We start from the raw sequence: 144,179 nt of genomic DNA, 5'->3' as shown, positions 1-144,179 counted from the left end.
ACACCTCACAGTAATTCTCCAATTTTGAAATGATCTTCCTGCTTGTGTATACTATGATAAAATAAGTACTTTATACTATACGTGCAATTGTGTACATTAAGACAATTATGGGTTAAAGTGGAAATTAGCAAGGGGGAACCCTCAGTCACAATTCATTCTTCTGTGGTAGATTTTTCTTTGCATAGAGATCAGCCGGCTTTCTCTGCTGATACCAAACTACGTCTTGGATTTAGACATCCCGAGCCATCATGCCTAACCTTTCACCTCTTGACACTATAGAACTAGTGCAAAGGTCTTATTTAGTGAATGAATCAAATCAGCATTTAAACTGATGTTAGGTGGGGCTAAGGTAGCCTTAGCCTGCTCTGCTGCAGTCCAACATAGTAATTGACTGCAAACCTCAGCACAGTACAGACAGACATTTCACAATATGAATAAACCAATACGTGATTAAAAACGCTGAAATGGGACATTAGCTAATATTTTCACTTACATTTCCAGTTTATCAAAAATTACTAAAGTGTGAAAATAATCTCTGATCCTTCTCGTCTCTCTTTGAGCATGATTGATATTCTAGTTGCCACATGCTGCCTTCCAAATCGAAGGTCACAAGCTATCTGTTTATCAGCTTTAGTTTGCTCTGTGGTTTTTAGATTTCTGACATGGTGTAATCCAAAAGTACAAGCTGCTTGGACTATGTTCTCTGGTTTTACCACATAGAGCTTTTTCTAGAAAAATTTAGCTGAAGCAAAACTTGATCAGCAGCAGAGGAGCAGTCGCTGATCCATGAAGTCATAAAAACGTATCTGTTTCAGTTCGCTGACGTGTCTGCAGTACCACAAAGCTGATCAGTTAGATAAGTACACAGGTGCTATAACAGAGGGAGCAGTGTCCCGTACAGTGTAGCTTCTCAGCATCCACATATCTTGCATTTTGCTATTCTGCGTTTCTTTTTCTCTTATTCTTTTTTTTTTTTTTTTTTTTTTTTTTAAATGACATCAGAAACAGCAGTATGCGACATTACGTGATGGCAGAGCTTCAGTTCATCCTTTGTCATTTTTTTTTTTTTTTTTAAATAAATAGGACAGGGGGAATGAATGAGAGAAAGAGGGGGAGAGAAAGAAAGAAAACCAAAGGGGAGAAGAGACGGTGAGAAGGGGGGGGAAGAGAGAGAAAAAAAAAAAAAGAACTCCTGGGTCACCTGTATGGAGAAAAAAAAAACAAACAAACAAAAAAAACAAACAGAGGAGACAGCAAACAACAAAGAGTAACATAATAATAGAGAAAACAAAGCACCATCACAATAAACTAGCTAGTCATAGATATCAATATTTACTAAATAATAAACGATATTGTGCAGCACGCAAGATAGACAGCGCACAGTGTGCTTTGAGGCAGCAGCCAAGAAAGCTTTAGTCCGCGTCTGTGAATACCCATGTGTGCATACCTGTGTGGATCAGCAGGCTTGCATTCCAAAGGTTTCTCCATGTAATGATCTGCTAGGGAGTGTGGGGGGGCCACAGCCCCGTCCTCCAGGGTGTGAAGCGGGTATGGAGGAGATCAAAACTCCAGACATCCAGAGGCCCCCAGAACACAAGAGACCATGGAAGACCAACAGAGGGGCAGCCGCGCCACTGTCCCAGTAAGAGCTGAGGAGAGTCCCAGATGAGGGCTCGCCCAGCAGCCGCGGAGCAGAAGCCAGGGGGAGTTGCAGTGACGCGCCTGTGAGCTCCGCCGGCCCCCAGCTTTGCCTGAGTGACCGAGCCCCAGGCCGAGAGGCCGGGGGCACCCCACCTCCAAAGGGGCCCGAGCGAGCCCCAGGCCCCAGGCCCCGACAAGCGGCCGCCAAGGAGTGAGCCGGTGTGTACCCGGACGCCCACCCCCAGACACAAAGAACCACCAACACACCGACACCTGAGGGAGTCCGCCACCGGCAGGGGAAGTGGTGGTGGGTGGAGATAGGCCTCCAAACCTTGGAGGGCCTGAGGTGTCCCCAGAGAGGTGGCGTCTGATACCCAACCTGACATATAGACACAGACATACAGGCACACACAGACACAAACATCCATTCCCACCCTCATGCTCTCATATGCACTCACTCCACACTCAACCAACGTGGAGACAGACATAAAGAGACGCTGTACACACGATCACACTCCCCAAGCGTACTCTACAAACCGGGTCTAGGTACCCTTGCCCCTGGAGGGGGGAACTGCACCCAGACCCAGGTGGTGTTACTGTGTTTCACAATATGAATAAACCAATACGTGATTAAAAACGCTGAAATGGGACATTAGCTAATATTTTCACTTACATTTCCAGTTTATCAAAAATTACTAAAGTGTGAAAATAATCTCTGATCCTTCTCGTCTCTCTTTGAGCATGATTGATATTCTAGTTGCCACACGCTGCCTTCCAAATCGAAGGTCACAAGCTATCTGTTTATCAGCTTTAGTTTGCTCTGCGGTTTTTAGATTTCTGACATGGTGTAATCCAAAAGTACAAGCTGCTTGGACTATGTTCTCTGGTTTTACCACATAGAGCTTTTTCTAGAAAAATTTAGCTGAAGCAAAACTTGATCAGCAGCAGAGGAGCAGTCGCTGATCCATGAAGTCATAAAAACGTATCTGTTTCAGTTCGCTGACGTGTCTGCAGTACCACAAAGCTGATCAGTTAGATAAGTACACAGGTGCTATAACAGAGGGAGCAGTGTCCCGTACAGTGTAGCTTCTCAGCATCCACATATCTTGCATTTTGCTATTCTGCGTTTCTTTTTCTCTTATTCTTGAAGTGTTTGCTGTCTGAGCACACAGTTGTTTTGTTTAAGAACTAGTTGATCACAGCCTGACCTCTGCTGGCTGAAGTTGGGGTTACATATGTCTGAAAAATCATGCTGATGATGACCCTTCAATGAGCCGATCTCAGATTATATTTATGTCTAAAGTTATACCAGACTGATTTAACTTTGTGCTTAAGCATGATCTGAGGTCCAACTGCATCACTGTTAAAATTCTTTAAGAAAGAACAACAAATGTTTTATCAGTTGTCCCACAACTTTATTTCTCATGTCGCGTTTACGTTTATATTTTTTGATTACAAAATCACATAAGACCTTTTTTTCCCCCTTTTTTTCCTTTTAGGATTGTGGCACTAGTAGTAACATCAGTATTAATGTGTTTGATATGTTTTTATTTTCCATCTAAAAGTTTAGTTGTGGTTAGAAAACAGTAAAGTGAATAATTTGAGCCTCCACAGCAGTGTGTGTAATTCTGTCAGGATGAACAATCTGAAAAGAAAGCAAACAAAATGTTGTCTTGACTGCGATTGACTTTGAAAGGGTTTCCCTTCATATCTGATAAGTTTGATCATATACTCGCTTTCCTTTTTATTCATCTAAAAGCCTTGTAGGGGTGTCAAACCATAGGTTTAATCACTGTAATTTGGGAAACATTATCACAATGATGATGTGGAACTGCTGATTTCCTCCAGTTTTATACTGACTGGGCGGAAATAAAGAGGTGTGACCAGAGAAGACGTCACCGTGCAGCTACTGCATATAGAAACACGGGCTTCGTTTTCTTTGTGCGTCTTTTCTTAGCAGTCACAGAAATAGCAGCATTCATGCTCACCTCAGGCCTCCAGGCAGCCTGCACAGCTGCTCTCATCCACCAACAGAGAAAGATGGAGGCTGAGATATGGAGATGCTGGGTGGGGGGAGGAAAGACAGCAGCAAAGTGAAGTCAGGTTTTTGTCTAGTGCTTTTTCACTGTGGGGACAGGGGGGGCACGGTGATACAAACCAATAGAGCCGCCGTACAAAAACCTCCTGCATTTAAAATGCACAGCGAGGAGCTCTGCAGATTATTTTCAACACCTGACAAGCATAAAATGAGCAGTATTTTAAAAAGTGCAGGTAGCCCTGCTCTTACTGCACAGAAATATGATTAGTGAGGGAATTTGTTTAGAATTCAATAAAATTTTAAACACAGTGCAGCTTCTGAGTTTATTTCACTCATCTTTTTTTTTAACTAAAACTCAGTTGGTGGGATTAACATGTCCTTTGCTAAAATTCCAAGTGTTTAGTGGGAATTTAGTCTCATTTCAAGTGCCTGCTCTGGACTGTTTGGTTACTTTTTCACAAAGGATGCGTTCAATGTGACACTGGAGCTGAAGCCTGCTTTGGAAGTGGAACTAGACTAACTGTTCTGGGTAAGTTGGGGCCCTCACACTTTCTGTTCATTGAGAAAAAAAACACCTTTGCAATGTTTAGACTATGGCTGAAGCAGTGACCTACAAAAATGTGGTCCTGTTTATTACTGGTCCAGCTCCGTGCTATTTGATATTAAGCTGGTCCACAGTGCTACTTACGAAGCCTATTTTGGTGCAGGCAGAAAACTGACCGTTCTCGGTGAGTAAAACGTCCGCTCGTCCCTTTGGAAGCGTTACAAATGTGTAGATGTTGGAAAGTATTTGGATATTAGCCTGTGTGTACAAAAGAAAGCAAATCCGGCATGTTTAAGGTGATTGGAGTAAAGTTCAGTTTACTGTGCTGGTGGTTTTGTTTTTGAGGCTTTTTTCGATGGAGGCACCAGGTCGACTGTTTTAGTTAAGAAATAAAGTGAAAGAACTAGAATATAAATCAGAATATCATTTAATGGTTGTTTTTCATCTGATGGCAAAATACCCAAAAGCCTGAATGACACCTTCAGGTAATGAGCGATGCAATAATAGCCATAAAACTCACTATATTTATATAGATATATATATATCTATATAAAAATGTGTCCTGTTGCTGCCGTTTCAAGGGCGATCCTTAGCAGACTCTAGCTGTCGACTACTGTCGATCTCTATGAAACGCTCAATGTCTGAAACTATGACAAAGCTTGATAAATTGCAAAGAGGAGCCCCAAGAGACAAGGAAGAGGTTTTTGTAACAGTCTGAGAGCTCTGTGTTCATTCAGCGAGGCTTATTTCGGCGCTGGAACTAAACTGACCGTCTTAGGTAAGATAATCTGCAGCGAAGACTCAAACTGCACGTCTTAATATGATAGAAATAATGTGTGATAAGTGTGCTTCACTTTTTGGGTGGTTTTATTAATCAGCCATAAACATATTCAAGCTGTTTTTAAAAAGTGAAAGCTATTAAAGCACAAAGTTAGTCTTGTGTCAGTGCTGATTAGTCTTCAGCAAAGTGCTGCAGCTATAAAAGAATTGGCTCTATGCCCAGATTATCTGTGGCTATATGGAGTTCTGATCAGCTCTGTGAGCGACTGCGTATTCCCAGTCCGAGGCTCACTTTGGGAACTAAACTCACAGTTTCAGGTAAGGTGCAAAAATAGAACATTTTAACAGGCACAAATTTATTTTATCATGCAATAGTCCATAAATTAAAACCTAACTGTAAGTAAGTTGAGTTACTGTAGCATCATTTAAGGTTCCTGACTTTGTCTAAAATCTAAAATCTGTCTAATTAGGTTTTGTTATGAAGAGTAAATTTGGAGAAATTAGAATTTTTCATAAAGAGAAAAAAAAGATCGTTTCCAGCTGTTGATAGCACAAACAATTTTTACTACGCTGCATATCAGTGTGGCAAACTACAACCCTGCTTACTTTGGTACTGGCACCAAACTGACGGTTTTGGGTAAGAAACCTTATGCATGTTTTTTCTTCCACTGCCGAGAACCTCTGAGAAGTTCTAATGTACGTTTAGGGCTGTAAAAAGAGCAAAGTTTGAATGTCGTTTTTCATATTTGGGTGTAGACAGAATCACAAAGTTATAAACATGTTGCTGTGGATTTAAAACAATGTGCCATGAAATTTATTTCAAATGTCTTCTATATCTAAGATATATGTTGCAAAAGCAGCATTTTGGAAAAAAGAAAAAAAGAAAAAAAGAGATGTGGCATCAGAAGCTTACATATTAACACCTTACGCCATTATTTATTTCATTTTACTTTCTTTTTACCCAGTAATCACCTGCTGTTTTTCCAAAAGATCCAAAAATCCAAAAGAAAATGATGAAGCAGGGTTTTTTTTACAAGTGTTACTTTTTTTATCTTTGGGTATTCAAAATGGGAATAATGAGACTGTTTGCATTCTAATGATTCGATTCTCTTTGTCCCACAGCACCAAATAGAACAGTTGAGCCACCAAAGGTGAAAGTGTTTAAACCTTCAACAAAGGAGTGTCAAAATGAAAAACACAAGAAAAACAAGAAGACCTTGCTGTGTGTGGCCTCTGATTTCTACCCGGACCATGTGAATGTGTCCTGGCAGATTGATGGGGTGGACGTCAAAGATGGCGTCGCCACCGATCACTCTGCCCACTGGAATGGTACCCACTACCGCATCACAAGCAGGCTGAGAGTCTTATTTTCACAGTGGTTCAAACCAGGCAAGAATTTCACCTGCACCGTCGACTTCTTTGATGGGGAACAGACGGTTTCTCGTGTAGGCTGGGTCGCAGGCATTCGAAGTACGTTCATTTACAATCTTTAAATGTGTCAAAATCATCTGAAATAGTTTGACTTGATTTCACTGAAAGAAATCGTTTTTCTTTTTCTTAGATCCAGGAGCTGCAGCAATAAGAAGTAAATATTATTAATAATATTATTAATAATAATAACCCAGTGTGTCTGCTCTATACTGAGCTGGGAAAATAATACAAATCTTACAATTTTGTGCAGACAAGTATCTGAAGACCACCCACAATGCCAAGCTGTCATATCTGGTTTTGATCATCAAGAGCAGCATCTACGGACTCTTTGTGATCATCCTGGTGTGGAAACGTCAGGTTGGTCCAAAACGATCCAGCTCCTGTTTGTGCCACGAGCAGTGGTCGTTATATGAAACATATCTCAATACAAAACAATCATTTAACAGCACCACGTGCTTCTTCCTCCAAAGGAACCTGTCTGAAACTGAATCTAAATGTAATGCAGGATCGATTTGTTAGACCGCCGTAAAAATTAGCAGCTAAGAAAAACATCAGTTAGCCTGTTTATCTTGAATATGTCTTTTTTCTCAGCAACTATCACTCAACAATTAAAACCTATTGAAAACATTTTAAAAGCTAATGAGCTAAAACTAATGAATATAAAGGTATCATTTAAAATAACAAGGAAGGGGTTTTGTTGTTGATGTTGTTTAAAGTTTATAGATTTATAGATTCTCCATGACAATATTTCAGTCACCCCAGCAGTATTTTTCATTAAATATCTCAATCAATCACTTTTAAAATTAGTGTAATAATATTTTCTCAGTAATCTCAGCACCGGTGGTAATATATATGTAAAAACTCTGACAAAGTGCTCATTATTACCACAGAAGCTCTGAAAAGGATTTCTTATAGTTATCATTTAGTGTATCCAAGAAAACTGCTTTACATCCACGTCATTTCTGAATTTCTTTGTGCTTGATTGATAATTAAAAATTAGTAGGAAGGTGAAGCTTGCCTTCTTTATAGTCAGTTTGTTTAGTGAAGACTCACTGAAAACATGAGGCTTTACATTTAAACCTTTGTTTAAAGAGCGACTCTGTAAACTGAAAACGTGTTTCCTGTCTTCACAGGGGTTTTCAAGAAAACCAGAGAAATGAGAGCTGAGCTGAACGACTGAGCTGCTTTCTGTGAAAACAAAAACATTCACAGTATCCTAAAGCTTTGCTTTCCATTTGACTTTCTTCCATTTAGTATATAAATAAGTGGACATCCTGTGCTGTTATTAGTTATTATTCTGTTAGTTTGTGTAAGTGCTTTGTGCTCAGTTTGCTTCTTAATAAAAGTACTCCTTAAACACACAACTGTTTATTTCTTTCATATATGAGTCTGAGGCAGTTCTACCTGACAGTACAACATACAGTTACTCATCAGGTGCAGTTTCAGGTATTATTCATTTATGTCTGAGCCTTCACTACACTGCATGGCTAGCAGGGAACTATTTTTAGCAGCCTGTTATCTGTTGGGTTTCTGAGAACTCACCCTTATATTTTCCATTTTCTATGAACTCCAACTCAAAAACATTGGGCCATTTTTACTGTGACATGTTCCCCTATCTGTAAAACCTGTTCAAGATTCACTTTTTCCATTCTCAGTGAGTAAAACTGTGTTTTTTTCACAGTAGGTGGAGGGCTATACATATTGAAGTATGTGTGTAAAATGTGAGTCAACCACAGCTCGTAGGAACAGGAAATCAATACTCTCCTCTCTCCAGAGAAGGAGGTTGAAGCTGTTGTTTTGTGAGGAACAAACCAGGTCATGACAGCTTACGGAGGCGTTGAGAGCAACAGCAGAGCACAGGATGTGGTCACAGAGTGAGACGAGCGAGCGGCAGATTGCTGAGAAGCTTCAGAGGTGCAGACTTCCGCTTCACCGCAACCTTCACAAGCATTAACACGCACCTGTGCACCAGCTCCCCACTCTGCAGCGCTGCACCAAGCACACTAACTGTGTCAACTGAAGCTACGCTGGGAGACAGCAGCTGCTCTGTGTGCATACGCATTACTGCAGCCTTTTATTTAGAGTTTGAGGTCACATAAGTTCATCAGAACTATCAAACACAATAAAGTGCTCATTTCCTTTTTCCTAATCAGAGGATGTTTATATCACAACAGAGTTTTGATCTCCTAAAGCTGAGAGTTCTGCTTCAGAGTTAAGAGTACTGACCGTAATCCTTTAATGCTCACAACAGCATTACATAACAAGAAGGTAACAATAAACTACAATGATTATAATAAAACTATAATATAATAAATCGTTTTGGGGGGCTTGACTTCTTATTAGTACATAAAGCTAACATCTGTCCATCCACTTTCTTTTGTTAATCCAACTCAGCCCAGGGCTGGAAAAAAACAGCTCATTTAATTCAATAAAGAACAACCTCATATTTCCCCTTAGTCTGCATTATCAGATGAAGGAGTGTTTCATGGGGATATGTTAACTAGTCTATTTTATTCTCCCCACACGTCACATCCTTCATATAACAGCAGTCTCTATCTGAAAGTGAGATCAAATCTAACTTTGTTAAAGTATATTTACCATTAAAACTGGGATCTGCCTCTATCGCCTGATAATTGCTCTCATTTTTAGACTGCGTGAGAAAGACTGAACTCAAACACGCTGCCTATTCTTTACCAATAGCCACCTCCTGCATCTGCTGGAAGATATTAAAATAATACATTAAAATGTCCTTTAAGAATTCACACTCTGAGGTGCTTTTCCAGTTTAAATATGATTGTAGTTTAAGTATGACACTGGGATGGTATTCACTTTGTGCTATTTTTACTCTTACTGGCCACCAAAGTGCTTTGTAATAAAATAATTAATATTGTGTATGTGTTTTATCTGTCAGAAGAGTAACAGATGTGATAGTAAAATTACAAAACTTATCACAGTTCAACACTCTTTTTATGAACATGCTCAGGTTATACATTTAGAGTTTTGAGGGAGTGTTGATGGGCTTAGTGTAGGAACAACTCAGGAACAACTTCAGTGCTGTGTTCATCTATCAGCTGTGACTGATGGGAAATGAAACAAGCTGTACATTAATAAATTATAAATATGTTTACCTTAATCAGAGAGTGCTAGTGTTCCTGAGAGTAACACACCCAGGCCTGCTGGTCTTTTAATTAAAGAATAACATCGTACAGCCATGCATAGGATGCATCTGCACTATATCAGTGTCTCCATCTGCTGGGCAAACCATGCCACTACATCAAGAGCTTAAAGGCTACTATAGACGGTAAGTTTAACACATAAAACAAAAATCAGCACAAATAGTTTTCAAATGTTTTAATGATTCAAAATGAACATGATTGATTTTATTGGCACATTTGGGGATGAAGGAACAAAGTGAATCTTAAATATTAAAATGTTTCTTAAAGAAGAAAAGCTATCAAGCTCCAGAAAATTACACTAGAATAAATGCACACACGGTTGCAATTAATCCAGGAGGATCCAGCAGAGCTGCAGAGCGATGGCTAACAGAGACAGAGTGATGCTCCGGGTTGCAGAGCCGGTCAGCTTGTTGCTACCCAGAAGGGCACGAGCTATACTTCACTCCTATCATGGACACACCCTCACTTGCCAGCAGCATGCCAGAGAAGACAATTGATTTTGGGTTTGTGTCTGTACCTAGGTCTCCTACACTGACATTGAGCCACTTGTCACTTTCTTTAATACATATTAGTCTGTTATCCTCAACAACATACTGTACATGTGCTTCTAGGAGGGTGGAGCACAGCTGGAAATGACTAAGCTTCATATATCATATGAACTGTTAAACACACTGCACCCTAGGAAAACACCAGCAAATAGAAAAATGCTGGAAGAGCACAAAGTGTATTCATTGTGTTTCCATAAAAAATACAATGGAAGCAGAAATTTAACAAAATCACACCAAACACAACATTTTAGGGACCTGGAAACAGCTATCATGCCTTTGCTCGACTGCTGCAACTCTATGTGTACAGCAATGCCTATTCCACTCCCTCCCACAGAGAGTTCCAAACTGATCAACTCTTAACAAAGAACTATCTCATAACCATCTCTAAGTATTGATTTTGTTTCATTCAGTCCAATAATGTAGGCAGACCCTACAATATTCTATGTATTATTGTCGGGTCTGCCTTACAATATAAAGCACCTTGAGACACTTGTCTTGTGATTTTTGTGCTGTATAAATAAAATTGAATTGAAGTGAACATTAGGAACATCCTGTTCACCTAGAATGTCATTGTAAATGCAGCTGTCATCCAGCAGATAAAACATCATCATTAGCTCCCAAAATTCACTCTGCCACGTCCTTTCTGTCAGTCAGATGTGGAGTGAATCTCACTCTAATCCCTATTGTTCCAGCTTTAAAACCTGTTACCTAAAAGTCAAAGAGAGGTTGACTGTATGACGTCGGTTCATCAGTTCATTGCTCTAGATTTTACAGGTGTTAGAGGAAAAATGATTCTATGCTTCTTTACCTTCTTTAAATGTACAAAGATGCCCTTTGTCTGTGTTTAGATTAGTTTAGAAGTGCCTTTTAGACTTTCCCAGCAAGGACATATTGTTTCAGATTGTTTTATCTTTCCTAGCTCTCTGCTGACTAGACTAGCACCATATATGGAGTTGTTTTATTTTATCTGTTTATTATTTTCTTATCCTGTTCTCACTGTCTCTGTGATCTGTGCCTATAAAAAATGCCAAGCCTCTGTTCATGGTGTGAGTTGTTCTCAGCGGCTCACCCGTGTACACGTTTAGCACAGAAAGTAATTTTGTCTCATTGTGTCTTTATTCCTCCTGGGTTTTTTTGCAGGGTTTTCTACCAACAACAGGTCTACAGCAAATGGGCTAATAACTGCATATTCACTCTTTATTTATTCAATTTTTAACATAACACTCTTGGAGTTTGACTTGATCAGAGGTGGCAGTAATGCGCAGGAAAAACAACACGAGTCCATCTACAAGGAGGCTGTGGGGTAGCACGGGCAGTCACCAGTGTTTTTAATTGTCATCAGGGGTTAGATGGTGGGGTGATATTTGGAATAATGTGTATGTAAGCAGACAGTTTGGTCGATAACCATGGCTGTATAAAGAGAAACTAAACTTTATAAATAGTGCCCCATTCACTGCACTGTTGAAAACCCTCCACACAGCTAAACAAAGCACCATATACCAGACATTAGACAGCTCCTGCAGAGCTTCCATTACTTATTCAAAAGAATTCAAATTAGAAAAATTATATCTTGTGGGGTGAAAAAGCTGCTCTTTTCTTTGGAATTTGGAAAATACTGCAGTGCATTTGTCATGATCTGAGTGTTTCAAAGAATAAACAGAGTAAACATGCCTGGGCTCGGTTCAGTTAAGAATAATTCAGAAAACCTAAATTGCTGTTGCCCACTTAGCAGCTAAACATTCGCTTGGTTTGAAGTGCAAGCAGTTAGCATGTACCTAAACTGGAGAAATTCATGTTCTGCTAACTCCAAACTGGTCTGGTTCCACTTTAGCTTGCTCGATATTATTAATAACTACTATCAATTATTATCAGTCTAAGTCCACTGAATATTTGTAGAGAGCTGTACAGTCACAGAGGCTAACAATAAGCTCAGTGCTGGATCAGTAGACCAAACTGTGGGGCTAGCTGCTTATTAAACCCAAATTTCTCATTTTGAAATTAAAGCTGCACCCTAGCAAACATATTGGAAAATATTACTAAAATTAAAGATGAAACGACACTAGGGACATTATCACAGTGTCAGTTTGACATATATTTTCAATATCACTAAGAATTTGTTTTCAGTAACTGTTTTCTATTATCTATTTGGTAATGAGAATAAACAAAATGTAAAACATTTTAACGTTTCTCAATAAAAAGAACAAGCAGATATCTGATGTTTCAAACAGTGTTCGGCCCACTTCTTATCTTGTTAAACTAACTAACCGCACATAAGAGCAGCAGCATTCCTGAGTTTATGATGCTGACATCTCAGACAGAGCGAGCATAATCACACGATGCAGAATTTAGAAATATTAAATCATCAATAGCTTCACAGTGTCATTTCTTTTCCTAAAACAGGCTCCAGTAATACTAGTCTGTGTACATGGAGACGACTGACGTCTGATCACCATCAGTTCTACGCATATTAGTTGTTGTTTTTTGAGAAAAAACAAAGGTGAACACTTTAATCCTTCTTTGCAATAATCTGATGTGTATTTCTCGAGTTGTAAGCCAAGTCAAACCCAACCTCTACTCTGCTTGGAAATAAGACTGACATCCATCTGTCCACCATTCTGTTTTTGGCACAGTACCACGATCAGCTTTAATCAGAGGTGAGGTTTGGGTTTCAACCCTGTTTGCTGGAAACTGTGACAAAGTTTCCAATACTGGTCCTAATAGTTTCATTACTAAAAGATTTTTCAAAAGGACAGAAAAACACAACAATTAAAGAAGAGATGGATGAAAGGAGGGCAGTCTACTGCTGGAGGCCAGACGGCTCTCTTTCTCTGCCTGTTTAATACCTCCAACACACACACTCACAGTTAATAACTGTATTGCAGATCAGCAGTAATCATCTTGACATCTTTGACCTCTGTGGGACTTTGTCCTTCTCTTTCCCTCCATCAGTCCTGCACTAATCCCCTGTGGAGTACAGACACATATGGTCCTCATGACCCCCTCTATCTCTATTGCTGACTCTCGGTCTGACTGTCAATCAATAGGTTCAGACATTCCTGGGGCTTCTATGGTGATAAACTACAAAGAACAAAGAGTATATTCAAGAAACCTTCTATTAAATATTAAATAATTTATTTGCAATTTTCTATTTTACATTATGAGTTACAGACATGCAAAGATGTGTTTTGTGAGTGAACAGACTTCCCTTGGGTGTTGCATAAGAAAGGGTGTAAAAACCTGCTAAATTAAACATCTACGACAGCTGCCTGCTGTGGTGATCCCGTGAGATTAAGGAAAAGCTCAAATTAGCGTAGGTATTATAAAATAGGTGGAAACGAGATCAGTGAAAGGGAAAGAAAGAAAGCACAACAGAAGTCAGATTATGTGTGAACATTCAGCTGTATCCACACAGGGAGCGATTCACAGTGATGTGTGACAAGAGACCGCAGACAGTCAATCTGACATTTGGTGACTTCAAGAGACTACAGGTGAATGAAACCTCGGCAACTGTTAATACAAGTCAGACATTTTTTTACTCTTCAAACTCCACATTATGTGTATTGGCCTTTGGTCTTTACCAAAGTATGGCTTTTATTGCGAAAAATCCCATTGCTGACAATGGTCGTTCTTAAAAATTCATCGAAAGAACCACATTTTTACAGCAGTTCACTGGTAGCAGCAGATCACAGCTGCAATATTAAATTTGAACAGATACTCCAGGTCTTCTTCAGTTTTAATTCCAACTCTGTTTTTCACTTTTTGAAAGGAAAAAGAAATCAAGTACGATCCATTTGTGGCAGCAGTCAGGAAGTGTGTGCTAAAAGCATTTTTGTAACCAGAGGAGCCAGAAACATCTGCTTATCCTCTCACTAATTTTGCCTCAGGATGGAGGGCTGTGAGTTTGCGTCTGTGACTCGGTGTCCCAGTTCTTCCCTCGGTTCCTCTTCCTGTTCCTTTCCGCCATCACCAGAGCGGCCACCACGGTGACAAGCATAGTGACAGTGATGACGAGTACAGTAGCGGTCTCAGCCACGCAGAGTTGGCTGTCTACCCAGGCCAACGAAGCCCCCATCAGCTGCGGAGGGTCCTGGCATGTCACGTTGCGGTAGTCGTCAATGTGGAGGTGCCGGACGTGTAGGATCTTACTGAAAACACGATGCAGCTCACAGTCACAGCTCCAAGGGTTCCCTGGCAGGGAAAGAAGGAAGGCAGGTATACAGAGTTCAATTAAACAAAGAATGCAAACCTTAAAATTGTGTGTCAGAGTGTTGAGTCAGAACTTGATTGTAGAAGAGGGGGTGTTGATCAACATCATCTATTTTATATTGCATGATAATCAGTCCAAACGTTTTAAACATATTTCAGTCTGTTCCGTCAGTTTCTGACATGGAGAACAATGAATGAAATAGAATTAAAGTATTTCTGCAGACCTGACAGCTGTATGTGTGTTGCTGTTGTATGAAGGCTGATGAAGGTCTTAAATTTGAGGTTATGCAGGTTGTTTCCCTCCAGATCAAGAACAGCCAGGCTGTACAGAGGTGCCAGGGCATCAGTATCTATCTGAGAGATGTTGTTGTTGCTCAGCTGGAGTACCTAGGAAGACAGACAAACAGGTACTAATTAGAAAGGCAGACATACAGAATAATGAAGTCATCGAAAATGGTGTGCCACAGGGATCTGTTTTTGAGCCACTTCTTCTTACAATAATTAGACAATTCTTCCAAAGCAGCACATTAAAGTGTGCATTAATAGGTAGAGATATCATAGTACTTTATACTTTATAACTAATGATGAATTTCAAACTTATCATTATTCAGTGTACCAAAACACTAGCTGTCTTACGTGCAGATGAATTAAGACATGAAATAAGATTCATTTACATTATTATACTTTTTAGAGGCTAAATCTACAACAGTCCACAATCAAAAAAAACTTTGAGGTACCAGTTTATTTACCCATTTAAAAAAAAGTCTGTTCACCTCCAGTCCAGGCAGCATGTCCAGGCTCCCATGCTGCACCACAGTCAGTTTGTTGTTGTGTAGATAGAGTTGTCTGAGCCGGGAGAGGCCTCTGAACACGCCGGGGCCAACAGACACCAGTTTGTTATAACTCAGGTCCAGCTTTTCCATGTTGTCCAGAAACTCCAGGCTGGCAGCAGAGAGACAACGAGAGCGTGAGACAGTGAGAAGATACTGTGAGAGACAGGCAGAGAGAAGCTCTGTGCTGAATGCTACTGTCTGTAACTGTATTCGCTATATAAATCCAGTCCATTATTATTATTAAGACAGCTCCTGGTCTTTTGGATCACTTTAAACATATTCCTGTTAAGCCAGACGATAAACAGAAATATGGAAGCTGATGGAAAAGTGAGATGGAGTTTCACGGCACTCTGATGACCCACAGATAGCCATGTACCTGTATCCAGATAGATAATGCAAGATGTTGTGCTCCAGTCGCAGTTCTTTGAGAGCAGGCAGACTGGATGAGAAGTCCACAGGGAGAGTTTTTAATTTGTTCCAACTGAGATCCAGTTTCTCCAGAAAGGACAATGAGAAAAATGCCTATTCAAAGACAAAAAGCATCAATTAGGTGTGCTGTTTCAACTTTCCTACTGTCAGGGACCTGGGTCTGAGGGTCCATGAGCAGTTTTGAACTTGTTTATTTGTTGCTGTGTGTACCATGATTTTGTGTGGTGCTTGTGCCCCTGGTTTCCCTTTGTATTGTGTATGTGTGTGCGTGTGTGTGATGTCCTGGTTTTCCTGGACCACCAGGCCTAGTGGGTGTATCCTGTTGGGAGGCTGGCCACACCCGAGGAGGAGTAACACACACACCTGCAGCTGATAAGGATCGTTAGGGGAGCTACATAGCAGTGTGGCTGAGTGCTTCTCAACGCTGGATCATTGAGTGACTTCACGTTAGTCTCTTTGTCAGTTAGAGAAGGTTAGTCTGCCGCAATTGTGGTGTGTTCTGACAGCTGCCTTTTTGTTATTTCTTAGGTGGTGTGTGGAGTCGAGAGGGCAGTGAGCACGGGGTGCTCGAACACTGCCGAGCGCAGACACACTGGGCACTACTCTGGGAAGAGGACACAGCACGGAGTCGGGAATGCACTGTGTCAGTTTACTTCACTGTAAATAAACACACTGCTTTGCATCGAAGAGCCCTGCCTTTGGGTTCTAATTTCCCCACATCCCCACGGTCTGCCAGCGCGACCGTGACAGATTCAGTTTTTATATGACATATCAGTGACTGGCAGTGATGTAGTGGTAAACACATTTCCTTGCAGTCCATGTCTCTCATTTCTGTTATTTTCTGTAAATGTGTTTTTTAAATATAAAGTATTATTTTTTATATATACAAGTCGATTTCTATACAAATACAAAGTTGCAATTTATTTTCTATCTATCTGTGAGCTGCAGACAGATAGTCAGTCACAGGCAAAGAGGCAGCGTACATCCTGGACCAGCACCAGCCTGTTTCAGAGCTTTCACTTAGACACAGACAACCACCCACACTCACATTCACACCTAATGCCAATTTGGGATCTCCAGTTAAGCTAACTTACTTGCCTTTGGCCGTTGGGAGGAAGCCAGAGTAACCGGAGAGCAGCCAACCCAACCCTGGAGTATTTTCCATGCTTGTGATAATTTGCTTTAGTTACATATTAAATCTCTAAAATACGTCTTCGTATTATCCTTACAACTGTAATTGTGCAACATTTTCAGATGCATAAATAGTTTTTCCACCACTTTGTTCTTACCTGTGGTTGGATTTCCTCTATCTGGCTGTTGGTGAGCACCAGCACCCGTAAGGACCACAGTCCTTTGAAGGCTTGAGTGCCTATCACACTCAGATTGTTTCTTCCTAGCTCCAGCAGCCACGTGCCGTGCGGGAGACCCCTGGGAACGTGCTCAAACCCACGGTCGCGGCAGTCCACCAGGTCAGCATGCTCATAACAAATGCACTTGTGTGGACACAACTTTGAGCACTGAACACATGGGAGAAGGGACTGCGGGGAGTAAATGGCAAGAAGGAAGAAGAGATGTGTTGTGGAAAGAAGATTCATATTTCCCAGGACAGCTGAAGGAGGGTCAGGAGATTTTAAGAAGCAGAAAGCTCACTGAAGGGCGGGAGTTTAATTCTGCTGTTCTTTTTCCCAAACCTCGCAGTCCATGTCAAAGCAGCCAAAGTAACTGGCAATAGAAAGAAACAGAATATATTTTCTATATCAGAATATAATACTATACTCAGTACTAATAATAGTGTAGTCTTCACTGGCTCGCTGTTAAATCCAGAAATGAATTTAAAATCATTTTCTTTAACTGATAAAGCTTACAGATATCTGTGAGCTTCATGAAACAACCCCCCTGATCCAGTTCTCCCTTATTCATGCTGTAATCAGCTCAGGCTGCCGTGGAGAAGCACTCCGAGAGCACAAACCTCCACCAAGGTAGCTCACTGTCTGGACAGCATTTACTTTTAAGGGAATTGTATTGTTTTTTTATATATATAAGCATTATGTAGGATCAATAGATAATATGTGCTGATTTGTAAATAACTGGACATGAATAACTTGAGAGTGCCTAGTTAGTACATTTGTAACTGATAACCTGATAATGCTTTCTTTAAACATGTGACACATTTTGGGGTCAACTTGGAAAAAAGGCAGATGTGACATGTCAAAGTGAGGTCAGAGGTTATGGACGCAAACCATAATGTGATATTGAGAATCCCTGTGTATCCCTATATGCCTGTATGTGGTCAATTCATATAGTGGCAGTAGGAAACATCGTTTTAAAAGCTCTATATTATCATTATTATCGCTTTGGCGTTAGGATCAGTCTGTTGACCTTGAAGGGGAGTTTAAAGGTCAAATGTGACATGATAGTTCAAATTTTTATACAGTACTTACTATATATCGATAACATATTATATATGTTGATAATTCACACCAAACTTGTAAGAATCATAGTTTCTAAGGCTTTTTGCCAATTTTCCAGCCAATAAATCACTGAGTTCACTTTCACCCTATCCGCAGGTTTTATTAAAGACAGAATAACATGCACACATGGAAACAGTACCAAAGAAATTATGGCTTTTGTGGAAGTAGTAAGCTATATTTATAAAACACCTTTAAGAATAGAGGTGAGAAAAAAGAGAACTGTAACAGAGTGAATTTAAAAAAGAGAAGAAAATGTAAAGTTGCACACAAAAACTTACAAGTTTTATCTGGTTTTTTGTTTGTTTGGGTTCCTACTTGTCCTGACAGAAATGTTTGGATCATTAGCTGTTAATTGTTCCACTGTACTCATCAGTATACTGTACAGTTTATTATATCAATTCTGCCTCCTGCAAATGAAGGCACAGTTTATGACAGTTGAATTTGTATGCTTAGAAATTAAAACAATGAGCATAAAAGTTCTGAAAAGCTACGACATGATAAACATGACTTTCTTCATTTTTTTTCTGTAAATCTCCAAAGGACAGTTTTACCTAACAGGCTGTAGGACTACAGGGTAGGGCTGAACGATTATGGAAAATAATCTAATTGCGATTTTTTGCCCCAATATTGCGATTGCGATGCGATATGCGATTATTTTTTAAGGTCTTTGTCTTCTGTATTATTAAACAAAGACAAGCAATACATCATATAGTATGGCCAATACTATATTACATTAATTTTAAACTGTTCTTTCCTGGAAGACAGACCTCTGTTATGATGACATGAGGTGATGCATGAATTGATGACTGACATTTTTATTTAACTTCTTCAATCACAACAGTATATTTGAACATACACAATAGTTTATTTTTAGCTTACAAACATCTGAGCATAAAGTGCTGACAAGGAACCCTGGTGTAAACATTAAAATGAAAGTCAGTACAATGTGCAGATTGCAGAAATATACATAAACAAAATCAGTGGCTTTACCACACTCAGTTTTTCGACATCTGTGAACTACTAGACTGTCATTCAATTAAAAAATAATATTAAATAAATAAAACTAATAAATAAAAAATACACACATCTTACTGATCTCTGCAGTCAGTAACATTACACATAAAGTGCAAACATAATAGCAATTGTATAAACACACACACAAACACGCCTTTAAAGTTTAAAGGCGTGAAATTGGACGGTCTAGTTCTGATTAGCGTCACCGCTGTCTCGGTGGAGTTTAATAAACTCGGCCGTCTGCTTCTTGCTATCTAAAATATAACCAGACACTGGTGTAAATTCTCGACTGTCTCATACTTCTGTTTAATAAGTTTTCTGTTTGACGTTTAGTCAGCTGTGTGAAAACCAAGGAGGAACCCACCCGGGGGATTAATAAAGTTTTATTTTATCTAATCTAATAACTTTAATCTCAGCCAAACCGATTTACTCACGAACAAACAAAACACTGAAAAAAGCCCAACAATAACATTTTTAGGTTGTCTAAGTGACTTATATATCACGTTTAACCCGAGCAGCGAAACTCCGCGGTGATCTGAAAATGATGTGCCGGGAGTTGTGCCGTTCTCGGCCGCATCAGTAACCCTCGAGCTCCCGGCTAGCTGTCGAGCTGGTGGGTAGCAGACGCCTCTGAAAACGTCGAAGCACTTTTGCAAATATGGGATATCTTGATAAACCGAGCAGATATTTGATGTTTACACAACTACTTTCTCGCCTGAAAATATGTTAAAAGTTTATTTTGTGACCCAGAAAGATTAGTATGAGTAATTTTAAAACTTAGTAGCGGCCGCCATTGCTGGAAACTGGAGTTTGGCTGGGCCGCGCTATGAATTCTGGGATATGGTAGTAATTTGGACAGCCTTATAATCGCAGTATAATCGCAGCCTTTGCGGTTAGAAAATTGCACTTGATCATGTCGCGATATTATCGCAAATGCGATATATCGTTCAGCCCTACTACAGGGATACGTCTTTATCTCGTCTCTCCATGCCTCATCCAGATATAGCTGCATAATCAGATCATGAATGAATTCAGCCAGTCTGATGAAACTGCTATTTTTTTACTGTATCAATTTTTTATTTTATTTGTTAGCATGTAGTTTTCTAATGCTTATTTTGGAAAAACAATCTCCAAAATAAAACATTTTCCATGGTAAAAAATAAGAAAATAAAGACAGCAAACAAAGAGGATCAATAAAGTTAAAGTTTAACAAGTGGGATATTTTTTATCAGTTATTTTGACAATGGATACCTGACTCACCCCTTCTGCTGCTGAAGAGCCAAAATATATCCATGCTAGCTCCTCAACTTGTACATGCCCTCGGCTTTGATGGATGATGCTGAGACAACAGGCAGAGGAAGGAAGGAGCGAGAGAACCAAAGACAGGACGACGATGATGCTGATGGAGCCTTCCAGTGCAGTCAGCTGCGATAATAATCCTCTAATCCTCTCCAATCGCCAAACGCTTTCTCTCTCTCACTGAACTCGTCTGATGTTTGTCATGGTGTTTCTCTCTCTGTCCACCCTCCCTCTGGTTTCCTAGGCATCGCTCCATCTGTCCCTTTTACCGACTTAAATATTATATAAAGACTTTTAACATTTTGAGAATATTGCGTGTGTGTCTCTGTGTATATTTTTGTGTGTTTCTTTATTAAGTAAGTAAAGAAGCACACAAGTAAGGATAAGTGCAGATTTAACTATGAAAATTCACTTGGGCTATTTATTAATTAATTATTACTTTAATACAAAGAGTCAGCTGTTTCTACAGCTTCTTTAGCTAGCAATGCTAGTGACTACTTGCAAATTTAGCCCCTATTAGCATCAATATAACAACTGATAAGAACTTCTAGAAATTGTTGCAGTCATTAATTCTTATACTAGATAAATTAGAGAGGAGAAGTACAACATGTTAATTTACTTAAGGCTCATAAATCACAGAGGAAAACTCTGGAGGTCTACAAGGTTCATTTCCTGGGCCTTGCAAGACAGATGCAGCTTACAGTTCTGAAAAGACAAGCCTTTGTGGAAGCTCCTTAAACTGCCATTCTTTTTCATGACCGGCAGGGGGCCAAATACTGTGGATATAAAAAATAGTTAAGATTGTAAAAAAGTCTATCCGGTCGTTAAGTGATGGCGTGGCGAATCCTACTTCCGGGCCTAAAGTAGTCTGCGTTTAATATGGCTTTTGTGTTGTTAAAATTTTTAATGTTATGTATTTTCTTCTATTTAATCTCAAAAAGCTCCTAAAACAGTCAGTGATCACTGTTGACCTCCCTCGGCTTTTATTACCGCTAATCATTTATTTAAGCTCAGTTTTTAAAACCTTAGGATGTAGCTACAGCCCAGCCCATGCAGCAGTATATGAATGACTAACCTCGTATTGTGGATGGATTATCTCAGTTGTTCTCCTGGCTGAAGTTTGGTCCTTTTACAGCATCCTGCCTTGCGATTACATTTGTTCCTGACCACCGAGAACACTCACATTAACTTTTATCGAGTGGAAAAAAAGTTAGCTTGTTTATATTATGTTAACATAGCTGTGTCGTAGTGATGTTCGATTCGTGAACGAATCGTTCAATACTCGAGAATCACTTTACTGACTCGTGAATCATGATTCACAAGCCCAACTGACTCACCCCTGTTGCTGTTAGCAAACTAATTCCATTAGTAGAAATATATCTAGCTTATAATTAAAATTGTGGGGGGGGGGGAAACAACAGCCAGTTTCGTAACAAAAGCATTTCTGCTCGGAACTGGAAGAAAAACCCCTAAGTAGAAGCTCACATCAAGAAAATAGCTCCTCGGTTCACAGTAGCATCGCGCTGCTAACATGCTAACACCACATTTGAGCTACTCACTAGTGATGTTCGATTCGTGAACGAATCGTTCAATAATCGAGAATCACTTTACTGACTCGTGAATCATGATTCACAAGCCCAACTGACTCACTGACTCATCCCTGTTGCTGTTAGCAAACTAATTCCATTAGGAGAAATATATCTAGCTTATAATTAAAATTGTGGGGGGAAAAACAACAGCCAGTTTCGTAACAAAAGCATTTCTGCTCTGAACTGGAAGAAAAACCCCTGAGTAGAAGCTCACATCAAGAAAATATCTCCTCGGTTCACAGTAGCATCGCGCTGCTAACATGCTAACAGCACATTTGAGCTACTCACCCCCTCCCTTCCTGTGCTGAATCGTAAGCATAAGCGAATCACTCAGGACTCGCTAACCCCCTCCCTCCTGTGCTGAATCAAAGAGCGAACGAATCACTCAGGACTCACTAACCCCCTCCCTCCTGTGTTGAATCATAGAGCGAGCAAACGAATCACTCACTCACCCTGTCACTACCCGGGTACGGATCGGGTAGTGACAGTGGTTGCCGCGGAGGGACTGGGAAGATGGCGGAGTGAGCGGTTCAACTTGAGTGGGCTCCGAGGCTTTTCCTGAAAAGAACCTCCTTTATGTCTTGACCGCAATCAAGTTAACCGGAATTCGAAGCAGACTAGTTATACTTCATCTCTAAAACTCAAAAACTTCCTCCCTGTGTTTCTCTCCGTCATTCTCGGCCACCTTCTCCGAAGCGGCGAAATGGCTAACATTAACAAAGATCATGGCTACCACCTAGCGGCTCTTCGACAGGCGTGCGACGAAGAAGATATTGAATGGATGGAACAGCAGCACGACTTATCACAAGACAGACCGCAAGCTGATCGTCACCACACACCAGTTAAAAGTCCAAATCCTAAAAAAATGAAGGCTAACGAATCGCAGACGCAAAACGAAGTTTCAAACACAGTTCTCCTCAATGCTATCCAAAAACTGGTATGTAAATTTGACACCCAAAGTGAACATTTAAAGAATTATGAATTCCAGTTGCAAGAAAACACCGACGCTGTAAGAAAAGTAAAGGAGTCCGTGGATGCTAATACGGAAGCTGTTAAATCTGTGGTGGAAGATGTGAAACGTATTAAAACGCAGATGGCGACGCTGAAAAAAGAGAACGAGGCTCTTCGTGAAATGTGTCTGGAGCATGCTAGATACAAACGGAGATGGTCTTTGCTGCTAACTGGCGTTCCTGAGAAGGAGGGGGAGAACACGAGAGAAGAAATAATCAGAATTCTGACCAAGATAATTCCTGCGAACGCCGAGCAGCTGTACAACACAGTGGATACAGTGCACCGGCTGGGTCAGAAGGGACGAGTTGGTGACAAACCCAGGCTGATTGTCATACAGTTTGCCATGAGAACTGTTCGAGACCTAGTGTGGAAGATGTCCAAGGAGGCGAAGCTCTGCAAGGAGATGAAGATTCGGTTTAGAGAGGACTTTTGTAAGGAAGACAGAGAAGCCCGCAAACGTCTGTGGCCGAGGGTGGAGGAGGCAAGGAGCAGAGGGCTCAAAGCTTTCCTGAAGGACGGATATGCTGTCATCGATGGTCGTCAAATCAAAGAATGAAAGAACTTTATAACGACCTAGATAAGAAGGTATAACTGTTCAACTAAATTTAAGCCGGTAACTTGCTCAATGGTCCCTGACTTTGACTGGGTCTATTAGTTAATAGGAGGTAAAATGTTCCATTGCCTTACTCTAGTTATTACAGCACTTTCAAGCAATATTCAATGGTTCTTTCAATATTTTCTTTAAATGTTCGAGGTTTAAGAAGTAACATAAAGCGTAAAGCGATTTTTCTTTTTTGTAAGGAACAGCCTAACACGAATTGTTTTTTATTTCAAGAGACACACAGTAGTAAAGATGATCATATATTTTGGAGAAAGCAGTGGGGAAGCGGTGATATTTATTTATCTCATGGTACCTCTCATTCAGCAGGAGTGGCTATTTTTCTACATCGTTTTAATGGAAGAGTTCTTGATCATAAAGGTGATGAGGAAGGTCATTGGTTAATGGTTAACATGGAGTTGGATGATACTAAGTACATTTTAGTAAATGTTTATGGGTTCAACAATAGAGCTAAAAACAGGAAATTGATTTCTGATTTGAAAAAAATGATAGAAGAATGGAAGATCATCTATTCAACTGAAAAAGTCGTTGTTGCAGGTGACTTTAATATGGTACCAGATGAAAAACTGGATAGATTTCCAACTAAATATAACTCTTCTCATTTTAACCAAATATTAATGGATTTCTCCTGCACCCTCAACCTAATCGATATCTGGCGTAACTTAAACCCAGAAAAACTGCAATACACCTGGAATAATTCTGAGCGCTCTCAATGCTCAAGACTGGATTATTGCTTAATAACTGGTAGTCTCTTCCCCCTATCATCCAACTGTAAGATTCTTCACTCCCCTGTTACTGACCATTGTGCCATAACACTTTCAATCTCCCCGGATAATAGATTATCAGAACCGAAGAATTCTCACTGGAAGTTTAACAGTAACCTCTTACGAAGCTCGTCTTTTTGTATAAAAATTAAATCATTGATAGGAGAGGTAAAAGCAATGGAGGATTTTTCTTCTACTAGTAAATGGGAATGGTTGAAGTTTAATGTCAGAAAAATTGCTAGTGAAGAAGGAAAATTAATGGCTAATAAAAGGAGACAGAAACAGGCTGAAATTACTGCACAAATAAGTTCATTGTGCAATTTATCACATCTGATAGAGGAAAACTCTATAGAACTAAACCAGTTGCAGTACAAACTAGATGAACTTTATATAGACAAAGCAAAAGGTGCCTTCATTCGCTCAAGGGCTAAATGGATTGAGGAGGGGGAAAAGAATTCTTCTTATTTCTTTAACCTGGAGAAAACTAGACAAACAAAAAAAACTATAATGAAGTTACAAATTAATAATACCCTGACTGAAGACCAACAGACTATAAACAACTATATCACAGAGTTCTATTCAGCCCTCTACACTACAAATTATTCCAGTTCGGAGACTAATTCTTTTTTTAGCTCTATCCATGGAAAAATTCCTCAAATTGACTCACACTTTAAAAATCTCAATGAGTCTGAAATCACTTTAGCTGAATTGGATGCTGCTGTTTCCCAAATGGTGAATGGTAAATCACCAGGTCCCGACGGAATCACGATTGAATTTTACAGATATTTCTGGAATGACATTAAAGATCTATTACTAGAGGTATTTAATGAATGTATAAATGATCAGATGCTATCTCCAACTATGAAACGAGGAATAATTTCTTTACTTCCTAAACCAAACAAGGACCCTATCCTTTTAGATAACTGGAGACCTATCACACTTCTTTGCTGTGACTACAAATTATTAGCTCATGTCTATGCCAACAGATTAAAAACAGGAATAACTCAAATAATAGATGAGACACAGTCAGCCTTTATAAAAGGGCGTCATATCCATAATCATACCCGTTTAGTATTAGATATGTTGGATTACAATCATTTAATTCCTCATGATAGCCTTATTTTATTTCTTGATTTCTTTAAAGCTTTTGATTCTTTGGAGCATAATTTTTTATTTAAAGCTCTGGAGGCTGTGGGTTTTGGTCCCAGATTTGTTAGTGTAATGAAAATGTTGTACAGAGATATAACAAGTAGTATTGCACTCAATCAGGGGTTTTCTAATAGTTTTAAAATTCATCGTGGCATTCGGCAGGGATGCCCTATTAGCCCGTTATTGTTTATTGTTGCAGCAGAAATGCTTGCCATTTATATCAAACTCTCTTCAGATCTGGAAGGCATAAACATTCTTGATAAAGAATTTAAAATTAGTCAATTTGCTGATGACACTGCCTTATTTCTAAGGAATGTAAATATGGTCTCTACTGCAATTAATAAAATCCTTTCATTCTCAAAAGCATCCGGCTTAACACTAAACCTTAAAAAATGTGAAATCTTAGCTGTACACAACTGTAATCAAGATACTATTAACAATATACCAGTAAAAGAGGAGGTAAAATACCTTGGTTTAATAATCAGTAAAAATACTAATGATCGAGAGAATAATAACATAACTCCTAGATTAAATGTAGTTAAAAAAATATTTAATCATTGGTTAACACGTGATTTATCCATATTAGGTCGTATCTTACTGTCTAAAGCAGAAGGACTTTCAAGACTCATATACCCCTGTTATTCAATTTTTACATCTCCTAAAATGATTAAACTGTCCAATTCTATTATATTCAGCTTTATCTGGAAGAATAAAACACATTATATACGCAAATCACAATTAGTTAAAGACTATGAAAATGGGGGCTTGAAAGCTTTAGACTTTGAATCTATTATTGCTGCATTCAGGCTCAGATGGATAAAAGACTGCATTTCCTGTCCTCAATCTATGTGGTACCATATTCCAAACAAACTCTTTAATAAGGTCGGGGGGTTAGATTTTTTGCTCAGATGTGATTATGAAATATCTAAGCTTCCTCTTAAGTTGTCTAGTTTCTATAAGCAAGCTTTGAATTTTGGGAAACTAATTTTCACCCACAATTTTTCACCTCACAATTCTGTGTTGTGGAATAATAGGGTTATAGTCATCAATAAGAAGTCCTTATTTAAATCAGACTGGTATGATAACGGTGTATGTTTTGTTGTTGATCTGCTTGATAGAAATGGAAACTTGCTATCTTATGAAGAATTTATTGATAAGTATAAAATAGAGATTTCATTTAATAATTATAATAAGGTTTGTAAAGCGATACCCACACCGTTGTTAAATCTTATCGTAAATACTTTAAAGTATTCATTAATAAGAACATGCTTACCTTCACTGACGATAGGTAATACCTCAATAAAGGACAAACAATTTAATAATAAGTTCATCTCTAATACCTTTAAGCAAATAGTATTCTGCAACTACAATGTCAATGTCAGACATGACCTTGATAGCATATTGAAAGACAAGTCATTTTCTTTTTACTTAAAATACCCACTTGCGCCTAAAATGAAAGAAACACACTTCAGAATCATATCAGGCATTTATCCAGTTGGAGAATTCCTGCATAAAAGGTTTAATTTTGAGGCCGACTCTTGTGCTTTCTGTTCTTCCGATCCAGAAACACTAGAGCATCTATTTTTCACTTGTCAGTATGCTAATGCTTTCTGGTTTGAAATACACTGTTGGGTTTCACTCAGAATTTCCAATGTACCTGCCTTCACATCTAAGGATATTCTTTACTTTATGGACAATCTGGATTCTGAAATCTCAGATGTTGTCAATTTTGTAATAGTGCTATGTAAGTTTTTCATTCATTTATGTAAGTGGAAGAATGCCTCTCCTATGTTTACCGTCTTCTTGAATTACTTTTGTCAATACTTTAAGTCACTTAAGCTTATTTCAAATATGAACAAAAAAACTGCTGTACTATACTGTAAAATCAAAAAATACTTGCTCTTCTAATTTTCTTGCCTGTGTCAAAAGGTCTATGTTCCTTATTTCTTTACTCTAGAAACTTTTATTTTCTCCCTGTAAAGTTATGATGACTTGCTTCACCATCTTTATAATGTAAATTGTTACAATTCTGGTCTGTTTCCTTGACTTGTTTTGTATATGGAAATTTGTTTCAATAAAAAAAAAAAAAAAAAAAAACCCTGTCACTACCCGATCCGTACCGGAAACCCGATCGGTACCCCGCATGCGCAAATCTTACGTCACTTCCTCTCTTTGCCAACATTGCGACATTCAATATATTTGAATGATGTCAAAAGAGGAATTAGGCAAGGGTGTGGAAGCTCTCCGTTGTTGTTCATAATGGTTGTGGAGATGCTCGCAATTCTAATTAAAAACAGCAGCGTTGCCGGAATTGAGATTATGGACAATTCTTTAATAATTAGTCAACTTGCGGATGACACTACTCTTTTCTTAAAAAATGAACATCAGATTCCCCTGGTAAAACAAATAATCACTACATTCTCAAAAGCTTCAGGCTTAAAGTTAAATTTAAATAAATGTGAATTATTGGCATTAAAGGAGTGTAATTCACAATTACTGTACGATATAAAGGTGAAGAGGGAGGTAAAATATTTGGGCATCACAATTTCAAAAGATCACAAAGTCTTAGAAAAAGTAAATATTTTAGATAATGTTGACAAATGTAAGACAATCCTAAATAAGTGGTTACAAAGAGACATCACAATTTTTGGAAGAATATTATTAACCAAAATGGATAGTTTATCTAGATTTATATATCCAGCTTACTCTCTATCAATATCGAATAAAGTTATTAAAACAATTAATAGCTTGAATTTTAATTTTATTTGGAGGAATAAGTGCCATTATATATCTAAAGATGATTTGGTTAAACCATACATTGAAGGCGGTGGAAACGCAATTGATTTTGACATAATGAATGGTGTTTTGAAACTTAAATGGTTAAAATCCTTCCTAAATAATCCACACTCCATTTGGTTTTTTATACCAAGTAAGGTCTTTAACACACTAGGGGGTATCGACTTTCTCCTAAAGTGTGACTTTGAAATTACTAAGCTACCTGCTAAACTCTCTGAATTCCATAAACAGGTCCTTCTTTATTGGAAAATGTTATTTAAACATAATTTCACTCCACATAATAGCCCAATTTGGAACAATAGATATATACTGATGAACAGAAAATCTATTTTTATTCAAGATTGGTTATCAAAAGGTGTTTGGGCAATTGCCCATTTTGTAGATGAGGAAGGACATGTTCTAGGACATCAAGATTTTTGCCAAAAGTTTAATATCCAATGTTCTAAAAGTAAATTTAATCGGGTTATAAAATCCATTCCATTGTCACTTAAAAACATAGTTGTAAATGATATAATATATTCTGACATCTCCCCCAAGTTAAGGCAATTATATATAGATGGTATTCAGTTTTGTGATGTTAAATGCAATAATAAGTTTCTTAGATCTTCATTAGGGAGTCTTTATTCTCCAAATTTACTTAGACGTAATTACATATTAAAAGATTTCCAAAGGGAAGAAATTGAAAAAATAAGAACTGATTATATCACCTTCCCTATCCCTCCTAAAGGGAAAGAAGTCCAATTTAAAATCTTGAATAAAATTTACCCGACAAATAGACTCCTTAGTGATAGATTCAAAATAGAAACGGGTAATTGTGTATTTTGTGAAACAGAAGAGGAGGATTTGGACCATCTATTCTTTTTGTGCAATTTTATACAAATATTTTGGTTGGATTTTCATACCTGGCTTTATTCCAGTGGGATTCAAATTACCCCATTTACCTTAAATATGATAATGTTTGGAGTGTTTTTGAAAGAAAAGAAAGCTAATTATGGTGTTAATGTGTTATTAATCTTGTGTAAGTATTTTATACATAAATGTCGCTTTTTTAAGATTAAACCAACACTGGCTCACTGGAAAAACGACCTAAACCTGTTGGTTAAATCTTTGACTTTAGTTAAAAAGAAAAAGGCTGCTTTTTTTGTTTCCTTTGTAGAAGATTTTGATTTAGTGAGTTAATAATCTGTTAATTTATGTGACCCCATCTTTATATTTTATTTTCACTATATATGAAAGTTGCTAATATGTAAGAAATGTTTATTCTCTGAATCTGTAATATATGGTGCATTTTGTTTGTATGTTTATATTACTAATAAAAAAAAAAAAAAGAAAGAAAAAAAAAAAAATATATATAAATATATATATATATATATATATATATATATATTTGAATGATATGGTTAGCGCCCAGTTAGCTCCTAGCATTTCTCTGCAGCTCTGCCTCCTTTTCGACTACCAGGACATTTAAACAATGAATAATCCGTATCCGCAACAAATTTTTGCTTTTCTCCTCAACAGAAAGCGTTCCCCAATTGAACAACAGCGCCGTAAAATAAGAAGAATGGTGCCTAATGACAGAGTTAATAATACAGACTTTATAATATGTCACGTGAAGATTCAGCAGCCAGATGAAGTGTTTACTGGCAATTGACAGTGATAGCGGACATTATCATCACTTTTCCAACAATCCTCTCCACACAGACAAGCATAAACACACTCGATTATCACTAAATCAAATTTAACACACATTTGTAATGACGCTAATTCAGTTTACAATAGGGTTCATTCGCTCAGTCAGCAGGTGGCGGTATCCTCGTACACTGGGGAGTACACTGCCATTAAACGAACAGAAGAAGAAGAAAACCCCTGCACATGCGCGGTACGGATCGGGTAGACCCGATTTGTACGGTCTGACTTTGCACATGCGCAGCAAGGATCGGGAGTCCCGATCTGTCACTATCTTTTAATTTTTTTATTTTTGTCTACATTATATTAAATGTTTCATTATCGGAAACATGTTAAGAGATACTTGTTATTCTTAACATCTTAACAGATACTCTGACCTGTAACTATCGTAAAATGCTTCGACCGGAAGTAGACACCTTTCGCGCATGCGGGGTACCGATCGGGTTTCCGGTACGGATCGGGTAGTGACACACCCCCTCCCTCCTGGCTCACAGCTTCTTCTTCTTCTTGGTTGGCAACCAATGTTAAGGCGCATTACCGCCCCCTGGCTCACAGCGCAGTGGACATTTAGATGAGAAAATATATATTTGACACACTTAAGGAAAATACTAATAAAATACAAATAAACAAAATAAATGTTTATTAAGCAATTTTGATAAGAAATTGCTTAATTTTAGAAATGTTTTTGCTCTTTGTTCTCTATAAAATAGTTGTTTTTTTTAAATCATTCATGTTAGCAGTGGGATTTACATGAAAAGGGAAACAAATTAAGTTTGAGTGAAAATGTAAAATTTTTGCACTCTGTGGTCAACTGACTCAGTGAATCAAATGACTCAAAACACCCGATTCACTTTGGTGAGTGACTCATTAACACTAGATTCAGTAAAAAGAATCAAATTTACCATCACTACTGTGTTGCTAGCGGTCACGTAGCACATCATTATATACCAGCTAGCCCAACTTCAGTAACCCTACAAACGTCACTGCTGTTTACTTTTCTGTCTTCATTTATGTTGGAAGTGATAACAGAGCTGTACGTTTTAATTTGTTTCCAAAACCCTGCAGTCAGGACATGCTATATTATATTTAGATAGAAGCTAGCGAGCTAACTTCCTGCTAACTTCTAACTCCGTTAAATGTCATAAATTCCGTTTTCATGGGTGCCTGGATGTTAAACTCAATTGTTACACCTGGTAGAGCAGAACGCTGATCATTTTTATTAAAGATGAAAGACTTTAGACAGTTTTTCAACTCTCAGTAATGCCATAGTGATCGTCTGATATATGGACCTGCAGCGGAGTTTAGGCCCAGACACGGCTAGTGACGTCAGACTTAACGACTGGATAAGACAAGCCTTTAGCTCCCTTTGCTCTCAGTACACTTTCCCCATATGGTCGTTTCTTTTAAAATACAACATGATTTTGTCAATCAAAGTCTGTTTTAAAGTCAAAAAAGGACAACGGGGACTAAGCTTTATCATGTGATCAACAACATTAGGTTACTAGGATGTAATGCCTCAGTTAGGTCGGCCCCTAAATAACCACATCTGATTTCAACACACACCAAGATGGTGATGGCAAAACATTTATTTTGAGGGTTCACAAAAAAGGTGTCCATTTTTATATACAGTCTACGATTTTATAGTATCTACGCAGACGCATGCTTGATTTATTGTAACTAGCAGTAACTAATTTCTACTGTGCAATTTCTGATGAGGCTTTGGTGAGCTTCAGAAATTACAAGTGAGCCAACATTTTGGCACAGCACTGTAAATGTGCTGTCAAGTTGACTGTGTTTTATTTTACAGAATAAACGATAATTCAGTGCATAAGTGAAGAAAAGCCACAAAATGTTGAATAATGTGTAATGTTGGAATTTATATTTGCACATATGAGGATTAAAATGTTTTGTCTTCTTGTTTGTGCACAACAATTTCAGCACATTATGCAATCAAGAGGTTAAATACCCAGCATCCATTCACCAGGAGGACTGCACAGTCCCTGAATTCAAGGTCATTATAACAAGCTGCACTGCTGCAGTGATGTTATTGGGCCTACAGATTTTTGCTTTGTTATGTGTTAAGCCTTTACTGAACTCAGACAACTGAGAGCAGGCAGAAAATGAAGAGGATAGAGAGAGAAGGGCATAGGATCAAGAGATTAAACCAGACTCAGACCCACATGGAGAGCTGGATATTGTTCATGTTTAATTATCACTTTTTTTGTTTTTAGGTACCCATGTTAGACACAAGACAACAAGGAAAAGAGCACAAAGACAGCCTCCAAAATTCCTTCCTGATTGATTGAGGAACCTTCACAGGCTAAATGTGGGCAGAACGGATAAGGAAGCAGAACCATCACGTTTCACAGACTGTATATAAAATAATGTGTTTTATATCACCTGCTGGTTTGTCACTGCTTCTAAAGGCACAGTGGCTGTTTGATAAAACCAGAAATAGATTAGATGACATCATATTAAGAGAATATATATAAGATGATCGAAAAGAAAGAGAAAAAAAAGAACCCTTGGACACTGCTAGCATCATTGACAGGTTTTTGACGGGGCTCCCACACAAACGCAAAGCTGGAGATGAAGCATCGCCAAATATGTTTCCAAACCAACTTCCTTCCAAGCCAAATGCTAGTAAATATGCTGAAGCTTATCTTCCCTTTGGCTTCACCTGCACAAGTGCCAGGTAGGTCTCTGCGACAGAATTAGTTTCCCTTTCGTCGGGAGCATGCTCTGTGCTCTCGAAATTACGGACTAACAGTATCCCACAGTTGTTTTTGAATCCATTTTGCACACAGAGGCATTTTTTTGAGAAATGTATTGATATCAATGTTGAATATTATTACACAGGAAAAAAACAACTACACATAAAATAATTACACTGTGACGCCTCTGCCTTTCTAAATTGGGGCACAGTAACTGCGTGTGTATAGAGTGTAAAACTGTAGATAGTCAGATTAACAGTATTTTGTCTCTATCTGCCATTCTGCAATTCATCTCATGCAAACAATAACGTGACGCACAGCGTGACGTGAAAAAAGGCACATACCTTTGAGTTGCATGACGAACTCTGTATTCCCGGTCCACACGTAAACGCTAAAAACGGCGTTTAAAAAAAAAATCTCAGTTTTCGGTGATTCGAAATGCCGTTTACGTGTGGACGAAAGGTTCGAACAGCGGCGTTTTCAAAAATACCCGTTTAAGTGTGGACGTAGAGTAAAAGAGTTAGTAGTGGGGGGGCGGCGAACATTTTTCTTGTAAAACAAAGTAGCCTAAAATTTCTATCAGTGCCAAACTCACATTAGTTCACCAATGTGTATTATTAATTTCCACAATGAAATAAGGTGTAGCGTAAAAATAAAATAATGCAATCTTAATTTCTTGTTTTAATTAAAATAAATGTTACATTCAAAAGTATAAAAAATGGTCATCTTTAAGTTAAAATAAAAATAATGAAAAGATGCAGCTGGTTTACCCTTTTCTTCTTCCTTTACTACATGTCCCATGTAAACTATGAGCTTCAACTCCTCCCTTCTGTTTCCTTGACTTTGCTACTTCGGACTTCTGCATCTCGTAAGATGTGTTACAATTTACCTGATTGGTCTATGTGTTTCTCTGTGTTATTTGGACTCGGTGCTTTGTTCGACTGCTGTATGTATAGAATAATGTAAAGAAAAACGCTGCCCAGATTAAAATCGACGATACATCAAAATCAAGTAATTAATATGAATCCGTAAATAACGTAAATTAAAAATATGTTTAAACAACTGTTATTTTATAGTTGTCTAATAACTGCCCTCTTGACTCTCCCTCTTCCTGAGGTGGATTTTTAAGGTCAATTGCACTTTTTACCTGTATAAATAAAGGATGTAGCGTCGCTTTTGCAAAAAACTGGTTGCATCTTCTACCTTGTGACTAGTGTGATTTTTTGGGCTAAAAATTACTTAATATAATTAATGACAGATATGTTTGGGAGCTTATAGGCCAACAAGTCATTTACAACGGTTTAAATACAGGCAATCATCTTTTTTTGGCAGACTACCATTATTTGGCACCGCCTGGCTGCGTCCACCTATCGGTGGCCTAGGATCTATAGCGTCATCGGTTGCTTGATAGCGAAACAGCCAATCACCGTAGAGTTACAGGGTAGTCGCATACGTATTCTTGCGCGATGACGTTGTTGAAGAAAAAAAACAGAACGTGTGTAAACGGAAATGGTGAATTGTTGTGGACAGTACACGTTGTGGGGCGAGAGAGGAGAGAAATGGGACAAAATCAAACTCCGTCCTAATGTTTTGCTCAGCGCTGCCGTGTGAGTTAGAAGGAGCCTAAAGAGAATCGACGCTAATGCAGACCTGCTAGCTGGGAGCTAGCAACCAGCAGAGGAAGGTACGTGTGACCACAGAAATAAAGTAGTGAAAAGTAAATGCTACCCCGCGCCGTCAGTACTTCTTACTGTTTAGTCTATTAAACTGTGTTAAACTGGTAATAGCACCTGTCCAGTGCTTTACTTACCTGGCGTTAGCACTGAGTAAGATGCGACACTAGCTGGTGTTTACCAGCCGTCATTTCAAAACGTCACTGACATATTAAGTGTTTCACAAATGCTCATATACGCGGCTTGCGTTTTAAAGACTTTAGAGTGTTGCACTGAAGACACCTGGGCCGTTTAACGACACATGCAGCCTTCAGGGACAACTCACGCTGAAGTAGGTCATGCCAGCTTTGCACCTTGTACCTCGGTTCTAAGTTCATGCAGCAGCCGCGTGTATCCGTCATGTTGCTTACTGAATCTCTGTAAGGGAGACAAGATAAGTGTGAATCACAAAGCCCCGATAGAAACCTCCTTTTTTGTGCTCCAGCCACCTTAAAATAGTTCCTAAGACTCATTTGGGCAGCAATTTTCAAACTTGAATTAGGGCTGCTCGATTATGGCAAAAATGATAATCACGATTATTTTCACTGAAATTAAGATCTCGATTATTTGACGATATTCATTTAACCCTTTAAGACCTACCATAGAACCAAGTCCTCCAGAGCTTTTTTTTTAATTTATTTTTTTACATGCTGTAGTGCCATTTTTGGGAGCATTTCAAGTTGCTATACATCAATACAACTGTCATAGCCCATATTTTAATAATATGTATGCATTAAGTCCAGAGTAACTACATTAATTGCAAAAAAGTGCAATAAACTACAAAAAAAATTGAAAATCGTTTTTGTTTTTTTTTACATATATTTCTACTTGGGGAAATTTAAGAGGCTTATCCCTCAAAACTTTAAATACAAAAAAGTTGCAAAAAATAGTTTACAACAACAGGAAATTTATTTTGAGTGTCTTCATAGTTTTATTTTGGAGATACAGCAATTTTTATATACTGCAGGAAAAACAAAAAACAATCCTATGATGCAAATTTGCAAAGAAATCAGCAGGTGCATCAAAATAAACTATTTCCAGCAGTGCAATTCGAGTTCTAAGCATCCCAGAAACAAGTCAAACATGACTTATAAAAACACCAGTATAGGCTTTTAAGGCCTACAAGTAAAAAACTAAATTTTCCGCGAAAAATGACGTCACTTCCGGTTTCGGACAAGAAATGGCGGACATGCGATAGTTCGCGTTGACGTCTTTTTCAATGTGGGAAGTGTTACGAACAGCTGATCAGATCGGCAAAGCGTGTTTCTGGAATATTATGTTTTTGTTCCTGCAAGCGCTTTTCATGCAGTTTTTGCAAAGCTTTATGTGGAAGCAAACCGTGACCGAGGACAAGCTGATGGCATAAGATGTAAGTACAACTCCTCCGATTTCATATGCAAAACAAATTATTGCGCTAGCTTACGCAGCTCCGGTTCTACAGGGATTTAAAGGGTTAACAATAACAATGTATTGAATAATGACTTTAAAAAATAATATAAAATAGTGTGCAAATACTGATTACAGTGCAAATGTTTGCAATATAAAAAATAAATGAAAAATGTAAACATCTATGTTTAGTGAACTTTGCAGTGTTGCTCTGTGGTGCAGCTACGACACTGTAGCAAAGTTTACACACTATGTCTACTTGACCCACGTCTCGACTCCGCGAACCCAGAACCCACTGAAGTTTTTTTTACCTCTCTTTTCAACCAATGGCAGTCACTCTCCTCTCCAAATAACTTCTGCATAGCTTTCCGAGCTTCCCTTGGGTCCTCTTAATTGTTGTGACGCGTGTTCGAAATGCAGAGAGGTGCGCTCGATTTGCCACACGGAGCAGCGCCAGAGTAAAGCACGAGGGAGGGGCTAATAATCGGCTCAGTCATTTTTAATGATCGTTGAAAGCCCAGATCGTAATCGTGATTCAAATTCGATTAATTGAGCAGCCCTAACTTGAATAAATTTTAGTTTTAGTGAGCGCCGGGACATAAAAACTGCACAATTGCCCCTCAAACGGGAATTAAAACTGTTTAAACGTGACTGACTGACAGATTTCAAGTTAATATTAGTCGTGAGATTCCCAAGAAAGTGCATTTCAAGCTGTTCCTCAAATGCAGCACCGCATGGTGATTTTCTTCTACCATGCCAGTGTAAACCCTGCTTTGCGCTCTGTGTTCAAAGATTAACAGAAAGGTGGAAGTAGGGCTGGGCCATATTATACCGTTCACGGTAATACCGGTATAATGTTAGGCAACGATAGGAAAATGAAATATCGCGATAGAATGGGAGTAAAACACGCATGCGCAGTGCCTTTGTTTTCATACGCACATGGCCGATTGTTGAGTGAAACTGATGAACCAGAATTGGTTTGTAAAAATGGTGCAACTTCCGTGATGTGGAACTGGTTTGGTGTTTGTCCGTCAGATACACAACAAAGCACATTTTTTTGCAGAACATGCAAGCAGCCGTTGTTATTGTCGTATTTGTCGGACTAAGATGCTCTTAAATCTGGGAGTAATCTGGGTCCTAAACTCCGTATGTTTCAGGTCAAACAACACTGCAGCATCACTAAGAGTTAAAAACTGTCTAAATTCTTTCATCTTTAATAAAACGATCAGCATTGCTGCTTTACCAGGTGTAACTATAAAGTTTAACTTCCAGGCATCCATGAAAACAAAAGTTATTACATTTAACGGAGTTAGAAGTTAGCAGGAAGCTAGCGGAAGTTAGCTCGCTAGTTTCGCTAGTTACCTAAGCATGATATAGCATGTTCTGACTGAGAGATTTCTGAAAAAAAATCAAACGTACAGCTCTGCTATCACTTCCAACATAAATGAAGACAGGAAACTAAACAGCAGTGATGTTTGTAGGGTTACTGAAGTTGGGCTAGCTGGTATATAATGATGTGCTACGTGATCGCTAGCGACACAGCTATGTTAGCATAACATAAACAGTGAAGCTGGAGGACGAACACTAACACTTTTCCACTTATAAAAGTGAACGTGAAGGTTCTTCATGGTTAGAGACAAATGCAATCGCATGGCAGGATGCTGTAAACGGACCAAACTTCAGTCAGGAGAACAACTGAGATAATCCATCCACAATACGAGGTTAGTCATTAATATACTGCAACAACATGGGAATAGAGCAGCTGCCAGAGAATTCAACATTAATGAATCAATGGTACAGAAGTGGAGGAAGCAAGAAGAATGAGTTTAATAAAGTTTGATTTATCTGACTGCTTTGTTTCGCTTAATGTGCCTTATAATCCCGTGCACCTTATGGTCCGAAAAATACGTACTGCACACTGCAGTTTAATGTTGCAAAGCACCTCTTTTTAACTTCAGTGGATATTATACATGGTTATGCTCAGGATATGTCAGCCCATTTCTACTGGAAATGCCTTTTGGTTAAACTTTCAGCAAGGAATTTGCATTTGCACTGTTACATTTTTATAAAGCTTTAATGTACATAAAAACCAGCTTCTTGTTTAAGTGAAAATAAATGGAAGGTTGTCTTTTTGCGCTAGTAATGTTGTGGAGTTGCATTTTGTCTCGCATCAATTATATCGTCTGTTATATCGTTATCGCAAATTTTCAAATATATATCGTGATAAATATTTTTGGCCATATCGCCCTGCTCTAGGTGGAAGATACAGATGGAAGAGTCTCTCAGTCTGGACTTGAGTGCAGTGGTCATACAAAAGGCAGTAAAAGGTAACTGTGCTGTGTTTGTGCAGCAGCCATGGCTGAGGCCGGAGCCCATCTCACATCCACGGTTGTCAGTGAGCAGCCATCAGTGTTTGAAGTCCTGGCACAGGAGTCTTTGATGGAGGCGGTCAGACCGGCACTGAAACATGCAGTCAAAGTGAGCGTGTGTGTGTGGTGGTACTTATACTTTCCATAGATCAGTGTTAGGGTTCTAACAGCCTAGCTCCTGGTGTCCTTTCCAGGTTCTGGCAGAGTCCAACCCATCCCGCTTTGGCTTCCTGTGGCGATGCTTTGATGAGCTCTACCTGCTGCTGGACCTCCTCCTTCAGAACCACTTCCTGTCTAACTGCAGTGCCTCCTTCTCGGAGAACTTCTACGGACTGAAAAGAGTTTCAGGCAGGCAGAGACTTCCTGTGCGCCTCGGGATGACCAGGACATCCCGCTGGTGGTCTCTTCTTCTTCTGTGCCTGCTGCCATACCTGCAGGCCAAGCTAGAGGCTACATTGGCACGGCAGAGGGATGAGGAGGATTTCTCCATCCGGTTGGCGCAGACGAGGAGCCAGAGGCTGTACCGGGCGGCCGTAGCAGCATATCCGTACGTCAGCTCAGCCTGGCAGACCTGGATCTTCTGTCAGCAGCTGCTGTTTGTCTTTGGAGTCTCCAGGACCCACAGTCCTCTCCTGTGGCTGACCGGGGTCAGACTGGAACGACTTAACACTCAAGATATCAGAGACATGGAGTGGAAAGCCAGGACTCCCGGGAGACCAGCTGGAGGAAGGTACAGCTCGCAAACTCCTTGCTGTCTCTGTTTTTACCCACAGTGGTGTCCTAACAGGTGTGCTTTGTACCCGGATAGATCACCAGTTGCAGATTCTAAACTGAAGGAAGTTTTTCATGCAGCCTGTTTAACTCTATGTTGCTGATACAACGTTCCATGCATTAAAGTGCATTTAGTCAGTGATGTAAAAACCACAAAACTGTTGTGTCCTTATGGTCCAAGCCTGTCTGCTGGGATGGCTCAGATCCAACACATTAGAAAACAGATGTTTTTCACAGAGAATATTCAGACAGTGAGATTAATTTCACTTTGTTTGGCCAAAGGTTTAAGTACTTTAAAAACTTATCAAGTTTAATGTTTGCTGATGTGCACTGTGTGGCTTTAGCTCATTTGGTGAATTGATTTGAGGCCACACAAACATACACTCAGTGATATTTTTTACAGTTCTTGAATGAGGAATGTCATAAAAAAAAACATTGCTAAACACCCACAATGCATTGTTTCTGTGTTCACAGCGTGATGCAGAGAGCGTGGTGGATGATGTCACAAGCAGCGAGGGGCATGGCTGTGTCTGTCTCCTCTTCCCTCTCTATGGGTGTTTTCTTCCTGCAGTTCCTGGAGTGGTGGTACTCGTCGGAGAACCTCAGCACAGTGAAAGCTCTCACCTCCCTGCCGGCTCCTCCACCCCCGCTCCACCTGCAGCAGGATCAGGGCGGGCTGGGCTCAGAAAGCAGGAACTGTCCTCTGTGCAGGAAGCCCCACACCAATGCCACCGTGCTGTCCACCTCGGGCTTCGTGTTCTGTTACCGCTGCATTTACACATACGTGAAAAGTAACCACCGCTGCCCAGTCACCGGATATCCCACCGAACTGCAACACCTCATCAAGATCTACTCACCAGAGAGCTAAAGCATCAAGCAGTCAAAGCAGACAAGATCAACTGTGTGAGAGATGATATACAGACACAATATGAAAATTATATTTGAGGGATATTCACAGCTGTTTTCCTTTTTCTATACAATAAACTAATAATGTCCTTAAAGTTTCTGAAAAAACTAATTCATTTTAATAATATTTCTTTTTTACTAAGTTTCAGCTCTTGTCAAAGTGAAAATTGAATAATAATAAAGCCTAATTAAAAGAAATCTAATAGGAGTGTAATTGTTTTTGTTTTTTTGAGGAATTTGCAGGATCCCTTAATTTGGTCACCAGTTGGGTTACTGGTTACAAACTGGCTGCATTTTAGCAGCTTTTTCCAGTGCTAGGACCAGATTTAGGCCTGTCACAGTTAGCATAAAAGCAGATCAGTCAGTGGGTCTTTTCCTCACAAATGAGTTGTTCACAAATAAGTTGTCATTACTGATAAAAATGTCTGTGACCTGGCAAAGATGTTTAAACTCCTACATGGTGGATTGTAAGATGCAACTTCATTTTTGTGGCCTTGTTGAACCGTTGGCCTGGTTCTGCCCAAAGAAGACCTGAGGCACGACCAGTTTGGGAACTTGGTTCACTTCCCTTTTACCCAGAAACCTAAAAAGTGTTCTCCTGCTGCACAGAGAAACATTGTCGAGCTGCTCCTAGTAGAATCAGTTTCTATGGTGTGAGTGCTCTGCTGCATCCCATAATGAGGACACATGCTAATGGAGATGGATTAGAATGAGATCTGGCCCTTTCCTCAAACAAACTGCAGAGGAGTTGGAAGAAAAATAAATATACTAATCAATAAGGTTGTGTGAACACACTCTTAGAGGAGCAGATGCATTTTGAATGAGCCTAGAAAGCATTTGTGTGTGTGTGTGTGTGTGTGTGTGTGTGTGTGTGTGTGTGTGTGTGTGTGTGTGTGTGTGTGTGTGTCCTGTTTCCTTTTTGCCTAAGCTGATCTAACAAGTAGAAGAGTTGTTTCAGATATGACCTTACGATCACACTAATGACTGACAGTAGGGCATAAACAACATAACAAGGTTAATGATGCTCTCATGTCTACACCAAATATAAAACCTTATCCAAATGCGATTTAAAGGCTCATAGCGATTTAGTGCTAAGCTAGCAGTGTACATAACGATGATTACTTCAAAAGTTTGGTCTCCATTCTCCAATCTAGAGTTTTCAGAGGAGGGTTCTCCTCGTGCACTGTTTGACTTTTCAGCAAGGAGCCAATAGGCTGTACAACCCCGAGCACTTGCTCTACAGGCCACTTGAAAGACAAGTCGATCACATCAAAAACCCCAACTTCAACAATGAAATTCAGTCTATGGCTAATTTCAGCTGCTGTTTTGTTAAGGCTTAGTTAGCCATGGACAGATGTTCCAACACAGACCTCATCTTTGCTAATTAGAAGTGGACTTGTGAGTCATCTTTAAACCATTTTACTGGAATCATATGAAACAATATGGTTCGCTGTGTGGTACAGACACGCCTGAGCTTCAGTTTTGGCTTGCTTCAGCTCAATAACCACGCTTGCTAGCTCAAATATGCTCACTTCTGGCTCGAGAAAATCAAGACAGTCAAAAAGCTAAACTGAACAAAGAGTTCAAAAATACTGCCACCCACCAGGGTAACTCCATCTCAGCCTCCCAGTGGACGCGCCTGTGGTATCAATTTCAAAAGCCGACTTGAATTCCTTCAAGAGTTAGTGCCAGTTGATCACATCATGATGGCAACTTTCAGGCTTTGCAAATAATCCATAGTCTGTATACAGACAGCCTCTTGCTGTATCTGAGACTAGAAAAGCGCTCTGTAAGTTTCAGAATACAAGTTACTGCACAGACCATCGGTGAATTGCTTTATTGAGTTTCCAGACAAATTTAACAACAAGCCCACTTAAAAAAAAAACAACAAAAAGAAAAAACAGAGAAACAGGTAATCAGGGTCAACATCACAACATTACAGCGAGAGTAATAAAAAAAGGGCTTCGTTAAAATGTCCACAAACCCCTGAAATGAAACTGAGCGTGAAGAATCACAATAGTCACCTTCCCTTTTTAGGCTCCTGCAACACAATCCATCAACAGCAAATCAGGACGAGGAGGGGAACAAAAAATAAACAAAACAAACAAAAAACAGGCTGAAACTTCAAAAAAGGGACAAGTATCATCATCAATAATAGTCACAGTAATAGATTGCTCGAATAGCGTGTATTGCACATGTGTACACATATATGCACTTTATATACATGTGAGTCAGCAAGAACTAGACACATGTTATATCGTCGCAACAGGCAAGAATCTGGAGAAAACAACAGCACAGACAGAGAAGAGTCAGGAATGTGCTCGTGATCAGTTTCAACAAAAATGGCGTTTCCCGAAAAGAAAAAAACAACGTTTCAGGCGCGAGCTGAAACGAGTGAAAGGTAACAGAGAGAACGTCTCCCCTCAAAAAACAGGAGGTAAATGAGGGAGAGAGGGCGAACCTCCTCTGTCTCCCTCCCACCCGACAGCCCAAATGTACCGCTCTCCCACCCCCGCCCCTGAACACCGCATGATAGCAGGACACTACATTTACACCACAGTATCAAACATATCAAGAAATACACAGTATCAACTCGTAGCAAAATAGTCCGAGTGTGTGTGACTGTGTGCGTTTCACCTCAGTGTCGTGTGGGTGGCAGCAGCAGTAAAGCTATGTGGCCTCCAGGCTGGGGAGGTGCCCTGACAACCCAAACCATCTCTCTGCATCAGCACGGTGTCCTGAAAGAGTTCTCCATTCCCTTCCCTCTTCTCTTTGGGCTCTTCCAGCTAGCGCAATCAGCCCCCGTGCTGAGGCAAGATCCCAATGTTTCCCACCTCGATCTGTGCTCATAAGTGTCCTCGACACCAAGCAGCAACCACTACAGCTGAAGGGTTTGGCCGTCTCTTGGTAACGTGCTAAATCAACGCAACCACAAGTGGTTCATTCAGTTTTTCCAAATTAGGCCAGGTTTGTCCATCGCATCTGTCGACTACGACGACACAGAGGAGCTCACTCAAAATCGAATCTTGGACAGTAATGCTAATATGAAATTTGGGTATTTTTAAAGATGAGCAAAGTTTAGAACTGTTCACAACCATGTGTGAAGAAAGGGATAAACGTTTGCCGTCATATACTTTGGAAACTTTGCTGGTGTCAAGTTTTGCTCGCTTGGCAATTCCGTTTCTAGATCCGACTGAGTTTGCAAGAAACCCATCTGAACAACATCTTGGGAGGATTTTCCTGTTATTTTTTTTCTAATTCTTTTAAATCTTTAATATTTATTGTGGAACTAATAAAAACCACAAAATAAGTCTGACCTAGCGAGATAAGGTAGCTAATCATGAGCTCTTATAGGTTTACATGTTGACTTGTTGGGTCAAGGCTTTTTTTTAATGTGATTTTAATTCTTGAAAATACCTAAATTGTTATCCAAACTTGATTTACAGGAAATCAACTAACAATTTGTTCCCTTTGTGAATGCAAGAACAAGGAAAATTGGAAAAATTGTGTGCACTTCCAAATCAAAGGACTTAGAAAACCAACATCTGATTTATTGGTTGTTTCCATTTTACTGGTTTCTCTTCACTTGTTTGCATCTCAAAGGAAAACCTACCAATTAGATTAGATGCTAATTGCTGCTACTGAACCTTTTTCCTAATTATTACAAAAAGCAAAACTACATTTCTATATCATCTTTTCTAAAATGGAAAACAAAGTCTTACTGTTTAACTACATCAACTCAGTCTTTTCTTCTTCACTGGTTTAACAGTTTAGGCCAGCAGTCCCCAACCCCCGGGCCTGGGACTGGTACCGGTCCATGAGTAGTTTGGTGCCGGGATGCGAGTATTGAGGCTCAGGTGTGAAATTCATGGTTTTCAGGGTTTTTTAGCATTATTTTTTTATCGTTTTTTTCGTTAACTCGGTTTCCCTGGGTCCTTTCCGTGTGTTATGAATAAATCTTCTTTTTTTTGGTACTTGTACTGGTTTTATTTTGTTGCATTTACCCGCTACACCTTAAAGGCCAGTCGGTGAAAATATTGTCAGACATAAACCGGTCTGTGGCGCAAAAGAGGTTGGGGACCGCTGGTTTAGGCCACAGTGACCATGATGCCCACAAGATGCTAGTCTAGTTATTGAGGGAATGGAAGATCCTTTAACAAAGTGAATCTTTTACTTGTTGTTACTCATTTTTATAAATGTTAAGGTATTTTTCATCTGAACCAACACCTGTGGTAGTTGCTGCTTGCCTCCAAAGTTCTTCATTTGCTCCCTTTGTGCTTGCATGAACTCCAGTCGAGCTCAGAAGCTGACCCCGTGTAGCACTGCGGTGTCGGGTCATTAAAACGATCGACCTGTCCAGCTCTCGCTCACTCTACGGCCCCCACGAACCCGACGCAAGGCGCTGCTATTACTGACTGCGTGTTAAATGGACAAAATGCCCTTAGTGTTTACAATAGTACAAAAAGACTACACTAAACCACCTGGAAACACAGGTCAATAAATCAATCAATCAATACTGCCTCTCCATTCCACCTGACAGATAATATACACAAAGAGCACTCAACCACACTGTGTAAAAAGGTACAGAGAGTTCCTCCGATCATCGGTTGCTATGGCCTTCTCGCTCTCTGTTCCCGTCACTGCAGTTCTACCACTGTGGTATTGCTTTAAATGGACGAGACCCAGAGGTAGCAGCGTCGGCTAGAACACCACAAAGGGTCCTGGGAAATGAAGTTTAGTGAGGTTGACGATTACGTCGATCAGAGTTAGTCCCCTGACGTCCCAGTATAGTGTTTCTGAGTTGAGTTTCAATAGGTTTTCATAATAGGCCGGTCCAGCTCTGAAGCTTCTGTGTGATTGGTCAGAATGGGAAGGTGGTGGCCAAACAGCAGTCAGCAGGCTTGAGCCTGAAGTTGGGTAGGTTGAGTTTTTGAGACTGAACAAACCTCAACACTTTCAAACATTCACTTTAAAGATTTCATGAGTGGTGCAATTTGACTGCACTTTTTTAATGAGGATGTGAGGATTATATCATGTAACAAAGCACTCGCTCCTTCATTACTGCACTGAAAATAGTGGATTGTCAGCACTGATCCAGGAACAGCACACGATGCATTCTCAGTCATTGTCACAGAATGTAAGCGAAATTTGTGTTAAAAGTTTTAACAGCCTTCATATGCGCTCTGTTCATTGGATGTAAGTCACCATGATATATAGTCGTGGTAATAAGAAAGTACGCCCTATGTAACTTCTAATGTTTCACATATCAGTACATAATCAGATAAAGTGCAACCTCAGAATCACCCCAAGGTCAGAGAAACTGACATGAACCCAGGCAGAGCACCTCGGGTATGAACTAAAGCAATGTTGTAAAGAAGAGCTGTTCCTCCAACAGTGTGAGGAAATGATAGTCATACAGCGGTTACTGCTGCTTGTGCTTCTACAAACTACTGAATTATCCCAGCTTTTATTTATCTGACTTTGTAATGACCTCATTTAAAGAGCTGGTGACGACTCAGTCATTTTGTTTATGCCCGATACTTAAAACCTTAGAATAAACAAAGCATGTACTTTTTTTTGACTCAAACGAGACTGTTAAAAAATCTGAGCAATGCTCTTAAGTCTTAATTTGAAAAAGAACAAGCTTGAAATGAGAAATCATCTCGACACGAGGATGCAACTAAACAATATGAGAAAACAGAAAATGAATCTATCAAGAAATTCTAATTCTAGGCGGATCTCCCTGTGATCTATTGATGTAACAGTGATATTGATAAGCCTGCTGAGTTGCACATTTTTCTGCCAGCTTTGGCTACAGCTGCTGTGTAGCTTTCAGCCTGGATTATATCTTTAAATTCCTCATATTTGTTTAGGATTATATATGCAGGATTATATTTGCTCCCATTAGAAATACACACCTTTAGACCTGTGTCTGTTCACCATTGGAAAACTAGTTATAACATCCCAATTTGAACATGCACAAACTGAGAATCATGTAGCTTTAACAGCAATTCAGGCAATCCAAGTGCCAACCTGGACATTTACTGCTAACTCATGCATGCAGCTTCCTGATGTGTCCTCAACAAAAAACGGTCTTCTCCATTAAAGTTGGTGCAAACCACGTCCAATAATACCTGAGGAAGCAGGTTTTCCTCGCTCTCAGTACTTACTGCTTATTTCACCTTGATTGTAATCAGTTTGTAGTGAGTTTATTCAAGTTTACTGTGGACAGCTGGGGATGAAATACCAATATCCCAGTCCAGCCTCATGGTCTAGGCTCTGGCTGATCCCCTGGTCCTCACCCAGAACCACTTCACCCTGACAGACCCTACAAGGGGCAACAATGACTTCTGAACCCATGGGATCACTCAGCCAAAGCCCTCCACTGTGGTAAGGTGGTGATTATGCTTTCTGGGTGAGGTGTTTTGGGCATGTCCAACTAAATGTGGGGCAGAACCAGGGCACGCTGGAATGGGAACACCCATTTATCACCCCAGAAGAGATGGAGGGCGTGGCTGAGGAAGACCGTTTTAGCATGTCTGCTTAGACTGTTGCTGTGACCTCTAGAAAATGGATGGTAGTGAGTTTAACAGCATTTAAGAGGTCTGACTGTCATCCATCCAGCGAGGCTGTTTTCAACACTCCTGCTGTACCTCATTTCACGATCCATCAAGTGACCATCATTGCTTCACTGCTTCCTGGATCAGAGCTGATACAAACCTAACGTATGAGAATTACAGGGCTCATGATTTGGTACCATCGTGTGATATGTAGAATGAATACCACAGTCTCTGGAGGAGCTAGCGTCATTTGGACTACAAAAACACATAATCACTGGACCAGCCTATTTTACTCAGCCATGACTTTTGACCTTAATATCACCTTTCTGTAGTTGCTGCTGTTTGCCTGCGGAGGGCAGCGCTAGTCCTGCTAGAAGAACTAGAGCTTGCTGACCACCCCCCCTCCAACACAACAATATTCAGCCATCCTGAGCATCTATAAACAAACAAACAAACAGGTCGTGGTCTGATCGCATCAGACCATGTGCTTACTTCCTGTCTAACAGCCAAACCTTTTCAAACTTCAAATCTTCAAATAGAATATATTCAGAAATCCAATCTGATTGGATAAAACACTGTTTACATATATATATTTATATAGAATATTGTTTTTGCTTTTTTATACAAAAAGAGAAAGTCTTTTGTGGTTTTATACATATGTGTATGTACAGATATAGAAAAGTGACCACACCAAACCTGCTGTGATGTAACCATGGCCAACAGGACAGGAGACGCTATTTACACCAAACAGGAAATATTACAATTATTTTTTTTAAAAAAGAGAGAGAGAGAGAGAGAGAGAGAGAGAGAGAGAGAGAGAGAGAGAGAGAGAGAGAGAGAAAGATAACGTGGGACGTGGTGGTCACTGCGGTGTTTCAAAAGTACAATCCCACAGTCCCCTCCTTCAAAGAAGAAGGTGCAGGGTTTAGGTCACATGACTAGATCAACACAAATGATAAAGACAGAGCGAGGGAGAGAGAGGACTGATGGGTGTTGCAGTTTCATTAGTTACATGAATCCTGCTAAAGCTGATCTGATCCTGAGACGCTTCCACCAGATTCCACAAAAGTCTGATTGAATATTATTTTAATCTTATTACTAATATTCAACTGAGATTTTTACTGGAGAGTTCTAGTGTGTGAGGATGGCTTTAGAGGGTTTTCTTCCCTCAAAAATGTGAAAAAAAGCAAAACTCAGTCTTTTGGAATATAACCAGATATTAAAAAATAGTCAAGAAGCAGAATATGTATTTACATGAGCTCATGAGTCTCTCTCTCCATCTCTCTACAGGCTGCTAAATAGTGAGACTGGGACAAACTAAGGCATCCAGATGAAGAAACAAGGACTCAGAAATGAAGTGACCAACTGGATCAACAACAGCGTGTGTGTGTGTGTGTTTGCGTGTGTGTTTAAAAGTGTGCTTCTTCAGTCCTGATCAGCTGGTTGCTGTACTGAGGTGCTGCGGTGGTGGTTTGTGTTTTCTGGACTTAGTTTTAGTTTTTGTGGACAGAAAAAAAGGCACCTAGTTCCTCCTCCTCCCCTGCGAATATTAAAACCAGTTATTTCCTCCAACGGGCAACCCTGCGCTCGACACACGCAAGAGGACCAGTCGTCCGCTTGGTGTGCGGCATTTAAGATTCAAGTTTTTCCACAGTCATCGTCCCTCAGTGGAAACAAAGGAGCAGGGATGGAATAAAAAGGTCACGAGAATGATTGGAGGGTGGAAGAGAACATTTCAGTGGTGCTGTGTACAGGTGGTCAAATATTCAAGGGCTCCCTCTCTGCTGAGACCCACGGAGATGCTAACAAGTCGTCTGCTCCTCCTTGCATGGACGAAACAGTAGAGAAAAGAAGTGCATCCATGTTTTCGCATGACACGGTTTCTCCTCCGTTAAGTTCTCCTTTGCCAGTTGGAGTCCTCCACAACAGCACGACTGCGCTCTGTGTGTGTGTGTTGTGTTTACCAATGCACACTCCATGGAGGAAGAGGAAGAGAAAGAGAGGTGCTAGAAGGAGATGTAAGTGGAAGTTTGGTGGGCTTCTTGTTTAAGCTCCTCCTACGAAAAGGGCTCCTCTTCCATTGGTTCCTCTGTGGACCTGAGAGAAGGTCAAAGCAAAACAACATAAATGAATTAAAGCTGCAAGCAGCGTTATGAGGGCCCTCGCACCCCCGGCACGTCGAGCCACTGCCAACACCTCAAACCGGCACGTCCGATGTGATGTCACATTGATGGATTTCATGCTTTTAATCACCAGCTAACATTTCATCTTATTCAACCAGGATTATAGTCATGCCACTAGGTGGCGCTCTAACCATTATTGACAAATAGCATAACAAACATTTCCAAGCTCGAGTCTCATCACACCTGCGACCTTTGGGAGAGATTGGACATTGTGTTTTTTAGTGACAGCAGATTACTGCTTTTTGCGAGTGATTGAAACTCTACGTGCCGCCATGACCACCCCGTTTCCCTGAACGGAAAAAGCTTCGCAATTTAACATCACAAAGGTCTTTAGATTCTACACACTGAAGAATGCTTCAATATGATGAAATCCCTTGGAGGAGTTCGTCAAAGTATAAGGCCTGAAAAGGGGGGAAAATGTCATCAAAATTACACATTAATTTTAAAATGGCTGACTTCCTGTTGGATTTGGGATATTGCTCCAAGAGACTTTTTTGTACATCTTGATATCTTACACAAGCTTACCAAGTGTCAAACTCATAGGTGAAACACAGAGCAGGGGCTGATGTTTTGAAATATTGTAGGGGGCGCTGTGGAGCCATTTTGCGCTATTCAAGGAAAATGGTTACATAACAACAATGCCTTCATCCATTTGGAGGTGTGTGCCAAATTTCAAGCCTCTATAAACTTTCCAAGCCCCTCAAAAGCCACTTCATCTTTCATGGTGAACCGCGTTGCCACCAGGGTGCGCCGTTCAGTTTAAAGTCACAATTTTTGCACTGAAGCATCACGAGGGACTGATGTTGATATTCACCGCTTTTGAGGTGGCCACGATGAACCTGTGAAAATCAGTACAACAAAATTAAAGCCATGACATTTCCTGTTGCCATTAGGTGGCGCTGTCCGTATTTCCGACAATGGGCACATCAATCTGTTCAGGGCGGGTCTGACATCATGCCTGTAAAGTCTGGTACTGATCAGACTGGATTTCATTGAGTTATACTAATTTGTTTATTCATGGCGTGACATCAAAGTTCGCCATGCTGCTGGGGTCACACCCTTTTGCGAAAAGTCACAGTTTTCACTGTAACCCAAGACCAACTCCTTAAGGCTTTCCTGGAGAAATTTGAGGCTGCAGATGTCACCCATCACTATACTGTACCCCAAAGTGTAAAACATGACATTTCCTGTTCCCACTAGGTGGCGCTGTCCTTGATGTCAAATATGGCAGTTGAAATATGTTCAGGGGTGGAGCCTTATCATATGTGTGCTCTTTGGTCCAGATCGGAACATGTATGACAAAATGAGAGGCAATAAGATTTTCATGGCGAGTCATCGAAATTCGCCATGGCGCCACGGCCTCATAGTATTGTGAAAACTCAAAAGCTCCGCAATTTAACATGGCACAAGGGTGTAGTTGGCACTGACCAAATATGAAGGTTATGAAATCAAACCCCAAGGAGGAGTTCGTCAAAGTTCGAGGCATGGAAATGGTAAAATCAGAGCCAAAATGTCACCTTCAATCCAAAATGGCGGACTTCCTGTTGGGTTTAGGACATTGCCATAATAGACTTTTTTGTTCAACTCTGAACATTATATAGGTGTACCGACTTTCAAACATGTAGGTCATACCCATACCGGGGGCTCGCGTTTTTCATTTTTCTAGGTGGCGCTACTGAGCTAATTTTCCCTGGCCATGTCTGAGAACATTAAAATACGTAAATTTTCACCAGACCTGACGCGTGTGCAAAATTTCATGAGTTTTCGAGCATGTTTAGGCCCTCAAACGGCCAATTCATTTGCCGGAATAATAATAATAATAATAATAATAATAATAATAATAATAATAATAATAATAATAATAATAATAATAATAATAATAAACAGAGCAATTACAATAGGGCCTTCGCACTATCAGTGCTCGGGCCCTAATAAATACAAGCCTGAGAATTTGTTTGAAAACATGATTCGTTTCATTTCATTGTGAATTACAACACTAATGTTCTTGGATGACATGCGTGCTCTCCTGGCCCTGTAGCATAAAGCTTTCACTGTGCACTGCTGACCTGCTGGTTTCTGTGCTATCAGGAACAGAGCCTGGCTGCTCAACATCAACGCTCAGAGACGCCATGGCGCTGACCGTTTCCGCCTCATCCTTCTCTGACTGGCCTTGAGCCCCCAAGGGGCCGTCGAGTAGTGAGTGTCCACTGGTCTGAGACAAACTCTGGAGACAGGACCAGTGTTTACCTGCAGGGACACAGTGAGAGAAAGAAATACAATCAGGAAGTTGAGAAGATACGATCTCATGGGTTTCTGGCAGTTTAGCGAGCGTTTCTTACTCTGGATCTCTATTACTCTCTCCAGGGAGGCGTAGGCTTTTGGACAGGGCTGCTCCTGAGGCCACTGAAACACAGAGTCGCACTGACGGAGACAGAGAGAAGGGAAAACCAAAAAATAAGTGCTCAACACTTCAAGAAAGTCTGCTGACCAGTGAGGAGTGATGTTCTCATCACTGAATCACAGAACAGGCTAGCTAACATGCTTTATCTCTTTATTAGTTTATGAGTTAGTGGATACTCTGGCTTCCTCCCACAGTCCAAAGACATGCACTACATGGTGTGAATGTGGTTGTGTGTGTATCACAGTGTAATCGGCTTCATAGCTTTTGTCCCAGTAAGAAAGCTACGAAGCAGATTTTCCATCATTTGAGTGAATTTATTTGGACAAAGCAGTAATTGCAGTTTGCGCTCAGTCACCTCAAACCATCACAAAACCTTGTAAACACTGGTGTTGTTGTTCCATACTGTTGTGGCTAACACCTCCAGGTGGTAAAAGTCTAAGGTTAAGACATAAATATTAGACTCTGACTCTCACCGGGTCTCCCAGAAGCGCAGAGACGCAGGCCTCCGATGCGTCACAGATAGCGGTGAGGTCATGACCGCCCTCCAGCGCCATAACAACCCGCCCACCCGCCAGACCCATGAGCAGCTGCGTTAGCTGACCAAAACCTGCCAACACACAACCGTCACACGTGAGAAACACTGCATGTGAACCATAGTCACATAGACTCCTCAGAAGACGGCTCTGTAGAGAGACAGCATGTTTCTATTCGTTTGTTGTCTTACTGTTGAAAAACAGTTGTGGTCAAAAAAGAAAAAAGAAGTTGAGCAAAAACCCCAAATTAAAACAAACTAAAGGCTGTACTCACATTTGGCAGAGACATTGTAGCCTCCCAGAGGAGACTGATGACCCTCCACTGCATCGAAGCCTGCTGACACCAGGACCACATCTGGACTGAACTGTTGAGCGATGGGCATCACCACAGTCCTACACACACACACACACACACACACACACACACACACACACACACACACACACACACACACACACACACAACAACAACAGAATTTGATTCCACTTATGTTGCAAACCTGAATTAACACCATTCAAATGCATACATGGCAGTACAAACATCACGAAACGATGAAATCTCCACGTTGAAAAGTTTTACCTGAAAGCAGTGAGGTACTCCACATCACCCATTGGGGGATCTACTCCCCCGGTCCACGCTATGTTCACATTAAAACCAACACCTGCACCTGATCCCACCTGCAGACAGCAGGACAAACAGGGACAGAGCAACAATCATCATCACGTGTCTTTAGCCATTCTGTTTGTAAACTCTGCTGTCTTTGCATTTCTGTCAGTTTCACTTTGTGTCTTTGAGCCTCCAGCTGTCTGCCTGCCTGTTCACCATCAGTTAATCTCTCTCTGTATTCTTGTTGCTTTCTCAGTCATTGGCCTCCTGCATCCTGCAATCAGGTCTTTTCTCTCCTGTGACCATATTTGCCATTTAAACTCAAATAGCCACCACTTCTCGTTGATTTGCCTCTTGTTCGTTCCTGTGCACTACATTATGCAAGTGGAGATCTTTTTGGCCAGTTTGGTCAGCCAAGGTTGAAACTTTTGGTTTGTCGAATCCTCACACCCACAGAATGACCGGTGGGATTGTGTGATTACCTCCTCTGGAGCGCCGCTGCCAGGAAAGAAGTTTCCGTCGTCGTAGCGATGGAGGGAAATGTAGAGGACGTTGGGGTCACTATAGAAGGCCTGCTGAGTGCCGTTGCCATGGTGAATGTCCTGCAGTGACATATCACAGCAGCGTCAGAGAGAAGGTTAGAGGGAACGTATGGTACAGACGCAGTGGACACACAGGGACGGGTTAGCCTTTCACTCAGATTCATTTCCCTTTTAGTTTAACTTTTTAAAACCTTTTAAAAAAATGTTTTCCCAAAACTCTCAGGGATCGTCAAGATGCTGTTCTGGTAAATGTGAGACATGGCTTTGTTTTCCTTTTGCTCTAACTGTTTTTCACTGGAGTCTTAAAGCGTTAGAAACGGTTTTATAACCATTTCCAGACAGATAGATGGAGAATACTTCAGCAGCTTTCTGAGAGTTAAAGCGGGATAAATAGAAATGACTGTGTGATAACATTGTGTGAGTGAAAGGACCGATGTAGAGGGTGTACTGACGCTATAACTGATGTCTTGATTCGGCAGGTCTGCTAGGAATCAGGTCTGGGTGTGGCTAGCAAAACTGAACTGTGATATCCTAATAAAATGTGGTGAATCACAAATAATTCATAATTTAACAAAGATACAATGAGTCCACTAGGCTACATACACAAAAGGTAGGTTTGGATAGCTTTTCTTTATCCTTTAACACATGAAATCATTATTCAAATAGTGCATTTTGTATTTACTCAAATTATCTTTGTCCAATCACGTCACTTCACCTGCAATAATGAACAGTCACATTTAACCCTGATCTTACCCCAGTAAGCCTAAATCCTGCTTCCAGCTGCATCATTAATACATTCATCTTTCAGTACATTGATAGATGAATGTATTAACATGAATCTGTTTCACCCAAACTGAAGAAGCATTCATCTGTTCAGGGGGGGAAGTTTGGAGTAAAAATGAAGTTATTATTACACTTTCTATTAAATATGAAATGCCTAAAAAATGTATGCAAATATAATGTTTTCTATAGTCATAGAGAAACTGTGTGTTCCTGTCTAGCTATCTTTGTGAGGACCGAAATCTGCATTCTACTATACTTGTGAAAACCAACAGTCACTTGTGAGGACACACACACACTGGTCCTCACACGTTTGAAGCCTTTTTGAGGCTCGAAATGTGGTTTTAGTGTCAGGGTTACAATTAGGTTATGGTTAGGTATTAGGGTTAGGCATTCATTTTTAATGGTTAGGGCATAGGTGTCAAACTCTGGCCCGCAGCCTAATTACATTTGGCCCGCGAAACCATACAAAATTACTATCAGAGCTGGCCTGCCAGTATTATACAGTGCATGTACTGCTAATACTACAATTCCCAGAATGCTCTGTTGGTGTTTCGGCGCGTCAGTCATGACAGGACCCATTAGCACCCTCTCCTCTGTTGACCATAGCCATAGCAACCATGCAAATACTGCCATGCTATCTATTCCAAAATGGCAAAAAGAAAGGCAGAAAACAGGAGCTTTCTGGACAGGTGGGAGAATATGATGAAAATCTGATAAATGATAAAATGATCAAATTTAATTCAGAAGGCTGCAAATACATTTTTATTTAAGAAATGAATTCCACTGATGTGTTATTTAATTGGAATTTTGATTTTGCATGTGTGCAATTTTAAGTTATACATACGTTTATATAGTTATATATATTGTTCAGTATTAAGCTTTGCTTGTTCCATATTCAGATTTTCAGCAAAACTTGTTTGAGTCCATAAGAAAAGATTCCTTGCTATATTTGGAGGAAGATTTTTTTCAATGAATATTAATGTTAGCCCGCGACTTTGATCCAGTTTTGAATTTTGGCCCACTGTGTATTTGATTTTGACACCCCTGGGTTAGGGTAAGGGGCTAGGGAAACCATTATGTCAATGAAGGTCCTCACTAAGATAACTGAACGGGCTTAAGGCATTTTTGAGATGTGATTTTAGTGTCAGGGTTACAGTTAGGTTTAGGTTTAGGCTGACAGCATTATGTCAATTAGATGTCCCCACAAAAATATGAAAACATGACTGTGTGTGTGTGTGTCTGCTCTCTCACCCAGTCCACAATGAGGATCTTGCCCACTCCAAGTTTCTGCTGCAGCAGCTTGGCAGTAATGGCGACTGAATTGAAGAAACAAAAGCCCCTGTGCAAACACATTAAAAAAACATATTAGTCAAGCTGGAGATGTAGTGAGAGAAATGTAGTCAGAATTCTGTGACAGGTGTACTGACATAGCCGTGGACTCCTCAGCATGGTGCCCTGGAGGACGAACAACTGCGAAGCCATTCTAGAGAAACAAGCACAGAGTGAGGGGGACGCGCACGCAGCATGAGCTCACACTCATGGTTTGTGGTTGCCTCGGTGAAAGCCTTACTTTTAACTCCCCTGCAGCCACTCTGAAGGCCAGCTCGATGACCGAGCCCACCGCCATGCGCACTGCAGCCGATGAGTGCATCTCATTCCACACTGTGTCGCTGTCCACCTGCAGGGGGCAGCACACAGTTCAGACCAGGGCTAACACTAACACAGGCAGACCAGCTAGAAAGAGAGAATCTCACCCCTATTCCTCCACAGGGAAGAACAGCGTACATCTTCTGGCTAATCGGACCTGGAACGAAAATCAGCCAGAGTTGAGGTTACGGCACAGGAAGTGCTCGATACATTTATCACAAGTGGAAATAATAATAACAGGCAAACAGTAAAGTGGGTACGACACCCACACAGGCAACAGCCAAACACAGGATGGAAGGACCATAACTGGGTTGTCAGAACACACACTCAGTCATCACGACATCTCAATGTTATCAACCTTTATGTAATTACAAATGATGTTTCCTGGGTAAAGTATTCAGTTACAGTGGACACACTGCTGGGTCCTGAGCTTATTTACAGTAAGGATGCTGTGACATTCCTGTCTTATTTTCCTCTGTGGAGTTACTGTGAGGATAATTGATCTGGGTGTCTGATTGATGTATTGCTTTATTTCTAAAAATTAAACAGGAACATTTAAAGAAGCGATAAAACTCATGCTAACTCGTACAGCAAAAGTTAAGCCAGGGCTGCATTTTTCTCTATAATTTACTCTGTAATTTATAATTTACAGATTTACTTTAGTCAAGCTTCAGTGTATAGAAAGTGTAGACAGACAGTCAGACAGACAGACGGGTACCGAGCAGCTTCTTGTGGTCCAGTTTGTGCCGATTGAGCGGACTGGTTCCATACAGCAGGGTGTGGAACTCTGAATGGACGGACTGGATCTCATCCAGAGATGCTTTACGCCCACGAATCCTCTGCTCACACACAGACAGAGAGTAATGTTTGCATACAACAAAATCAACTTTGCAAGAAATGACAGATGTGCTGTACTTGCTTTTACACAGTGTATAAATCAATAAACTGAATTGAACAAATCATTGCAGGCTCTGCTGTCAGTGTGAAGGCCTTATCTGAAACTTAAGAATGTGTGTGTACCTCACAGCGGCCCAGCAGGCCTGTCTCCTGCAGTCTGGACCAGATGCTCTGAACTCTCCCAGCATGCTCTGGGTGGATGTGAGCGTTCCCACACACACACTGATGTTTCAGCATCAGACTGTCATATACGAGCCCTGGAGAGGGAGAGGAAAAAGATACACACAGATATTGCAATGAAATAAAAGCCTGTAGTTCAGTGGTATGGACACCGGGTCAACAGCAGCTGTAGTACCCAATGATCACCACAAGATGTCAGGAGTAACTACCAATTACATGTATTTGTGTGCAGCTGCATAAAGTCTGTTTTTATATTCGTAAACTGGAATTTAACACTGGTTGGTCTGTTACGGAGTGGAAAACAAAAGATCCACTTTAAGCATGAAATGAGTCACAGCAGCACAATAAGAACACAATCTATGAAGATTTAAGATTTCAAAATTTACAGCCACATGTTTACTCTGAAATAACTGTCAAAGAGAGACGGGTCACCTTAATCACCAGCTTTCATTATCAGGATTAACATGTTTTTCAAGCTTGCATTTTTACAAGGCCACATCTGTCAGATCTGCCCTCGTTTCATCCTGGTCAGACCCCATCTCAGGCTAAGCTCACGTTAAAGTGAACCCTTTTCTACATAAAAGAACTGGACTAGGAAAACAACAGCACAAAACTCATGGTTTGAGTCTTTATTTGGTACCAAAGACTTAAAAGCTAATTTAATACCAGAATAAATCTGTTTAATAACAGACGCAGTGTGAGATGAATAAGGATTACTTATGAACTATGATTCAAATCCAAGAATTCAAACTTGGAGCAGAACAGGTCATTACTGTGACGCTCCCTCTCTCTGGCTTTGAAAATGCCAAGAACGCAGCTTACGGTCTGAATAAACTTTATAAGTGTGCCAGCTGCACAGTGTGAGCTGAAGTAAATCTAGGTGAGGCGATTAAAACGTGAAGTGCTCAGACTCCTCTGTGTAACAGTTTAGTTTACAGTACTCATGCAAGGAAGTCTCATATGGAGCTGTTGTCCTGTGGATTCAGAGCATACAGTAAAGAACACCCTGACCTGACCTGCACGTTCTCGTCCCAGCACATCAATGCAACATCAAAACAGGAAGAGCTCTTACTGGAAAATAATCAAATATAAAACAAGGTACGAGTGATGGGCTCATGTGCTGTTCATCTGAACCGTCAACCGAGAGAGTCAGCTCCCTGTTGCTAGGCAACAAGTATGGAGGCCTCCAGTAGGCAGACTTGACACCATCACATTGTTAACCAATGGGAAACCAGATGTGCGCACGCACAACCACATAAGAAGCGCAAACACAGAAAACTGACCGGTAGTGAAGAGGTGTTTGATGGGATTAACGGCAGCTGCAGGAGAGGACTGCGCTCTACCCAGGGGTCTGTGGGGCAACGAGGACTGGAACACACCCAGCTGCTGCAAGGCCTGATGGGACAGGGATGGAGGGAGAGAAGAGATAGAAAGTAATGATTCGCTGCAGGAGGATGAATCAGAGATCAGCTCATTCACTGCAGCGATGGAGGATGTGTGTGTTTAAGAGGAGAGCACACTTAAAACCAGTCCTGTCTCTCTGTCTCTGCACACACACACACACACACACACACACACACACACACACACACACACACACACACACACACACACACACACACACTGAAATCACTATTCAAAATATTGTATCATTCACAAAAATTGTGTTCCGTTTTCATGACATTTGGACTGACTGTCCTGAAATCTAACTGATCACCACCCCCTCATGGTATGTGTGTGAGATTTCAGGTTTGTGTAACCACTCCCCTCACACACACACACACACACTCTGTGGTGTCTATATATAGGGAGTGTTGCTGTGCTCCCTGCTGCGATCTGGGTGACTCATCACGCGTGGGTGGACACTAAAAGACACACACTCGAAGATATACAGACATACAGGACACACATACACACACAGCGGTGAGTCCAGTGGTTGAGTCATCAGCTGGTGATGTCACTGCGGCATCAACAAGTGTGTGTGTGTGTGTGTGTGTGTGTGTGTGTGTGTGTGTGTGTGTGTGTGTGTGTGTGTGTGTGTGTGTGTGTGTGTGTGTGTGTGCATCATTATCTTGAGGCTGGGTCAGCTTTAAAGGCTTTTGTCTTTCCTCCACTGTTCAACAACGTGCCCCAAACATCCAACCTGATACTTGCAGTACTGAGCAACAACAGGTCCTGCAGCAGAGGACGTGAACCCCTGCAGAGCCCTGATCTCATCATGCAGTCTCCCAGGAAGCATCCTCCCTCTGATTTTGCATATTACTGTATACGCTGCATAAAAGCAGTGAAGTTGTTCATATTCAAATGCCATCTTGTTTTGTTTTGGTTAAGCATCTGATTTCTTCTTCTTCTGATGACTCATCAAGTACCGGTGCAAAAATAAATAAATAAAGCTGCTTCTCCACAATCACAGCATCCACTTTAACCCTCCTCTCAGTAAGTACCACCCACAGTGAACACGGGTCAGAGGTGTCATGGGGCTGGAGAGAGAAAGATGACTGAAAAACACAGTGAAATGTGCAGGTTAAATGCACTTAAACTCAATGACCGCTAGCACGCACGTCACACACGGACCTTTACGGTCGGGTCCAGAAGTATTTAGACAGCAGCACAATTTTCCTACAGAAATGTTGCCTCCGTACTAAATCAATGAAATGAAGCAATCAAGATGCGATTGAAGTGGAAACTTCAGCTTTAATTCAAGAGGCTGACCACAAATCTTGCATTAAGCATTTAGGAATTACAGCTATTTTTATACACACTCCATCCACAGTAACAAGAGCAGTGTACCATAACTGAGTATATCAGAAACCTTTAAACATTCGGAAGCCAAACCAAAAACTGAGAGTTCTCCTTCTGTGGCTTCAGTGTTGTGTGCTCAGGTAAGCTGGTAACCACTGAAGACCTCTCCATGTTTTGCTTTAAGAGGTGCTTCTGTTGGACCATTGCAAGGCTGAACTGTGAAGCACTATCTTATCAGTTTTGCAGCATCTGATTGAAAGTACAGTTTGCACCTGCAGTCACATAATCAATAAAGAAGAGTGGTGACCTGAACTGAATGATTGTGACCATAAACTCATCGCAGAAGTGTTTACAAAAAAAACGTCGGCACTTCTTCAGAGCTGGTGAAGTCGCCCTCTGTTGGCCATTTGATAAAAGGCAGGCTTAAAGTATTTCTGTTGAGGCTTTACTTCTTAGATATGACAGGTACGTCCTTAATGCCGTCTCTACTATGTTGGAGAGGCGATCAGGTGTATGAATAATGATGCTTTCTTGTCCCTGTTCATGCTCTTATCATGTTTCACATTTGTAAGGCTGTTCTAATCTGGCTGTTTGTGCTCGTCACTGCAGCCACTCACTTTGAGGTTAAACTCTACTTACATTCACTAACTGTAGATTTAAATGTTCTCAACTTTACTCAATGTTATGTAGGGCTTTTGTTTACCAGGGAAACAACTCAACTGTGATTATCACCTTTATCTGCCATGTGTAGTCTCCGTGGTCTTTTGGTGTTGCTCAGCTCATCCTTCTGTTTTTGGCCAATTCAACTGTTGATACCAAATGTTGGCATCAGAGTCTGATTGTGGAACGACATATTTAGAATACCAGATGGCAGACTAAATAGGAAAGAATTCATGTAGTTAGCATCACTGATCCACTTTGAGCAAAGTGATCCTTACGTTCAGTCAGAGTCCTTGAACAGTGTTGTGCTCACACAGTTAGACGTCACCACCCTGCACACTGCCAAGTGGTCTGAGCATCACATTGTATAAGTTGGCTCTTCAAGAACGCTTAGCCTCGTCTAAGACGAGAAAAATATGCGTTTGGCAAATTTTGGAAAATTCAATGTGTGTTCTTTTTCCTGAAAGCAGATAAGACACGTTATGCAATGAGCTCAGCCCAAAAGGAATACTCTGAAGTGATACGTAAATGTACTGCAGCTCAGAATTGCTATGTGTGAAAACAGTTGCGCGTGGGTGAAAAACACCTGAAGCCACCTCAGCTTTAGACTGAAGTAAGAGGCCGACCATTAGCTGGGATGAGTCAGATCACTAACGCAAAGCAACCGCTGTAACAGAGCAAACGCAGCGAGATACAAAACAGCAGGAAGGCGGTCAGTGATGCATTTGTGTGACTCATCCCTCTGTGGGATGACGCTGTGGAACCAACAAGTCCTGAGTTTTAAGACAGACCGTGGGCTTTGAAGGAGCTCCTGTTGGACACCTTGTCATTATCAGATGAGCCCAAGCTCACTAACTGACCACACCCATTTACATGAACCAAGCTGATTATCAATGATGCAAAGCTGCACTGTATTCACACACAAACCTGACTGTAACTCCCTCTCTCCTCTTCGTCGCCCTCCCTCAACTGAATGATATCTTCATCCTCTTCCTCTTCTTCCAGCTCACTCTCGGTGCTCTCCCCTTTGATATGCACGCTTCCACACTCCTCCTCACCCTTCACGTGCACGCCGAGACGCTCAGATGAAGGCGTGCTATCATCAGACCCCTCCTTCTGAAGCCTGATTGGATGAGAAGACAGAACAGAGGGAAAAGGTGTGTCCAGGAGCCAGATACACGTGCTCTTTACGAAAACTAGCTTCTGGGTCAGATTTACAAAGCAGGGCAACTGATCGACAACCTGCAACTGAACAACGCACCAACGAGAGTGTAAAGCTATGCGAACAGGCACAGCCGGTTCATTTCAATAATGATGTCGGCATGATCTACCAAGAGCAGCACAAATTAGCAGGCTGGACACAAGTAGGACCTGGTGAGAGAATGAGTCATCTATTGTTGCTGAAATCTGACAAACATAACAAGCTCATGTTTTACAGTGTTTCCTTCCAGGAAAAACAGCAATTCAGAAAAATGTTTTGATTCAAGAGCAAAACCAAAGGAAACTGAACAAGATCCGTTCGGGTCTTAAGACTGAGTCCAGGGCTGTTTCATTTCCACCTTACAAACCTGAACTCTGACAGCTGACTGATGGGATGATTAGGCAGTCAAATATCTACATCAATAATAGAAGCGACACACTTTATGTTGTTATGCAAGTCATAGAAAATTCCTAAAAGCTTAATTGTGATGATGAAGAGCTCTATAGCACTCTGCAGTTTTCACTCCCAACGTTTGTACAGAAATCTGACTATAAACCAAAAACACTGCACACTGCACACTTGACTCTCTGTAACAGATCCATGACCTGCATGTGTTTAGCACCAAAGCACTTGGGTTCACAGTTTGAGCCACCCATTATAAGCTTGTTCCGCTAACAACCATCTCAGCTATGCCAGGAACACCAGTTAAGATAATGTGTAGAAATAATGGCAGGCAACCACAAACCTAAATCGTGTTGTGAGTCACTTAAATATTTCTCAAAACTCTGAGCTCAGAAGAGGAAACTGTGATGACTACGTCAGCCAACAAGATCAGTAAAAATGTAAAAATAGGAGCAGCCACACTCTTCATTTCTACAGATATATAATAATATATACATATATATATATTTATATTTATATTGTTATTAACCAGCCTAATAACAAAGCCTAAATAATAACAAACTGAATTCATGTTTTTATACTCATATTTGAGCTAACGGAGTGGACATCTCTGAGAACAGAACATTCACTTTTTATATTCAGGAATTGTATTTGTAATTTCAATTAAAAACAAATAACAGCTTTTCAGCTTCTTTGTAAAGCAACAAATTTGAAACATCACAGATAAAAACAATATTTCTATTTAGCATTAAACAGCCTCCACATACTGCTGGAGGAACCATTACTGAACGAGGATTTTGGCATTGGCATAAACCTCACATCAGGCTGGGGCTAATAATGTGTTAAGCACTGTGTGTCACACAGAGACACACAAACACAGAAATACTGGCACACCTGTGAAGGCCCACCCCTTCATCCTCCTCCTGCATGTCATTGGTCTCTGTAAGCTCCTCCTCTGTTTCCTCTGGGTGAGTGGGTGGTGGCCTAGGTAAATCTGTCCCCTTTGACAGCATCTACACACACACAAACACACAAAGATTATGTGAGAATCTGCACGTGTGCTCATCTGTGTGTGTGTGTGTGTGTGTGTGTGTGTGTGTGTGTGTGTGTGTGTGTAATTGTGTCTACCTTGTAATGCTTCTCCAGGAAGTGATGGTGCTGCTGTTGAACCACCAGTTGCTGCAGGGCCTGGGGGGACTGGGGCAAAGGTGCGCTCTGCGTACGAGCCAGCGGCCGGTGGCGAGGCAGCTTGTTGACGGCCCGCATGCCACCCGACACACCTCTCTCTGCCGTAACCAGCGGCGATTGGCTGTACATGGGCACTGGACAGGTCAAGGGTCACAGAAAAAGGTGATGAGTTAGGCGCTGTCGTGAATTTTTGTGTATGTGCTGTGTGCGCGATTGTGTTTGCACCACCTAGCATAGCAGTCTGTTGCCTAGCCTGCTCCAGCAGTAGTACGTGTTGCAGTAACGAGGAATGGGCTGAATGAGAGCTGGGGGGCGGAGTCTCCACATCATGTCCCACACCTGCAAAGAGATATTAAATCATAACTAAAGAATTCAATTTAAACCAACTACAGTCACGATGCACTTTTATGATTAGTGCACAATGACTCACTAAACTCTGATATGAGCAGCGGTCCAGCTCACCTGCTGGAAGGGAGGACGTGGAGAGAAACTTTCCTGTTAGAGCTCCACCCCCCCGCAGCGACTGGATGGCCTGACGCTCTGCCTCTTGCTGGGCAGACAGCTTCTGGGAGGGCTTTAGAGGGAGTATTACCATAGTTACCACACAGACACAAATTGACAGGCACCTCATGGCAGTTTTTCAGCTGCTCAGCTTTTTGCTTAAATCCTCTCCTTGAACAGGAACTGTTTATTTAACACAGAACTCAGAACAACAAATCTATGAAGTGCTGGATTCCTTCTGATGGTACAGATTTCCTACAGTGGTGCAAACAGAGCTCGGAGCAAACGGAGCAACCAAAACTCATCATGAAAATGTATCCAAAGCCAAGACCAAAGAAGTCTCAACACCGTGTTTGGTTGTCTTAGCATATTTTACCTTTATAAAAATGCAGGAATAACTACCTTTACACTGAAACACAAGAATAGGACTCTTTATTGTTTCCATGTATTCCATAAGAAGCAGCCTGTGGATATCTTTCCACTGGGTTCGTGTAGAAATGTGCAGACATAAAAATCCCACTGGAGAAAGAGCTTTTAACCAAATCATACATTTTAAGGATAGCACTCGCTTACACATGCAAGCTAGAAGTGATCTCTCACCAAAATGAACAGTCATGGAAATAAAAAGGCCTCCTTTGGTTTACTTCTGTGTGGAAAACTACACACATATAGAAAAAGAAGAGCCACTGCTTCATGGATCACTTAGTGTAAGTGAGTAAGACTGACTGCTTTGTAACAAAAGTGCACGTCAGCTAGACGAAACTCCTGGGTTTAAAAAGCAAAGCAACAAGGAGGCGACTTCTACGCTCACCACAAGGAGGCCAGTTGGAAAGACGTCACTGGCAAATGACTGATTGACACCCTCAGTAAGCCTTTTCCCAATTCATTCATACAGCTCCATTTAACAACAACAGCTGGCACAAGGTACTTTATATTGTTAAGTAAAGAACCTGCAGAGGTAAGCAACCCCAGCAATCACACCAATCCCACAACTGTCTATGACTGAGCATTTGGTGACAGTGGGAAGGAAGAACTTCCTTTTAACAGGAAGAAACCTCCACCAGAACCAAGCTCAGAAAAAACAGGATACGCAGATACTTATAGAACTACAGGTTACTGTGTAACAGTGTGTGTGGCGAGTCCATCAGTGTGGGGGTGTATAGTGTGTGTTTGTGTGTTCTTGTGTCGATGGGTACATGCACCGCAGTGACTCACCGTGATATGTGTGTTGGCAGGGAGACCCAGCGAGATATTCGGCAGGGAGGGTGAGGTGTAGAGACTCAGAGGACTCAATGTCCCATCAGCCCCCAGCGTCTGATGGAGAGACCTCAGCTGCAGAAAAACAAACACGCAAGCAGTTTTAGTGTCCTGCACAGGGAGAACTCAGTTTGTTAAATTTAGCACATACTGGGGCAAAATATAATTAACTGCTTCTTCTTCTTGTTATAGAACAAGACCATTTCCTGGAAGTTTCTTGGAAGAGCACAAAAACAGGAAACTTCCATGGCATTTGTTCCACACTCGCTCAACTTAAATAAACAGAGGAGTCTTGTCAGCCTTGAAGGCCTTTAAGAATTACTCCATACAGCCTGCTTTAACATGCATTTGATACAGTTGTGCCCAGTATATTATCCATATTCAACACCACTCTTAGAAATATGCCTCTGGAATAAAATGAAAAAATGAAATCACACTGTCTTTGGCCATGCTTGTCTTTAATCTCTAACTAGAGCCCGACTGATATCTCAGTATCAGTGTTTATAATGCCCAACAAATGAAAACTCAAAAGGTAAAGAGACAGGAAACCATGTTATGAGCACTGATGTTGGATAGTTTGACCACCAGAGGGCGTTCTGCGTACCTGCTTGTAGCCAAACACAACAACCAGTTAATTCAAGTGGCAATGAGTGTAAATGAGTAATCCGAAACATGATTATTTAACTGCTTTGTCATATTATCTTCATAAAGACCTACAACGAAAACATAAAAAATGTCAGGGGAATCATTTCATGTGTCTTTAAAGTCATATACTGAAATAACCAATCAAAACCAACCAACTCTGCTGAGGCTACAACTAGGATGATCTGATACCCTCATGTTGGTGTTGTTCCCAGACCATCATGAAAATGTTGTTCCAGGTTCAACATTGCAAGTGACCAATCACATTGTTGTGACGTTATTCTTTTGCGCGCCAAGCCATTCGTGCATTTATGAAATTCCAATGTTGCAAGGACAATATCAATTCTGCTTACTGTTTATTAAAGGGTTACGGTTAGGGTCAGGGTCCGTTGATCGGCAGACAGAGGCGGTTTCACGCAGCTTAGGTACAGTTTTTTGTTTTACGACGGTTTTTCCTGAAGTCGCAAAAGTATGACGTCACAACATTCTGATTGGTCACTTGCAATGTTGATCCTGGAACAACATTTAGTATGATGATCTGGGAACAACACCAACACGAGGATATCAGATCAACCCTACAACTACGGTTTGTCTGTTAGGTGAACTCTGGATATCATCTTAGTATAGTTCCTTTCTTATCAACAAAACAGCAAAACTTATTGCAGATATGGCACATCTGGTGGTGTACCACAGGGTTCCATTATGGGACCTATGTAATTTGCATCACACACTCTACATTCCTAAAAATAAGGGCACAGGAAAAGTGTATTATTCCACTGAAACCCTTTAACACTAATCACTGTACCTCATTCATGAGTAGTAAAGGCTACATACTTCAAATTCTTCTTGATTTTATTCTCCAGTATCGAGAATCAATACTCTGTCAAATAAAAAAAGAAATTATGTTAAATTATAATTTTACATTTAGATTTGTAGGTTTTGCTTTATTTTCTCCAAAAATAATTGTAGACATTACAGAAGTTTGATCTTGTAGGGGTGGTGCAGATGCCTCACAGCAAAACGATTCTGGGTTTTCTGTGGCCTTTTTTAAATGTCTCTTTTTATTCTGTTATACTATTGTGAAACTGTAATTAGAGGTTCAAGATTTGTTTCTGTAAGCACAAACCACAAGGGTACAAATAAAATCCCCCCTCCAGGGTGCAGGGAGTACTTTAGAGTTTCCCTCCAGTGACTAGCTCTGAACCACTAAAGGTGCAGTTAGATATTTATAACTTAGTATTTTTGCAGCCCTATTTCTGCGTCAAAGTGAGCAATTTTATCTTTGACATTTGACAAACAATAAAAATTCGAGAATGTTTTCTTTTCCAAGATTGCAGTGCTAAAATGGTTTATACTTTGGCTGTGACCCAAACAGCATCAAAGTATGCACAGCAAACACAACGTACAGAACAGAAAGCACAACTACACGCAGAAACACTCTGCAGATACAGCAAAGAAGACAACACAGGGGCAAAGCCAGAGTTCCTGCAGAAGTTCAAGGTGATTAAATGCTGCCTTTTGCTGCTCAATCATCACTTTCACACAGCTGCTTACATGTCGCCTGTTACAGTTTCCCCCATATCGTCATTTTTGATTCAGTGCTCCACACTGAACTGCAGGGGGCAAACTCGAGCTTCGTGTCGAGTTTGAAGAACTGAAAATGAAGCCAGCCTGTGTGTGTGTGCACGTGTACCTCAGTCTGTATGTTGGGGACTGATCCAGTATTGCCATTGGCAATAGCTGTATTGGAACTGTTGGGACTGCTGGGACCTGACCCCGGAGCACTGTTACAGAGAGAGGAAACTGGTGGAGAGACACAGACACAGGAATAAATGAGCAGCAAATTCATTTTAAATTTCTGATTAAAGCAGCTATTCACACTAAACACTCTGCACCTGAGAGCTTATTTGCACTTCTTCTCAGAATGAAAACGTAAGCGTCTCTGCTCACCTGATATCTCTATGGCTCTCTTCTTGAAGGTGCTGATGACAGTTCCGTCCTTCCTGCGGAGGAGAGGGGAGCTCCGCCTCTCTGCCACCTTTTGCTTCAAGCGTGAACGCACCTTCAGGTTAGGCTCAGAGACTGGACGAGTAAAGAGAGAGGGGAGATAAAACTGTTCAGCGCAGAGACATCAGTGTAACGCAGACCATTTCCTGTAAATACTAAGCTGTGCTCGGAACGCAGGTGAAAGAAGAACAGTTATTTTGTCGGCTGCTGATCTGTCTTGTTTCTTTTTCATTATAGGTCACTGGTAACATGCAATGGTTTGTTTTGGCAGAGGGCTTCAGTGATATTTTAAGTCACCTGGTGACTTGCCAACAAGATTCTATCAGGGCAGACTGAGAAGTCTGCTAATCCTACATTACAATTTGGCTGGGTCGTTTGCTAAACGAGCAGCCACAGTGGAGTTTAAGCTATTTTTGGTGTATGGGTCAAGGTGAGGATAATAAACAGTAGAAGGGAAAACATGAAGTTTTCAGTGGCATAAACAGTATCTGGATCCAGAGGGATGACATGTCACTGCTTACCCGGTGGCATCAGGGCAGCCAATGACAGCTCGGCCTGGCATTTGTTATGCTAAAAACCATTTGTCATTATTGTGAGCCAGGCAGCAGAACCTGCACACAGTATCCCGGGACACACTGGAGTATATTTACAAAGAGTGAGTTTAATCTGGTCTATGTGATTTACACAAGTGCCACTGAAGAGCACCCGTGTCATGCACATCTACAAAGTGTTCCTGCCTCTATATTTGGATGACTGGCTAAAAGGAAGAACCCTTTAGAGCTGAAAACATCACGGCATGGATGCTTCTATCTGCAATTGTAGCCAATTTTCCATCTAGCACAAATTTGAACCTCTTAAAATCTGGCAGGTTGCTGGGAGGTTAGGGTACGTGCACATCTACATGGCATAACTGAAACAGAAACCCTGTAAGAGACAAACTGTGAAGCCATGATGCATGAAAGAGAGCATGTGGCTAAAATACAACCTCGTGCTAACCTTACACCGAAACTGCTTCACCCTGGTGTTGGCTATGATACAGACTATGATTATAATTCAGTGTAGGAGCATCAGAAGCTGGGTTTATGGACATGTATATGATCATATCACACACACACACACACACACACACACACACACGCACGCACACATATATATATATATATATATATATATATATATATATATATATATATATATATATATATATATATATATATATATATATATATATATATATATATATCACATTTTAGCTTTACTATATAAAGTAAAGCTAAAATACCTCAGCTGTGCACGAGTGACAACTACAGTCTTTGCAGTCGGGTGGTGCAGATGCAGTACGGAGGTCCTGCCACACATCCATGTGAGCTTCACGTAGCCCAGCTGCTGCGCTCTTGTCTGTCTTGGAGTGTTGTGGGCGACCTTTGTACGCTGAGCATTTAAACAATTTAACTACAGAGGCAAACATGTTATCCGGTAACTGCTACTTCAGCTGAGACCACAACAGTCAAAAGAAAATGATGTTTCCATCTGCAGCCATTTATATTTGGCGGCATCTATTTGAGAACCTCCACTTTCCATGTGCACACATGAAAAGCCTTAGGCGGGGAGAGCAACAACAAGATCCCACCACAGGACAAATGACGACAGATAGGACAATTCAGAAATAGCATGAAAGAAAGAGCTGGGGTGGAGGTGGGCTGCAAACTCCCTTCCAGATGTCCAGCATCTGTGTGCAGGCTCAAGCAGCTTAAACACAGCTCCCTGTGTAAGAGTTAGCAACTGTAAATCGTCAGCTGACGTGGGGACCAGCTGATGTGCTCTGACTGTGACCGAGCTTCAGTTTGTGGGCTTGTCGCTCATCGCTTTATGGCGGACGGCCGGTCCCTGTTAGACACAGACTCGGACTGTGCAGATGACTGTGTCATTGTTTGACGCCCCTTCATAAGTAAAATGAGGTTTTCTTCACCTCCATGGATGCTGCTGAGTAAAATGAACCTGAGACGTGCCCACAGTTGCTTTGCATGTAGCATATCACAGCTACATTGTTACGTGTGTTTTAAACTTTCTCCATCAGCGAGTCCACTAGGGTCCATTTGGGTCGAACAGTGAGCGAAATTTACTTTACTCACTCCGTCTTCCACAGAGACTTTGATTACACCGACTACTCATGCACCCAGGCAGCAGACTGCAAAGTATAACAGGAACAACTGCTCGGCCATCGGGACTCCACCTGTTGTCATGTGTGGATCCACCTAAACACCTTTAATATATATGAGATGTGTCTGGTAGGTTGGAATTGTCCGTTGCATTGGGGAGTATCTACACACTTTTGTTCCAGGTCCAGGTAAGGCAGTCTGCAACACTTATTTCACAAGTAAATAATTATATGACAATACTGCACCACCTTTGCATACCTTATGAATTGTGTACGTGCAAACACACACACACACACACACACACACACACACACACACACACACACACACACACTCGTACCCGTCTTGCGGAGTGGGAAGTCGTCTTTGCCCTCATAGTTCCCCAGGAGAGGGGGCAGTTTATAGGAAGGAGGAGTCCCCGGTGTGTTGCTCTGCGGAGGCGAGCTCTGCTCCAGGGAGGTGTGCTGGGCTCCCCTGCAGACACAAACACCCAAACAGACGGCAGATTAGCTGCCTGGGAAAACCCTTTTATCGTACCATGAGACCAAGCGCTGAATGTCATTTTCTGCCCAGGTTCTCGAGGGACGTGTACGTCATTTAGTCATTTCCTACACTTCCTAGAATGCTGCGTTATTTCCTTTGATTGTCAGTGTGGAAACATTCTCTCTGTGCTTCTTCCTTTAATTTCCTCCTGTGTTATAGCTGCTGCAGAACGGGTCTGAGTAAAAGCTTATGACACTCAAACCTGACCTTTTCTGTTGTTGTTGTAGATCAGTGAACATTGCCGGTTGCTTCTGGCCCTGCTGATTCTAACAGGACGTGGCATCGTGTTGTCTGCGGCCCTTTTCAGACTGGGAACTCATTACGTTCATGGGAAGTGACAGCTTTTTGTCATTCAGGCGTAGGTGTCTGGTATGTTAGCGTGTGTTATGGAGATGTGTCTGAGGTGTTGGAGCAATATTTTTTAACATGATTCAGGTGATTATCCACACATCAGACTGAAAAAAACATACATCACAGAACGATGGGTTTGTGGCTGTTATTAATAGTAGAAAACGAAAAAGAGCTCAGCTCACTGAAAACACAACGCGAGCAGCTTTGGGATCGACGTTTTCTATAGGAGGATCAAAACTGGACAATCTTTGGTCCGTTCTGCTGTAGGAAAACTGAACATGTGATGCTTCTGTTAGAACAGGCCATAATGAAACTTTAATACAGGGGTCCCCAATCCCAGTCCACGAGGGCCGGTGTCCCTGCAGGTTTTAGCTCTCACCCTGGGTCAACACACCTGAATCACATGATTAGTTCATTACCAGGCCTCTGGAGAACCTCAAGACATGCTGAGAAGGTAATTTATCCATTTAAATCAGCTGTGGTGGATCAAAGACACACCTAAAACCTACAGGGACACCGGCCCTCGTGGACTGGGATTGGGTCCACGCTTTAATAGCTGTCATAGACAGCGCCTCATTAAGATAACACAACCAAACTTTATTTTGAAGCACTCGAAACTGCTGGAGTTTTAATACAGGCGGGAACTTTTATTTAGATAAACAGCACTAAAACACTCGAGAGGCCAGTTCAACAAAGTGGGAAACATTTACTAAAATAAAAAGGGGGAAAGTACATGACTCACTTCCCACCCAAATTCAAAAATGCTCCTGCTAGTCTACATAAGAGTCCCGTCAACTAGGGCTGGGTTTAAAAATTGATTTTCCAGATTCAAATCGACTTTAGCTTCAATAAAATAAAGTAAATCCTGAAATATTTTTAAATAAAAATGCATTTTGCCAGAAATGCCAGAATCTCAGGTTGAAGCTCACAAAACTACTTCAACAACCGCTAAACAGCTACAACAACAAATGAGAGCAGGTACACGGATTCCACACAAAGATGTAAATACAAAGCGCGGATCGTTCACCCGACGGCACGTACACGGACACGCCGCCGGGCCTGAGAGCCGACAGCTCACAGATTCTGATGCTGCAGGTTTTGTCGCTCTCGCTGAACCAGCAGCAAAAGATCCAAATTTTGCTTCACGTTTGATAAACATCGTCATGGATTCCCTCTTACTTTTGCTGTTTTGCTTCCACCACGATAAAATCATACTTCCTCTCTCTCTCAGTGTACTTCAAGAACGGTTTCCCATCTCAAATCTCTGTTTTCTGCATTATTAGCTTGCTTATTACCGTTTTGTACAGCGCTGTACACAAATGACCTCCGATAAGAAAGCCTGATTTCTGCTGTTCAACACCGAAGAAATGTCAATGTTTTAAAATGATACCAAATTCCAAATTGCTTTGCTGTGTCTCTAATGAAACCTCTAACTTTGCTCTGCTTCACGTCAGCAGCATCAGATAATGCTCATATGTCGATTTATGGTTTTCTTCAGTTTTCGATCTAATGCAGAATATTTTTTAGGTCATCTGCTATAAAAAGCCAGGCCAGGAAAATCTGCTTCATGTTTTTTCTGTTTTATCCTCAGTTACTTTGACACAAAGGCATCTGCTGTGATGTTTACACCTCTGATGAAATCTCACAAGTGTCAATACTGATAAATGATCAGAAATATAATACAGTGGAACCCCGACTTACGAATACCCCCTTTAACAAAAAATTCAAGTTACGGAGGGACTTAACGGCAATATTTCTGCCCGTGTTACGGCAAAATGCCCACGTAACGAAATCCGCTGGCTCTGATTGGCTGAGCCCAGAATGCCTTCTGAATCATGTGACAACCCCCTTGGCTTTGGTACTTGCACTTCGCTGTTCCACTTAAACGACGTATTGTTGTTGCAGTTAGCAATTAGCCTGTAGCCTATCGTTCACTGAAAAGGCGCGATGGGTGCTTCGACTTACGAAGACCCTCGGGAACGAATTAGTTTCGTCAGTCGGGGTTCCACTGTATTTCTGACTGTCAGTCAAAATTGATTCAAATCAAATCGATTAGAAATGGAAATCGATGCCCAGCATGACCCTCAACGTCTCTCTGTTGCATCCAGTCTGAATGTTTCCTCCTCCAGAGCATCACACGCTCCCTTGCATGGTGTCCTAAATGCGTCATCTTCACCCTTGAGCTTGCTCACTCAGCTCTAACAGTGTTACATTATTGTTGGAACCATGAGTCCGGCCTGTGGACGGCTGCACCTGCACCGGTGAGCTCTGCTGTTAAAGTCAGCTGAAGACAGAGCAGTGTCCTCGGATGTTCGAGTAACGTGTTTCTTCTTTGCTGTGTACGTTGCTGTCTTTGTAACTTCTCTTTAACTAATGTCCGCGTTCTTTAATTATCCGAGCAGTATTTTTGCATTCTCAAGTTTTTCCTCAGGTTTCTTTCTCACTGTTTGCATTATTCACAGCGTTTTCCATAAAACACTTGGTGACTCGTGTCTGGAAAAGTGCCACATAGATAAACATTGCTTACTATTGCTATTGCTGAGCCATAGCACAGAGGATTTGCATGTGCATCACTGCACCATGCACATGCCGCAGTGTCACAGTGATTATGTTACTATCCAGTGACCTAAGACATGACTCTAGTACATTAACTGCATACTGTCAATTTAATGAGATAGAGCTGCTCACCAAATTGCATCATTTTCCCTCAAATACTACATATAACCATGGTAACGAGGTATAACTGTGTAAAACCAAAGCCATGTGTGTTTTAATGCTTATTTCTCTACATAAAGACAAACTAAACACAACTTCATGATATCGCGGGTAAAACAGCACCCTCACACTCTCCTCAGCTTGGAAAGTGAAGAGTGCTTCCTCGATATCTCTCAGGTCCGGCTTTGTTTTATTTCTGTTTTGTTTTCATAGCGAAGTGTGTTAAGTGCATGTTATATTAGTTCTGGTGCAGAAGATCAAACCATCAGTGGGAAACACTTTCCCATTTCTACACACACACACTCTGAAACAGTTTTGGTCCTCACCAGCACTTTGGGGAGAAGGAATGGTTTAGTCCGCCAGAACCAGGCTCCTTCTTACTGAGAAGGAACTCCTGCAGCTTCAGCTTCACCTCTGTGCTGGCAATGGCACCTTCCAAAACACACACACACAAACACACAAAGCAATCAGGCCACTTCCCTGTCTGTATGCAAACAGCCTGTGGTCTGCGAGTAGCATCAGGATGACCTACTCTCTTTGCCTTTCTCCTTGTTCCTCAGCAGCAGCAGTTGCTGCTCCAGCCGTTGTTTCTCCTGCTCTTCGTGTCTTTGCTGCTCCAGCTTCCTCTTCTGCTCCAGCTCCTGCTGTCGTTTGGCTGCCAGCAGCTCCTGTTGTTGCTACACACAAATACACACACAGGTTATTGAATGGTTCCTGGAATAAGGCAGCGGGAAAGAGAGCTGGTGCTTCAGCTCACCTTTAAGTGTTCCTGCAGCTGGACTTCGTGTTGTCTTGTTAGCACTTCGTGTTTTTTCTGAAATTCTGCAAACAGCAGCTGTTTCTGCAGCTCCTGCTGCTGCTTGAGGAGAATGAGTTCCTGCTGGAGCTGCTGCTCTCTCATGGCTGTGTCCACCACTGCCCCCCCGGACACAGACCCTACCCTGGGCTCAGTTCGCAGGTCCACCGGGCCTCCTCCTCCTCCTGGGCTTTCTCCAGGACTCCCACCTGGAAATGTCAAAAACAACATGGCATCAACTTTAGCCAAGTGCACAGCTGAGCTTCTGATTCTGTATATCTGCAGTCTGATTTGAATTACTGCATTTTTTCCATTTCCTAATTATTAATTTTTTTATTTCCTTCCAGCAAAACTGTGTGAAGAACAGTACAGCAGCCATCACACTGGACACTATTTAAAAGCTAAAATCTGAGACCTTTTATTTATTTTATGAAAAATATTATATTCTGGCAGCAGCAACAAAAAAGAGAAACTAAAGGCTGCAAAGGTAAGTGTTAATAAAATGAGCTGGAACAACATTTTGCATCTAATATTGGTTTATTGGCAACACGTCAGTAACAGGATTGGGTCTTTGGAAAAATTCCTCAATGTATAATTGTGATGACTTTTAATATCTTATCATCTAAAGCAGTAGTATCAAAAGATTATGAAAATCTGAGAAATCTCTGTGCAAAGAGGATAAGGCCAAAAACCAGTCTTGGACGACCCTGATCTTCAGGTTCTCAGCACACAGTGCACCGTCCCATCCACAAACTTAGGTTAAAGCTCTTATGTGCAAAGAAGAAGAAGAAGCACTATGTGAACATGATCGCTAAACACCACCGTCTTCTCATTTAAAATGGACTGAGGCAAACCTTTCTGTCTTCAGATGATTAGAAATTTGAAATTCTTTTTGGCAAAAACAGAAGCTCAGTCCTCCAAACTAAAGATCATCAGTATCAGTGCTCACTTGGTATGAAGGTATGAAGCTTGCACATCTGTAAATCATCAGTGCTGAAAACTATACACAGGTTCAAGAGAAATGTGTGCTCCCATCCAGTTGATGTTTTTTTAGGAAAAGCCTTACATATTTCAGCAAGGCAATGCTAAACTGTACCCTGCATCTATTACAGCAGCATGGGCGCATCGTGGAACAGTTGCTTCATTAAACTGAAAACTATAAGAAAGTAGAACCAGGACTCATGAGCTGCTCAAATCTATCAGGCAGGAATGGCACAACATTTCTCCCTCTGAAGTCCAGCAACTGGTCTCACAGATGCTTACAACCTGCTAAAATAAGAAGGGATGCTTTGGAGAAGGTTTTATCCAATCAGGCCTGTGCTTGAAATGTAAAGGCTAAGCACAGTCCTGATTGGCTGCCTCATTCCTGCACACTTTTTGTGGTCCGTGTGAAAATGACCTCTGTAAAAACTTTGAATATGAGTCTAGGTTAAGCCCAGTTTTGGTTATTCTGATATTACTAAAGAAGGGTTTTACACTTTACACTGGCTCATGAATGGCACGTTGTAGTCAGACCCCTCGCTCATCACAAACACCCACAAACACCAGCTCTGATTTGAAAGTTTCGTACCAGGAAACAAACCGGTGGGTGACATCACGATAACTACATCATTCTTGCACACTGTCCATGATACATATGACATACATAGCCATAGGTATGTATATCATTCGCTGGGGTGAGGAACGTTAGGCACGCTGTGAGCGTCAAATTTGAAGCATCAGACACTTCACTTCCCACATTCTGGTTATTTTTTAAAATTTGTACCACCACACACACACAGACACACACCTCCCACTTCAAGGACTCTTAGAGGACTCCCTACTCACCACCTTCTCCACCACTTCCTCCTCCTCCTCTCTGCTCGCTTGCTGTTCCTACTGGGCTCTGCAGGCCTGATGGGAGGCTGCTCTTCACCTCCACTACTGCAGGAAAGAGAGCGAGAATAGAGAAATGAGTGATTGATTAGTGTGGAAAATGTCAGGGACACAGCAGATTATTGCATCACTCATCGCATACACACCCACATAGAGACAGCTTCCATGTCATTCAGATGGGCTGTGATAGTGTTGTAAGAAAAGTGAGGGGGACAGTCCTGCTGCCTAAAAATATTCACAAGCAGCAGTGGGTAGCACTGAGCTCCAGCGCTGAAGTCAGCCTTTATTCAGCATGGCTACACTAAAGGACACTGCAGCAACATGCTAACATGTGCTTTACATACTAATAGTGACAGATTATTACAGTAGTACGAGTAGCAAGCAAAGAAAAAGGAACAAAGAAAAAGTGTCTTGTAACACTCGTTTCTGTAACACTTGTTCTTAATTGAAATGCCAGATTCATATTGATTTCCTGCTTCAGACAAAGCCTAGCTAAGCCCAGCAGCTGACTTTTTTTAAGTGTGTCAACAGGCTATGACCTCTGATTAATAATTACGAGCTGTGATACTGATTAATTGGTGAGCTTCCTTAATATAACCTACAAACAAAACCTGCTTTTGGACACTGGCTACTCTCTTAAAGACTTTTTCACAATAACTTATAAGATCGGCTTCATTTTAACAGAAATGAAGCATCATTTGTGTACGTACAGAAATGCACTCAGTTTAAGCTGACTGTCGTCACTCGCTCGCTGCATTTGTTGCAATGTACTCTTCTTCTTTTTTTTCACAAGTACATTTAAGCTACAAGCCTCAGCAGTGCTTAGATTGGAAGGTTCCAATCAGCTTAGCAGCTCCAATCAGCTTATACTGATCACTTGTGTGTATAAGTGAATGTTAGTGAGAGAAAAAGAGGAAGAGGGGGGGAGAGTTTGTATGATCTCATTTGGACTGATTCTTTAGTTTTGGCCCTTGGAAGCGCAAAGAAGCAACAGGTTAACACTAGGGATGAGTATCGCAAAGGTCCTGCGTAGCTGTCCGGGACTTTGGGAGATCAGATGACGTTTTAACCATGTTGGACTCGATGCACGCACCCACAACAGTCTGTCTGCTAATATTTACTTAGATCATTAGCCCATGTTTATATTTTAGATAAGATAACCTGTAATTTAGATAATGATGTGCTCTCCAGGCTGCTGCTATAAGATACCTGGAGCAATGCTAGATGAACTATGAGCCAGGCAGTGGAAAACTCTCCTTTTCTCACTTTGAATGTTTAAACGTTCCCTAAATGTTTTCATAGACTGTTTGTGTTTTTCCCTTACAAGACAAAGAAGTGTTACATTTGCACCAACAAGCACCGTCAGCATCAACACACAGTCTGTACGCTGGGACGGAGAAGCTGCAGATCCCGCACCTCAGAGGGTCTGAGCAAGACACAGAAAACCTTCTTCTTCTGTCTACGTTCTGTCTACATCAGTGAAGGGGGTGTCAGATAAAATGTGAAAGGTAACTTTAATAAACCAATAAAAATCTGTTTTCTTACTTTCTTCACTCCCAAAGGCTGCCATATAACGGAGACTCTGGTCATTTGTAATTTAGGGGGCTGGGAGTAAAAGATGAGAGCAATGAGAGAGAGGGGCAGAGAGGTCCTCGTATTCCTGCTCCATCAGCAGCCATCACTGTGTCCGGGAGAAGGGCTGTAACCGTGACCTGCCTTTGCTCTCCTGGTGACCCCTATGAGAGGATCAGGCTATTTCTTAGGAAACGCCACACACGGCAGCACGCTGTGACGTCAGGACATTTCCTGTCTGCAGACCAGGGAGGAAATTTAATTAGGTTTTACCTACTGTGAAGTCTGACCTTTGACCTTTCTGAGTTGGACCGATTGGTCTCTGATGTCTGACGCTTCCCATGTGGCTTCTAAGCTAATCAAACAGGAACATCGACAGTAGGGCCAAGCCTGTTAGATTGTGACGACTTTGGCTTCAGATCATAGCAGAGCTGAAGAGAAACATGAAGTGGATCTACAACGAGTGAACAAGTGCTTCATGACACAGGTATATGAAATCAGCAGAAGCTTTTCAGGCTGCTGGTTTGTGACCAAAAATGCCCAAAAAGTGGGAGCTCTGGATAAACAAGTGTGCCTGTGCATATGTGTGCAGCCGTTCACAAATTACCTAAACAAATATTCTGGAGTTTCACTGTGACGCACGTGTCTCCCCTTCCACTACAACACACACTCTGTCTGTATATGTGTGTGTACGTGAGAGACCGGTCTGTGAGTGTGGGTACAACAGTCCGTTTGGCAACAGAGCAGCATTCCACAGCAGCCAGCGTCTGACGTCAAACTGAAGACATTTATAGTCTGGTAAACACACACACTAACGTACAGTCTGACACAGAGGCAGGGCTCAGGCAACATTTTAGTCAATCATCCAGTATCGGCTTCTAACTGACTACTGCTCACTGCAGCACCACGCAGTCATTCATGCACCACGGCAGATGCAGTAAAAAAGAATGAAAGACAGACTGTGGGTCCACTTCGTCCAGTCAATGAATCTGGATGGAAACAAGACGGACTGGTCATTATACCCTGGCCCTAATAAGATACACAGGCACACTTCTTCAAGAAAATGAATGAACCTCGTAAAACCAGAGAGTTTATTATAAAGCAAGCTAAAAATGAAGGCGTGAAGAACTCCAATTAAATAAATGTGTATCAGTGGCATTCAATCAGGGCAAGCAAAGCCACCACTGCATGTTACTGGACAAACATGTTACTGCTTGTCCAGTAACATGTAAAAAATCAACATCAATATTTCTCCTTGCATCTCAAAGAGTGTTCTGTCCCATGAGCTTCTCTCATTGCATGTGTGCACCATCCTTTAAATTACTGTCATCATGCAGCCACAGTTAGCTGTTAACTCTGTAAGCAGGCTTAAGTATGCTTGCCTCCCTAGAATACATAGCACCGGTCGATTTGATGAGCATGTGCATGTGCCATTAACACTGGCTTGAGCTGGGCAAGCTAGGAGGAATGTTAATTTGTGCATGCACATTGTGAACAAACTTCTGGTCTTTGAGGGTAGATTAATAGTGGATAGACAAACTAGATAACCCGCTGCTGACTCTGATTTACCTGATCCGAGATCAGGTACTATCTGTGGGTTGATGGAAACAGCTAGCATTAGTAATTTAGCAAGCATTTTGTGATTTTCTATTACTAGCCATGTCCTCTTTATTCAAACAGCAAGTTGAAGTGGCTAATCAATGGACCACAAATTGCAGTTTAATTAATGGATAAGGACCAAGCAAACAAATGCAATGACTGTTAGCTTCCATCGCCCAACGCTACGTCCATAAAAGCAAGTCTGTACACTCTGTGCATCCATCCATCACACAAGGAAGCACTGAAATCACCAGCACAAGGAGATTCCATTTGGCCAAAGGTACTTCAGGAAAATTGTCAAACTACTGGATAAAAAGATTAATTAACAGAAAAGTAGAACAGTGTAAATGTGAGAGCAGTAACTATTGACTTCATTTTGTATTAAATATTGTTACTTTTTTAAAAAAATGAATTTTACATTTTTCCATTTTCTTCTAAGAATTGGCATAATGAAACTAAGATTCTTCAGTATTTACTATTATTTGTCAAATGGCTCATTTTAGATTTTGCAAACCATATAAATATTCTCCATAATAATGAGCATGAAGGAAATAAAAATGATCTACAGCCGCTCAACTATAAATTCAGGATAAAAATCCCCAAGTACTTTATTTTGTTGTTGTTGTTGCTTGGACCGGTGAAATGAACCATTTGTGTCTTATTCAATTCAATTTTATTAATAAGGCGCCAAATCACAAAAACAGCTGCTTTATAATAGAACCTACAATAATACAGAGAAAAGTCAACAATCATATGACCCCCTATTTGCAAGCACCTGGCAACAGTGGGAAGGAAAAACTCTCTTTTAACAGAAAGAAACCTCCAGTAGAATGAGGCTCAGGGAGGGGCGGGGCCATCTGCAGTGACGGGTTAGGGGTGAGCGGAGGAAACGGGATAAAAGACACACTGTGGAAGAGAGCCAGAGATTAATAATAACTAGTTATTAAATGTAGAGGTGTAAAAAAACATGATGAGTGAAAAGAGGTGGCAAACGCTCAGTGCATTGGTGAAGCCAACTGCACCATAACTAAGGAAAGATTCAGGGTCACTTGATCTACCCCTAACTATAAGTTTTATGAAAAAGGATATTATTCTTAGAAGTAGCAATCAAATCTGGGATCTGGAAGCTGAAGGCTCTGTCTCCCATTCTACTTTTGAATATTGTAGGAAACACATATTACCAAATCGCCCTAATATGAGGTCTTTAAGATAAGGTGGGGCCTGATTATTCAAGACCTTGTTCATCAGGAGAAAAAACGTAAATGTGATTCTGGATTTAACAGAGCCAATAAAGAGAGGCCAGTATTCGATAAATCTGCTCTCTCTTTCTAGTCCCTATCAGTACTCTCACTTCAGCATTTTGGACCAACTGAAGGCATTTCACAGAGTTTTTAAGACATTCTAATAATAATGAGTTACACTCGTCCAGCCTAGAAGTAATAAATGCATGAACTAATTTTCCAGCGTAAGTCTGAGACAGCATGGTTCTAATTTTAGAGATATTGTGCAAATGGAAGAAAGCGGTCCTACATATTTGTCTAATATGCGCATGTGCTGGTCAACAATGACTCTGACTGTTATTGGAGGACAAGGTAGTGCAATCCAGAGTATCTGGTTAAACACCATGTTTCTAAGGTTTTTAGAGCCAAGTACAATATCCTGAGTTTAGAAGAAGAAAATTAGAGGTCACTCAGGTTTTCATGTCTTTAAGGTATTCTTACAGTTTAACTAATTGGTGTGGTCATCTGGCTTAGTAGACAGATAAAGCTGGGTATCATCTATATAGCAATGAAAATGTATGTAAGAATGTATAATGTAAGCAGAGTCCTGCGGAACTAATTAACATTAGTGTGTTTATAAGACTTCCCCCATTTAAATGAGCAAACCAGAGTCTGTTAGATAGATATGATACAAACCACTGCAGCACAGTACCTGTAATACCTACAGCATGTTCTAATCGCTCTAATAGGATATTCTGGTCAACAGTATCGAATGCTGCACTGAGGTCTAGCAGGACAAGCACAGAGATGAGTCCACTGTCAGAGGCCATAAGAAGATCATCTGTAACCTTCACTAAAGCTGTTTCTGTGCTGTGATGAGCTCTGAAACCTGACTGAAACTCTTCAAATAAACCATTCCTCTGCAGATGATCTGTTAGCTGTTTGACAACTACTCTTTCAAGGATTTTAGAGAGGAAAGGAAGGTTGGAGATTGGCCTATAATTTCTACGCAAGCTGGGTCAAGTGATGGCTTTTTAAGTAACAGTTTAATTACTGCCACCTTAAAGGTGTGTGGTACACAGGCCAGTAATAGAGATAGAGACTGATTATATTTAAAACTGAAGCATTAATTAATGGTAGGACTTCATTAAGCACTTTTGTAGGAATGGAATCTAACAGACACGTTGATGATTTGGAGGAAAACAATTACTGAAGTTAACTCAGAAAAATGAATCAGAGAGAAAGAGTCTAAATAAATATCCGTACTACTGAAAGTATCTGTAAATAATGATATGTCTGTGAGGTGGTTTTGAATATTTTTTGAATATTGAATATTTTATTTGTGAGGAAATTAATGAAGTCTACTAGTTCAGTTTAAAGGAATGCTTGGCTCAGCGGACCTCTGACTCTTTGTCAGCCTGGCTGCAGCGTTACAGTCCTACAATCTACTAACTGGGAATTTCCCACTAATGCCTCTGACAGGAATACCTCATGTGGCTGCTTTAAAGCAACTGTGATCCGGTCAGTATCCAGACAGAGTCAAAGATGCTCTACTAAGTGTTGGCCAAGATTTGTCACTGCAAATATTTTGGAAATCGCATGATGTATCCCATCAGGGATGTGGAGTTTGAAGTCCAATTTGGATTACTTTACACTCTTTCTCTGGTTCTATCACTCCTATTTCACACTGGTGCTGCTTCTGCTGGGAGGTATTTCTGCAAACCAATATTTTTCTCCTGCTTTCTTTCTCCCCGTCTTGTTCACTCTGCATTGCTAAAAGAAAATAGGCACTATGACGTCAGCCCTGCAAAACACTCTAAAAAAAGCCATGAGACAGAGAGACAGAGCAAGAGAAAGAAAAGGCAGAGGAAGAGGGAGAGTGAGGTAAAAATAGTATAATGGCTGTGTGTACTTTAGACAAATTAGAAGCTTAGAGAGAGGGAGAGGAGTCACATGTGTGGTGTTGCTATAGAGACTGATGGGTGGGTTAAGCATTATGGGATGGCAGACTGTAGGTCATCCACAGTGGATCTTGTCTGTTGTGTTACACTGGGCTGAAAGTACCTGAGAACATCTGGTACAATTAATTGTGCCACAGAATATACGTAGCTTTAAAGATGCACCAAGTTATGTTTTTATATTTCAACTTCAGTGGTCACGTACAATGTAAAGTGAACCAGTAACAGTAACGAAACCTCAAAGAATTATCACCCCATGAAGCAGGCCTCCTCAGCGTTTAACACTGTACATTTCGTCATTGTGTTTTTACACTCTATAGCTTCTGGTTGAGTCTCACGGTTGTGATCTTGCTTGGTCATTTCAGCATCCGACATCAGTTTAGAGTACAAAAAGCTCTCATTGAATGCTTACAGTTAAGCAGATGGAAAAGTTCAGAAAGTATCGGATGAACAAAGCAGAGCACATTTCCTACAACAGGCGGTGGAGACCAAAACAGACAGTGGTGGATTTAAACATGACTGAACAGATGCGTCCACACAGACTAGCACTGATTATAGTTGTGAACGTCAATGAATTTAAGCTACTTACAAAGCCAAAATAACCTTTACTGACACATAGTGGAAAGGACTAATTTAAACTTTCAACTTTGAGACAAGGGATTGGATCAACTACCAATAGGAGAAAAGGATACGGCTGATGGGTGGTAAATACATTAAAGGGTTATCTATACAACAGGAATAGCAATAGGTGACAGCTGCTGTTACTTACGGTAGAATATCATACAAAGTTCATTATTTTTCACAATCTCATTTATAAAGGTAAACTTTTACTTTGTGGTTACATAAAGTTCCAGCCTACTAGAGCAAGAGAACTGTCGTGCATCTCTTGCGCTAGTAGAATACAAATAACCACAATCAAGGGAAAACTACCGACTTGACAGTTGTTCAGATTACAGTCACTGACGCCTGCAACAACGAGAGTAAGCCACATTAGGTCATTGCTGAAAAGGCTGGATACACAGGATTGACAGAGTGCCGTACCAAAGCATGGAAAGTTTAGTGGAAGGGAAAAGTGTGATAGGAAAAGATCCAAAAGGAGCCCGGGTGACTGACGTCTTGAGATGATGGTCAAGAAAAGTTGATTCTAAACTTAGGATGGACTGAGGCTGTTGCCAGTGCATCGAGAACCACCGTGCACAGACGTCTTCAGGAAAAGATGCTACATCTGTCACTTCCCTACGATTAACCCACTACTGAACCAAAGACTTGAGAAATGTCTTACCTGTTCATCAGTGGCCCAAAGTCTTTTCAGATGAAAGTAAATGTTGCATTGCATTTAGAAATCAAGGCTCAAGAACTTAAAGGAAGATATCCCAGTGTTTTAAGTGCAGTGTGAAGGATCCAGTCTCCTCGAGATGTTGATATCTTTATCTAGGTATTAGCACTTGCCCACAGTGCAAAATGAAACTGGCCAACGAACTCACCTGACCTGAACCTTACAGAGAATCTCTGGAGTACTGTCTAGATGAAAATGACAAACTCCCAAAATCCAGAAAAGCCAAAGGCCACTATCAAAGAAACCTCAATAACAGCCTTGCAATGCCACAACTACGATGCACTGACGCAGTAATCCACAGTAAAGGAGTAACGGAGTAGAGTCATGGGTGTACAGACAAACATTTCTTTGAACATTTTGGCCATTTGTGTGTTGTAATATATCTCTTCTAATAATAAGAGAGGCTGGCTTTGATTATAAGCTATAATCAAAATTCAAACAAAAGAAGACTCGATATATTTCAGGTACAAGTGAAAGTTCTTTTGTTAAGTTCTTTTTCGTGACATTCTCTTTTTTTGAGAAGCTTAAGATGTGCACATAGTTCACCAGTTATAATGATATAAACAAACAGGCGGTTATCAGGTGTGTTGATCCAGGAGTTGTTTTCATTTTGCAATCTAAGAGGAAATTCATTACTTCATTTAAAGGAATTTTGGGCCACTACACATGTAAATCTAACAAATCTTGAGCTACTTCATTAACAGCGTCTTCAATCTCTGCAAGTCTTTTATTCTGAACACACACACACACATGCACGGAGCCAACATTGTAACTGCAGCCAAAAGAAGATTAGAGTCAATATACATCCTCTTTGTTCCAGCCTGCTGTCATCAAGCTACATTTCAACATTGCTTTACCTCATTTTGGCACCATTGTTTGGCCAGTTCTACTCTACCTAAAGCTCAGAAAATCCATTTTATCACCCATGTTTCCTACTAGTGTACATTTGTGTTTGGCATTATAGGAGTAGCCAAAAATAAATAATTAAAACACTGTCAATTTCCTAAAGATGCCCAAAGGATTCCCAAAGCTAACTTAGTCTACAGAATGAGACGGAATGACAGAAAGTGTGTCCAGACAGAGACAGCTAAAAAGAAACCATCTACATAAACTACAAAAATACTCAGACCTTTTACAAGAGATCAAGAGAGACTGGTCGGGGCTTTCTGCCCTTCTTCTCTAAGAAATGTGAAGAAGAGCGAGAACTGCTTTTTTGCTTTAAGAGTGAAATATTCTTCTTACAAAGAAGACTGAATCTCATCTCTCTTTGACCTTCTGTCAGGCTCGTCAACTTGCACTTTATTTCTAAAAATCTGATTCATTTTTCTTTTTGTTTTAACATAAAATGTGGAGCTTTCTCTTTCAATGTCAAACGAGAGACTTTTACACATATTTCGATTTTTTTTTTAAAGAGTTAAAAGTTCCAATTGTGAGAAAATGTCTGTTTAACTGTACTGCAGGGATAAACTATGGAACCAGGATATTTTCTGAGGTTGGGTATCTTTTGCGTTGTAACACTGACGCCTAGCACTGGAAACCTGCACACAGTTATTCCACTTAAATCTATGATTTCTAAACACATCCATCAATATTTATCCTCAATGTGTTTGCTGGAGAAGACGATACAGACAAGATGTGGGAAGTCACGTTGAATCTAAAAATACGTGTATGAGGTATCTGTGGAGTGCACAGTTTGACGCAAACTGTGGACACCGAGCACTTAGTGTACTCAGGTACCACCGTCTCCTCAGCGAGCTGCGAGTGCTGCTGCTCCAGCTGACAAACTTCAACACAAATACCACACAGGCGTTACTTATGAGAGAAAACATCAAATTATTCATCAGTTTTAATCAAACTCCAGCACACCGCAGCACCCCCACTCCCTCCCTCCCACCTTCCCTCTCCCCCCACCCCTACTTTCCCATAGATGACTCACCAGCAGTGGGCATGGCAGCGCTGGAGCCCCTGTTGCCGCTCAGGAGCTCCAGAGGCTGATGGTGGCTGTCTGTGCTGCTGGAGGAAAAACAGGACTCAGTCTCATAGATGGTCTGCAACATGGCGCACAATCCTGACACGGTGGGATGCAACAGCATGCCAAGGCGAGAGCCGGCGCTTTATTTTATTAAACCAGTCACTTCTTCATCCGAGACGCAGGCATGCCGTAGACCCATACAGTTAAACTGAAAACTTCAAAACTAACTTCTGCAGGGAACGGCCGCAAATTACAAGAAAAGAAAATAATCGAACAGCTCTGTGCTTCTCTTGTGTAATCCAGTCTCCATCGGACTCCTGGAGCTTCTGCCGTCTCTGACTGCTCAGCTCGAGTTGTGATGACGAGCGGGCGACACTTTGAGCAAACTCCTCCTTTCTAATATCGTCGTCTCGGCTGCAGCCCACAGAAAGCCTCCCCTCCGCTGGGTTTCGTAGATCAATCAAAATGTCAACAGCCAAAGGAGACCACCTGAAAAGTGTCTGTGTGGTCTTTTGGTTTATTTCTCTGTACCTACATCACCTGGAGTCCTGATCCATGCAGAAACACAGTGCTGGCTCCAGTGCTGTTGGGGTGTGTTGCAGATGGAAGGAACAGAAAGTTTGTTTCTTCCATTCAGCTGCGAGGGAAAATCCAGTCACCCACAGGCTGTGAGAGCGAGGAGCGACGACGAGAGGAGCTGCTGCAGCCTCGTCAACACAATAAAAATACAGACAGAGGAGCAGCCCAATTCCCCAGCTCTGTGTGCATCAAAGAATCCTCACGCTGTTCTCCTCCTGGCTGACGAGAGGGAGGAGGAAGAGAAGGAAGAGGAGGAGAGCAAGGAGGAGGTGGAGGAGGAGGAGAGGCGAGGACGTAAATAGCTTTGGGAGAGCGCTCCCCGAGGTTCCATGTTTCCAAAATTAGAACGAAGCACTGAGAGAATGACAGACAGAGAAGGAAATGGAAGAACGCTGGGACGGCGAGTTTGGAGTCCTCACTGAGAAACTGAGCAGCAGGAGAGGAGATGGCACGCTGTCCTCTTATCATAAGACAGAGGATAGTGGAGCTCCACACAGCAACCACAAACACCTGCTGGTCAGACGGCTAATATTCACTGACTGAGAGTCACTGATGAGTGTGTGTGTGAGAGAGACGCTCACTGAGCTACTGAATGAACGTCGACAGAGAGACAGGAGACGGAGGGAGGAGGGTGACCGAGAGAGAGAGAGGCTGAAAGTAGATCACTGGGTGGAAAGGAAGTTAGACGGATACAGAGAAAAGTCAACAACAGCTCATTTTACTTCATAGAAAGGAGAGGGAGCAAGGACACGAGAAGAAGAGAAGAGAAGAGAAGAGAAGAGAAGAGAAGAGAAGAGAAGAGAAGAGAAGAGAAGAGAAGAGAAGAGAAGAGAAGAGAAGAGAAGAGAAGAGAAGAGAAGCATTTACAAACACAGGCGATTGGGGTGGGGGAACAGTGCTGAAAATAGCCTGCTAGGGTAGAGGAGGAGCTAGAGATAAAAATAGACAGAGAGAGGGGAGAGAAGGAGAGAAGGAGGGAGCAGTAAGCCTGCAGCTCTGGGGTGGGGATGGGAGGGTGGCGCTGGGTGCTTTCATGTTTCTGTGCTGTGCTTGCCAAATACTGTATGTCAATCAAAGAGTGTGGGCGGGCACTGTGGACCTCTTCTTGCTCTGCTAGCTCCACGACCCCCCTTTTTTTGGGTGCACAAATTGTGGCCGTGCAGGTGTTTATGTTAGCTAGCAGCGGGCACTGGGGGATGGCACAGTCAGTGTAAGATCGCAGTGTGATATCAGCTCCAAGCATCCACAGTGCCAAGAGGATAAAGCCTGCTCATCTGCTGAATGGTCATTTAGTGCCACCGGCTGGCCGATATGTCCACCTGACCAATAAAATATGTCAACATTCAGCCAAAGGATTGGCCAACATTCATGGCTCCCAGAGGAGGAATCCTGACAACTGTTCCATTTAGTACCACCATCAGGTTGGTGCTGCGAATGGTTCTGCAGCTTTAAGCTGTACTTGCTGTTAAATTGCATTAACAATATTGTTAATCATTGTTTTTGTGAGGCTTCATTCACTTAACCCATAAACAGGTTTTTATTGAAAAGAAACGTTGAAGCCTTAAAGACACTTGTTTGAATTAGCTACAACTTCCACCATCAGGGGGCAGTGTTTTACTAGTTTAAGATGTTATTATTTGATGGCTGCTTAACTTTTTTTTATTCGCTACCACCATTTCTTTAAGAGCATCTGCCGCTTGCCAGGCTGCCAATACGTCTGTGGTCTTAAGGACTTGCTGGGTTAAACAAAGAGTACACCGCCTCACTTGCACCATCTTGTGGTTAAAAGCTGGTAGTTAAAGTACAGCCAGATCTAGTTAGGCTTTCGTTAAAATCTCTTAAACACAATACAAAGACGCTTTTGGACACAAACTCACAACAGTTTCTTCACATTTTGTTGAAAAATGTAATTTTCAAAAAGGAATTTAAATTAAGTATAACTACAAGACTGTGCATAAGTCTTAAGTCACCTCTGATTTCTTCCCATTTTGCTTCCAGTGAGCCAGACTTTTGTTTTCTTATATTCTGATCCTGAGCAGTCGTTCTCCGTGCTTCAAAAAAAATTTTCTATTCTTTCGGACATTTTTCAGTCACCTCACTTCCAATAGAAAACTGTCACAGAGAATCCTGCAAAGGCTTCTTTGTAACCAGAAGCTACACGCCTCACTTTGCTGTCAGCGTGGATATTATTCATTGAAACTGCTCTTTATAGAATTTGTTTGTTCCATTCAGTATTCAGTCATAACAGAAGCTAGAGATTAAGAATAGGTTTTGGTCCTCATAACGAAATATAATGGGATGTCTCAGCTGCTGGCAAATGCAGAGTGCAAGGATTAGTGATTTTACATTTAACAGACAAACAAATCCAGCAGACCAGCTCAGGACTCGTCTAATTCATGTATTTGTCTGCTTTTCATCTCTGCATTGACCACTGTCGCTGCTGTTTCCTTTCCAGAAATGTTTCTTTGAATCATTTTATCATCACTTCTATCCCACCTCCTCCTCATCACCTTCATCTCCCTCATCATCCTCACCTCCTGTGTAAACAGCTCCCTGTGTCCTCCAGCAGATCTAAGCCTCCTCAGTATGACTCACAAGTAAAGACTATATACACAGCAAAGGGAGAAAATGTAAATACAGAAAGTTAACTTGAAGTGTCCTGTCTTGTTGAAACTGAATGGGCTGCTGTGTTGCTGCTCTGTTATCCAACACTATGATTATTTATTAAAGACATGTGCTGTTAGCTTAAAATCAGCCTTTCGTGTGTTTATAGTAGCAGATGAAACTGTCCAGGCAACATGTCTGACATCTCAGTGGTCTAACATACCAAACACATCTACTAAAGGTGAGTGTGTGTGTGTGTGTGTGTGTGTGTGTGTGTGTGTGTGTGTGTGTGTGTGTGTGTGTGTGTGTGTGTGTGTGTGTGTGTGTGTACTGCAGCAGCTTGGCGGATGACTCATCTCTGCGTTTCTATTTGAGGCGCATCAACCCCTGGAGTCACACTGCTGTCTGTGCGTGCTCGTGTGCGCGTGTATCTACTACATCTGTATCCATGACAACCAAATTACAGCCAGTCAGTCACCCCGTCACTCGTCCCAAGACAAAGCTGTCAAAAAAGCTGTGAGAAGGACGCACAGGTACCTACTACTCACACATATACAAACATGAACGGAGTTAACCAAAGCGATCCAGCACATGGAGCAAAGCAGGAGCTGCCGTTACATTCACCGTGAATGAAAAATGTCTCCCTCACCTGACTAACTCCATCAGTAGCAAATATCAAGCATTTTTTTTAAATCATGAGGACTGTCGGCAACTCGATTTAAAGACTCCAACCTGGTCCACTCAGATTTCTGACATAAGCCATGTGTCCCAACATTTAGTGCCCTTAAACATACACCTACCAGTGATGATGTAAAACGAAGATGACTCACAAGTGTTCAAAAACGTATTGCTTTCGTTAAAGCACACGTCTGCAACGACACCCAGAGACTTGTAATATATTAATATATGCTTTTCTTTCCCAGCATGCTAGCAGCTTGACATAGGAATAGCAATGATGCTCAGTTCTCCACGTGTGCCTTTAGTCCAAACAATCATAGTCTATGGTGCAGAGGATGAATTCTATCACGTGTGCTGATCCCCTCACCTTTCCTCTCGCACCACCATGACACTGGCATTTTTGTTGCCATTCAAATGATATGCATTAATAAATCCTTCTGCATGCTCTGGTGTCATTGTCAAGGCCGAATTTTCATTTTTGTTTATAGTTGAGATGAGCAATGAATGAAAAATGACATAAGTGTGTGTGAATAAAATAATCAATCAATAACTGTAAACTGTTCAGTTAATCAAGGTTTTGATTTGAGGCCTTACACTGAAGTTACACTCCACTAGCTAAGCAAATTAAACAAGCACATTTCAAGAAAACTACTTTTCATCCTTTCAAAGACCCCAAACCACTCTCACACGATTGCACATGCTCAATTTAGCATGTTTTGCCCAATGTAATGATTTAAATGCTGTGGTCGCCTTTAGATTTGCAGGTTGCTCCGGTGACCGTACCATCAGATCCTCATTCAGTTTTGATTTCTTTCATTTTCATCTATAATGTCCAGAACTAAGATGTAAAGAAATAAATATCAGCTCTGAGTTAACAAATAGCATCGTTAGCACAAAGCTATTACAATACAACTTATAATCATCTGTCCACGGATTAGTCCCATACTTTGCCCAGTATAACAGCTGCATCATAACTCAAACATAACTGTTTATATTATGCTAACATAGCTGTGTCGCTAGCGGTCACGTAGCACATCATTATATACCAGCTAGCCAAACTTCAGTAACCCTACAAACGTCACTGCTATTTAGTTTTCTGTCTTCATTTATGTTGGAAGTGATAGCAGAGCTGTACGTTTGAATTTGTTTCCAAAACCCCGCAGTCAGGACATGCTATATTGTATTTAGATAGAAGCTAGCAAGCTAACTTCCTGCTAACTTCTAGCGGAGACGGCGAGCAGTAGTGTATTTTGTGAGAAGCTTGGATAAATAATCTGGGGCTTGGCCATTTAGTGCTCTGTACGTTAAAACAATAATTTTAAAACGAATTCTAAAATCTATTGGGAGCCAATGTAAAGAACATAAAATAGGAGTGATGTGAGCTCGCTTGCTAGAGCGAGTTAGTAGTCTGGCTGCTGCGTTTTGTATAGCTTGGAGGCGAGAACGAGATGATTTATCCAAGCTGGTAAACAGGGAATTACAATAATCTAAACGCGATGACACAAATGCATGGACAATTTTTTCCAGTTCAGCTAAGGAGACCATATGTCGCAATTTAGAAATATTCCTTAAATGAAAGAAACAGGAACGAGACAGAGATTTTACGTGTGAGTCAAGGCCCAAATAAGAGTCAAATATTACTCCAAGATTTCGAATATTTGGCTTAGCAGAAGAACAGAAAGGGGCAAGAACCTGACTGATTTTAGAATATAGATCAGGAGGAGCTATGATCATGGTCTCTGTCTTGTTCATGTTTAAAACAAGGTAATTGTTAGAAAGCCAGTCAGAAACCTGAGTTAAGCACTGGACTAGGGTGGACAGCCTATCCAGCTGATGAGGCTTAAAGGACATATACAGCTGAATGTCATCTGCATAGAAATGATAAGACAGGTCACTAAAAGACTGAATAATGCCAGCTAAAGGAAGCATATAAAAAGAAAATAATAATGGACCCAAAACTGAACCCTGTGCAACCCCGCAAGTTAGGGCAGCAGTGTTAGAGGAGAACCTATCAGTCCTAACAGAAAAAGTTCTGTCTGATAAGTAGGAAGAAAACCAGTCTAAGGCAGTGCCAGATACACCAGCCAGAACCTTCAGCCTGTTGAGTAAGATTTTGTGGTCGATGGTGTCAAAGGCTGCACTAAGATCAAGAAAAATGATCACGGAACAATTTCCTGCGTCAGATGCCATTAGTAGATCATTATAGACCCTTAAGAGAACGGACTCCGTAGAGTTCTGCTTTTGAAAGCCAGACTGAAAAGGGTCAAAAATCTGCAATCGGCATAGTAAGGACCTGAACTGATTTTCTACAATCTTTTCTAGTAATTTACTTATAAATGGCAATCTTGAAATAGGACGATAACTACTAGGGGAGGTAGGATCTAGATTCTGTTTTTTTAACAGAGGGGTTACCTCAGCATGTTTAAAATAGGACGGAACACAGCCTTGCCTCAGTGAGTTGTTGATGATGGATAGTAATGTGGGACCAATGCTGGTGAGAGTCCCAGACAGGACAGAGGGAGGTAATATATTTAAGGAGCATGATGAGGATTTCATTTTACCTATTACTACAATTAAGTCATTGAGTGTGATTGGAGAAAAAGAAGTAAATGACCCTGGACACTGTTGTGTAGAACAATTCCTTGGGATCCTCACAGTTCAAAAGCTGTTTTTTACGAGTTATGGTCTTGGATTTAGATGCAGTTTTTCAACAGGTGCACCAAAGCAGATTTGACAGGGTTTTGCCACAGAATAAGATAAGATAAGATAAGATAAGATAAGATAAGATAAGATAAGATAAGATAAGATAAGATAAGATAAGATAAGATAAGATAAGATAGAACTTTATTAATCCCTCGGGTGGGTTCCTCTGGGAAATTCGATTTCCAAAAAAGCACAGCACCGACAGAAGTTACAGTTACAGAATGTTATATATATATATATATACACACATACACACACATATATAAATACAGAGACAAATATAAATAAAATATACAAAGGGGATAAATAGAATAAATAGGAATAAAAAATAAAAATACAAGTGAATTGCACATTTCAAGTATTGAGTCTATTGCACTGTTGACTATTTACAAAAAGTATTGCACAAGGTATTGTACAGTGAGGTGCAGAGGCACTACAGCTTAGTTGTTCCCCCCTACTTTGTCCTCCTGTTTCCCCTCCCTCTCCCCTCCAGAGAGGAGTTAAACAGTCTGATGGCGTGTGGGACAAAGGAGTTTTTAAGTCTGTTAGTTCTTGTCTTTGGGAGAAGCAACCTGTCACTGAACAGACTCTTCTGGTTGTTAATGGCCGTGTGCAGAGGATGCCCAGCATTGTTCATAATGTCCATCAGTTTCTTTAATGTCCTTTTCTCTGCCACTGTCACCAGAGTGTCCAGCTTCATGCCGACCACAGAGCTAGCCTTCCTGATCAGTTTCTCCAGCCTGGATGAGTCCTTCTTTGCTGTGCTGCAGCACACCACAGCATAGAAAAGTACTCCAGCAACCACCGACTGGTAAAACATCCTCAGGAGCTTCCTGCAGATGTTAAAAGACCTCAGCCTCCTGAGGAAGTACAGTCGGCTTTGGGCTTTTTTATACAGGTGCTCTGTGTTGCATGACCAGTCCAGTTTATTGTCCACCCACAGCCCGAGGTACTTGTACTTGTTGACCACCTCCACCTCCTCCCCCTCTATCTGAACCGGCAGTGGACCTTCTCTGGACCTCCCGAAGTCCACAACCAGTTCCTTAGTCTTTGAGGTGTTGAGTTGCAGGTGGTTTGTGTGACTCCATGCGACAAAGTTCCTCACCAGACTTCTGTACTCCTCTTCTTGATCATCCCAGATACACCCCATGATGGCCGTGTCATCTGCAAACTTCTGAATATGGCATAATTCAGAGTTGTAGCAGAAGTCAGAGGTGTACAGGGTGAAGAGAAGAGGGGACAGCACAGTTCCCTGTGGTGCTCCTGTGCTGCTGACCACAGTGTCAGACGTGATGTCCTTCAGCCTGACGTACTGTGGTCTGTCGGTGAGGTAGTCGGAGATCCAAGCCACCAGGCAGGGGTCCACCTCCATCCTGTTCAGTTTTTCCTGAAGCATACAGGGCCGGATGGTATTAAAGGCACTGGAAAAGTCAAGAAACAGGATCCTGACCGTGCCTTTTCCCCCATCCAGGTGTGAGTGGGCTCTGTGTAGGAGGTACAGGATGGCATCCGACACCCGTATGCAAACTGTAGTGGGTCCTGGGCATGTTGTACCTGTGGTCGGAGGAGGTTGAGGAAGAGCTGCTCTAGAGTCTTCATAAGATGTGACGTCAGTGCCACGGGTCGGAATAACAGTATGCCAGTAGTTATTGCAGGCCAGCTAAATACAGCATTCTGATTGGCCCATTAAATTCAAGCTTATTGTTCATTGGTGGTTCAGATCTCGGCAGTTGAAGTCAGATGATGACTTAGAATCATCTTTTCTGACTGAATCTTACAACATTTAGTTGTCTTTAGTGGATTTTCCCATATTTCAGTCATTCAGAGATTTAAATAATATAAGGTTTCATATTCATTCAGATGTTTTCTGACTCTAAATTTTCTTTTGTCTTTACTCAGGTTTTTCTAATTCACATTTTAAACATGTTCACCTACTTTTCAACTTCTGTGTGAACGTCAGCTTTCAACAGTTCTCAACTTTTGTTTTCAGGTGAAAATTTCTGTATTTTTAATCTCATTCAGCATTTTTTACTTAAATTCAGCATTTGCTTCATTTCAGCTCAAAACATTCAGCTATCAGCATTAGGGCTGCCACAAACGATTATTTTGATAGTCGACTAGTCACCGATTATTTTTGCGATTAGTCGACTAATCAGATCATCATCCATTGGACGTACAGCGTACAGCTTATTGCACCAGCAGCATCTGCTCTTATATAACTATCATTAGCTTACAGCTTGAAGTGTTTGTGCTAACTAAAAATAAAGACAAGATGGTAGTTTATTAATTTTTAATGAAATTTGCAGATTGTTTCGGTGAAGTTTAATAAACTCCTTGCTTTCTAAAATATAACAGGACACCGGAGTATATTCTCCAGCGTCTCACACTTCTGATAATCAGCTGTCTGCTTGACAGTTTTAGCTGTGCAAAAACTATAACTTTAATCTCAGCCAAACCGATTTACTCAGGAACAAATAAAATACTAAAGAAAGCCAAACAATAACATTTTTAAGTTATCTAAGTGACTTATATATATGTTTAACCTGACTAGCGAAAGACAGCGGTGGGTTTGAAAACGATTTGCCGGGAGTCCGGTGTTCTCACGGCTCTAGTTAGCCTTGCCCCCGCCTAGCTAACGAGCTAGTGGGTAACAGACGTCTCCGAAAACGTCGGAGCGCTTTTGAAAATATGTGGTGTCTTGATAAACTGAGCAGATATTTGAGGTTTACACAGCTACATTCTCGCCTGAAAATATGTTAAAGGTTTATTTTGTGACCCAGAAAGAATAATAAGAGTAAAGTTAAAACTAACTAGCTGCCGCCATTGTTGACAACTGCGCTGGGCTGCGCTATGAATTCTGGGACACAGCTTCTTCTTCTTCGGGGTTTAACGGCAGCTGGCATCCTTGTACATGCAGTGCTGCCATCTTCTGTTTCAGTCCGTTATTACACTCTTAAATCCTACTACTCATTCCTGCGTCCTTTGTGATCTTACAAAGCTTCAAACGATGCGTCGACTATTAAATTAGTCGTCGACGATTTTAATAGTCGACATAATCGTGACTAGTCGACTAATCGTGGCAGCCCTAATCAGCATTCACACTGCAGTTTCTTCAGAAAATGCATTTTCTAGTTATTTATTGATGTCTTACGTAGCAACACAACCACACGATGCATTTTCATACATGTAACACACGATCATGTAACATGGTCATGTCACATGTAACTCATGTAATCAAAGACTGATACCGATGCTAGCCACCAAATGCACAGACTGAGCTACAAGCTGTGTTTTAACACAGCTGTTAAGGTTCGCTAACACTTACGTATTCACTTTTATTAAATGACAACCAATTAAAATATTTGCATTCAATTTACTAAGAGGAGCATTTTCAGGGAACTTTATAGTAGCAACATTAGCATGTTAGCAAAAGTAGCTTTGAATGGAACTAATTTATATCTTAGGTGATCTCTACCATTGCTTAGTATTCATGCAATGAATGTGACTGATGATTATATGATTTACACTGACCGAGCAGGTTCTATAAGGGGCGAGGTGTCGATTGACTCAGGAGGGTTTGTGCAGCTCAGATAGAAAAAGGCCAACTGTGCAAAATCATTCTTTCTGAATAGTATTTTACGATTCCCTCTAAAAAAAGATCAGGTTGACGTGTTTTGATCTGTGTAGATGATAATAATCATCACAATATCTGTGTAACAAAGGCAAAAACCAACATGATGTAACTAGAAAACCAAAATAATGTAATTATACACTGTACTGTGACATGTGCATATTATCACAGTTATACTAAACGAGGATGGGAGCACCCCTCCTAGGTCTGTTTTGCTGGTGTAAACACAGTATTGTTTTGTATGTTCAACACAGACAGTATATTGTTGTGCAGATGGATGAAACACAGTGTAACAGACTGTAACTGGATCTAGCTTGCTCCTTATGCTAATGCCACAGCCAGTATACAAATCAGTAAATATAACTGTTCAAGATGTACCTACAAACATGCTGCCCAGTATGGCACAAGCTCTCAAACCAACACAGCTCTATAAAATAAGCTCAAGTCTTGCAAGGCTGTCAGTTTTGACCTGGACAAATCTAAATTTTGACCTGACTTGAGAAAACATTGTAGATAAAGCACAGAGCGGGCTTCAGAGACACTTTGTCTGCCACAGGAGGAAGTCACACACACTTAGCGCTGTCAGGCAGCTGGAGTAAAGCTACCTACAGTATGATGACATGACTGCTTTTGATACTGACAGCTTAGATGAGCCAAACATCTGCTAGAAAGTGCCACTGAAGCATCGAGCCTTTTAGTCGTACTCACAGTGTTTACACAGCACTCAGCACCTTATTGAGCCAGCGCTCAGTATAATTGACCTGAGCTCAAAGCGCAACAACAAAATCACACTGCACAGTAACCCAACCACAAGAACAAGGCCAAAGTTTGCATTGCTCATATGGATTTATCTGGGAGCTTAGAACTTCGACACATTAAACACAGACACTGCATGAAAAAATGAACATTCACCAGTCCAAACTGGGCAGTTTTACGCTTCCAGGATTCAGGACCACTGTTAACTAATTACATATCATGCTGTTTGAAGAAGACTTTACCTGAGGGGTGTGATGAATTCATGATGGCTGAACCTGGACTTCTTTCCCCTGCCCTTACACTGTGTGTGTGTACGTGTGTGTGTGGGTTAAAGCGGGTCCTCTGAGTCGGCCATGTGTAGAAGGACACACGGATGATTCAGACCTTCTTCTCGACGTCTTTCTGCAAAAGACAAAATTGCGTTTTTCAGCATTCACACTCAAAACAACCAACACCTCAACCAAACAGCTACAGCCCAGTCACAGCGTGGCAGACAAACTCGGACTGCAGGTTGATTTGATCCTGCTCGACAGTTAACTGCAAAGATTAGCATGCTTAATGTCTCTCTTGGCTTCTGTTCTTCTGTCTGCCAGAGGTCAAGTCAGAGCCACAGTATAGTTGGAGTTCTTTATTTCCCTACTTTTCACAGATGCATCCAAAAGCCTGAGAATGCCTGTGAATATGTTTTTATTGGCATGTGTCAATAAAATATTTCATTCAAAACAATGATGCCAGCTTAAACATTTTAGTGTTGAGTTAAATCTCTGAAATTTCCCTATTTGACAGCTTTTTATAGCACTTGCTCACATCCAATAATCCAGGTTACTGCAGCTACTGGTGATGTCTGTAAAGCTTCAATAGGTCCCATTAATGTTCAGTAGGGTTTAGGCAGTGCTGGGCAGTCGTTCACAAAACGAATCAAAACTGACATTCAGAACATTTTATCCATGTTGGTTATTTGTTTTTTATTTTATTATTGCTTCCGTTATGTACTGTCCCCTTTAAAACACACTAGAGAAAAAGTATCATGAGGAAAACTCAAACACTGAGCCGACAGCACAACCCGAGCAGCTTGTGTGTGTGTGTCTTTGTGCAAAATAATAAGTATTTATTCAGTAAAATGATGGTAAAATGTTCAATTAATCGTGATTTTGATTTGAGCTTCAGAGTAAAGTCCATGACAGGCATAAGTCTGAGGTCTTTTCTGGTGTTCCTCAAAGCTTTGAGGTGTGTTTGGGCTCATTATCCTGCTGTGAATCCTTCTCCACAAAGATGAAGTATGAAATGCTACTTCTCCTTGATCAGGATGCACTGCAGGAATCCAAATCAAGAGACTTTAATATTTCCTCCATCATATTTTCTTACTGATTTAATCTGCCGTGTCATTTCTTTCATGTCTTTTTACCTATATTCTACTCTTGCTGCAACAAATTCTGTCAAACATCAGAAAACAGGATTCCATCATCTGCTGTAAAGTTCAGGTTTATCTTAGTCACTAAGATAACCTTAGTTACTGATCCAGTCCTGTCATGTTTTGATGGTGAGAAAGTCTGACCTCTCTTAGTACCGATACCTCACATCCCCAAAATTGCCAAAGCCATATAATACAGCTGTGCCTGAAGTTTAATATGGCTACAGGTTGATGTACTTTATGTCCTAATCTGCCCTCATCTGAAAACAGCTTCAATGACAACGAGTAAAGGGAGGTAACACAGGTCTGAACTGCTAACCAACAAATACCTCCAGATCCTTGGGTGACTTGAAAGGCGCTCATAAATAAAATTTATTATTATTATTATTATTATTAGGTGTTTTTGATAGGGTTTCACATTCCAGGGCCCAACTGTACATGTTGTATTATCTGTGGATTAACTGAAATATTAAAATGAAATGTCAATCTTTACACCAATAAAAGCCATTCATCAATAGCACAAATGAATACAGAAGTAGTTCAAATAAAATCTTTATGCACACAAGCTGCTGGTACACTTTTCCACAAGCTTTCATTTTATGTTTTACTGAAAGCTGCCATTCCTTGTCCTCTCTGTCTCTTTCTAGCAGCAATGCCTTCAGGATGCAGCATTCACTTACTACTGTTTACAAGCTTTAGCTACTTATATAGACTATGTCTTATTCTTACAAACGCTAGCAATACATGTAGTAATAAAATCTTCTGTTTTTGTGACAGATGCTCCCGTCACCTCTATGCACTTTTGCCAAATATAAGGCCTGGGGGCCACAATTGGCCCGGCAAAGACTCCAATCTGGACCGCTGGAAGGCTTTGGACAATATGAACCAGTGCATAGCTGAACTGTCACAAGTTTTATAGGTTTTCCTGCTGATAAAGAGTCCACACATTCATACTACACCAAAGCCACAGAAAAATAATCAAATGACACAAGACTTTTTCCACTATCTACTACAGAAATTTCTGCTTTTATTATAGTGGGTCCACATTTTTTTTAAATGTAAAAAAAAATAATCTGTGAATTAACAAAACTTTATACATTTTCTGTCTTTTCACACATTTATCATGTCAAGAAACTGAGACGTGCAGTTGAAATCACACTTTGTTTGTCTTATATTAAAACATTGCAGGGATTAAATGTTCAGTTACGTTTCTCTACACTGACAGAAAAGCTGTTTCATTATGATATACGACAATAACATCACAAAGAATCATGAAGTACAGTCTGATATGATGACATTCACACTGGCTATATGTCAGACTGTTCTGATCTAGAATAATGAGCACATTTGTTTTGTTTTATTATTTTAAACACAGAGAAAACCCGAGGCTCGCTGATGCTGCTTGATCCTCTGGCTCCACCTACTGGTTTTGTACTGAAAAAGGGTTTATGGAAAATATACTGACACCCTAAATAGTTCCCAATAAAGTGTGTGATAGGTGTGTGTGTGTCTAAGTGTTGCAGCTGAGTCCTTGGCTACTTAGCTGTAATGTGATTTAAAGTCCCCTCACCTCCTCCATTCTTTTTGTGTCACTCAAACCACACACACTCATTTGTTCTTGGACACATCACACACACACCGACATAGAGCAGCGTGGCGGCAGTTGTGTGAGGACTGCTGGCTCTCAGCCCAAACACTGATAGCAGTCGATTAATGCTTTTAACTGATGGAGGGGGACATCTCAGCGTGGGTGGATTCTTCATCGCTGTCATAATGTCACATACATCCAACATTTACTCGCCTGTAGATGCAGCTGAATCGGCTCAAAATAAACCTTTTTAACACATGTAGTCAACTAACCTGTATGTACAATATAATGGCTTTGACTGGTTGAAAGTACACTGGACTGCTTACAGACGCAGATAAAAACAAGCCTACAGGTGCGTGCCTACGTACTATATGCCCACAAATTCAATTTAATTCATTTATATAGCACCAAGTCACAGCAACAGTCGCCTCAAGGCGCTTTATAGTGTAAAGACCCAACAACAAGCAAGAAGGAAAAACTCCCTTTTAACAAGAAGAAAACTCGAGCACAACCAGGCTGCATCTGAGCTCATGTGATGTCAGACGGGGTCAGGCCTGGTTAGTACTTGGAACTGGAGACTGGCTGGGAATACACATTAAACTGGAATAACTGGTGGCCCAGCAGAGCATTAGTTTTCAGTGTCAGCTCACAACAAGAAGGTTTTTAAAAGCTCTTTTTATTTGGAGTCAGGAGACAGATACCTTCTCTACTTTTAAGATTAGACTTGAAACCACGCATTTAATCACTAGTTACTATTCATGTCTGCCTCGCTTCCACAGCATGTCTTCATCCTGTCTTCCTACCCTCACCCCCAACCTGTGGCAGCAGATGACCTCCGCTCCCTGAGCCTGGTTCTACTGGAGGATTCTTCCTGTTAAAAGGGAGTTTTTCTTCCCCACAGTCACCACAGTGTTTGATCACAGGGGGTCATTTGATTGTTGGGGTTTTCTCTGTTTTCTTGTATTATTGTTGTTGTGATTTGGCGCCATATAAATAAAACTGAATTAACTGAACTGGTAAATGGTAAATAGTAAATGGACTGGTTCTTATACAGCGCTTTGAGGCTGTTTGCCAGCACTTTTCACACTCTCCCTGTGTCTGCATGGGTTCTTTCCAGGTTCCTCCCACAGCCCAAAGACATGCCTGTTAGATTAAAAGCTGATGCTAAACTGGTCATAGTTTCTGCCTCTCTGTGTTAGTCCTGATAGGCTGATGAACTATCCAGGGTGTACCCCAGTTCTCAGACTGGGGTAGCTCGCGCAGTCTCCGCCCTCTGTGAACCTTTACCACACAGCAATCCATACTTTAGTCGTGTAATCCATTAGAAATACATTAAAATCCTCAAACAGCACACCCAAAGTAAAGAGGTCCAGATTAATAACAAAGAAAGGAGAGGCCAAGCAGACACCACCTACTGCTGCCTGCGTTGCACACCTGTCAGTCAAAGCAGTCACACCACTAACTACTGCTGACTTCTAAAAATATACCAGATTTGTGTGAAAAGGGAAATTAAGCACAGAAGCCAAAACCACTCTAAAAATATGTTTTTAATGCTGTAAAGTTGGCTACTTTATGATGGAAGTCTACGGGGACTGACTCGCTTTTGGAGCCAGCCTCAAGTGGCCATTAAAGGAGCAGCTCTGGAAGCTGAAAAATGAAAAACCACTGAAGAAAACAGCAGAGCTGAGCACAAAACTGAGGCATAAATCATGAGGAAATAAATCATTCAGCTGTCATTTTCCTCTACCACCTTAACAATCCCACCGACTGAATAGCTTCAGCACATTTAAGAAATACGACCTGTATGTTTGTGATTTTTAGTTCAGACTTTTTAAGCAGTTATTAAGTGTTAAAAAGGAACTGAACATATTGACCTAGCACTACAACACAGTGGAGATCAGCTAGAGGAACAAATGTTTCCCAGAGAAGCTGCTGAAGAACAACCATATGAGCTCCAAATAAAGTCACTGTTGCTCTTACTGACAACAATACGACACAAATGTAACCGACATTACTGATAGCAAACACTAGTTTGTCGCATTCACTGATTTTGAAACAAAATGAGTGCATTTACGATAATGCAGCTGTGGCCGGATCATTTCCCGGCAGATATGTAAACATGTTAAAAGAGGAAAAACAGAGGAGTAATTAACAGCATTAATGAGCCAGGTCCTGGGTTTGCTGGTGCACATGGGACCTCGCTGAGGCAGAAATGAACAGAGCTATTGTTGAAATTAGCAGGAGCAGCTGCGCTTTTCCAGCTCTGAAACACGTTGTCCTGTTGGACACGTTAAAAACACTCACAGCTCACAACAACCGCTACGCAACACCAAACTACTGCTGTGCTGCAACACAGGTGCACTTCTTTAATCACAACTGAAAGCACAACAATGCAAATGATAATAATGAGCTGCCTATTTACACAGAGGTAGGCTGGTGTTACTTACTAATAACGACCGTGCACACTGCAAAAAAAAAGTGTCAGGCAGTGGAGAGAAAACAGGTCAGGAATGAAAAAAGAAAAGCGACGGCTCGCACTCTGTGGGGCCCGGTTCTCACCTATTATGTTAACTTTGTTCTGTGTCGTTTTTTGTTTTCCTTTTAGATTGCTTTCAGAAAACTGTAACTCTGTATAATTAGCTCTCGCATTAAGTCCAAACAATTAGTGCCGCAAGTGTGAAAATAATTAGTCAGAGGGTCAAAATGATTTAATACGATTAGTCACAGCCTGGAACAACAGTGGATTTATTCAACTTAAACTGGTGGGGAATGAACGTGGACTTTTATGGAGGAACGGGATGTCCTGACATGCAAAACAAGAATTATTGCAAAGCTTGTGTAACACACAACAGTTCAATAATATCAGAAATCAAACACAACAAGTGAAACATTTCAGCCTATAATTAGCTTGGGACTGACTGTGTTACTGGCTGCTGTCTGACTGGAGGAAAGCTGCCTTTGCAGCTCTCCTCCAACTTCGCTAATTCCTGAAAGAAGTCACAGGATGTCAGTGTCAGGGCCTATATAATGGGATGAAACGCTGTGGGTGTCAGCATGTCTGCGTGCCTCAGTGAGTGTGTATGTGTGTGTGTCTGCACTCAGGCTAAAGAGCTAACTAGCCATGACAGACTAACCTGCTGGCCAACTACTCCATTAGCCTAATAACATGCACACACACACACACACACACACACACACACACACACACACACACACACACACACACACACGCATGGGGAGGTCGGGAGAAAGAAAGAGGAAATACGTGAAAACAGAAGAGCAGAAGCTGCTGCTTCAGTGTCCAAATGTTGCCAGAAAACCAAGAAACATAAATTACTCTGTTTCTCACTCTGCCACCTCCTCCTCCTCTTCACACTATCATTTCCTAAAATACCTGGCCCCTCCCAACCTGGAAAGGAGCAGGAAGTGCTGCCTGGCAACCACGGAGCTGGGTGCCGTGGTAACGGTTCACCTGAACGCCTCTTCCCTAAACAAACAGCAAGCCTGAGCAAGGGAGACAGGGGGAGCAGGATGTGGAGCTAATGTCAGAGGCGATCTCCTGCAGGATTTCTTTGGAGTCCCTTTGTCCTGCTTGCTCTCACCTGTTCTCTGTCACACACAGCAAGCTGCTGGACCATGACAGCATTTAACACCGGCCCCACTGCCCGCCCCCCCGCCTTGAGTCCAGCACATTCAAGGAGAAAGGAGACAGCAACTCCAACGCGCCAACACACACATGGTGTAGCTGTCTTTACCAAAGTGACCTTACTGTATCAGCACATATTTAAAATAACTGTTAAAGCTTCAGCGACTAGCTTTTAATCCTCAGGGAGTTAATAATGCGCAAACATCCTGACTGTTACAAAACTGATGCTTTACAGCTTTTCTATCTCTTAACATAATAACTAGTCCTAACCTGAACACGACAGGGACAAACACCATAATCACACATTTATACAACCATTAGTCATTCCTCCTTCGAGTGTTATCAAGATAATTCTCTATATTCCTCTGCTTCACTCAGTGTTACACTGTCCAGCAGAACAAAAACAACAAACCCTGAGGGCTATTTTGTGACCTATTTGAATGATATTGAATCATACTTGTTATTAACCTCTGGCTCTCTTCCACAGCATGTCTTCTATCCTGTCTTCCTTCTCTCTCCCCAACCAGTTGCGGCAGATGGCCCCGCCCCTCCCTGAGCCTGGTTCTGCCGGGCCTTTTTAAAAGGGAGTTTTTCTTTCCCACTGTCACCAAAGTGCTTGCTCATAGGGGGTCATATGATTGTTGGGTTTTTCTCTGTATGTATTATTGTAGGATCTACCTTACAATATAAAGCACCTTGAGGTGACTGTTGTCGTGATTTGCCGCTGTATAAATAAAACTGAATTGAATTTGTTACAGTGTTGACATACTGCTGGGTTCACTGCAGGGCCCTTACAGAGAGACGTAATCATCACAACAACCTGTCACTAAAGAAGGCTCTGAAGTGGCTGAAAGCTCTAGAAATAGAAAGCAAGAAGCATCAAAGTTGGAAGGCAATGAGACAGAGTAACATAACAGAGCAAGAATCCAATTATTATGATCACTGGAGGTCAAAATGAATGGCAGATGATTATCGCTCTTACATAACTAAAAGGCTGGCCTTTACCTCCAAGATCTGACCTCTTGACTTTGGAGGAAGGACGGAAGAAATAAAGAAATATCTGCTAACATGATGGTAGAATTCACAAAGTGTAACAAATTCTAACCAAACATGAAGGCAGATAATCAATATCATTTAAGCCAAATCACTATTCTGTTTTGTTCTGATCTGAGTAACTGAGCCAGAGCTACTGAGACTTTAATACCATTACATTACAGACTTACATCACCGAATGAAGAAAAGCTCTGCTAATATTTACTAAACACATTTTAATATATATTCAATGACTTACACATAGACTCTTCTCAGTCTGAGACAATTGCCTTACTAGTTTGAAAGTTCAGTCCCCGCTAACTAGCCAGCACCGCCCCATCCAGTGTCACATTTCCCTGCTTGCAGGATCATCAAGTCACAGTTTTCAGACTGTCATCCAGCAGTCTGCAATGAAAATGTGCTGTGAGGTGGAGGGTCGCTCTAACCAGAACCTGCGGCAGGGGAGGAACTAGTTCATGTGATGCTATGCTGAGTTTATCAGAGCTGTCAAACAAAGCGCAGTTCAAGGCTGTTCCCACACTGCAACTGATTCACACATTGTTTTGAAGCTGACTGCCTGTCACCTGTGGACATTAAAGCCTCCGGTTGCCTTGGTAACTCTCTAATGTTTTTACTACCAGGTCACATGTCAATCAGCTATACTCTCAGTGGTAGTCGCTTCAGTTGCTCTGCTGGAAGTTGAGGAAAGTTTATGTTGCATCCTGCTCACTTCATGTCACCAGCAGTCACCTGAAGTCGCTAAACATCCTTCACTTTCTACAGTCTCTGGTCATGACATCACTGACATTCACTTCCAGTATGGATGCAGCCCAGTCAAAGTCCAGACCTAAATCACACTGAGATGCTTTGGCACGAACATGCCCTTCTTCCTCAAAAACCCTCCAATGTGACTGAATTAAATATATGTGCAAAGATGCAGGCCCAAATCCCTCCATGGTGATGTGAAAGACTCATTGCCAGTTATCGCAAATGCTGCCAAGGATAGCACAACCACTTATTAGGTTTAAGGTTTTTAAAATATTGTGATGATAAAGAAAATTCTTGCTTGTTCCTTGTATTACCCTTGGGGTTGTTATAAACTCTTCGTGAACATCTACAAATCAGATATAATGGGTAATTATGCATATTACCTACAGTAGCAGTCAAGAGTTTCAATACACTCTTAGAGCAGAGCAGTTAAATACAGGCAGTATGTATAATTACCTGTATGGCATCCAGTTACCTTGGATTCTCAGGAGAATGCAAATCCATAATGACAGGCCTTAAGCTAAGTGTTTATTGTCAAACCAATCATTGTCCTATACTACTACTACTAGGCTGTTTTAGGTAACAACAGAAAAACAAGACTGGCAGAAATAACCTCACCTTACACATAGTACCTGTTCAGTCTTACCTAGGACAGGCCGATATGACCTCATGAATACACACACAGACCCTGTGTTTGTGTAGTTTCTCTCTGGATACTCCGGCTTCCTCCCACAGTCCAAAGACATGCAGTTAGTGGGGATAGGTTAACTGATGATTCTAAATTACCTATAGAAGTGCTGGGTATTCAGTACCCTTCAGTACCCTTAGATTGTTTAGACTTAGACCTTAGACTGCTGTTAAAAGTCTAAAATTCAAAGCCACCATAAGCAGTAATAATGAATCTGCACACAGTGATGTCAATATTGCAACATCACTGTGTGCAGTTTACCCCAAGCTATAAAAGACATGACCTCACCAATAACTAGTAACTAACAAAATAGTACTAACCAAAGACAGGTAGCATGGTAACAATTTAAAAAAAACATCTTATGGTAGCATGAGTGTCCCGGGTTTGATCAATGACCATTAACAGAACCAATAAAGCTTTTTTCATTCTTTAGGGAAGAGATTTTTCTGTCCACACTCAAACACACTGTGGCAACTGTCCATCGTCTAAGGCCCGTTAACCCAAATGATGGGTTAACAGGGAAAATTTTCACAAAAATCCCTGGAAGTAAACCATGTCTATAGATGATACATCCACTTCAAAGACTTTCATACATGTGCCGTGTTATCTGTGTGACATGAACTTATTCCTTCACTCACTGCTCTTAACACACTAGCCTCTCTGTGAATGTTGTTTTTCCTTTACCAATGGCTTTTAAAATAGAAAGGCAGTCATTGGTTGATCTCTCTCACACACATTGAATACATGTAAAAAAAAAAAAAAAAAAAAGAAGCCCTATATCAACCTGTTATCATTTTTTTTTTTAAATTTCTTCCAGGAAACACCAATTAAGAGGAAGCTATGATCATGTAGCAGTTTTTATGAAGTAAATGAATAAGGGGCACATTGTGGGGTCCAGTTATGAATACAGCAATTATATGAATTTGAATCATTAAACTAAGGAAGAATAAGAGTACTGATAAGAGTTAATACAGATAAGCATTACCAGTACTGCTACTATTCAGTCCTTGTGACGTGCATCCCTACCCGTGAAATGTGTTCTACCTCAGCCTGTGCTTTGAGTTGCTGGATGATCTATGGCCAAACAACTCAGCCTCTAGGTGTTTTCACAACAGCTGATGCTGACGCACAAATTTGTGCTCCCTCTTGGGAGTAGGACCAATACTCAGCAGAACCATGCAGGATCAGTGCAATGAACTTTAATCCCTTTTCAAGTGGTTTTGGCAAAGCTTTTGGATTTTTATCACCATAACCGACCTGCATGATTTGCGGATGAGTCCCTAGTCATACTGGTCACAAGCATTAGTGATGAGTGCGACTGTCCAATACAACATCAATTTCTTCAGATTGTTCTTTGTTTGAAATAGATTGAGGTTTAATATTGCCAGAGGGCAAAATAAAAGTAGACAAAGACACTGTCATCTAGTCCAACTGCAAATCACTAACTTTCCAGCAGAGATGCAAGGAGGCGGGATTACAAATCTAATAATAAAGACAGACTGTGGTCGTCTTATTTTGCAAAAAGGAAACTAAAACCTTGATGTTCAGAGAATTCCATACACGATGACTGATTGTCATTTTGGCTTTCACATTAATATAAAAGTACTAGTTTTTGTTTTAGCTCCATAGAAACTAGAGCTGGGCGATAGAACGATAACGATATGTATCGCGATATAACTTTTACTCGATAGAGAAATTAAGCTATCGCGATAGACCTCGCCGCTCTTGTCCTCTTAAAAAAAAAAAAAAAAAAAGGTCAGCCGATCCAAATTAAGTAGCGCAGAGCCGAACCAATCACAGCCGCAGCGTCACGTCGCGTGACTTGTTACGTACAGCACAAGTGCCAAGCCGTACGTGTGTTTGTTTGGGAAGCAGCCAGCGGGTAATGGAGCCAGCGCATAATGGAGGAAATGAGAAAACAGATGATGGTTCCAATGCCGGAGAGATTGTCGAACGGAAGAGCCATAGAAGTTCCGTAGTTTGAAGGTACTTCGGCTATTTCAAGTCTGACAAAAAACAGAGTAGCGTGCACTGTAAATTGTGCCGAAAGCAAGTCTGGAAATACAATAAACTGGTGCATGCGTCACACTGTGCGCTAGAGCAGGGCGATATGGCCAAAAATATTTATCACGATATATATTTGAAAATTTGCGATAACGATATAACCGATGATATAATTGATGCGAGACAAAATACTCCACAACATTACTAGCGCAAAAAGACAACCTTCCATTTATTTTCACGTAAACAAGAAGCTGGTTTTTATGTACATTAAAGCTTTATAAAAATGTAACAGTGCAAATGCAAATTCCTTGCTGAAAGTTTAACCCAAAGGCATTTCCAGTAGAAATGGGCTGACATATCCTGAGCATAACCATGTATAATATCCACTGAAGTTAAAAAGAGGTGCTTTGCAACATTAAACTGCAGTGTGCAGTACGCATTTTTCAGACCATAAGGTACACGGGATTATAAGGCACATTAAGCGAAACAAAGCAGTCAGATAAATCAAACTTTATTAAACTCATTCTTCTTGCTTCCTCCACTTCTGTACCATTGATTCATTAATGTTGAATTCTCTGGCAGCTGAGCTATTCCCATGTTGTTGCAGTATATTAATGACTAACCTCGTATTGTGGATGGATTATCTCAGTTGTTCTCCTGACTGAAGTTTGGTCCGTTTACAGCATCCTGCCATGCGATTGCATTTGTCTCTAACCATGAAGAACCTTCACGTTCACTTTTATAAGTGGAAAAGTGTTAGTGTTCGTCCTCCAGCTTCACTGTTTATGTTATGCTAACATAGCTGTGTTGCTAGCGATCACGTAGCACATCATTATATACCAGCTAGCCCAACTTCAGTAACCCTACAAACGTCACTGCTGTTTAGTTTCCTGTCTTCATTTATGTTGGAAGTGATAGCAGAGCTGTACGTTTGAATTTTTTCAGAAATCTCTCAGTCAGAACATGCTATATCATGCTTAGGTAACTAGCGAAACTAGCGAGCTAACTTCCGCTAGCTTCCTGCTAACTTCTAACTCCGTTAAATGTAATAACTTTTGTTTTCATGGATGCCTGGAAGTTAAACTTTATAGTTACACCTGGTAAAGCAGCAATGCTGATCGTTTTATTAAAGATCAAAGAATTTAGACAGTTTTCAACTCTCAGTGATGCTGCAGTGTTGTTTGACCTGAAGTCAAATATACGGAGTTTGGGACCCAGATTACTCCCAGATTTAAGAGCATCTTAGTCCGACAAACACGACAATAACAACGGCCGCTTGCATGTTCTGCAAAAAAATGTGCTTTGTTGTGTATCTGACGGACAAACACCAAACCAGTTCCACATCACGGAAGTTGCACCATTTTTACAAACCAACAATCGGCCATGTGCGTATGAAAACAAAGGCACTGCGCATGCGCGTTTTACTCCCATTCTATCGCGATATTTCATTTTCCTATCGTTGCCTAACATTATACCGGTATTACCGTGAACGGTATAATATGGCCCAGCCCTACTGTGCGCCACGTTATTGTTTCGGTGAAATGAATTTCTACAATACTGTTACTGTTAATTCTACTCTCTGCAGTGTTTAAATGCTTACATATACACACAGTTACTGTCCCTCCACACATACGACTCGGTTCTGCTTCTATGCCCCAGCTTTGTTTACTTTTTCCCACCGAGACTTCTAGACTTCTGATTGGCCAACATTTCTGCACGGTTAGGAATCTAGCGCCACCTGCTGCTTTGGCATGTTCATAGCAGCGTTTTCCTTCATTTCTGCCTTTATGTGTGGACGGGATTATTTTTTAAAACGAAAACGGAAAATCTCCGTTTTCAAAAATACCCGTGTACGTGTGGACGTAGCCTCAGTCTCTGACTGGAAGCGCTAATTCGTCATTCGGCTTTTGTCAGACTAAAGTAACTGTTAAAACTGTTTGAAAAGCTCAGCTATACAACAAGGAGAGATTGAGAATTTCCTTTTAGTTCTCAGTTTATTTGATATTGACAAAAGTTAGTCAGTTTTGTCTGTTCTTCTGTAAAACAAACTAAGATTTATTTTTAGAATTAATATTTTGTTTCTAAGTGGAATTGACAATTTAGTCTGTTTCATTTGTTCTATTTTGAAACTTAAACGCTTTAGCGGCTGCCTTTTGTGTAGTTTGTAATATTTGCCTTTATTTATCTGAAAAAGTCTCATGTTCCTTAAGTACATCTACCCTGTTGAACTTATTATGGGAAATAAATATTTAAAAACAAGCTGCTGATAATTTCAAATTTTACTTGTGAGCAACGGCACATTTAAATCTTACAAATATAGTTATTTGGCTTATATCGTGATAGATATCGTTATCGCCTGAAATGAAAAAAACATATCGTGATATGAAAAAATCTCATATCGCCCAGCTCTAATAGAAACCATAGAATCTAAACACTGCGTATGTACCAAAGCCAGTTGGGGCACCTGTCTAACTTTACATACCGAAAACAAAGGACACCCACAAGCAAAACAAAAAAAACATGGCGAGTAGCCCTGCCTCATTGATAAGAAACAGTCAGGCATGAAAGTACTTTGTGTCGAAAGTGGATGACCAGGACATGCTAACTGACACGAGGCAGTATGCAAACAATCCCACTGTGTTTTTTGGACAAAGGAATGAAATGCTTCTAATTTAGCAAAGCACCTGAAAGATCAGCATTCAGATCTGTTCAAACAATTCAAGGTGAATGAGTTTCAGTTCATATTACCAACATCCAAAGTATTATGTTATCCTCAAAAATACATTACCATTTTGTTTGAGACAGATGTGAAACCATCTATGTCTTCTCAACAGAATATATCATTAACATTTTAAATAAATGGTCTGCCAGCATCATGTAAGTGATTTAAAATCACTTTTTAATGAAAGAGTTTAAGTAGATGGGATACTGGCTTTGTTTTGTTTTCAGATTAGGTATCAAGAATCATGTAATTCTGCTGGTATTGGCAAAGACTGCAAACGTTCAGGTATTGTGGCATGCCTATAATGCAGTGCTATGACCAACTGTGGGGAAGAAGAACTCTGACAGCAGGGGACCTCCAACAGAACCAGGCTCACAGTGGGGGCAGCATATCTGCTACAGCCAGCTCAGGGGTGAGAAGAAAATGTGGCTGCAGGTTAGCTTGTTGGGTGTGTATTTGTGGTGCTCTGTTTGAGACTGGTGACGATGTAACAAGATGTCCCATCACATTACAGAAAAACATAAATATGATGCTTTTTACTGACAGAACTATGATATTTTATCAGCATTAGGGTGATTTTATTATGTTATGCTATAAAGTGTTGTAATTTTTTCAAACATAAATGTAACATATTCACAAATAAGTTTTGTAATATTGCTGCAACCAGACCCTGGTCTGCGATTTTTACATTAGCACTACTGGGACTAAAAGGTAAAGCAGACATTAAAGATCAGCACTGAATATTACTTCTGTAATGTAACCATATTTTGTTTGTATGGATCCAGTGTAGTATTATAAATCTTGAGTATGTGATACTTCCATAACATCAATGATTACATGGGCTGCCAAACATTACAAAGCTGCCTCTTGATCCAAAAAAGGGAAGAGAGAAGGACTGAACACTCCAGATTCGACTTATGAGGCGCTTCACTTGCAACTTTGCAACTTGCAAGTTATCAGGTTAATTGAAATCTCCATGAGTCCTGTAAGGTTCTGCTTAAAATCTCAGACGCGGTTAGCATTAGGTAAGCAAAATAACAGAAATAGTGCCATATGAAAAGCACTTTACAGAGATGTGTGAGGGTTAACATTTTAATGTAAATTACTTGAATTACTTCTATATTTACTTTAGAGCCCTTTAGAGCCATATTGTTATGATATTACTTCATTGTATGCTTTTAGTTAGCATGTTGTTGTTGTTAAATGTAAAATATAATTAAGTTTTATAAGATGTAAGCAGGTTATGACTATTTGTTAATGCTGTATTCTCACTGCAGAGACTTACAGGTTAAGAGCTGAGGCTTGCTTGCTTGTGATTTTCACAAATATCTTTCTACCAACTTTACTTACCCCTCTTATTCTTAAACTGACTGTCTTACACTCTCTTGTTTTTATGCTCCTTCTATTGCCTAAAGAGTAATTCAGTGAGCTCCATAATAAGGAGTCATTAATCATGAGATGACACAACTCCTGAACTGCAGCAAGATGGCAAAAATGCACATACAAATTAGACATTTTTAGTCAGTATACAACTCGACAATGATGCTTTAATGGCACTGCAGATGCAATAAGATTCAGGGGAAAAACTGGACATCCTCAACATAAGTTAGTGTCTGAATACATGTGAAGACTTCATACCAGCAGTGGTAGTGGTACCCATAACAGCTACTAGTAGCAGCTGTTATGTTCTTCATTGGTAGCCCCTGGCAAGTAAAACCACCATATTTGTAGTTAATTGGTGCCCATTGCTAGCTCTTAGTTTATTAACTTGTGGTTGTCAGCTGTTTGTTCTGTACTAGTTAGCTGGAAGCTATCATGTCACTCCTGGCACGCCGCTAGTGCCTGTATGAAGCTGTAATAACTGTTACCTGTTTGGTAGCTAGTTAGCTGTTGTATCTGTCAGGTGTGAGCTTGTGTATTTTAGCTAGCCTTAGCACTAACTACACAGTTTCCAAGTTAGCCTATGCGTTAACTGTACGGCAGAAGTGAGGACAACGTTATAGCAAAAGCACAAAATGTTACATCTTAGCTCTGCAGCAAAATAAGACCAAATAAATGTCTACGCATAATGTTCTTGGACGGTCACGCACACACGCACGCGCCTCAATCTCTCGCTCACGCTCTCCCTCTCTCCCGCTTTCTCCCTCTGATAAAACCCCACGGTACCGTGGATGTCGGCGGCTCCTCTTGGAATGTGTATTAGAGCAGAGGTCGCTTCCTCCCGGCTTTGGTTTCTGCCGAGGCACGGTGTGTCCCTCCGTGGAGCTCCTTTGCGCTTCTAATTCACACGAAAACGCGTAGTTTAACAAGCGGGACGCGTCTCACCTCCTACCGCTTCACCTCCTCCATATTTACCGTCTGCCTCTCTCCCTCTCTCTCGCTCTTTCTCCCACCACCAACAACAACATTATTGACGTCCTCCTCTTGCCACGTGACCAGTCTGCTGAGGCTAAAAATAGACTCAATAGAAACCAATGGAGGCAGACAGACAAGGCAGAAGTAGACAGACAGACGTAAAGTTTGGCTTGTTTGCCTGCTTCACCTTACTTTGTCAGATAATCTTCGTTAGTGGAGGCAACCGGACAGCGTCTTACTTTCGAGCAACAGATAACACAGGAAAGACTTTCTAAGAGTATTCCCTTTAGTTGCGCAATTCATGAGCAATAAATAAGCTGACTGCCAGGTTTATGAACTTGTGAAGAGTGCTAAGATTCTTATCATCTATGAATATTTTTTGCTTTATTCATGAGCAAACTCTCTACTATCACACTGCAGGGCCTTTTTTGTTATTTTTTTAGAGCTCTAGTATGGCGATTACACTAAGCTAATCATTTGATTTCACAGAAGTCGCTTTAAAATCCAGACATGTTTGAAGAAGTTCTATAAAAGGTTAATACAAACTCTTAGTGATTTGATAGTATTTTCACATCCAGGAGACCAGGATTCAAGTAGAAACTTGGAATACAGTGTCTACTTGTACTGAAGCGCATCCCTGTCATAAGATGTGTCCGATCTATTGCAGGGCTAACTGAGAGGCAGACAACCACAAGTCTTACAGTCACAGGGAGAACATAGAAACGCCACACAGAAAGGTTTTGGGCTGAATTCAAAACAGGACCTCCTTGCTGTGAGGTAAGGCCACTGCACCACTTTGTCATCCAGTGCTCTTTGATAAGTTTTTTTTTTCAGCTTCTTGTTTTTTTTTTGTTTGTTTGTTTGTTTTTTACCACATCATACAACCCTAATTATACATTTAATTGTACTCAATGCACGGTGTTTGCGAAAGCATATATCATTTACAACATCAATATGTTGTAAATTATAGATTCACAGTTTATAGCTTTTTTACACTGACTGCTCACTGTTAGTTACACCATGCTAATACCAGGTTAGACCCTTTTTGCCTTCAGAACTACCTTAAGTCTTTGTGGCATGCATTAAACATGGTTCAGGAAACATTCCTGTGAGGTTTGGGTCAATATTGATATGATAGCATCAAACAGTTGCTGCAGATCCGTGAGCTACACATCCAAGATGTGCCACCATTCATTTCTCAGCTCGTCATTTAATTTGTTTTTAAGTGACTGATGAATTACAGATTTTATAAACACAGCAAAACTCAGAAACAAAGTGCATTTCCAACAGAGCTGCTAACAATAAAAAGTGTTTTGGTAAAAATTACTATGAATGGCATAATCTTTGTCTTGTCCTATTGTGTGCAGCAGTGTGTGTGTGAGTGTAAATGTTAGGCAAAGTGCTTGAATGGGAAAATAAGACTTTGTAGTAAGAAAATGCTTTGAGTGCTCAAATTAAGAAAAAAGCCTTTATATATGTATATACACTAGGACATACATCCAGAGCATACATCCAATAAGGGTCCTCAGGCTACGCCCATGGTATCAAACCCTACATCGGAATCTGAGCGAGAGACATATAGCTGAAGCCATAATGGCTCAGATGTGGCCCTGGTTTGGGCCAGGTGATAAAGAACCAGGATACTCTAATGAGAAGTGGGCTACTGGAACAATATATGCATGTATGCCTTGCCTGCTAGCATCTTGCACCCTGCTGTTATGTGCTGGATTGTCTCTGGGGCATCTTTACACAGCCTGCACCTGGGGTCTTGCCTGGTGTGATAGACCCCAGCCTCTATGGATCTTGTACTCAGAGCTTGTTCTTGTGCTGCCATGATTAGTGCCTCTGTGCTGTCTTTCAGTCCAGCTTTGTCCAGCCACTGGTAGGATTTCTGGACCATTCATGGTAAGGAGCTTTCTTGTCTTTATGTCAGTGGCTTCTATCTCCTCCTTTGGCCAGCCTATTACCCCAGCAGGGTACCTGATCACGGGCAGGGCATACGTGTTGATGGCCCGGATCTTGTTCTTACCATTCAGCTGACTCCTCAGGACTTGCCTGACCCTCTGCAGGTACTTGGTGGTTGCAGCTTTTCTAGCGGCCTCTTCATGGTTCCCATTTGCCTGCGGGATCCCCAGGTACTTGTAACTGTCCTCTATGTCTGCAATGTTGCCTTCTGGTAGTTCAATCCCCTCAGTTCTGACTACCTTCCCTCTCTTTGTTACCATCCGACTACACTTCTCCAGTCCGAACGACATTCCAATGTCATTGCTGTATAGCCTGGTAGTGTGGATCAGTGAATCGATGTCTCGTTCACTCTTGGCATACAGCTTGATGTCATCCATGTACAGGAGGTGGCTGACAACTGCTCCGTTCCGTAGTCGGTATCCGTAGCCAGTCTTGTTAATGATCTCACTGAGAGGGTTCAGGCCTATGCAGAACAGCAGTGGGGACAGAGCATCTCCTTGGTAGATCCCGCACTTGATGGTGACTTGTGCTATGGGCTTGGAGTTGGCCTCTAGTGTTGTACGCCACATCCCCATTGAGTTCCTGATGAAGGCTCTTAGGGTCCCATTGATCTTGTACAATTCTAGGCATTCCAGTATCCAGCTGTGGGGCATTGAGTCATAGGCCTTCTTGTAATCAATCCAGGCAGTGCACAGGTTGGTCAGTCTGGTCTTGCAGTCTCGGCTGATTGTTCTGTCTACCAGTAGCTGGTGTTTTGCGCCTCTGGTATTCTTGCCAGTTCCTTTCTGTGTCCCGCTCATGTATTGACCCATGTGCCTGTTCAAACCTGGATCCCCCGTAGCCGGTTACCAAGATTACGTGAAGTACCCTCAGAAGGTCTGCTAGATGATGTTAATGCAGCACTACGGGCAATACCTACAACCACGATTACCAACACTAACACTCTCAGTGGCAAGGGAACAATAAGAGAACAGCACCACCAAGGCTGGAGACGGAGCAATACTGGAAGAGCATATGGGAGAAGGATGCAACCCATAACGGCAATGCTCAGTGGCTAGAGGATCTGAGGGCAGACCACAGCGACCTCCCTGAACAGGGTCCAGTAACCATCACAGTGGCAGATATCCAAGAAAGGGTCTCCAGTATGAAGAGTTGGACAGCACCAGGGCCCGACATGGTTCACGCCTACTGGCTGAAGAAGCTGACTGCACTCCACGAGCGTCTGGCAGCACAAATGAACCAGCTGCTAGTTAACGAGAGACACCCGGAATGGCTAACCGAAGGTCGGACGGTCCTGATCCCCAAGGACCCCAAGAAGGGACCGGTCCCCTCCAACTACCGACCAATAACCTGCCTCAGTACTACATGGAAGCTCCTGTCAGGCATCATATCGGCTAAGATGAACAGGCACATGGGTCAATACATGAGCGGGACACAGAAAGGAATTGGCAAGAATACCAGAGGCGCAAAACACCAGCTACTGGTAGACAGAACAATCAGCCGAGACTGCAAGACCAGACTGACCAACCTGTGCACTGCCTGGATTGATTACAAGAAGGCCTATGACTCAATGCCCCACAGCTGGATACTGGAATGCCTAGAATTGTACAAGATCAATGGGACCCTAAGAGCCTTCATCAGGAACTCAATGGGGATGTGGCGTACAACACTAGAGGCCAACTCCAAGCCCATAGCACAAGTCACCATCAAGTGCGGGATCTACCAAGGAGATGCTCTGTCCCCACTGCTGTTCTGCATAGGCCTGAACCCCCTCAGTGAGATCATTAACAAGACTGGCTACGGATACCGACTACGGAACGGAGCAGTTGTCAGCCACCTCCTGTACATGGATGACATCAAGCTGTATGCCAAGAGTGAACGAGACATCGATTCACTGATCCACACTACCAGGCTATACAGCAATGACATTGGAATGTCGTTCGGACTGGAGAAGTGTAGTCGGATGGTAACAAAGAGAGGGAAGGTAGTCAGAACTGAGGGGATTGAACTACCAGACGGCAACATTGCAGACATAGAGGACAGTTACAAGTACTTGGGGATCCCGCAGGCGAATGGGAACCATGAAGAGGCCGCTAGAAAAGCTGCAACCACCAAGTACCTGCAGAGGGTCAGGCAAGTCCTGAGGAGTCAGCTGAATGGTAAGAACAAGATCCGGGCCATCAACACCTACGCCCTGCCCGTGATCAGGTACCCTGCTGGGGTAATAGGCTGGCCAAAGGAGGAGATAGAAGCCACTGACATAAAGACAAGAAAGCTCCTTACCATGCATGGAGGGTTTCACCCCAAGTCCAGCACCCTGAGGCTGTATGCTAAGCGGAAGGAAGGGGGCCGGGGACTGGTGAGTGTCAGCACCACAGTCCAGGATGAGACAACGAACATCCAAGAATACATTGGGAAGATGGCCCCAACTGACCGAGTGCTCAGTGAATACCTCAGGCAGCAGAAACCCAAGAAAGAGGAGGGAGACGAGGAACCATCATGGAAGGACAGGCCCCTGCACGGTATGTACCACCGGCAGATAGAGGAGGTGGCTGATATCCAGAAATCCTACCAGTGGCTGGACAAAGCTGGACTGAAAGACAGCACAGAGGCACTAATCATGGCAGCACAAGAACAAGCTCTGAGCACAAGATCCATAGAGGCTGGGGTCTATCACACCAGGCAAGACCCCAGGTGCAGGCTGTGTAAAGATGCCCCAGAGACAATCCAGCACATAACAGCAGGGTGCAAGATGCTAGCAGGCAAGGCATACATGGAACGCCATAACCAAGTGGCCGGCATAGTGTACAGGAACATCTGTGCCGAGTATAACCTGGAAGTCCCGAGCTCAAAATGGGAGATGCCCCCAAGGGTGGTGGAGAATGACCGAGCTAAGATCCTGTGGGACTTCCAGATACAGACGGACAAAATGGTGGTGGCTAACCAACCGGACATAGTGGTGGTAGACAAACAGAAGAAGACGGCCGTAGTGATCGATGTAGCGGTTCCGAATGACAGCAATATCAGGAAGAAGGAACATGAGAAGCTGGAGAAATACCAAGGGCTCAGAGAAGAGCTCGAGAGGATGTGGAGGGTGAAGGTAACGGTGGTCCCCGTGGTAATCGGAGCACTAGGTGCGGTGACTCCCAAGCTAGGCGAGTGGCTCCAGCAGATCCCGGGAACAACATCGGAGATCTCTGTCCAGAAGAGCGCAGACCTGGGAACAGCTAAGATACTGCGCAGGACCCTCAAGCTCCCAGGCCTCTGGTAGAGGACCCGAGCTTGAAGGATAAACCGCCCGCAGGGGCGTGCTGGGTGTTGTTATATATATATATATATATATATATATATATATATATATATATATATATATATATATATATATATATATATGTATATATATATATATATATATATATATATATATATATATATATATATATATATATATATATCAAATCAAATCAAATCAAATCACTTTTATTGTCACATCACATGTGCAGGCACACTGGCACAGCACATGCGAGTGAAATTCTTGTGTGCGAGCCCCACAAGCAACAGAGATGTGCAAACACAACAACACAAACGAGCAAAATACAAGAATGGCCAACCTGAAACTAATAAATATATGTACAATATATAATAGTGTATGCATTTCTGGATGTGTATACTAAATATTTTCCTACGTGTGTGTGTGTGTGTGTGTGTGTGTGTGTGTGTGTGTGTGTGTGTGTGTATACACATTTTTACGAATTAAATAGTAAAAAATAAATAATAATAATAATAAAATATATAAAATATATATATATATATATATATATATATATATACACACATAATCCCCACCCTCTAGATTTGATACCAAGCTCCAAGAACACCTGGTGCGTTGTAGGCATCGAATGCAAGAGCAGCTGGCCTGAAAAAGAAAATTGTGGCTAAGCTGGAAACCTGGCCCTTGTGGTTAACTACAAAGACTAAAGAAAGTACCTCCTGAACGTCTACTAGAAGATATGAATGCAGCATTACAATCTCTACTGCGCTGCAATCATCACTGAAACCAACCAGATGGTTGACACCATGGCAACAGTGACTCCTGAGATGTTTGACTACAACATGAACAAGGACAAGGAGCAGTACTCTCCTTGAAAAGGGAGACTAGAGGCCAAACTCAAGGTCAAATCAAATCAAATCAAATCACTTTTTATTGTCACATCACATGTGCAGGCACACTGGCACAGCACATGCGAGTGAAATTCTTGTGTGCGAGCCCCACAAGCAACAGAGATGTGCAAACACAACAACACAAACGAGCAAAATACAAGAATGGCCAACCTGAAACTAATAAATATATGTACAATATATAATAGTGTATGCATTTCTGGATGTGTATACTAAATATTTTCCTACGTGTGTGTGTGTGTGTGTGTGTGTGTGTGTGTGTGTGTGTGTGTGTGTGTGTGTGTGTGTGTGTGTGTGTGTGTGTATACACATTTTTACAAATTAAATAGTAAAAAAAATAAAAAATAAAATAAAATAAAATAAAATAAATAAAAATAATAATAATAATAAAATATATAAAATATACAGAGTTGAATATGTGCAAAACAAGTGGCATTTATATACAGTATGTAGTGCATAATGTTGAAGTTCCAGTAGTGAAGCTGAGGTGTCTATGACGTGTTCAGCAGTCTGATGGCCTGATGGAAAAAGCTGTCTCTCAGTCTGCTGGTACGGGACCGGATGCTGCAGAACCTCCTTCCTGATGGAAGCAGTCTGAACAGTTTATGGCTGGGGTGACTGGAGTCCTTGATGATCCTCCCCGCTTTCCTCAGGCACCGCTTCCTGTAGATGTCTTGGAGGGAGGGAAGCTCACCTCCAATTATCCGTTCAGAGCACCGCACTACTCGCTGGAGAGCTTTGCAGTTGTAGGCGGTGCTGTTGCCATACCAGGTGGTGATGCATCCAGTGAGGATGCTCTCAATGGCACAGTGATAGAAGGTCCTGAGGATGCGGGGGCTCATGCCGAATCTTTTCAGTCTCCTGAGAAAGAAGAGGCGCTGCTGCGCCTTCTTCACTGTTTTGTTTGTGTGTACTGACCACGTAAGATCCTCAGCCAGATGTACTCCAAGGAACCGGAAGCTGCTCACTCTCTCCACAGGTTAGTACAGAGGGAAGTTAGCCAACTATCAGGACTGAAGAAAGGCAAGCTGGCCATACCTGAGACCTTAGAAATTGCCAAGGAAAGACTCATAGTCTTGGCTAACCCCCGAAAAAGTATACCAGAGAAATAGTAGCTAGGATAAAAAAAACAGATGTCCTCCACTGAACCATCCAAAGTATACTCTCAGTGGCAGGGAAACAATATAAGAACAATGCCACTATGCCTGGAGACTGAGCAATACTGTAAGGATATATGGAAGAGAGGATGCAACACATCAATACTCAGTTGCTAGTGGATCTAAGAACAGACCACAGCAACCTCCCTGAACAGGATCCAGTAAGCCAAGAACTGTCTTGAGTCTCAAGTATGAAGCATTGGACAGCACCAGGCCCTGACATGATTCACACCTATTGGCGAAAGTATAACTACAAGTACCTTAGAATCCCACTGGCAAATAGGAACCATGAAAAGGCCACTAGGAAAGCAAAGCAGCAACCACCAAATACCTGCAGAGAATAAAGCAAGTCCTGAGGAGTCAGCTGAATGGGAAGAAGATCCGTGCAATCAACACCTATGCCATGCCAGTCTTTAGATACCTTGCTGAGGTCATAAGCTGGCCAAAGAAGAAGATGAAAGCCACTGACATCAAGACTGGAAAGCACCTTGCAATGCATGGAGGGTTTCAGCCCAGGTTCACCTCCCTGATACTGTACTGTTCCAGTGAGTGTCAGAACTATGATCCAGGATGAAACAACAAAGATCCATCCAATAATGTGCTTAGTGAATACCTCAGGAGGCAGAAATAAGAGAAAGAAAAGGAGCAAAAAGAGGAACCATCATGGAAGAACAGGCTCTTGCTGAGCCTACTATTTGCAGGTAGAAGCAGTGGCTGATATTGGAAAATGGCTACCAACACCAATAGCTGAAAAAACTGGACTGAAAGACACCACAAAGGCATTAATCATGGCAACACAGGAACAAGCTCTAAGGACAAGATCAATAGAGGATGGGGTCTACACCAAGCCAGATTCCAGGTGTAGTGTGTAAGAATCCATCACATTATGGAAGGGTGCAATATGCTAGCAGGCAGGGTATACATGGGATACCATAACCAAGTGGCTAGCATAGTATGCAGGAACATCTGTGCCAAGGCTGGCCTGGAAGTCACCAGGTCAAAGTGGGATGCGGTCCGTAAGGTGGTTGAGAATGACCAAGTTAAGATCCTTTGGGTCTTCCAGATACAGAAGAACAAATGGTGACGGCTAACCAACCTGACATCATAGTGGTGGACAAGCAGAGGAAGCAAGCCTTAGTGATAGATGTAACTATTCTAAATGATATCAACATATGTGAAAAGGACCACAAAAAGCACGAGAAATAGCAGGGACTGAGAGAGGAGCTAGAGAAAATGTGGAGGCAGCAGTGGTCCCCATGGTAATCTGAGCACTCAGGGCATTGACCTCCAAAACTGGGTGAGTGGCTCCAGCAGATCCCAGGAACAACATCTGAGATTGCTGTCCAGAACAGCGTAGTCTTTAGACCTGTCCATAGGCAGTGTTGTGGCACTGACACATTTGGCTGCCAATAGAAATGGGTCACTGCTGTTTAGTGATGGTGTGACTGCTTATAAGTAACAGGGTAGATTCTGAAGCAAATAAAGCTATACTCTGTGCTGAGATTTAGTAAAAATGCAGAACATTTGACACTACTTCACAGTACACATGGACAATGAGCCAAAATGAACTGTAAAAGTGACTCAAAACAAGGTAATGAAATGTTCTCAAATGGGAAATTAAGGAACCTGAACTCAATTCATCTGAGCATTATATTACTTACTGTAGACTAATCTGATGGCAAAAAAACCCATAAGTTAGCAATAACTGAAGGCAACTGTAGTGAAGGCCTACCAAATTATTTTAGGGAGCAAGCTTAGCATTTTGTGATGTCCATGTTCTGCTGAGTTCAGACAATCATTCACTGAAAAGGATACGTTGTTACAATAAGACACAATAGTTCTTTTTTTCATTATTATTATTATAACTACCTTTATTGAGGGCAGCACTTCAATCATGTCAGTCATGTCAAGTGTGCGGAGGTGCATGAAAATGTTGCCATTTTTTAGGCATTTCTGAATCTCACTGTAGCCCACTAAACATATGGTGGCATGGATAAGATGTAGTAATACATCATAATGGACACCAAATTTCTAATATTATGCCAATCAGAGTCAAAGTCCTGCATATCAGTAATGCAGGAGCACTTCAGTTCAAATTTGTCAAAATCTGATTTTTAAAAAAAGCAATTAGTCTGATGTAAACAGGTGAAAACAACTGTCAGATTTAATTGGATAGCTCAGAAGAAACGCTGCAGAATCTCACTTTCATTCACAGTAAACAAAAAGAGAGGAGAGGAGGAATCATAGCTGAGGCTATAAATATATTCTCTCTTTGCACAATGTGAAAATGCTAAATAGATACATGCGGAGGAGGTGGACGGAATAAAAAATGGAGACTGGGAAAAAAATGAGGGAGGAAAGGTTTGGAGAGAGATGGGGTAGAAAGGACAAAAAAGGAAAGAAGGTGGGAAATGGAGGAGAGGGTTGAGAAGGAGGACATGAGGAGGAGAGGAGAAACAATGTGCATTAAGCCAAAAAGAGGAGAAAGGATGGGTTGCAATGAAAGGTCGGAGAAAATGGAGAGACAGAAATAGAGAAGTAAAGAGCTATTCTGGTAATGATGTTGTTGCCATGGAGATGCTGTCCTCGCTCAGGCTACTCCACAGGTGCCTCGTGGGTATTTCTAAGGAACTGTGCTGATTGGAGGGGTTTATGGAAGAGAAGGCTATGGATTGGTTGGTGTACATGGATGTCAAAGGTCGTGTCATTGCTTCCGATTACTCTCCACATATTTTCTTATCCCCTCCTTTTATGTTCTCCCTCTGACGAGTCATGAAATGAATTGAAATAAAGCTAAAATGAATGAGGTGCATCAGTGATAGTAAAATGTGTATCACACCTACACACTGTTATGTAGTAAATTACAAGTGCGTAGAGCGCTTAATGAAAGGGTTTCCATGGCCAAGCAGCTTCACCCAAGAGCTTGCCACCATTGGACTCTAGAGCATTGGAGATTTGTTCTCTGGAGTGACAAAGCACACTTCTTTGTCTGGCAATCCAATGGACAAGTCTAGATTTGGTGGTTGCCAGGAGAATGTTACTTACCTGACTGCACTGTGCCAAGTGTGAAGTTTGGTGGAGAGGGGATTATGGTGTGGGGTTGTTTCTCGGGAGTTGGGCTTGGCCCCTTAATTCCAGTTAAAGGAACTCTTTATACGTCAGTACACCAGAACATTTTGGACAGTTTCATGTCCCAACTTTGTTGGAACCTTTAATGAGCAAGTTTGGTGTAGAAGAACTTGACTGCACAGTGACCGCTACCCAATAGAACACCTTTGAGATGATTTAGAGCGGAAACTGAGCCAGGCCTTCTCATCCATTATCAGTGTGTAACCTCACTTTCTGGAAGAAGAAAACGCCCATGAACATTCTTCTAAACCTTGTGGAAAATCTTTCCAGAAGAGTTGAAGCTGTTATAGCTGCAAATGGTGGGCCAACAGCATATTGAATCCAATGGATTAAAATGGGATGTCACTCAAATTCATATGCATGTGAAGGCAGATGAGCAAATTCTTTTGGCAATATAGAGTACAAGAATTATTTATCAGGGTTGGGGTCACAAGGGCAGCAGTCTAAGCGGAGATCCCTCTCACCCGACCAGCTCCTCCAGCTCTTACTAGAGGACACTAAGGTGGAGGACTGAGCCAGTCAATTGACGTAACATCTGCAGCGGGTCCCAGGTCGAGCCTTCGGCCTTCTCTCAGTTGGGCATGCCTGAAAAACCCCACCTAGGAGCTGTGAAGGAGGCATACTTGTTGCCTGAATGACCTTAACTGGCTGTACTCTGAGCCCCTCCCAAATTACCAAGCTCCTCATCCCATCTCTAATGCAGGGCCTTAGATCAATACCTGGCTGCTCCAGTCCACACTTCAGAAAGGACTTTGGCATAGAAAAAAATGCTTGTAAGAATGGGTGAATGAGGCATTTTGTAGAAAATGCTTTGAGTGCTCAGATAGAGTAAAAAGCTCTGCGTATTTACATTTACTCATTCAATATAGTTACTGAAAGGGTAAAAGTAGTATTGGGTTAAGAGTTTGTTTGTTTGTTTTTTTACTTTTGACCCTAATACAGTCATTTATGAGAACAGAAGCCCCACCCACATACTGTTCAAACTTTCTGTTTACAGGGGGTAACTAATCAGAAGAAAGCTAGCCAAAGGCAAAGGTAAACGAAACAGCTTGTTCAGACAGCAATAAATTGAGGGACTGCACCAAGGCCTGCTAAGTTTCACTAGACCAAAATGCAGGAGAGGACAACAGGTAAAAGGTAATGGGTTTATTTACAACAAACAGAGAACAAGTTTGACAGAGGTATCCAGGTGAGTGTTGCAAAGGTCAGGGGCAGGCGTAATATCCAAAAATACACAGCAGAGATGTGACACACACGGGAGAAATCTGCAGCAGAGAAGAAGAGATACAATGTAAGTCTTTGTCAAGAACCAGAATTACTAAATACAGCTGAGAGCTTGAATGAGGATTATTTTCAACTCTGAATCATTAAACATAATCCAGTAGAGTCCATGAGTAAATATCCAAAGCTTTAAATGAGTACAATGCTCCAGTGGTATTAATATACTCATTAGCAACTAAAAGTATTTAACATAGTTTTATAAAATGAAAAAGTGAGCTTTACGTGCGAGTGTTTCTTTAATTGTGACATCATACAGCACCAGTGGGTGGAAGTACAATCTTAGAGTAATAGAAATGTGACAGGTTCAAACCCACAGCCGTAGGAAAAAAAGAAAAAATCTATTCATACTGAAGGAGGGTCAAAGAGACTTTATTATTAGAGTGAAAGAAGAGGGGGAGAACTGGGCACATGGGTGTCATTAAAAGTTAGAAGACATTAAAAGATGAAAAGAAAGGAAGGGGATGGAGGCTGTTGAGGACAGATTAATAAACAGCATGTCAATATGTGGCGCGCGCACACACACACACACACACACACACACACACACACACACACACACACACACACACACACTTACGCAAAAGGAGCAGTGGTGAGTCAGCCTCCAGTGAGTCACAGGAGAAATCAGAAATGTCAGACTGAAAAAGAGAGCGCGCACACACACACACACACACACACACACACACACACACACACACACACACACACACACACACACAGGGCTGTAGCCACCCATTTCTGACATTAATGAAGATATCCTTGACAAACTGTTCTCTTTCCTTCTTCTAAAAAAAGGTGACAGGGTAAGGCTTTAGGCACACACACACCTGAGAAACACGTGAGTTTAACACATCCTGTGTTGCAGTGCAGCTGGACGTTTGGATAATATTGAGTATATGCAGATATTAGACCTCGTCGTGGAGGATGTATATTTTCTGTCATCTGTTGTTGTCCCTTAACAACTCCCCAGAACCCCAAGATCAACACCATCAAGGATTTGGCTGCTGCTCATTAAACACACGATCACAAGGTGAATTATCCGAGACAGCAGCGCCCTCAAGAGGAGAAGAAGGCAGAGTGCAGGGATGTTACTGTGATTGCAATAACGCAGTACTTTTACTACATTTTAGGAGTAAACGCAGTATTTTTAAGTGCACTTCAATCGATAGTTTTTGTTTTTTCACCCTTTTTTCTGCTTGTCCAAGTCCACTAGAAATGAGTGCATCTGTAAATGTGAAATTTACAGTGGAGCTTGTAATTGTGATTTAAAGGCCAAACAGCCACAAGCTCCCAGAATGCATTGTTATTTACAGAATATTACTGTGTTAAAAAAAAAAAAACAACACAGCAAAATCATGCTGTGATTTTTGCAGGAAATTATTAGAACATATAATGTTGGGTTTTTTTAGTCTGAGTACAAAGTCTCCTATTCTATTAGTCTACTATTTATGAAGTTTAGGAGTGTTGGTGGTGACTAATCCTAAGGATTTATTGGCCTGACCTTCTTGTCTTCAGTCAGCCTCAGTAACACTGAGGAGATGAAGATGACTACTAAAAATCAAAGCTATGTTAAACCTTTTTTTTCATGAGTAAAACTGTACTTCAGCAGCTCCACAGGTTGACACTTTTCCCAACTGACAACTGACAACACGGATAAGGCTTCAGAGTGACGCTCGGCTCTTTGAAGTAAATTTCAATCTCTTTTCCTGATGTTTATCAAGAACGTATATTCACTCCTGATAAAATTTACAAGACAAGAGCAATGACTCATGATCACATTGAAACAGCAGCATTTGCTCCTGAGCCACAGCCGTCCAACAACAGCTAACAGGAAAAATTTGACAGCGACACAGAGTGCCACAGAGCCTCACTGTTATATTGTAGCTGATGTTATTACCTGCATGATTTGCTTTTCTTGTGTGTGTGTGTGTGTGTGTGCTTTCCTTTACTGGAATAAATATATTTCTGCTGTCATGCACATATTGATGCTTAAAGGTTTAAGAGAATGCAGGAAATGATGCGCAGAACGTAGATCTGTATCCGTGATTGTTTTAAGAAGTTGGGAAATTCTATCAGAATTTTTTTTTAAACAAACAAAAGCATCTGATAATTCAATGAATTATAATGATTTTAATGTGCACAGACCCACCAGAATTCTGTAAACATAAAAAAGAAGGTTTAATGGTGACTTAATAGGGCTAGAGCTAATAATAAGATGTAGTGCTGCTTCCATCTATTAACCCAACATATTTCATCGATAGTGTTTCTTGACAGCACATAGTTATACATTTACAGCGATACACTGGTGAATTTTTCCGATTACTGTGCCACATCAACACCCCCGCCCCCTTCCGCCCCTGCGTCCATTGTCTTCATTACTCTGAGTGAAACTTGCTTTCTGGAAGGTAACGCAAACTGAGAATCCACACGAGTGGGTAGTGCCTTTAAAAGCACTGGTGGCTATGACTGTCTGCGTCTCCACTAACGAGCTGCTCTCATTCAAAGACGAGCGCTCCCATCTTCCTCCTCCTCTTCTTCTCGCTCACGCACCCACCTCCATCTTTCCCACTCCAGCGTTGTCAAGGCAACAAACCTTTACATCGAAGCTGTTAGTCATAAGTCCACGCAGACAACCCCCTCCCACCCCTCCCTTGACGCTGTCGTGACGTTTTATCACGTAAAATCTCATTTTCATGATTCATTTTTCTTGGAATCCTCTGTGTGAGCTGTGTGTACATCAGAGTTTGATCCCCATATCATCATCCTCATAATAATATTAATATTATTAACACGATCACATACATATATAAACATAAGTATGCTTTCCACTGCTCATCGCCGTCCTAAAGTCACGTGGGCTTTTTTTTTTTGGTCTAATAAGGCCACCCAAAACAAACACACACACCCACACACAGGCGCACTTGAGCCCGGTGGCAGGCAGGGGAGGAGGAGGAAGGCGGATCTGTAAAGTCCACTCTGCAGGACTTCCTCGCTACAGCCGAGCAGACCGTGGAGCGCAGTAAGTACTCCACGCTTCCTGTCAACCTTATGCTCTGTGCCTTTCCACAGTCACTGTGAACATAACTCAGACACAGCTAAAGCAGGCTGGAGAGTCCCGTTGATCCCACAGGTAACAGCGCACCGTGGGAGCGTGAACACGACTGTTTGACTTGCTGTCATTCTTCCCGTGTGTGTGCGCGCGCGCCGTGTGCGTGGAAGGTGAATTGTAACAAAGAGGAGCTGATAATGGAGTTTGAGCTGCAGTCGTGGAAATCCGTTGGATTCGGCTGTTCTGTGCTCCAGTCCTCATGTAACAGCTGTGACACACTTCCTGTTATGCATTGGGAGCGTCATTGATACCTTGTGCCTTTTGGGTTGATATGAAGCATGATAAAACACAGCAGACACGGGCTCCTGTGTGTTTTTATTTTTAAATCTTCCGCTTCAAGCCAGTGTGGTGCTGGCTGTGTTCGTGCCATGGTGATTCTGTTCTGTAACAGTGACATCAGGAACTTTAAGATCCTGTTGTGAAACGAAACAGACTTTTTGCTCCTTTTATGCGTCAGTAGTTTAGCGCAGTTCAGAGCCAAAGACGTGTAAGTACATGAAGGAGCCATTACAAATAGGTTATTCCATTTTATGCTATTTTTATACCTTTTAATGCATTTCTTAGACGCACATTAGGGAATGCCTAACAGCATGAAAACATCAACCCAAAGAAGAAGCACGGTGGCAGTGGCATCAGGATTTAGGCTTGTCCAGCTGATGTTTAGCAGAATTTCAGTGAGAGGTTAAGAGCAACAACCACAAGGTGAGCAGAGACCATAGAAAGTCAATGACGTTCAAGTGACTATGGGTGAAATAAGTGCTGGCACCAGAACAACATTTTCTAAACTTCCAGGCAAACTACTTCCTGTGAAACAGAAGAAGAACACCTGTTGCCTATTCGCTGTCCTATGTCAATCAACAGTGTTCTGCATTCCCATTGGCTGTTCCTTTAATCGCTTGCCTCAGAGTTGAGAATAATTAAACTTGGGACCAACAGCTATTTTGACTAATGCGACTACTAACATGAGAGCAAAGGATAACAGATCTATGTCAGGATAGCAAATTCATTAATTCAGGCAACCAGAGCCTGGAATGGCCATAAACAACCGACTATCAGTGACAAAGTAGAGCACAGCAGGTGATTTCCTTCCCTTGGTGGACATCCATTAAGAAACTGGAAGTTCAGAGAGCAAGAACGGTCTCCTTTAGCAGCAGTAAACCTTTTTTTAACCTTGTTATTGCTGCTAAATGGAGGTTCATTGTTGCATTGCGTTGACCATGAACACCCTTTCATGGTAACGGTATTCCTTGATGGCTGTAGCTTCTCTCAGCAGGAAAATATGCCCTTCCACAAAGTGAATATCTGTGGGACGCGCTGGACAAACAATTCCAGTCTCTGGAAGCCCCACCTCACAACTTCCAAGTCTAAAGGATCTGTTGCTAACTACTTGGTCCATGCTTTAGTGGGTCAGGGCTGCTTTGGCAGCAAAATGGGACCAACACAATAGGCATGATCAGACCTAATGTTATGCCTGATCAGAGTGCATGTGGTACTTGCATGTTAATATAATTGACATGCTCTATGCTTATTTTATACACTAATACGGCATCTTATGAAAAACTTACCCAAGAAACTGAAACTAACCCATAACTCTTCTCATTCCTTATTGTAAGGAATGAGAAGAGTGTCGTTGCCGGATATTAGCACACGATAACAGACATGTCATGATGTATGTGTAGTGCTTTTTGTTACCAGTGTATGAAGGGTTTAGAGCCTGATTTTATGTTCTAGCAGGCCTGAATCCTGAATCAGTCACAGAGGGCATTCAGTATATCTGTTTTTAGATATTTATATTTCTTTTTATAGATGGAAGACTGTTCAGCTAAATCCTTTTAGCATGGTAGACGGCCCCTTGGTGAGTCTTTTCACTGCCCAGTCTTTGACACTGGCTGGTGAAAGACAGACCCTAAAGATGGAATACAAATGCAGGAGTGATGTTGGCTGATGTTATGTTTCATGGGTACAGATTTTCTCGTACTGCAAAATTTCCTGAAGCAAATATGAGTTATTTTAGCTTTCTTTCCTCTCAAAAGCTCAAATAAGTCAAACTCTTTATAATGTGACATGATGAAAAATAATGTTTATGAGGTACTTTGTTGATGCTCTGTGTTTATCTTTGTCTAACCCATCCTTCTAATTGAATTTACTTTGATTTTATTCAGCAAATGGTGCAGCCTAAGGCATCGGTTCTAACTGCTCTGTTCCTGTCTCTCAGATCATGGAGGACTCTGCCCCCCGTCGTAGTCGCGCTGCGTTTGCGGGGCTGGTGGGAGTGTCCCAGGTGCTGGGTTTGGCATCGGTGGTGCTAACCGGTGTGTGGATGGGTCACTTCCGTGGAGGTTTTGCCTGGAATGGCTCAAAGCAGGAGTTTAACATCCACCCTCTGTGTATGGTGCTGGGCCTGGTCTTTCTGCATGGAGATGGTGAGTCCACACTGATCAATGAGTGTACAGGTAGAACCTCAGCCTAATCAGGATGTGGCTCAAACTGAGTGATGCATCTCTGTGATTGTATTATACTTTTTTCATTGTTAAAAAAAGGCTTTACTTTCCTCACCCATCACTCCCCATCAGGTCAGGCTAGATCGCCGCCCCTCCCTGAGCCTGGCTCTGCTGGAAGTTTCTTCCTGTTAAAAGGGAGCTTTTCTTTCCCACTGTGGCCAAGTGCTTGTTCAAAAGGGGTCGGCTGATTGTTGAGGATTTCTCTGTATTGTTGTCGGGTTTCTACCTTACAAGATAAAGTACCTGAGGCGACTGCTTTTGCAAATTTACTCTGCATAAATAAAATAAAATTGATATAAAATGTTTGTTTATTATGTATTTGGTTTTTTTCCAGCAGACATACCGACCGTGCTACTGTCAAACATTTTAGATCCCTAATGTTAGTGTTAAGCAATAATCCAGGGAAGTCATGAAATATCATCTGTATCATCTATAAAAGATTTATTGAACAGAACACATTGTATGAAGAATAAAGATAGAGACAGGAGGTTATTAATGCAAACAAGTACTAACACACACACACACACACACACACACACACACACACACACACACACACACACACACACACACACACACACACACACACACAAAACCCAGAATCAACATGAAATCAAACAAAGACATCATGTTCAATTTAAAACAAGTTGAGCATTTTGGTAAGTGTTTCAATGTTATTCAAGTTAAACTCTTAACTTGCACCACCTGGGGTAGAAATAGGCGACTTAATTTAAAATGTAACATCTCGTAGCTGATACTGATATTTGTTTATTGAGCATGTGGCTAAAACACAAGCCAGCCCTGCTCCCAATCGTGGGCTTGTTTCCATTGAGCACCATAAATGCTTTATAGAAGCAGAGCAGAGAGTTCTTGCTGAAATATCAAAGTGCTATCCAGCTGACCAGTTAGCCAGAGCTCAGCTGAAAATGTTAGAATAATTTGAAAAACTTGCAGTCAGTGATTGTTCCTCTCTCTTTTTTTCCTTGCAAAATGCTCAACAGAAAATGGCTGCTCTAAATTAGCAGGACTGTTGGTGTGTGTGTGTGTGTCTGAGCTTATGAGTGTGCACCAGTGCATCGTAGCCTCAAGCCACTGTTTTGCTGACTTGTTACATTAAGCTAACGCTGGCCAGACACCCATCAATCCTCCCTAACCTGACCCAGCAGGACTGAGACAAACAGAGGAAAGGGGGAATGGTTTGCATCACTGAATGAATGTAAACAGCTTGCGTGTGTGTTTTTGTCACGCATCCAGTAAAGGTTTGACAGGATGACTCTAAAGGGAAAAGTGGCACAAAAAAGCACCAGTCAGCAAACAACAGCATATTTTGCACTGACAGCAGAGGGCCTCCACTCTATTGGTCTTTAAATTCTCTTGTCCAATTATGGTATTTCTCAGAACTGGGTCTTCTTGTTTGTTCATGCTGTAGCCTCCCTGTGCTGGATATATTGAGCTAACCGCTGCTAGCTGCACTCCACCAGTTTTAAAATGTGTCAGTTGGAATTATTATGTTATTTGCACCCTGACTGTCAAAATTGTATAAACAAAATCAAATATTCTTGTGTTAGAGTTCAGGTTAGTTGCAATTGACCTTCATGCTAATTACCAGATTACCAGTTAATTTGATACCTGACATTAAGAAGGAAGTTAGTTTGTTAGATGAAAGTGAAATAATATTTTTGACTCAGCTTTTTCATGTATTTACTCTGCCTTTTGTCATCCTTTATGCACAAATGTAGCTAGTTATAACTCGATGAAAACAAAAGGATGAGGCTCTACAAAAAAAAATAAAGCAACACTTTTTAATCAGAGTATATCATCAGCTGCCCAACACTGCCACAAGGAGGTTCTGGGGGACAGGCATTTACTGTAGGAGAGCTGGACAGGGTGGTAGAAGGCCCTCAATCCATCACTGGGACTAGTATCTGTTCCTTTGTGCAAGGAGGAACAAGGTGTGCACTACCAGAGCGACAAAATGAACTCCAGCAGACCACTGGTGTGAATGTTTCTGACCCAAAAAAATCATAAACAGACTTTATGAGGGTAGAACCGTCTGGTACCGTAGAGCCCTGTATGCCATCAAATACCAGAACTGGCCGGTCCACCATTGAGAGCATGTTCACCTTGAGTGACACACGTGACCCTGGAGAAGCTCTGGAGAATGGGATGCGGCCTTTAGCATTGTTCAGACTGACATCTCTGGTGGTGGGTCAGTGATGGTGTGGGGAGGCATCCCCATGATGGGACACACTGACCTCTACAGGCTAGTCGACACCATCCTGACGGCCATTGGGTGTCAAAAAGAAATCCTTGGACGGATTGCCAGAAACTTGGGTTACTGCTAGTAACTCGGGAAATCACCTTGTTGGTGCAGGAATATTATTCTATATCTGTCACACTGTATTGTTGATTTTTTTTTTAGGCCAGTGTTAAGTGGCTCAAAAAACAAAAAAACATTCCTCTTCAAACGGTCAGGTACAAGGACTGGACTGAAAATGGGTGAAAATGCAGTCAATGTAAGACCTTCAGAAAGCTGGAAGAGTTTCTGCTCAAGAAGACTTAAGAAAAACATAATGAAAGTCTGACTGCTGAAAACGGAAAATATAAGAAAATGAAGAGTGGCTTAAGATGTCTGCACAGCACTGCATGCTTTTGTATGTAGTCTTCATGTAGCTTTAGTCTTAGTCACTCTGCAACAGCACGATGAACATCATTCAAGACTGAACTCAGATCACCACAATACAACGTTACAACAGTGAAAAATGCAGAACACACTTGACCCCACACATTAAGACAGTTGGATGACACGCCCACACGACATACACATCCACACAGCCAGATTAAAGGAAGTGCAAATGACAGCTGAGGTGAAGTTGCTCTGTCACACTAAATACTTAAACAGCATAAAAATTGTAGGAATTTTGTCAAATCTGACTTGAACTTCAGATGTCACATGTTCATTTGATCCAGACGCTTGGTATGTGGACATGATGTGGAGAGACTGCCCACCAGCAATTACTGTGCCACACAAGCCATTAATACGTCTAAATGTATTCATTCATTCATTGTTTCTAAATGACACTATATAGCAGCTTGGTTAGGCCATTCTTTCCAATTCCCGTGTTCAGTTTCTTTTTAATGCAGATTTTCCCTTTTGATGGTGCCGTCAGTCATCCAGCTCAACTTGATTTGTTTTGGACACACCGTCACTGTTTTTGACGTATTGCTGCCACCTGCTCATGCTGCAGCAGACTTTGCTTTGTGTCCGCAGCCCTGGGTACCGTTCTAATGAGAGTAACCACATTAGCTCAACTGGTTCAGTGCTAGATTGCATTAGAGCAATAAAAACAAAGGTTAACTGGACATTAGAATGAGATTGAGGAAGGATCTTGATGTGAAATGGAAACCTCCTGGGGGTGTTCCTCACACAGAAACAAACACATGTCCACACTAATGCTGTTACACTTCAGCTCATGCCCCCCTCCTTCGCCTTTAATATTGGGTTCTTTTGAGTATCTTGCACCCCCATGAGGTGGCTTAAATCTCTGTGACGCTGTGAAGTGGAAATTAAACAAAGCTGTTGGCTCAGGTGGGTGAATGAAGGATTTATGCTGAGAACAATTAGAGAGTGTGTGTGGTAGAGCTGGAGGCTCAGTTGCTGCACAGTATTAATGCTGACCTTTTACCACAGTGTCCCCTCACTTCCAGCTGGACCGTCCTGACTCTGGTTCTGCTGGAGGTTTCTTCCTGTTAAAAAGGAGTTTTTCCTTCCCACTGTTGCCAAATGCTTGCTTATAGGGGGTCGTGTGATTGTTCATTCTAAATTAGTGTGTGGCTGTGAGCTTGACAGATTGTCTGTCTGTATCTGGTACCCTGGAACAGGCTGGCAGTTTGTTTTGGGTGTACTCTGCCTCTGGAGCCATAACCATTGAGATAAGCTCCAGCCCCACTGTGACCTTATACTGGATAGAAGGAATGAAGGAAGGAATCTGTAATTGCTTTATTTTATAGAAAATCAAATGTTAGCTCCAATAATGGTGTCACTGCAGGAAGTGACACACAATCATGCTGTTTAGTTGTGTTGCCTTGAATTCTGAATAAAATACAGATTATGTTTCTAGCAAAGTAAAGATAGACCTCAAAATAACAATTGTTTCTTTTTACTTGTGATTCCTTCCATACTTTACATGGTCTTCTAATTTTGTTGCCCAGTGGTCAATGCAAACAGCTTACAGGCGTGCACCGTGTTAAAGACTGATTGCAGACATCTTCATTCATTAGTAACGTGTCACATTCTGCCAGGCACCTTTAAAAATGATGGACAATGGGTCCACACAGGTGATGGCAGCTACATTGTAGCTACAGCTGCCCTGGGGCGCACTGACAGAGGCGAGGCTGCCGGACACTGGCGCCACTGGGCCCTCTGACCACCACCAGTAGGCAAACATGGGGTTAGTATCTTGCCCAAGGATATTTGGCATGCAGCCAGGAGGCAGCCTGGGATCGAACCACCGACCCTGAGGTTATGAAATATGAGTATGAATCATGTTTTGCTGTTTCAGACTGCATTGGATGAAAAAACAAAAGTCTAAAAAAGAACAAACAGCAATTAACATGTGTGTAATGTTTGATCAGTGTTAAATGCATTTAATGGATTCTATAGTCTTCCCTCTGTCTCCATGTCTCTGTCTGTCTGCCTCTCCAGCCATCCTGGTCTACAGAGTGTTTCACAATGAGCCGAAGAAGAACGTAAAGCTGCTTCACGGCATTATTCACCTGCTCGCTCTCATCATGAGTATTGTAGGTAAGGGAGCTACATCAGCCGGCGTCTGACTGCTGCAGATGTTTTTTTTTTTTAAATAACCATGTGTGTGTCCGTCTGACATGTTGCTCTATGCGTGCGTGCAGGTTTTGTGGCTGTGTTTGACTACCACAGGGCAGCCAAGATTCCTGACATGTACTCTCTACACAGCTGGTGCGGTATGACTACCCTAATCCTGTTCTGCTTACAGGTACACACACACAGACTGAATCTCTGCAGCAAATGTAACACATTACAACACTAAACTTTTTATCCCTCCATTTTTGCCAGTGGGTGATGGGTTTGATGTTCTTCCTGTTTCCTGTTGCGTCGGCATGGTTACGAGCCTCATACTTGCCTGTCCACGTGTTCTGTGGCCTGGCTCTGCTGGTAATGTCCGTAGGGACCAGCCTGCTGGGCATCACGGAGACGCTCCTCTTCAACATCATGTATGTCTGTACTCGAGTATCTGCCCCCTCGTCTCCTCTTCATTTCATTAGTGATGTTCTTTAGGCATAAACCACAGACAATATGACATCACACGAGTGGCTTGTGAAGGTCGTTGTGTTTTTGTCATTTCTTTTTGAAATCATTTCTTGCTTAAGTAACTACATTTATTTGACTATTTCCACATTATTGTATATTCAGCACCAGTGGTTTGATCTGAAAATATAAAGCTGGACATTTGTCCAGGGAATATAACATGGCCGGTTTTAATGGCTTCATATCAGATATTACGAGTCTGGTGCGTAAAGGCCTTTTTAGTTAGGGTCATCGCTGATTACAGCTTGGATCTCAGAAGTCAGATGGCTCTGATAAAAAGAAATCCACCACTCTAATCCAGTACATCCGCACACTGCTCTTGTTGCCTACCATGGTGGACATGGTACAATCACCAGTTGCTAAGGAAAATGTGTAGTGGTTCCTGGAGGTTGTTGGCTGCATGAAATTGGTTGCAAAGAAGGCGCTACACCAAAGACCTCCTAGCAGGCTGCTGAGGTTGTGAGCAATTTTTAAAAATCGTTGTCTGTAAATACTTGCTAATGACATGCTAAGAGGTAGCAAAACTTTCCAAAATGCAAGTTTGTCATTTCCATTCAAACTACAAACACAGCAATATGATAGTGACCAAAGCAATCGGAAGAAGGTCATTGCCAACCGGAATAAGTTTTTCCCTGGTGACACGTGGTTGCCAGGTTGATCACTGACCAGTCTGTAGGTCTGTGTGATCCTTAAGCAATCATTTCCCAGCAAACTCCACCAACCACTCGCAGTAAAGTCGGGGAGTACTAAAATTTTCCCTCACAACTGCTGGTTGAGGGATGGTCACTGAGTGACCTACATTCATTGATCCCACAATGTCACAAGTGCAGAATGTCAGACAAGTTAACATCACATGGTTTGTGGTCACATGTCTGCAAATCCTCAATAACCACCATCTGCTCCTGATTTATCTCAACTAACCTTAAATTTTACTATGCCCTTACCCACTTATGATGTCTCCTTGCTTCCTTGGGGCCAGGCCAACCTACTCTAAGTTCACCCCAGAGGGAGTGCTGGCCAACGTCTTGGGTATCCTGTTGGTGTGCTTTGGATTGGTGCTGGGACACCTGATGACGAGGGAGGAGTACAGACGCCCACCAAACCCAGAGGAAGAAGCTCTGTCCGTCCATTTCAAGACACTGACTGACGGGGGATCACCAACCACGCCTTAATCTCACTCTGAAGCCTCTCTGTGATCTACATCTACAGAGCCAACAGACCACCTGTGCTACCAGTCTCTGTTAGTACCTGCATACCTGTCAGAAAATGAGTTCAGCTTTAGGTTCAGTGAAGTAAGAACAGAAATCTGTAATAACTGTCCTTCTCATGTTATTATACCAACCAGCTCTGTCAGCTTTGTCATGAAAAACATTTATACAAACATAGTTAAAAATGTACTGTTTCACTACACATTGTGATGTGGATGTTTGTGTACGTCATGTTTGTGTAGTTGAAGGGCGCAGTTTATATTTTATTGTTTCCTGTTGTGCAGTGTTCATGGTTAGGTTGGGATTCTCGTTTTGCTTAAATGTGTCTTGGATTCCTTCACTTGTGTTTTATCATTGTGTCTTAACTATATTAAAGATGTAGCATCAGCTGACCGGAGTAGCTGCAGTGTTCTCCTCTCCCGTCCTTTCCTCCTCAGCTCTGCTCTGTGTCGGCTTTGTGAGGACAGTTATTGACATTAATGCACTCCCAGCGTCTCACCCCCAATTTTAACCGTATTAACTACAGTAAATCTCACACCTAACATAACTCTAAAACCAGGTCTTAACCCTCAGACAGACAGCGGTGTGAGAAGATTCAAGTTGTACCTTCCAGAAAGTCACAGCAGATGGCTGCCATGGGCGTTATTTGGTGATTGTGCTGATGCTATCCTTTTTAGTAAATCTGGCACCTTATCAGGGGAATTAAATTTGACTAAAGAAAGAAACCACAAACACAAATTTCTACTTTGACGCTCAAAAAGAAGCTACACTACCCTCAGAACAATTGTACAAATCCTGCAAACGTAGCCTTTCTGTGAGCAGGGTGGAGCATGGTGGTGCAGGGTGGTGCGCTGGTGCTCTGCTGGAGAACCACGTGTTCAAAAACTGTTCTCCGCAGCCGCTGTCTACTCTCCGTGCTGCTTTTCTGTCTGTGAACATTGGTTGAGTTCCCCTCATGTTCCTCTCTGCGTAACTAAAGAGCCACAGGTCCACGTTCATTTTGGGGTCAATATGTGGCATTAAAGGTGGTGTGAATTGGTTGTATGATAAAATTTCCTCTGCTGTTGCTCCGTCTTCGTGACCTGCAGTACCATAAAGTCCTGTTTTCTGACCGAATCCTATCATTAACTGTTCCTGTTTAAATGCTTCAATAACCTGTTGTGTGTATTCAAATACCTACATGTATGTTTTAAATCTACTTATTTTTGTTTTGCTCGCCTTCGGCTCGGACTTCAGTCTTTGTGCCTCAGAGAGAGCTTGGTGGAGGTTGTTCATTTTTCTGTAAGTTGTGACAGTGTCGTTGTTCACAGGAAGTCGCGATCTCATCAGGACAACCTGAAATAAAGTGTTTGAAATTATTTTCCCCAGATTTTTAACATTGGATGTGAAAGCAGCAAGAAAACATATTTGAATTGTAGATTGTTTTAAAATGAACATTCTAAAACAAACATTTTTACTGTACGTAACAAGCTGTTCACGTCACCTTTATGCGCATTAAGCTGCACCAGTTTTGTCGTTTTGTCTTTGTACACCAACATAGTGGATTTTAAATCACACAGGCAAGATGTCATTGAAGTGCAGACATTCAGTAATAATCTAAGTGGGGATCACGTTAACTGTTCAGGGTTTACATTTTCTAACGCTCAAATGTAACTGGACATGGAACTGAAAAGCAGTTTGATGGCCAGTTCAGGTCTGTTCCCGCTTTATTTCCTGAAAGGTTAAACAGATAAAAGATCTGTAGTTCACCCTGAGAGCTGCGCTTGCCAATCCTAAAGTTTTCCACAGAAAAAAGTTTAGGATGGCCGAAGGAGCAGTCTGGCTCATTCTTACAAAGCAATCATAAAAGGCCCGATAGCCCACTGACTGGTGCTTTATGTTAAAATCAATATTCTATTTAGATTGCTTCTGCTGCCCCCAAGTGGCCAAAAAACAATCAGTTATTGTAAGAGCACTGCATATAAGATCAACACAACAAGAAGGTAATGTTCTTGTTCTAATGTAAGATTATACCCAAAAAAGCTTTTCCTTGTTGGGTCACACAATGAGAGACAGACTTACAGTTCAGTCTTTTATTCAGCTTTATTCCTCTTTCTAACTCAGTGATTCCACATGAGCCAAAAACACATTCATGTTGCTTGAAATGTTTGATAATGAAGCTCTTCCCGTCACCATCCTTGGTTTTAAATGTAAGCTCATCTTACACACTGTGAAAGAGCCCAAAGTACACACTGACTTGGCTCTGTTCTGACGGGATATTTCACAGTCAGGCACCAATGCAGACAGAAGGTAAACATCCTACATGTGATGCACAACACACAGTTTTGCTAACAGATTTTCCACGTTTTCACTTTGAACATCAAATTGCTAATATCATCTCACAGCTGCAGTCCCCTGAGCAGTACGAGATGATGGCAGTGGTCAGAGACTGTACTGTGTGTGCTGTGTCAGACATCACTTGTTTCATCAGCAACAGCAACTGAAAGTGAGAAGTTTGGGGGAAAAAAGCACTACAAATGTACAAAAACTGGCATTCATGTTTATAAAAGACAGTTTTAAAGAAGCCTGATCTTAATATATCATTAAAGTGAAACTTGTCCCTCTTTTAAATATTCAGCTAGCCACCTCCCCTTGTCGTTAACAAGGTTAAGATGGAAAAGTTAAATCATTCCTTGCTGACATAGACAAAAGCATTTTGAGCAGTAAACCGTGTCTTTTGCCATAAATATGTTGTCTGTTTTATCTGTTTTAGCAAGCTAGGCAAACTACTGGTTTGAAAGGAAAACCTTGTAAAGACATAAATAAGCATGTGCTTGATGGATTCATAAACGATAGTGTGCTAAAAATTGGTAACATTCAAAATCCCAAGTAGATGGTGATCACTTTGGGAAACGCAAAAAAGAAACAGCGTAATTTCTGTATTGCAGCAGATGTTTGTTAGCCCTAGCATCTAAGGTACGATAAGAAAAACGCATTTTCCATTCAAAGTAACGACTTTTAAAACCCAGTAACGTGGCACAATGAGGAAAACTTTTTTTTATGTCACAGTTACTGTTACTGACGCCTAGTCTTTGATATCACATAAGCAGAAACACTGTCGACAACTATAAATGTTTGTTATATAATAAGACTTTTGATTATTGACTTAAAATCATTTGTTGCAGACAAACATTTTAATTATCATCTTTGATTACGACAGTTTTTTTCCTATTTAACATCCAAATTTAGGTCTATGTTCTGACCTAAACTTCCTTTTTTTAATTATACTTTGCAAATTCTAACAAAAACTTTCACCACTTTTAAAAAAACTTTTCTTGTCTCTTTTTATTTCTGCCCTTGTTGCCTCAAGAGAATTTGCCTTTTCCCAGAACAGCACTATAAATAAGAACATTATTAAATAAAGGTTATATTGATTCACTGCACCAGCTCATGGTACAAACCGATTTCACATGAAAAGTCCTGCCTGGCTCTAGTACAACTTAAGATGGTGTTACTCCAACACAGTACAATGTACATGTTTTGGAGAAGTTGTTTCTTCACATTTTGTTTGAAGATTTTAAACTTTTTCTGAGCGCAGGCGTTTATAACAAGCACAGAAACACACCAAAGTTGGAGGAACCATCTGAAGAGTAAGTAAACACACGGCTACGTATGCTAATGTTTGTGAGGCTACGATTCTGATCTGACTGTGAAATACACAGTGGATGATAAGATGAAAAGAGTGAACTGAACTTTAGTTTTTGAAAAACAAACAAACCTCAACACAGTAAATGAATGTAGTTGAATAGTGGTACATTTTTGGGCCTCATTGGTAAGGCTCTGTGGCTGCTGTTGGTGGTAAGATAGTTAGCTTGGCATGGTCATAAATTAAGCTGGTTTCGCGCAGATAAATAGATTGTTTCATTGGAATTTTACACAGTTATCTTTGGAAAGGCAAGAAAAACATACAACACCATCCAAAGAGTTCAAATGCACATTGTTGAGGACAAATATCCAGAAATTACATGTCAAGCCTAGTTAATGGTCAGAGTGAGAGTGACTGACAATACTGACAACCGAGGCACATACAAGCAAAATGTTTCCAACATAATACAGTATGAAGAGCCCTGGTGTATCACTTGGAATCATATGGTTTGCATAATTAGACCATTAGGACTACAGAATATAAAAGGCCTTCAGAGAGCACAGAAAACGGCTGAATGGATGACCCTTCCAAAAAATCCAATTTTTACAAATGCGCTATATCGTTCTAATTGAACCCAGAAAGAGACCAATGTTAACCCAACATCTTTAGAGTTTCTGCTTCATGTAAACTAAAACTCTAAAGTTTCAGTTTACGTGTTCTCACAGACGATCCCCCAAAATAAACACGATGGCAAATCCCAAAGGAATACCGTTTTAAGAAAAAACAAAAAGAAACTTTACAGTTTAATACAGACATAACTTAAAAAGATAAATACAATTTTTTCTCCTTTTTTTTTTTAACTCAGTGTTTATTCAATGACAGTATTTTCGAGTTTCTCAAACTATGGCTTGGGTCTGGGTCACTAACAAGCGTTTGACTGGTACAATGACGCGAGCCTGGATTCGTCCATTTCTTTCAAGTCAGTGTTATTTAAGCGCTTCAATCTTGAAATGAGATCTTTATTAAAGGCGTCGGCAGCAGGCAAAGGTAATTGCGGTGCTTTTTCTCTCCTGTCTGGACGTCACCATTTAGACTTGAACTGCAGTTTTAAAATGTAATTCAAGCCAGAATTGTGCAAGAAGAAGAATACAGTCTTATTCCATAATTATCTTCTTCGTTCTTGTGCTTTGTGAGGTGAACACCTGTTAATGTTTCACTTCCAAATGGCAGAACCAGTTCATTATTGGTGAATATGTTCCATGCCGTTCTTATAGGTTAGGCATCTTCACCATGAAGGAGTCAGTATGCCTAAGATGAAGTGGCACTCTTTCCAAAAACAACATAGAGCAATCACTTAACCTAGCAAGTGAGGTGGAGTTCTCTGAAGCATACTAACAAATACAACCAAATGAAAACAAAGGCTTTTACCCAGTCTGAACTTGGTGTGTCTTGCTCTTATAAACATTCCAAGTACTAAATGTAGGAACTTGACATTACTTTGTTTCAAGAACAGTCTTCCAGTATATCGGTACAGTGACTTCATTTATACCACTTTTCATTAATGTTCTTGTATTGTCTTTACACATTGGACTCTACAAAGGGTCTTTTTGGTTTAACCGGAGACGTAGGACCCGTACGTCTCTCAGTCGGTCTGTCCGAGCAGCTGTGGATCATGGGCAGCGTCCGAGCCACCTTCACATCCATGTAGGAGAGATTCTGACAGGCAACCTGCACTGAGCCCTCACCCTGATGAACATTTCCTGGCGTCACGTCATAGAAGTCCAGCTGGTTATCATAAGAGGCGTGACCATTGTGGGCATTGTTGTTGCTGCGGTTGTGGTAGGCAAAGGATGAGAGCTGGGGTGGAGGGGGGTTTTTGCTGGGCGAAGTGACAACTGTGTCCACTGAAGACACGGCCCAGGAGCGAGACGGACTGAGACAGGACGCTGAGCTGGACGGAGCCTGTTGCTGATACTGCTGGTGCACCCTTGCCGTCTTGTCGATTACTCCCATAAAAGGAGTGTTCCTAGATGAACGTCCCACCTCTCCAGGGTAAGTCCCGCCTCCTGACATGCATATTTCTGACTGGGGAGAGGCGATCAGGAAGTTATCATCATGGTAACCACTAATGCTTCTAGCAGAGGCCAGATCTGAAGGTAGATCCATGTGCTGAACAGAGGCCGATGTCCTAAAGCCTGGCCCAAGATTAGCTGGCTGTCCAGTAGCAAGACTACCACTGCTGGGGGAGAAACGGACGCTGACACTCTGGGAATGGATGAGAGGCCTAGGGGAATGACCAGAGGAGGAGGTTGGGTGAGCACTGAGTGGACGTCGAAGACCACCCTGGTGTTGATACTGATAATCGTGCGATGACTGAAGCCTATCTGAAGACCCCATTGCTGCCTCTGTAACTTCCAAAGGGTAGTAGGCTGCTTTGGATTGGTTACGGCTGAACTGACGGGACTGGCCAAAACGGTTTACCCCCGCCCACTCGGCTCCTGCTGCTTTCCCATAGCCAGATGTGCCTCTGGCCTGGCTAACCAGGTCAACTTCTTCTTCTTCATCCTGTACATAAGAAGCTCCAGAGCTCAGACCAGGCTGAGCCAATGGGCTAGGCCTGACATCCATAGGATTTGAGCAAAAGCCTTCCCCAAGCTCTGCTAGTTCTTTGGGCAGATGGGCGAACTGGGAATAGGCAGAACTTCCCAAAACCATGCTGGAGTGGGTAGAAGAACTGGGCTGATTGGTTCGGACCACCTGTGCTTTGGCTGGTTGGAGCCAGTGGCCTTGGACGGGGTTCTGCTTCTGGAACCTCTGACCAGCCAGATGGGGGTGACGCTGGACTCCCTGGTTCTGATCTAAGTCAGACTGTGGATAGTTTTGTACACCTCCACTTTCGGACAATGTAGGCATACTTTCAGACACTATGCCACCTCGCTGCTGATGCTGGATTAGGGAGGAAGTAGGGCTGAAATCGTGATAAGATGTGGAAGGAGGGGGAGGTGCAGAGTGACTAGGTGAAGAAAGGGAGGCTGCGTGGGTGGGACTGGGGAGGTGATGATACAGATGAGTGGGGGAAAGGGAGGAGGGCGATGGTACCCCAGAGTGGCAGCGGGTGTCAAGACTTTGAACCGCAGGTTGAAGGTGACAGGGAGAGGAGTCTCTTTCCCTGAAACTGCTCTCTGCTTTCTCCTCTTCCTCCTCTTCCTCTGTAAGCCCCTCTCTATCCTGTACCTGCAAACAACCTGAATCTCTAGACCTGGCCTCGCTGATGGACATGTTCTGCTGATAGACGTGATTAGATGATGGAGGATGAATGTCCTTTTGCTGTGCAGCCTGCCGACACTCTTCTTTGACCCGTGACAGCAGGCGCTGAATCTCCCGGTTGGATGGGCACAAACGGCTGGCTTCAATCAGGTCCTCCAAAGCAGCGTGGAATTGTCTGGGTTGTGATAGTGACAAGGAGTGAAAACAGGACAAACTTCAGAAGATGACAGAGAATGTGTATATCAGAATGTTTCCGGAATTATAGGTTTCATATTGTCAGTGTTTAGAAGGTCTGTTCCAATCTTTCGATGTCTGGTTACCTGAAATTTGCTGCAATCACATTCACAAAGAAAAAACAGGCTTAAAAATGTGTCCCTCCATCTGAAATCTATGCCTTCAGTCACTGTGACTGTAAGGCAATGCTAGGTCAAAGCTTTAGGTCTTTACTCTCTGGTGAACGGTGCCAGTCAGTGACCCCACGGTAACCACTCGTCACTAGTGGAAAGTGTGTCTGGTTGGCAAGCGGTTGCAGGAAGTTGCATGTGGTCACAGAGTGGAATACTTTTACTTTGAAGGGAAATGGTCTCCGTTTCTGGTTTGTGCTGTACTTTTTCATGCTTCACCACTACATGGTGGTTAGTTAGTGACTGAGTGCAGACAAGCTGGCATCTTCTATGCAAACTATGAGTGACCGCAGTAATCTTCTAGCAATGAAAGCAATCACAAGATGGTTTTTGGTCCAGCACCCTTTTTGCTTTCCTAGTGATTGGAGGTTAACAGGGGATTGCCAGCTGGTCTCTGGGCCTGTGTAACTGAGGCCTTAGCAAACTGTGTAGAGCCTTAGCATGGAGGTAACTGGAAACTGACAACACCCCGCCAAGTTAAAACACATGAGACCCTTACCTGACAGCACATATGTCTTCTACTTCTTACAGTTCAGGTCACTCTATCTCTCAGGTTTTCTTTACATGGTAGTGAGCCTAAAACTACTCAACTCTTTCTCACTGCAATCTCGTGTCTAAGTTTCAAATAGTTTAAAAATGTCAAACAATAAAATCATCACAGTTCTACTACTGAAGATCCAAAGAACCCAAACTCTCAGAAGATGACGATCAGTTAGTTTTATTCAATTTCTCACGACACTGTTTACCTGCGGCTGCGTTTGGCACGGGCTCTGGCATAAAAGGCTTCATAAGATTTGGCTTTTAGCTCCAGGGCCTTGGTAGCAAACTCCTCAGCAAGGCTGAAGTCCTGTAAGGAAGATTAACGATATATCAATACTGAAATAAAGTTTTCGAGATGAGATTTGTTTCAAAATAATAAGCAAAATATTCTCAA

General features: G+C 41.5%; 5 protein-coding genes and 1 long non-coding RNA gene across 12 annotated transcripts in view; 3 read left to right on the top strand and 3 right to left on the bottom strand.

The window, feature by feature from the left end:
- Positions 1–6,147: 6,147 nt before the first annotated feature.
- LOC308411549 lies at positions 6,148–7,774 on the top strand. Its single transcript, XR_013974405.1, has 4 exons — positions 6,148–6,473; positions 6,565–6,588; positions 6,685–6,791; positions 7,568–7,774. It is a non-coding gene; the product is annotated as an uncharacterized lncRNA (long non-coding RNA).
- A 5,720-nt stretch (positions 7,775–13,494) lies between these two features.
- On the bottom strand, positions 13,495–15,180 carry LOC308412006 (phospholipase A2 inhibitor). The gene is made up of 3 exons (XM_080906076.1): positions 15,138–15,180; positions 14,589–14,751; positions 13,495–14,346 (listed from the first exon to the last, which is right to left on the bottom strand). Exons 1-3 carry the CDS (start codon positions 15,153–15,155, stop codon positions 14,039–14,041), a joined length of 489 nt encoding a protein of 162 aa, XP_080762202.1. The 5' UTR covers positions 15,156–15,180; the 3' UTR covers positions 13,495–14,038.
- Positions 15,181–34,230: 19,050 nt separating this feature from the next.
- pex12 (peroxisomal biogenesis factor 12) lies at positions 34,231–40,070 on the top strand. Of its 3 annotated transcripts, none has more exons than XM_080905791.1 (4): positions 34,231–34,422; positions 38,190–38,314; positions 38,400–38,935; positions 39,451–40,070. In XM_080905791.1, the coding sequence occupies exons 2-4, from the start codon at positions 38,192–38,194 to the stop codon at positions 39,842–39,844; spliced, it is 1,053 nt and encodes a 350-aa protein (XP_080761917.1). In that variant the 5' UTR covers positions 34,231–34,422; positions 38,190–38,191; the 3' UTR covers positions 39,845–40,070. The 3 variants fall into 3 exon arrangements, with proteins under 3 accessions (XP_080761917.1, XP_080761916.1, XP_080761915.1); XM_080905790.1 differs by having other exon boundaries at positions 38,187–38,314; XM_080905789.1 differs by having other exon boundaries at positions 38,093–38,314.
- Positions 40,071–47,732: 7,662 nt separating this feature from the next.
- hdac5 (histone deacetylase 5) lies at positions 47,733–86,135 on the bottom strand. Its single transcript, XM_080905788.1, has 28 exons — positions 84,876–86,135; positions 75,207–75,302; positions 73,341–73,588; positions 73,116–73,260; positions 72,910–73,015; positions 69,315–69,448; positions 66,759–66,890; positions 66,502–66,611; positions 64,125–64,241; positions 62,871–62,982; positions 62,637–62,747; positions 62,349–62,542; positions 62,115–62,233; positions 60,545–60,740; positions 57,499–57,610; positions 56,159–56,292; positions 55,857–55,977; positions 55,246–55,295; positions 55,062–55,169; positions 54,919–54,974; positions 54,743–54,830; positions 52,649–52,768; positions 52,140–52,237; positions 51,834–51,952; positions 51,500–51,633; positions 50,965–51,046; positions 50,692–50,872; positions 47,733–48,539 (listed from the first exon to the last, which is right to left on the bottom strand). The coding sequence occupies exons 1-28, from the start codon at positions 85,030–85,032 to the stop codon at positions 48,500–48,502; spliced, it is 3,420 nt and encodes a 1,139-aa protein (XP_080761914.1). The 5' UTR covers positions 85,033–86,135; the 3' UTR covers positions 47,733–48,499.
- A 40,532-nt stretch (positions 86,136–126,667) lies between these two features.
- cyb561 (cytochrome b561) lies at positions 126,668–137,307 on the top strand. Its single transcript, XM_080904610.1, has 6 exons — positions 126,668–126,806; positions 129,112–129,319; positions 134,103–134,201; positions 134,306–134,409; positions 134,490–134,647; positions 135,721–137,307. Exons 2-6 carry the CDS (start codon positions 129,115–129,117, stop codon positions 135,911–135,913), a joined length of 759 nt encoding a protein of 252 aa, XP_080760736.1. The 5' UTR covers positions 126,668–126,806; positions 129,112–129,114; the 3' UTR covers positions 135,914–137,307.
- Positions 137,308–138,016: 709 nt separating this feature from the next.
- tanc2a (tetratricopeptide repeat, ankyrin repeat and coiled-coil containing 2a) overlaps positions 138,017–144,179 on the bottom strand; it is a 57,104-nt gene continuing 50,941 nt past the window's right edge. For all 5 annotated transcript variants that reach the window (XM_080905063.1, XM_080905064.1, XM_080905061.1 and 2 more), the window contains 2 exons: positions 143,992–144,092; positions 138,017–143,016 (listed from right to left, as the gene is read on the bottom strand). In XM_080905063.1, coding sequence (XP_080761189.1) covers positions 141,153–143,016; positions 143,992–144,092 — 1,965 coding nt within the window. In that variant the 3' untranslated portion in view covers positions 138,017–141,152. The remainder of the gene's footprint in view (positions 143,017–143,991; positions 144,093–144,179) is intronic.

The sequence above is a fragment of the Rhamphochromis sp. 'chilingali' genome (genome assembly GCF_963969265.1).
Source record: "Rhamphochromis sp. 'chilingali' genome assembly, chromosome: 15".
Lineage (NCBI taxonomy): Eukaryota > Metazoa > Chordata > Actinopteri > Cichliformes > Cichlidae > Rhamphochromis > Rhamphochromis sp. 'chilingali'.
This window is presented reverse-complemented; position numbering and strand designations above follow the sequence as displayed.

Excerpts from the sequence above, each read along its gene's own strand:
- LOC308412006 (XM_080906076.1), bottom strand. Across the intron at positions 14,347-14,588 it reads AACACACATACAGCTGTCAG|GGAACCCTTGGAGCTGTGAC; the intron begins GTCTGCAGAAAT and ends TTTCCCTGCCAG.
- pex12 (XM_080905791.1), top strand. The coding sequence starts at position 38,192 with ATGGCTGAGGCCGGAGCCCATCTCACATCCACGGTTGTCAGTGAGCAG. Across the intron at positions 38,315-38,399 it reads CACTGAAACATGCAGTCAAA|GTTCTGGCAGAGTCCAACCC; the intron begins GTGAGCGTGTGT and ends TGTCCTTTCCAG. Across the intron at positions 38,936-39,450 it reads GGGAGACCAGCTGGAGGAAG|CGTGATGCAGAGAGCGTGGT; the intron begins GTACAGCTCGCA and ends CTGTGTTCACAG.
- hdac5 (XM_080905788.1), bottom strand. The coding sequence starts at position 85,032 with ATGCTGTTGCATCCCACCGTGTCAGGATTGTGCGCCATGTTGCAGACC. Across the intron at positions 62,983-64,124 it reads CTGCCAACACACATATCACG|CCCTCCCAGAAGCTGTCTGC; the intron begins GTGAGTCACTGC and ends CTCCCTCTAAAG. Across the intron at positions 54,975-55,061 it reads TGGCTGCAGGGGAGTTAAAA|AATGGCTTCGCAGTTGTTCG; the intron begins GTAAGGCTTTCA and ends TTGTTTCTCTAG.
- cyb561 (XM_080904610.1), top strand. The coding sequence starts at position 129,115 with ATGGAGGACTCTGCCCCCCGTCGTAGTCGCGCTGCGTTTGCGGGGCTG. Across the intron at positions 134,202-134,305 it reads TCTCATCATGAGTATTGTAG|GTTTTGTGGCTGTGTTTGAC; the intron begins GTAAGGGAGCTA and ends GCGTGCGTGCAG. Across the intron at positions 134,410-134,489 it reads TAATCCTGTTCTGCTTACAG|TGGGTGATGGGTTTGATGTT; the intron begins GTACACACACAC and ends CATTTTTGCCAG.